The sequence below is a fragment of the Ursus americanus genome, chromosome 16, assembly GCF_024610735.1.
Source record: "Ursus americanus isolate L20-20 chromosome 16, mUrsAme1.1.p, whole genome shotgun sequence".
Taxonomy (NCBI): Eukaryota; Metazoa; Chordata; class Mammalia; order Carnivora; family Ursidae; genus Ursus; species Ursus americanus.
In genome coordinates this window covers 4,719,724-4,862,753 of record NC_142142.1, presented here as the reverse complement: position 1 = coordinate 4,862,753, position 143,030 = coordinate 4,719,724, and the positions used below count along the sequence as shown (strand labels likewise).

Genomic DNA, 143,030 nt, shown 5'->3' with positions numbered 1-143,030 from the left:
CCAGTGATTTTTTCCACCAGAATTAAGGTCTTGAGATTCATAGGAATTGAGTCCATTATTGGAGCTTCCTGCTACTGATTTACTTAAGAAATTCTACTAAATCAACATGATTACTTAACTTCCCACAATTTTTCTGTCCATGTTCTCAGCCCAGGGTCACTGTCTCCCTTTAGGAAAGAAAAGGAGGATGACCTTGTCCCTGATCTGCTTGGTTTTTACACCGTAAATGATGGGATTGAGTGCGGGAGGGATTGCCACATAGAGGTTGGCAAACATGATGTGAAAGGTGAGAGAGATATTGTGGCCGAAGCGATGAGTGAGGACAGAGAACATGGCTGGTGTGTAGAAGATGAGAATGACACTGACATGGGAACCACAGGTGCTGAGGGCTTTCTGTCGGGCATCTCCGGAAGGAAGGTGGAAAACAGCATGAAGGATGAGAGAGTAGGAAATACCAATGAGGATCAGGTCTGAGATAATAGTCATTAAGGGCACAGCAAAACCGTACCAGATGTTGATGGAGATGTCAGCACAGGCGAGCCGGGCAACACCTATATGTTCACAGTATGTGTGCGGGATGATGCGTGTCCTGCAGAAGGGCAAACGTTTCACCAGGAAAACAATAGGCAGAATGACACTAAAGCTCCGACCAACAATGCCCACCATGATCTTGACAATTGTCCTAGGTGTCAAAACGCTTGTGTATCTCAGAGGAGAACAAATGGCCATGTAACGATCAAATGCCATGCCCAACAAAATGGCTGAGTCCAGAAAAAAGCTGAAGTGAAGAAAGAACAACTGGGTAAGGCAGCCAGGAAAAGTGATTTTCTGAGCTTTCAACCAGAATATGCCAAGTGTTTTGGGCACACACGTGGTACATAATATGAGGTCTGCAGAGGCCAACATGAAGAGAAAGAAGAACATGGGTTCATGGAGACTGTGGTCCATAGTGATGAGGTAAAGAAGGATCCCATTACCTGCAAGGGCCACCAGGTAGATAGTGAAGAAAGGAATCCCAATCCAGATGTGGAACTGCTCCAGCCCTGGGATTCCCACCAACATGAAGGAGCCTGGATTGACACTTGTCGAATTCAATGTGGCCATCATGGTAATTGTAATTCCTTGAGGACAAAATGCAGTATTTTATTTCTGGAACTGGCTGGCCATGAATTCCCTTTAAGTCTTTTCCAGAACTAAGATCCCTTTGTTCCCATAGCACAACAAACACTAGGGCAAACACAACCTACCTTTTGTCGCAATTTCTACAGCACATAGCAAAGGCTGCCAAGAGATATCAATTAAACCAATAATTCCCTATCTATAGACATTACCATAACAGTGTTTTTGCTAATACTGAGACCACGTCTTACCAGATCCATGACCTGGGATCATTGCTGGGCGTGTGTTGTCAACTAAAGTTCCAAGATTATCTTGCCCTCACCAAGTAATTCAGTCTAAGATTTCTCAAAGATATAAGTATTGAATATCCTACCTGGCACGAGTCTCAGTAATATCTTCACTGAGGTCTCCATTCAAAGAAATAACAGGGACCGGGTGTGAATTAGCAAATCTGCATTCTTCATGGCCAATGCTTCATTAGGACTCTGATGAGCCATCTACTACTTCCTATTCACTCCACTTCCTTAATATCTGGAAGAAAATCTCCATCTAAATATTCTTCTGTCAACTAATCAACAATTCTCCAAAACTCATTATTTCTTCCACCTGCCAATTTCCTGACCAGCTACCTCGCTTTGCCATCACATCACTCTCCTACCACTGGAGCATGGTGATCTGAGGGTTGACTGAGGCTCCTCCTCCTTCAGTCCCTGTATCTCATCTGCCAGCTCTCCTGATCCTCTTTGAAATCCTTGCCTGATCTGCTTACTCCACTCTTCCACTTCCTCACCTACTCAAGCCACTAATCACTAATTGGAGCCATACAATAAGAATCCCAGTTCTTTCAATATCGTAGGAGTCTTTTTCTTTATCTCATGCTGCCAGATTGTTCTCTTAAAAATATAAAATTACGAAGACATTCACAACCTTGTTTAAAAGCTTGTCATTGCTCCCATTACACCTACAGAATATATTTTATGTCCTGCTTGGCAGTCAGTAGTTTCCTTATAATTTTATTTCTACCTATGTGAAGAATGTCTCACATTCTTGCCTACAAGGCGTCCATAAATTTCTCCCTCATTTCTACATCCCATTGCTTGGATTGCTGCCTTTTCCATCAGTGTAATCTTAGTCTTCTCTCAAAGTGTGTAAATTCTATTCATTGCTCCTGATCCTTACCAACACTGATGTCTCCAGAACACCTTTTCCAGTAACCCTGAACCAGGCAGTCCATTCCCTGCTTATAAAATCACAGCTCTTAATCAGATGACTGTATCGAATTTTACATTATTTTCCTGCTAATTCTGGATTCTCTTTTCTAGATATGTGAGCATCCTCTGTTAGTGATTGGGAACTCCTCTTGAGGACAAATTTTCTGTCCTCATGCATTTCTTCCAGAGTAAAAGAAGGCAAGATTTCACATAGAATAACCATTCATACAGTCTCAGGAGTAAAATTGATATTTCAAGCTGTCATTCTTTACTTGTTTTTTCATTGTGTCCTGTTTGGGCCAGAATATATTGAATATATATCTTGAATACACACACACACACACACACACACACACACACACACACACACACACACACACTTCCTTGGCTTATTGTCTCATCTTCCATCTTCAAAGAAAATTAAAGTGGATTGAGTCTTTCTCAAGTCTCCTTTTTCTAACCTCTATAGTCATATATCTCTGACTCTGAACTTTCCTATCTCCCTCTTCTACTTTTAAAGACCACTGCAATTATATCGGAATCACCCATGTAACCCAATATAATATTTAAAGTCAAGTGATTAGCAGCCATAAATATCTTTTGACATATAAATAACTCATGCACAGGTTCCAGGGATTACAATATGCATGTCTTTGGCGGGTCATTCATTATTCTAGCTACCCTAATCTTTCCCTTGATCTTTCCCAGGATCTTCCCCAGTCTGCTCCCCAAGACTCCTACCACCATTACCACACTCAGATTATACTCACAGGCACCTTATTCTGATGTAGGAAACCAATAAAGAACTTGAAGAGGATAGTTCCAAGATAAGAACAGAAACATACAGGAGGTAACACAACACAGTTAGGGAGGACATATAAAGAGAAGGGTACCCAGACCAGAGGTGAGACATGGGAATAAAGAAATTTAATTCCAGCCAGGAAAGACTGACACACCTGGACAGCATAACCTTTTATTTCTCATTGTTTTTCTCAGGGGATGAAAAGACTGAAAAGTAAGGGCTCTAAATTCCAGGGGGACACCAGGGACTCCAGTCACCAGTCGATATTATTAGTATTAGTATATAAATGTTTACATTAATGTTTTCCTCGTCTAGAAATGACATCATACACAAACACGGTATGATTCAGGGTTTTGGACAGAAAGGAAGAACCAGGATGTGCTGGAATACTTCAGCCTGTGTAGACTAGTCATTTATAAAGAATTCAAAAAATAATTTTTGAAAGAAAAAACAAATTTAAGTTAGCTAGGCTCCAGGTTCTGACTTTGAAGAATGGTGTGATAATAACCCATTAAACTCTGGATCCCAGATGTTTATGTGAATAATTGGAGAAAGACAATCGATTGATTAGGGATGTGGGTGAGTTCCAGATGATATGGTTGGAGGACAGATATGAGTATCACCTTCTATTTCACCAAATGGGGCTTTCTGGTCTCTACTTGTAACTGCATTGAGGTACTTCTTTGAAGAAACTCTGACTTTTGAGGAAGATGAACTGATCTTTTACATAAACAAGTCCCTTAGGTCATTGCATATTATCAAATGTTACCATACTGCTGGAGATTATCATTAACATCTGGATGCTTATGGCAGAAACCTTCAAGTTATTCTTGAAACCCTTTTTCTCTCACTTCTCTTATTTTCTTTTCATTTCATTGATTCTGTTAATGTATGGCCAAAAACAAAACAAAACAAAACACCCAAAAGCAAAAAACTACCATTGGTTGTAGTGTCTTACAGAGACCTTTCACATTTGAATTGCTTGTCTAACAGTATAACAGATACATAAACAAAGAGAGCGTTGCTTACTACAGAAAGAGCCGAAGATACATTGTAATTTTGTGGTGCTGACGAAGCTTTCCATTTTACTAAATCAGATAAAAGTATCAAGTTCAGAATATCTCAAAGGAAAACAGTCCAGAGTATTAAAGGCTGTGTATGCTGACTAGGTTGGTGTATCAATTGTGGCACCAAAATGGGTAAAATAACCTCCTCCTCCCCTAAAAATATATTCTTTTGACTCTGTTGTGTCCCTGAGTTTTTGCAGAACTTTGAGCAACTTACATGAAATTGACCTTCTTTCCGCTCAACCAGTCGAAGTGGGAATTCCAGAGCAAAGAATCAAATTGAGCACAGGGTGACACCAACCCCATCCATTCCAACAATATAAAAAGCTAAGTTAAACATTTTAAAGTAAAAACACATAGCATACACAAAAACTCCGTTTTAAAAATCAAAGTAAAATAGTAACACTTTGAAACATTTTAAAACTAAACTGTTGCATCCAGGAAGAGCCTAAGGAGACATGACAACTAAATATAATGAGGTTTCCAGGACAGGACTCTGGAACAGAGAAAGTACGTCAGTTGAAACCAGAGAAATCTGTTATGGCTGCTTGTACTAAATTGTCCTGTGTCTCTGACCCAGGATTCCCGTGTCTTCTACCAGCCACCATGAAACTGTGGCAAGACAACTTGTTAGCTTGCAAGTAGAAGAAAATTTCAGACTCCTCACAGTTCTTAACATGGACAATTCGGTACTATAGAATAAATATATCATACTCTGAGTGTAAAACCAGGTAAACAAAATATGCCTAAGAAACAATGACTCACAGAAATAGAAACTGTCTTTACTATCAGCTGTCTTCTTTATTTAGCCATCAAGATTATGATTCTTTGGAACAAATACATTTAATTATAAAATGCTTTGTTGCAAATTGAACAGATATATACCATTCTAGAATGCTGTATCACAATAAGTAGTGTTGAGTTACAGCTCTTTCTAACAAACATGAGTTATTTCCTGAACCTACAAAACATACAGTAAATACTCAAAAGATGTTTAACTATTATTATTAGCTCTTATAGATAATAAAGAATATATATGTATGTATATATCACCTATCATTTTATCATCATCTTTTTTTCTGTACAAATAATCTTAGTTATACACCAGTATTTCTACTGCAAATATACTGTAAACAGAAGTAAATCTTTCTGATATAAATTATATCGGAAATGAACTTTTGTTGATATCACATTACCTTCATTGATAATATTATGTCAATATTGGTATATTGATAATAACAAATGTATCATACTAGCGTAATATATTGGTGATATCTTATTAATTACAGGAAATCTCTGTACAGTGTTTGAAAGTTTTCTGTGCTGGAAACTACTAAGAGTTTATTATAATAATGGGATACAAGATAATGTTTTTAAAAATCATCGGCATTTCTCTTCTCTTACAACAGTTCCTAAGAATATGAAAAAAAAAATGCTCCTTTCATCATAGTTTCCACTGCTCTCCTCCCATTCTCTCATGAACACTCTCCAGTCTCTACCACCCTCTGAAATTGCTCTCTTTTTGGTACCCGGTGACCTCCATAATGCCCAGTCTCATGGGCAATTCTCAGTTTTCAATCTCCTCAACACATCAGCAGAATTTGAAAAGTACGAACGCTTCCACCTTCTTTAATTTTTTTTCTTTTCATATCTCGATTTTTATACTTTCTCCTGCTCCTTCTTCCACTTTGTTGGCTGATCCTTATTTTCTCCATTTTTAGGTCCTCTGTCTTTCCTTTTTCTGAATCTTTTATTATTCCACTACTCTGTCTTCAGCTCTCCTCTCTCTAGTTTTACTCCACAAAATGTGTGTGTGTGTGAGTGTGTGTGTGTGTGTGTGTGTGTGTTTCAAGCACCATTTATTCACTCATGGCTCCTAATTTATGTTTCAGATTCCTAGATTCAACTGCTTTCTCAGCACATCTGCCTAATGCTGCATAGACATTTCAAGCTAAGCATGTCCAAAATCAGACTCTTCCTTCTCCTTAAACCATCTTTATCACTATAAATGGCAGCTCTTTTATTCCATTTGCTGAGACCAATAACCCTGGAATCATTCTTGATTCTTTCTCTTATATCACTCGTGTGATCATCATTAAATCATGTTAGCTCTGCTATCAAAGTGCATTCAAAATTTACTTTCAAAACCTCTAATTCTCTGTCCCTGGTCCATGTGGCCATAATCTCTCATATGGAAAATTGTAATAGCTTCTTACATGGTCTCTCTTCAGTTTACTTACCATAGGAAAGCCAGTAATATTTCTTTATTTTTTAAAGGTTTTATTTATTTATTTGACAGAGATAGAGACAGCCAGCAAGAGAGGGAACACAAGCAGGGGGAGTGGGAGAGGAAGAAGCAGGCTCATAGCAGAGGAGCCTGATGTGGGGCTCGATCCCAGAACGCCAGGATCACACCCTGAGCTGAAGGCAGATGCTTAACTGCTGTGCCACCCAGGTGCCCCAAGTAATATTTCTAAACATGTAAGCCATAACATATAATTTCTCACTTCAAAATCCTTCTGACAACACTATAGAAAATAGTTTGGCAGTTCTTTTCAAAACTAAAAATACACTTACCATATGACCCAGGAATTGCATTTTTGGGCATTTATCCCAGAGAAATAGAGATATTTTCGTGCATGAACTTCTATTTGGATGTTCATAAAGCTTTATTCATAATAGCCCCAACTGAAAACTACACACATGTCCTTCAAAAAGTGAATGGTCAAACAAATGGTAGTGTGTCTCTATCATGGAATACTACCTAGCAATAAACAGAAAATATTTGTTGGCACACACAACAACTTGGAAGAACCACAAAGAAATTATGCAGAGTGAAAAGCCATTCTCAAAAGAATACATACTGCATAATTCCATTTATGAAACACTGGTAAAATAATATAATTATAGAGATGGAGACTAGAATAGTGGTTGTCAAGGGTTAGGAAGAAGGAAGGGATAGTCATGGCTATAAAGGAGCAAAATGAGGGAATCTTGTGGTGCTGTTACATTTGAATATCATGATTTTGCTGGTAGTTTGGCAAGGCTGCACATTTAATAAAATTTAATTTAATAAAATTGCCTACAGCTATACGTACAGACACAAATGAGTGCATGTATAAATGGTGGAATCGGAGTGAGCTCTATGGATTGTACCAATGTCAATTTCTTGGTTTTGATATTGTATGATTGATATTTAAGATGTCAACATTGTAAGAGGCCAGAATAAAGGTGCATGAGATTTCCCAGTACATTTCTTTGTGAACTTCTACGAATTTATTATTATTTCAAAATTTAAAAAGTTTTTAAAGACCTCTTACTATGCTTTTCTAGCTCCATAAGAATAAAATACAAAATTTGTACTTCATGGCTCACTGAAGCCCCTGAAAGATGTGGCCTCTTCCCCACCCAATCACTTACCCCACCAATTTTCCAGTCCTAAGGTATCACTTCCTATTCTTCAGACACACCAGTCAAGCTCAGGTCTCTAGGCTCTTACTCTTAATGGTACCTGTGCTAGGGATAATCTTCAACGGGAACTCTGAATGTGTGCTTCCTTCGTCTTGGTCGAGTATCTGAAATGACATCACTCCTGATTGACCCTATGTCTAATAGAACCTATCTGTGCCCACATCATTCTCGATCCTATTACGTTACTTTATTTTTCCTCATTTCACTTATCACAACTTGTCATATTATGGATTCACTTATTTATTTACTTATTATTATTATGTATCTGCCTCCACTGGAATATAATTTCCATGAGAACAATGACTTTATCTGTTTGGTTATCACCAGTAAGCACTCAATAACAAATATTTTTGAATAAATAGTAAGCGTTTGGATATAGGGGAAAGAGTGTTCTCACACAATGTACATATAAAATCATATGACTATTAGTAGGCACAGAAATTATAGACAGTGATACTAATTTTATGTACACAAAAAAGTATTTGACAGAATTGAAGGAATAATTTCCAAGAATAGAGCAATGACTTTATAATATTTTACTAAGTCAGCTACCCTATGTGGGGTCACAACTTAAAAAACCCCAGAATCAAGAAGCTAATGCTTCTGCCACTAACATGACCACAGGTGATTCTCAGTTCCCAGAAGGCTGCAGAATAAACCTCTATACCCTACAATCTAGGGGTCACAAGTTAGAATCAAGGAGTCACCAATGACACCACCATCGATGGCTATCATATCCACATTCTAGTCATACTGGAAGAGTGCTGCAGATAAAGAAACAAACAGATGAACAAAACCCTTCTCTTTGAATTTTTTTGAAAAAAAAAAGAGGAAGAAGGAAATCATGATCTCTGACTTCTTTCTGTTAAATCTTTAAGAGTCCAAACAATTGAAGAAAGTTAAATTTCATTCAGATGTGTAGATGCAAGTGATTCAGAGAAAAATGTATGCTTTAATTTTCTAAACTTTTCAAAAAAAAGGAATGTTAAATGGAAATTTTAAAAGCCAAATCACAGAATTCACTGCAAATATATTCTCAAGTATATATTATACACACAGGTGTCCTTGTCTTTACTTTGCCTACCTATTTTATGAACCATTTTCTATTGCAACTTTTGTCTTTTTAATCAATTAATTAATTAATTAACTTATAGGACTGCCTCATAGTTATTTTCCTATTATTCAAAAACTGCTTCCAGGCTGATGTTTATCATTTCACCTATTTTATATTTGTGTATACAGACATTTTCTATGTCAATATAATCACAATGGTTAAGCGTTAACTTTATGATTTGTACCTTTTGAGTTCTAATGAGAAGTAAGTTCTCATTCAGTTATACATTTATTTTCCTATACTTTCTTCTATATGTTTTACATATTTTCATAAAATATGAAAGCCCCCCCCCCTTTTAAATAATAAAACAAAAAAACAAGGAACAGGAAAGAAAGAGACAATTGGTTTTTGAAACTGCTTCAAGCCAGCGCAAGAACACTGCTACAAGTATGTTTAAGAATGCTTTTTAGGGGCGCCTGGGTGGCGCAGCGGTTAAGTGCCTTCAGCTCAGGGCGTGATCCCGGCGTTCTGGGATCGAGCCCCACAACGGGCTCCTCCGCTGGGAGCCTGCTTCTTCCTCTCCCACTCCCCCCGCTTGTGTTCCCATTCTCACTGGCTGTCTCTCTCTCTCTGTCGAATAAATAAATAAAATCTTTAAAAAAAAAAAAAAGAATGCTTTAAAAAATTTTTCTGTTGGGAAGTCATTTTATTTTCTATATCTCTATTATAAAATGGGGGGATTCTCCCCCACCATGTCCCAAATGAGGTAAAAGGTATGATGCAAGTTTACTATAGGTTCACTCTTTCTCCCTGGAAGACCTGACTTACACAGCTGATCAGAGCTTGTCCAGTATTAAAAGCTTTCTGAGGGAAGGAGACATTTATTAAAAAGAAAGCTGGCAAGTGTTTTAGTTTTGTGCTTGCCTGAGACAGTGGAAACCACTGTGGTAAACAATAAACTAACCAAAAAACCCTGAAAAGATATCTGTAGAAGCTTTGAAAAAGACTGGCATATCCCTGTGAATCTAGGAGCTCAGAGACATGTGGGGGCTGTTATCATGCTCGGGAAAGACCTGAGAACACCCTAAGTTCTCACCTCTTGATGACCTTCAGGCTGTGCAAAAGCAGGAAATGAAGGCTAAGGTAGGGTCGTGAACTTCATGGCTGAGCAGTGACCACGTGCTCTAAAATGCACACAGAGCCCCCGAGTAAAGACTGGGTGATTTACTGTTCTTGGTATTTATGAAAATCACTGTCTAATCACTAGCCAGCCTCTAGGATAACTGAGTAGAGACTTCAGTGACCACATGAAACAAAGAATATAAACTTTACAGAATTAGTTCAAGAAAGTGATTAAACAAACAGCAACTACAACAATTAGCAACAAGAGTGTACCCTAGGAAAAAGGGAAAATTCAATTTCCAGAGTTACCACAGTTAAAACCACTGCCCAGGTTAAAGAAAAAATTATGAGACATACAAAAACATAAAATATATAGCTCATAGACCAGAGAAAGAATAAATAATAGAAACTGTTCTTGAAAAGCCCAGATGTTTGAATTACTATACAAAGACCTTAAATCTGCATTAAAAAAAAAAAGGTTCAAAGAACTAAAACAAATCATGTCTATAGAATTAGAATTATAAAAAAGAAAAAGAAAACAAATATAAATAATGGAGTTGAAAAGTATAATAACCAGACTGAAAGGGGCTCAAAGGCAGATTTGAACTAGCAGAAGAAAGAATCAGCAAATGAAAAGATAGGTCAATTGAGGTCATCCAGTCTGAGGAACTAAAATTAAAAAAGAATAGTAAAAAATGAACAAAGTCTCAGAGACATGTGAGACACCATCAAATATACCGATGCATGCATAATGGGAGTCCTAGAAAGAAAGGAAAGAGATAACAGTGCAGAAGGAATATTTAAAGAAATAATGGCAAAAAAAAAAAAAAAAACCTTCCTAAATATAACTTTTAAATGAATCTACATATCCAAGAAGCTCAATTATTTTCAGGTAGGACAAACACAAAGAGATCCACAACTAGACACATCATAATGAAATGGTTGAAAGCCAAAGACAGAGTATTGAAAACATCAAGAGAAGTGACTCATTATGTACAAGGAATTGTTAATAGGACTAACAGCTAATAACTCATCAGAAACCCTGGAAGTGGGGGCGCCTGGGTGGCACAGCAGTTAAGCGTCTGCCTTCGGCTCAGGGCGTGATCCTGGCGTTATGGGATCGAGCCCCACATCAGGCTCCTCTGCTAGGAGCCTGCTTCTTCCTCTCCCACTCCCCCTGCTTGTGTTCCCTCTCTCGCTGGCTGTCTCTCTCTCTGTCAAATAAATAAATAAATAATCTAAAAAAAAAAAAAAAGAAACCCTGGAAGTGAGAAGGCAGTGGAATAACATATGACGTGCTGAAAGAAAAAAAAAATCTCAACTAAGAATTCTATATCTGACAAAACTCCTGTTCAGAAATGAAGATGACACTCACCAAACTAGGATAGAAGGAAACTCCCTCAATTCAATAAAGGGCATCTATGTAAAGCTCATAGCTAACGTCATACTTAACAGTGAAAGATGGGATAATTTCTCCTTACGATCAAGGTAAGAACAGGATGTCTGCTCTTGCCACTTTTATTCAACAGTGTACTGGAGGTTCTAGCCAAAGAAATTAGGCAAGAATAAAAACTAAAAGGCATCTAGATTGGAAGAGAATAAGTTAAACTACTTCAATTTAGAGATGACATGATCTTGATATAGAAAATCCTAAGGAATCCACTAAAGATAAAAATAAGAAACTATTAGAACTATAAATGAATTATTCAGCAAGGTTGCAGATCAATACACAATATTTAAGGTCAATATATAAAAATTGCTTATATATCTATTCATTTGTAATGAACAATCTGGTAACAAATTAGTAACATGATTCAATTCGTAAGAACATCGCAAAGAATAAAATACTTAGTAATAAATTTAAGAAGTATAAATAAATGGTATACTCTGAAAATATAAAATATTGTTGAAAAAAATTAAAAGAGATGTGCTGTGCATAATAAACTGGAAAATATCCCATGTTCATGGATTGAAAAACTCAACATTGTGAAGATGATAATACTTCCTAAACCGATCTGCAGATTCAACTCAATCCCTATCAGAATCACAGCCGACTTCTTTGTAGAAATTAACAAACTGATTCTAAAATCCATATGGAGTCACAAGGGTACAGAATACTCAAATCAATTCTAAAAAGTAGAGTAAAATAGGAGAACTCATAATTTCTGATTTTAAAACTTATTAAAAAGCGACAGTAATCAGGAAAGTGTGGTGTTAGTGCAAGAATAGGCTCTTAAATCAATGGAAACTTGTAAAGTTCTTTCATAGTCATTGTCTCATTTGGCACTCACAGTAAAATCATAAACACACGTGTATACACAAATCTGTGCGTACCACATTCATTTCAGTTCCAAGTGCAATTGGACACTCTCTGAAGCCACCCCTAACTTTACCAGCCAGAATTATTCTTCTAGCCTCTGGATTCCCATAACACTTTACACCCACCGTTTTATTTAATTACTGATAGCTGCTCATGGTCCGAGGACATGATTGCCTTACCTATAGACCTGAAATGCTTACCAAAGAAGAGGTCGATCTTGACTTGTTGAATTTTTAAATGAGCAAGACAAGGACAACAGTTCCTATCTATCATTTCCTTCAGGATGACATATGAACGCAATAGATTTTTAGGGGCAATGAAGGGGTGAAGAGAGAGCATTAAGGTAAAAAAGGAGAAGAGGTTTGAAGACAGACACTAGGCCGATGATGAATGAGAGAAGCCCAAGAGGAAAACGCTTTAGGGGAGACAAAAGGATGAGAGGAAGAGAGGAGAGAGAGTGGGATTGAAGGCCTGGAAGAGAACTAGCATTGGGACAGGAGATGCAAAAACAAGTTCAGTGGAAACTCTCAGACTAAGTAAGAGCCTCTGAGTTGGTGCTGACCACCCCTGCACCACACCCCTTGGGCTCTCAGAGTGTCTATCAGTAGATTTCTTTTCTCTGGCTCGATGCCAGACTATCTCCTGTGTGACTTAGATCCTGTGTTGGACAGAAATATATTGGCCCAAATGGCAGGGGAGGGATTTGAAACTAAGGGAGGAAAGGATACACAAAGGGAGGAGAATCCCTATCCCCAAAGGAGAAGAGGAAACAAAGACTGTATAAAGCAAGGACCTAGATTCAATTCTACATATTGAGGAAGGCTGAGCTGTGCATGAAACGTTGAATCGAGAAACTGTGAATCTGAGAAGGTGGCCTCAGGGAGGTAAGTCTGAGCCACATATTTTCAAGATGGAGAGGAGGTTATTAATATGAGGGAATGGATGGGGAATGGGTACAAGATAAGTAGACAGCTCTTAGCAACATTCAAAGAGAGGGGAAGGGTGAAGGGGAAGAGTAGACTAGGTCACCAGAGGGTATTGTGTTCTCCTGCAGAATGACTTGGGAAAGAGCAGTTTGAAGGGTCACTTTTTATAAAGGCCTTTTTTTATACAGGTGAGGATGGGAGATTGATGAGCAGGTGATCCTAGGCTTGTAAGGAGGATGGTAGGATCGTAAATGGCACACAGGCGCTACCCTCTGACATTGAGAAACAGTGGGGAAAATGTTATTCTGCTGCAGTTGGGGGGCCGTTTGTAAAGGATAAAGTTCCTGCATGGAACAGTCAGGTAAAGGACTCAAAAACAGGTGGAAATAGGAATTCACTGGAAAAGAAGGAACACTCTTTCTGGTAATTTTTCCAAAGCAGAGAAAAGCAAGAACTAGAGGGCAAGAGAATTGGGCATAGAAGGAGTCGGAGGCTGAAAACAGGGGCTGCCAGAGAGAAAACTGTTTAACTGACTGAGCTCCAAGTGGAGCTCTTAGGGATACTCCCTGGTTTGGGGGTGCAGCCACATCAAGGGTGCCTGAATTGGAGTGAAAACACGAGTCCCATGGATGAGCAATAGGGAACTGCTATGAACAAAGGCTGCCTTGGAGGTTGTTATGTGGGAGGAGAACGGAACGGAACAGAATGGAAGCCAGAGAAGAAAGTTGACGCAGGAGCCGATGGGACCCAGGAAGGTGGGAGCACCTAGTGAAGGATGCTCATGATGAGTGATGCTGGGGGCAGAACGGTGCAGCAAGCGGCACGGGCTACAGAGTAAAAGAGGGTGTGGGAACCAAGGGGCGGTGATTACAAATCCATGGTTTTTATGGCATGAGTGTGTGCCCATTACAGTGTGAACTTATGTGGCTGTGTGAATGGAGACTTACCTGTTCTCTCATCTTTCTTAACATTCACCACATGTCAACTCCGTCCCAGACACTGGTGAATAAGACAGCTCTGACCCTTATGGAGCTCACAACATGTTGGGGCTGAAAGGATTTCAGTGTGGTAAGTGCTAGAGAGAGCTGGGTACTTGCAGGGGAATTTAGGTGCCTAAAGGGAGCACACAGCTCTACCTTGGGGGATGAGGAAAGTCTTCCTGAATGTGATACATAAACTGGGTAGGTAAAAGTGAGGATGGAGGTAGAAGAAGCAGAATGTATAAAAGACCACAGAGAAAGAACAGGTTCAGAGACCAGCATTTGATCCACTTTTAGCAGAGGAAGCAGGGAACATATCTGTGTGAATCTCTCGGGCAGAGGGAAATTATTATCTGTAATCAAGTAAGTACTGTGCTCAAAACACGATTTAAATATGGAGGCTGGTTTCGAGACTGGAAGGACTGCAGACTAGGTAGGGTGCAGTGTTCAGAGAAGTGGATCTGAAGCCTGGAAAACAATGTAGATGACCAATTCAGATTTGGGAGGCATTAGCACACGCGCATTAAAGGGAAGCCAGGCTGTGGACCAGATAAGCCAGGGTGAGTGGGGCGAGGAGAAACCGCAGACAGCCCAGAGGAAGTACCAACAGTAAACCGTCCTGCTGGGACAGAGTAACCCTTGATGAGGATGGGAAAGCAAGGCCAGGAGACAAGAGAAGAACCAGTGGAGGGTAGAGAAATCAAAACCTAAAGAGGCGTTTATGGAAGGACTGACTTTGAAGGAAAGAAGAAAGAACAGTAAATAGTGGAACAGGTTAGTGGAATAATATATTTTTATGATAGCTGTTGTTATTTTGTTTGTTTTCAAGGTTCTAAAGACTTGAATGTTTATAAATGCAAAAGATCCAAGAAACAAGATCAAAGAAATTAGGAGAAATTGAGGATATATAAGAGAGGAGTAACTGATGGAACAAAGTCCCTGAGGGGGTGGGAAAGAAAGAGGATTCAGAGAATAGATGGGAAATTATTCTTTTAAACATACGTACATACTTACACACATTTACACACACACACACACACACACACACGCAGGGATATGAGTATGTGTACGTTTATCCAGCTGGTTTAAGACGACACACACACAAAAGTAACTATGTGAGGGGCACCTGGGTGGCTCTGTCAGTTAAACGTCTGCCTTTGGCTCAGGTCACGATCCCGGGGTCCTGGAATCGTGCCCCGCATCAGGCTTCCTGTTCAGCAGGGGGTCTGCTTCTCCCTCTCCCTCTGTGCTCTCTCTCTCTCTCAAATAAATAAATAAAATCTTAAAAGAAAAAAAGTAACAATGCGAGGTGATGGATCTCAACTAACTTGATTGTGCAATAATTTCACAACTGTATGCATATCCTAGATCACCACATTATACACCTTAAATATATGCAATTTTTTATTTGCCAGTTGTTAAAAAAATTAAATTAAAAAAAAAACTACAGATTTATTTTGAGAAAATCGGTATCTTCACAATCATCTGCGTCCTCTGATGTGTACGTGGTGTACATCTCCATCTACTTAGGTTCTAAAAAATCTCGGCCATATTTTGTAGTCCTCAGGGTAGAGGCTTTGCGAATTTCAGTTACATTTATTTATAAGTATGTGATTTTTTAACATATACTTTGTATGCTTTTATGTTTATATTATAAGGAAATTTTTAAATTCAATTTTCCGGTTGTTTGCTGCCAGTATAGAAAATTACAATTGATTTATAGTGTCTCTAAATAAATAGGTAAAATAACCTAAAGGAACTTTTTTATGCCTAGGTGAAGTAAAATATATTCCAGGTCTGATAAAGGAATCATTCATTGAAACACGGAAGAAACATTCACATGACTTTCTCTAAGACTGGAGGAAATGAGAGCAGAATGGGTGCAGAGATAAGATAAATTTGTGAGAGCGGAATAATACTATCAGGAGTTGGCTCCTGACAAAATTGAAGTCTGGGTTATACTGGAGGAAAGTTCTGTTAGGGGAAGAGGAATATGGACAGTGATAGAAGTTATATGTTCATTGTGAGGATAAGTGGGTAGGACTGAGGGGTCAAGTGGCCTGATGTAGTAAAGACTATTTGCATGGTCGTCATTTTCTCTACATCCTGACCATGTGAGCTAACACTGGTTAGATTTAGCGGAAGTCTGGGGGTGCCTGGGTGGCTCAGTCGTTAAGCGTCTGCCTTCAGCTCAGGGCGTGATCCCGGGGTCCTGGGATCAAGCCCCGCATCGGGCTCCCTGCCCCGCTGGGAAGCCTGCTTCTTCCTCTCCCACTCCCCCTGCTTGTGTTCCCTCTGTTGCTGGCTGTCTCTCTCTCTGTCAAATAAATAAATAAAATCTTAAAAAAAAAAAAAGAATATTTAGCGGAAGTCTGAGCATTTCCAGGGAGAATGCTGCAGAAACCAATTGAAACTGAGAAGCACTGATTCTGGCAGAAGCGATAGACATCTAGATTACATAGAAAGGAAAAAGCTCTTGTCTCAGTGGCTCACAAACTTTAGCACGCATCACAGTCAGCTGGTAGCCTTGCTGCCTCCTAGCCCCGTTTCTGATTCACTAGGTCTGTGGTACGGTCCAAGAATCTGCAAGTTCCCCGATGATGCTGATGATGCTGGTCTGAGGACCTCAGCTCCTGAAGCATTGTTCCACACCTTCCTTCTTGTTCTTGGTGACAGCACCACACTTCAGAGACAGATGGGTGATGCAAGAGGCACCACACCATTTAATAAGGCTTCCAAAGACAAAATTTAATGTAATAAACCAACAGGACAACAATTATGCTCATTTTAAAGATCAGAAAAAGTTTTAATTAGAAGAGACAGTAAGTTGCCCAAAATCACGCAGTCCAGTTGGCAGAGCAGACGCAGAAGCAGTTGCTCCTTGGCGCGGGACGGTAGCCCTCCTGTGCAGAGCTCATGACAGCGCACATACCTACAGAGATTATAGAGATTGGCTTTGGTGTTCTAGCTATTCCTGTTCTTTCCAGAACCTGTGGCACTGTCCTGGGTCTGGCAATGTTTTCGAGCCCTGTGAAAGTCCTAGAACTATACTGCAAGCCTCCGAATAAGAACACAGACCCTTTCTGTGGGTAGGGTCTGTCGTCGTGCTCTTTGTGCAGAGCCCGTGTGTCATTGTCTAGAGAGAATACGCCTGTGCCGAGCCCATCGTGGTCATAGGACCTGGAAGTGCGTGCAGCCCTTGTAGTTGTTTGCAAGCCTTTATGTGCACTCTGCTGGTGTATATGAAGTCTGAAGCTATGTGTCCACTTTGGCACAGGTGAAGAAAATCACGGCCCTTTCATCTGCCAGCAGCACAGCTGCTATGAACGACTCTGACACACGTGTGGCAGGCTGCTTCCTCGTTGGCATCCCTGGGCTGGAACACCTGCACGTCTGGCTCGCCATCCCCTTCTGCACCACGTATGTAGCCGCCCTGGCAGGCAACGGCGTTTTGATTTGTGTCATCCTCTCCCAGCCAGGCCTGCACGAGCCCATGTATGTATTCCTGTCCATGTTGGCCAGCGCCGATATCTTGCTCTCCACTTCCACGATGCCCAAAGCACTGGCCAACTTCTGGCTAGGTTCTAGCCACATTTCTTTTGATGGCTGCCTCACCCAGATGTTCTTTATCCACTTCCTCTTCGTGGCTGACTCTGCCGTCCTGCTGGCCATGGCCTTTGACCGTTTTGTGGCCATCTGCTCCCCGCTGCGATATGCCACAATCCTCACGAGCACGGTCATTGGGAAGATCGTCGCTGCCACCCTGACCCGCAGCTTCCTCATCATGTTTCCATCCATCTTTCTTCTCAAGCGCCTGCACTACTGCCGGATCAACGTCATTGCACACACTTTTTGTGAGCACATGGGCATTGCCCGTCTGTCCTGTTCTGATATCTCCATCAATGTCTGGTACGGGTTGGCAGCCGCTCTACTCTCCACAGGCCTGGACATCATCCTTATCACTGTTTCCTACACTCACATCCTCCGAGCTGTCTTCCGCCTTCCTTCTCGAAATGCCCGGTCCAAGGCCCTGAGCACGTGTGGCTCCCATGTCTGTGTCATCCTCCTCTTCTACATCCCTGCCCTCTTCTCCGTCTTTGCCTACAGGTTTGGTGGGAGACGCATCCCACGCTGTGTCCATATCCTCCTGGCCAACCTCTATGTGGTCATCCCACCTATGCTGAATCCCATTATTTATGGAGTTAGAACCAAGCAGATTTGGGAAGGGGCTAAACAGATGTTTTCACATCTTGCCCAGGAATCTAAATAAATGTTCTCGACTTGACCTCAGCTTAATCCCTTTCCATATCTATCAGTTGTTCCTGTATTCAGCCTGTCCTCCTCTCTACATCTTCCAGATATCACTGAGCTATTATCATCTATGTCCTGATTTATTTAAGTACACGCTCTACTCAAACCCACCTTTGACTTCTTTTTTAGAAATCTACAGTAATACCCACCCCACTTTCTTCCATCTATTACTCAATACCTTCTGATAACCCACCATCTTAAGAAAAACTGATTAGGGGAAATGTGATAACTTACCTGAATCTACCATCCAAACAAGACTTTTCTCAGCATTCACTTGCATTTTTCTCCTTAGTGTGTGTATAAGAATATGTATTATATATATTCCTATAATATATATAATATATGAAAATATATATCATGTAACATATATACAGTGCTTGGTATATAATAAATGCTTTGCAAATATAGCTTTTTTGTATTGTTGTTTTAAGTATTATTAATTAATAGCTCATCCAACTCAATTAATAGCTCATTACCTATAATTAATAAAAAGTTGTCCCGAGACAAACCATAAGAGACTCTTAATCATAGGAAACAAACTGAGGGTTGCTGGAGTGGGGGTGCTGAGGGCTGGGGTAATTGGGTGATGGGCATCAAGGAGGGCACGTGATGTAATGAGCACTGGGTACTGTATAAGACTGATGAATCACTGAACTCTACCTCTGAAACTAATAATACACGATATGTTAATTAATAGAATTTTTAAAAAAGTAGTCCTGAGACCCGAACAGATTGTGTAATCATACATGAATTTTATTTCTACATAGAGGAATAGGAAAGAGAAAACAAGATTTAAAAAAGAATTAATCTAATATTTATAGTAACTGAATTCAATGAAAAGAAATTTTTAAATATCAAAATTAACCGTATTTAGAAATTGTTGTAGACATTGCTCTAAGTACACCTACTACAAAACATATAGACTCGATTGCTGTTTTGCAGACACGCCAAGTTCATCTCCTCCTCAGGTCCTGGTAACTGTCAATCTGATGCCTGAAACTCCCTCTTCCTATATCTTTACATGACTCACTCCCTCCTTTCATTCAGTTTTCTGTTGATATGTTTCTTCCACAGAGACATCCCTACAATCTTCCAATAATAAATACTTCCCTTTTTTCATGGCAAAACAACCAAAACCAAAGCCAAGTCCCCCCACCCCCAAAATAAAACACCATAAGCAAAATCAAAAGTCAATGTCAAACTGGGAAGAAATATTTTCAAATTATATTACAGATGAATGATTAATTTTTCCTAATATATAAGGAGCTGATAAAATGTAGGAAAAAAAGATTAAGCGTCTAATGAAAAAGGACAAAGTCAGCTGGAATACGCTTAACTACTAATAAGAGAAAATGAAATTAAGACTATACCAAAGTACAATTTCTCTCCTGTCAGATTGGCATAAATTAAAAGGATTAACATGGTGTCGGCAAAGATTTAGGTAAACAAGCTCTTTCATACATGGCTCATGAATATAAAATTTAACAGAATTTTTGTGGAATTTGAAAATATCTTGACAAAATTCTCGTGCATTTATCCTTTGATCCAGCAACCACACAGGAAACTTCCTTTTAGACATAGCTTCACAGGTACAAAACAATATATGCCCAAGTTTAGTATTTATGGCAAAATTTTTATAATACTAACATAGTTGAAAAACTTAAATGGAGTCTGAAACCTGGGCCCCAGTGCTTACGGGAGTGGCACATTTCCCAAGTTCCACAAAGACTTTAAAGCCACACAGACTTGACTTAGAGAAAGTCACCATATTCAGTACACACTAGCCATTTGTCACTAGGCAGTGTATCGAATCTCTTTAAACTTCTTTTCCTTCTCTGTAAAATGTGGTAACACCCACTTCAGAGTTGTTTTGATTATTAAAGAGATTAGCCTGACATAACAAAATAAATGGTGTTTTAATGGACATTTTGTTGCTATCAAATTTGTCAGTATTGGGGCGCCTGGGAACTCAGTCAGTTCAGCGTCCCGCTCTTGATTTTGGCTCAGGTCATGATCTCAGGGTTCTGTGTCAGGCTCCGCGCTCAGCCGGGTTGCTGCTCTAAGACTCCTTCTCCCTCTCCCTCTGCTTGCCCACTGCCCCCATCTCTCTCTCTAAAATAAATAAGTAAATCTTTATTCAAAAAATGTGTCACTATTATACAATAGCTGGACTACACTTCCTTTCAGGTATACTTGTGTGTGCATCGCTGGGAGAACTGTATTTCTGTAGGTTAAATACCTAAAAGTGGAAGAGTCAGATGATAGATTATACATATTTAAAATTTTAATAAATTTTAAGAAGGCTTTTTAAAAAGCCTTATTTACGTATTTTTGTTCATATCAATTATGATTTGAATTAAACAGCCCTAGGGTATCTGTTCCATTTGGCAAATTCTTGATAACTGCTTTAGTAACTTTTGGTAATGTATTCTTTTTTTTTTGGTCCTTCACCCCTCAGTCTGAATAACCTTGAAAAAATTGAGAGCCTTCTAGGCCTTGAAAGAAACAGAATCTCACCAATCTGAATTAAGAAACAGTTGCTAATGAGTAACAAGGAAGGAGATAACCTGTGTCATCATCCTGGACCTTCTAACAGTACCTTGAGCACCAGCTGTGCCCCCAGCATCCAGAGAGGCTGCATCCTCAGAATCTGGGAGAAGTAAGAGTCAGCCAAAGAAAAAGCCAAACCTACACTACTGTCTACCGTGTACTGGATCAGCTTCCAACCTAGAACACCTAGAACATTCTAGCCCTTTCTCCATCTGGCCACCCTGGCTGAAAACCGCAGGACGCTGAAGCTGGGTCCTAGAGAGACACTTCACAAGAATTGTCAGGAAACATTGGCAAAGATTGGGAAACGGGAGAAAAAGATTACTGGTGCTCTTGGAGTGGAATTTTGGGTGTTGTCTAACAGACTCCGGGAATTATCTGGTTTTATAAGGATGCACTACTGTGATTATCTTTGATTGACTGGGGTCTAGGCTATTTTGCAACCCTACAAATTGTAGAAAATGTTAACAAAGCAAATGTTTTCTGTCTGGCATTGCAAATGATTCCTGCTCACGGCAAATGAAAGTAATTTTGTCTGCTGAGAACACAAATTTCTTGCCAACTGCTGGCTCCCTCAGAGTAACCCATAAATAACCTGTTGATAAAACAAGGCAAAGTTTAGTCTTAATACAAGAAGAAAGACAGAGTCTTCAAGGGAGAATGATGAAGTTGAGATATTTACAAACATTTGGAGTTCTGTTCAAGATGGGTCTTGCGATTCAGCGGCTTAATTAAGAATGAGTAAGGATAACAGTTTAAGATTGATGGAAACAGTAAGGTAAGAAGAATTTTGAGGTAAGGAGGCTTGAAAAGTCTTGAGAAATAAACTCTATCTATTGAAGTTGATCACATATGAATGTATTTCTATGTTGAATAATAAACTTACCTGAAATTTTTACCTTCCTGGACGAGAGCCTCCTAAAATAGCAAAACCATGTTGGAATGGTATGTTTTTACTAGTGTAGAGAGTCAGTTATATAGGATGGCGAATGTTTCCATTCTCATTCCTTAAGTCATAGTCTTATTTAAACTGATTTTAATATCTTACTGGTTCCTTCTTTAATTAATGAATTAAATAAATCTTCGACATGTGTTTATCTTATATTTGTATAAATGTTGTGGATTTTATCTCTGTTTTAAATCCTTTAATGAGAAAGGAGATGAGAGACTGGGAGAGCGGGAGGAGAAAAAAAAATGTGGCATGAAAGACTCACATGAATTTAAAGTGAGGGCTGTGTGTGTGTGCATTTCTCCAACCATGGTCAGCTAACTGGATGAGGAAAAAGCAGCAAAGAGCCAAATATAAACAGGGTTGGTATTTTGCTAAGAACCCACAAAGAAGGTGGAGAGTGGCAAAGTCTTTGAATGAACACGTCAAAGAGTGATTATAATAGTGGAATTTAAACTGGGAATATTGGAGAGTAGTGCAGACGTGGAGGGGGTGCTGTGGACAGGGAATAGGTGTCAGGAACCAGTTTCATTATGGTGGGATTAAAGGAAATTATGGTGATGGCGCCTAAAGAGAAAGAGTGAAAGGATTGAAACCGAGGTCATAGAAAGGTTTTGTAATTATTGGTGACAACAGGGTGTGCAGCATGACCATGGGAAGGAGGGACTGAGAAAGGATGAAACACAAGCTTATTTTAGGAAAGGTAGTGAACAGAATGAAGGTCAGTATAAGCAAGGATCCTCTATGAATTGAATTATCAAGAATCACGATAAGAAAGTAATGGAGAGAGAGAGACAGAGACAGAGACAAAGAGCCAGGGGCGAGACCAAGAATGTAAAGATAATATTCCAAGAAGTTCATAATACAGGGAATCTTACTGATAGATGACTGTGAGTCTCGGATTGTCCAGGGGAGGATTTCAAAAGTTTAAGAGGGCTGGAATATGGAATCAAAACTAGGGCTATCCAGGGCCTTAGGGCGATAAGAGTCTGAGCAATGACCTTGAATCATGAGCTTCTTGCATGTGACATAACAGGGATAAAATGCATAGTGACATTGTTCCTAATGGTCTCAAAGCAGTGAGTGGTGGTGAGTATCCGGGGGGAGAGAGGTGCGACCGGTAAGTCCAGGAGAACTCATTGTTGGCTGCTCCAGCCTCTGGAGATGTGGAGGCTGGGGAAGGGCTGGTGTTCTCAGAGGCAGAGGGTCGCTCTCTTGATTCCTGGGGCATCACTTAACATTCCATGCCCCTCTGGACAAGATGGACTTCACCTATTCTGCACAAGGCAGTCAAGTTCTCCCAGGCTCCCTTCTGCCTTTAAATGCACAATGACTCCAGGACCTCTTAGGTGCTTACAAAATATTTGAATCTTAAAAACAATATTCCTCATAATATAGAGGAAGGGTAAGTTGTAAAACAACAATTAATCAATACTTAACTATTAACCATATTGTTATGCTTCAGTTCGACTCTCCTTGTTAATTATTTTGAACACGTGGGATGCGGGCATGTTTTTGTTTCAGATCATGGAGGAAAAATAAACATCCCCGAGGCCAAGACCTCAATATCACTGTCTACTGGCCTCTGGTAATATCCAAGCCCTTTGTATTTGCTGTTCTTCAAGATCCTGTCACAGTTCTTCCTTGCTTGGGGCAGGCATTTCTTCCTCTTTCAATTTCGCCATTGGTGTTGCAGCCTTCCTGACAAAACTACACAGTGAAAATAACTGGACATACTTTGAATACCTCCCTATAGCAGACTTTTGGGCTCCTCCAGTCCCATCCCATTCTTTCCTCTTTTACCCCTCCCCCACCCCCAGAACTTTTCCTTGCTCTCTGTCCCATTCTGCACAGGCAGGTATAGGTGAGTGAAGCCAGGTGCCCTTCACCCTCCCTACTGAGAGTTTCACCTCCCCTACCAGACTTCAGCAGTGGGCTGGTGCTGAGTGGAGAGATGGAGGGGATTTTGCAAGTTTAAAGTGTGACCTGAGCTTGGGGAGTGAGCAAAGAAAAGCTGACCTCGGGCCATGAAGAAGCTGTGTAAAGGCCATTGTCCAGCAGACCCTGACACAGAAAGCTAAATGGAAGAGGAGAGGCGGCGCTGAAGCCCTGAATAAAGGGTTCACGCCACCAGATAAGTGAGATTGAGAGGCCAGCATCCGGCATTTCTTTCTTTTTCTTTTTCTTTTTTTTAAAGATTTTATTTATTTATTTGACAGAGACAGAGACAGCCAGCGAGAGAGGGAACACAAGCAGGGGGAGTGGGAGAGGAAGAAGCAGGCTCATAGCGGAGGAGCCCGATGTGGGGCTCGATGTGGGGCTCGATGTGGGGCTCGATGTGGGGCTCGATGTGGGGCTCGATGTGGGGCTCGATCCCACAACGCCGGGATCACGCCCTGAGCCGAAGGCAGACGCTTAACCGCTGTGCCACCCAGGCGCCCCTGGCATTTCTGTTTCTGCTCCAGGAGATAAGCCCAGTTTCCTTCCTTCCTTCCGTCTTTCCTTCCTCCCTCCCTCTCTCTCTTCCTCCCTTCCTTTCTTCTTTTCTTTCTTTCCATTTAAATAAGAGCTTTATTGAGATGTAATTCACATACCACACAATTCACTTGTTTTGAGTGTATGACTCAGTGTTTATTATGTTCATAAAGCTGTGTAGCTATCACCACCACCAGTTTTAGAGCGTCCCCATTACTCACCTCCCCCAACAAAACCAGTATCCCTTTTTCTTCCATCCCACCTCCCACCCTGAGGCAACCACTAAACTACTTTCTCTTTTTATGGATTTACCAATTCTGGACATTTTACATAAATGAAATCATATAATATGTGATCTTTTTGGACTGGTTTCTACTGTTTTCAGGGTCCATCCATGTCGTTGCATGTACCGGTACTTCATTCCTTCGGACGGCTGAATCATCTGCTGTGGCAGGGACATACCACGTTTGTTTATCCATTTATAAGTTAATGGGTGTTAATGTAAGAACACAGGAATCTGGGAGAATTACTAGTCCTGAGACTCCTATATTCTACACTCCCCACTGACTTCGAGATCTGCCAAGTTCTCTTAATATAGACATCCGTCGATTCCTGCTAATCGTGACTCCTTATTACCCAGATCAGGGACCGTATCTGCTAGCTTCTCAATATCCCGTCTCCTTTGCCCGACGGTTCTCACGAGGGCTCATAGCATACTTCACAAGACAAAGTGATTAACCGTCTCCACCCCGCCGCATCCATATACTCCTTTACTCCCCTCTAGGACACTTTGCACCACCTATGAGAGAAAAGGAAGCGTCCAGAAATCACAGAACACACCCCCTTCGAGAAAGGCTTAATACTGAGGTCGGAAAAGCAGGACCCAGGCTGACTATACTAGAAACCCAACAGGGAACATAAAAGATGCAAAATAAGATCTCTAGGGTTTAGAGCCTCACCATCCTCCCAGGAGCTTAATGCAAAATTAGTCTTAAGTTCTCCTTGTTTCTCCCTCAAATATGCTTCGATCGCACAGCCTGATCTTGCCACCTCAGCGGCTTGCTTTACCAGTTACTTCATATTCTAACTGTTGCCTTCTTCTAGTTTCATCTGGACTGGTTTAATCATCTATTAGTTGGTCCCCTGGTTCAGCTTTGTGTACCTCCTGGCTGCCACCTTCCCCAGACACCCAAAAGATCTACCCAGAATACAAATAGTTACACTTTCCATTGCCTATAGGATAATAAAATCCAACCCCATTGGGGCGCCTGGGTGGCTCAGTCAGGTAAGCGTCTGCCTTCGGCTCAGGTCTTGAACCCAGGGTCCCGGGATCAATCCCCTGCAGCCACCCTCCTGCTCTGCGGGGAGTCTGCCCCTCACTCTGCTTTTTTTCTCTCTCTCAAATAAATAAATAAAGTCTAAAAAAAAAAAAACCCATAAAAGACATTTATTGAATGGAAAGTAAACTAGCAGACACATTACAGGACAACACCTATTAGTACCTGACATGCCAGTTAATTTTGGACAAAGAAATGTAAGTTGAGTTTCTCAGGCTTTCTTCCTAAAGCAGATTTCCATCCTTCACTATCTTTTCTGTGATAAGCTGAATTTCAGGAGTAAAAACTGAATTGTCAAAGGCCTGTGAAGGGTGAGGGTGGGTGGATTGGGCTTGCATGAAGTTGGGGTTCAACACTGAGGGGAAATAAGAGTCCAGGAGATAAGAGAGATCAAGAAAAACTTAAGAGAACGCAAACTGATTGGAAAGATAAAAAGACATTTTAAAAAGAGCAAAGCAGTGTGGCATTTGCCCTGGAATTTTGGAGAAGCTAGTCTCCTGAGAGAAATGCAAGTCTGAAAAGAAATGCAAATTGTATTGAATGGAATCAATTATCCACTATTTGATTTATTCACCCTCACATTGAAAAAAGATTTTGATGAAAAGAGTTTTGAGCTAATTCCTGTGCTAGGTACTGTCTTTCCTTTGTATCTTTCTCAGACCTAGACCTCAGACTTCTTGAAAAAAAATTATTATTGAAGTATAGTTGACATACAATGTCATATTAGTTTGAGATGTCCAACACAGTGATTCGACAATTCGATATACTACTCAGTGCTCACTGCCATAAGATGGTCACCATCTGCCACCATAGAAAGTTATTCCGTATTATTGACTGTATTCCGTATGCTGTACTTTTTCATTCTGTGACATTTATTTTGTAACTTCAAGTAGGTAACTCTTAATCCCCTTTACCTATTTTGCATCCCCCCCAGGCCGTCGTTAAGAGCGGGACTCCCTTGAGCTTTCTCCTTGGCCCTTTGCTCAGTTTCTTCAAGGTGCTTTCCCTGGAAAGATGTTCCTTTGGTTCTCCTTGGACTATCACTTCATATTTCTCTTCTTACTTCCATTCTTCATCTCTTACCTCACCTCTTCATGTCATCATTAAGACGAGAGAGTAAGAAATCTGGACGTACATCTAGAGTTATGTATCCTTGATCCTCCCTATACATTATCACTGATTTGCATGGAGAGAAAACAAATTATTTCACAGATCCATTCTCTTTTATCCTAACTCAAGAGCATCTAGTGAAGCATGCTTTCCTCTGTACTAAAGCAATAGCTAGACATTTACTCTCCCTGGATTGAGGCATTTTGTTACTTGCAGACCTCTGTACCCTGCTCACTGCTGCCAGGTGCTCTCTTCTTCTTCTTTTTTTAGTAAAGATTTTATTTATTTATTTGACAGAGATAGAGACAGCCACAGCCAGCGAGAGAGGGAACACAAGCAGGGGGAGTGGGAGAGGAAGAAGCAGGCTCCTAGTGGAGGAGCCTGATGTGGGGCTCGATCCCACAACGCCGGGATCACGCCCTGAGCCGAAGGCAGACGCCTAACCGCTGTGCCACCCAGGCGCCCCCCAGGTGCTCTCTTCTTATGTGACATTTACATATTCAGAACATGTCACTCCCCAGCTACCCCCTACCATCCCCCCCCACACACACCTGATTAAAACTCTTTAGTGGCTTGCCGGCGATGTTAAGATAATCTAGTGGGGAAAGAATATGGTCCTGGGACAACTGGATATCTACGTGCAAAAGAATAAAATTGGACTTCTATTTCACACCCTAAAAATTAACTCGAAATAGATCATAAACCTAAGTATAAGAGCTAAATCATAAAATTTTTAAAAATATATAGGAGTAAATCTGAGAGTTGGGAAAATTCAAAACTTGTTCTTCTAAAGGATGAGGTCGAGAAAATGAAGAGACGACCTCTAGCATGGGAGAAAATATTTACAAATCATAGAATTCATAAAGGACTTGCTTCTAGAATATATAAAAGAACTCTTACTTAATAATAAAATGACAACCCATTTAAAAAAATGGGCCAAGGAACAGAATAAACATTTCTCCAAAGAAGATATGCAAATAGTAGTAAAGTGTATGAAAAGATGTGTAACACCATTAGTCCTTTGGGAAATGCAAATTAAAATATCAGTGAGATACCACTTCACACTCACTAAGATGACTATGAAAGACATATGATAACAAATATTGGCAGAGATATGGAGACATTAGAACCCTTTACACTGCTGGTGGGAATGTAAAATGGTGCATTCACTTTGGAAAACAATCTGGAAGATTCTCAAGCATAAATACATGATCTGGTAGTTTTATTCTTAGGTATATGCCCAAGGGAGAAAAAAAGCCTAGGTTAAAAAAAAACCAACAACAAAATTAAAAAAACTTGTACAAGAAAATTCATGTCACATTATACATAAAAGCCAAAAAACAGACACAATCCAAAATGTCTAAAACCTGATGAATGGGTAAACAAAATGTGGAAAAATCCTTGTTGCCCAACCTTTCTGCGCTGACTTTTATCTGGACCCCTCCCTCCTTCCTGTAGGCCCTCCTCCCCCAATGCACTTTCCCAGACCAGGTCAGCTTCGTCTCCTCGGTTCCCTTGGGCCAAAAGTTTGCCCTTCCTTTCGTCTCAAGAGTTACTGTGCCCCTGAACCCTTATACTTACAGCTCTGAGGCTTCATAAGCTTTGCATGTATTCACAAGGACCTAAAGACCCGTATACATGATCTCTCATAGGGTACATAGGTCACGTAGGTTAAAACCGCAGATATAATTTTTAAGTTAAATTTTAATGATGTTTTGGGGCGCCTGGGTGGCACAACGGTTAAGCGTCTGCCTTCGGCTCAGGGCGTGATCCCGACGTTCTGGGATCCAGCCCCACATCAGGCTCCTCCGCTATGAGCCTGCTTCTTCCTCTCCCACTCCCCCTGCTTATGTTCCCTCTCTCGCTGGCTGTCTCTATCTCTGTCAAATAAATAAATAAAATCTTAAAAAAAATTTTTTAATGATGTTTTTGCAAAACATACCATTATGATGCGAAGCGGTTATCTTTACCTACTAGTATAAGTTTGGATATTTTTATTCAGACGTTTGAATCAACAGGTGTACTATCAGTGTTCCTCAACACTGACACGAGGTCAGAAAACTCAAGTGAAGAAGATTTGCAAGCGCCGTCTCTGGCGTGCAGGTGCTCTCCAAGGCCCCGAACCTGCCGCGCACAGGTAAGCAGAACAGCGCCCCCGCCGGCAGGTGCGGCCCCGGCGACCACACCCCTGGAGTGCCGGACCGCGCGGCGCCGGACAGGCAGCCCTATCAGCAGCCCTATCTATCAGCAGCCCTCGCCTCCTTCGCCCCGCCTCTGGGCCCGGAGTCTCTCCGCTGGGACGGAGGTGGCCGCAGCCGTGTGTCCTCGGCTCGGATCCAGGCCCCGGAGTCCAGGTTAGTGAGCCACTCCGTTTTCTGGCCAGCCACCGCTGTCCGCTCTGGTACCGGGAGTTCGACCCGCCCTGCAGGCTGGGCTGCGGGTTCGCGGGTGGACAGGAGTGAGGGAGACCTCCGCGGTTTTGAGTTGACTCAACTTTGGCAAGGGAGCTCGGTAGGCCAGGCTACTCCTGGCTCGGGACCCGGGGTGGTCTGTGCAAAGGGTCGTGACGGGGCTGCAGGAGGTAGGGAAAGCAGCCCTGAAAGTTTTGAGTTCGGGAATGCGTGCAAACCGTGGGACCGGCGTGGATTCCGAGGTCAGCATCCCCTCCCCCATCGCTGTCTCTGCCCCCAGGAAGTGACACCGCTTATCCTCCACCCGGGAGGCCCTGACCTCTCCCCGGGGAGCTGGGGGGTGAGGCTTCCGCCCTCGCCCGACCTGCGGGTCTGTTCCAGGGCCGGGCCCTCGAGCCCCCGGTCCTCACAGTCTACTCAAAACTACTGGGGGAGTCTTGACTCCCCGGGGGCTGCTCATTCTGTCGGTAGGCGGGTCACAGGGAGACGTCTGCCCTTCTGTGACAGGCCACTTGCTGTCACTCCTGGCAGAGGTGAGAGGGCAATAAAAGATGCGGTCCCTCCCTTTCCGAGCTCATGATGTTGATCATTTTATTTTCATTTCTTTTTCATCCTCACTGCGAATGAGCTCGGTGACATTAGGGACAACGTTAATTAAGTTAATCAGTCGATGCAGAAATGGGTGGTGATCCTGTGTCCAAATTCTGCCTCTGACACTGATCTCTTTGAGCTTCCGGTTTTTTCTCCCATCTGTAAAATGGGTCGAAGTGATACTTACACCCTAGAGTTTTGGTGAGAATTAAGTGGAGGGAAAGGTTTAAACACACAGGCGACTGCCTGACAAATAGTAAATTAAATCATTACTCTTGACAAAGTCAACGCTGAGCTTTTAAAAAATTGCAGTCAGAACAATTTTTGCAAGATAGAGTGGGGAACAAAATGTTAAAATGCACTACGATGAAGAAGAATATGACTAACATCTAAACAAGTGAAAATAGAACAAGAGTATTAAAAATTTGGAATTACGCGTGGAATATCACAAATGCAGGGAAAAAATAAGAATTTTGTGAACGGTCCATTTAAAAAAAACCTTGGTTAATGGCATTATCTAAAACTCAGGGAGAAGAAAACTTGTGCAGGACAATATTTTAAGAATTTGCAAAGTTATTAAATTATACGTTTCTGAAATGCATGGGATAGAGATTCTTTGGAAGTACATTTAAAAAAGAATTTGAACCTGATTATGTTCCAATTCCAATATTTATCAAGTGCCCCCTGCTAGATAATCCATCCCAGATAATAGGTTAAATAGAATATAACCCGACACAAAGGTAAAAAAATACATCTTATTTTTCCCTAAGCATAAGAAACCAAACTCACTTAATGCAATTTCCACCATTTAGGTTTCTGCTGCATTTTCAGTTGCGCTCCCAGCTGGGTGGCAGCGCTGCCCATCTTACTTCTAACTCATTCTGCGCCCCCGGCCGGGGCTAGCCTGTAGCATTCCCTGCCCAGACACTGACTTTTATTCTGAAGCTATTTTGATACTGAATTGTGAGCTTCCTTTCTATAGAATGCTTCCGATCTATCAGCCTATCCTCTGATTCTTCCGCGGCCCCCCCCCCGCCTCTTTCCAGCTATTTTGCCCCCCAAATGGCATCTGCCAGGGAAGGAAGTGCCTTTACGCAAGACAGGGCTTCTGACCCGTGGATGTGCATAGAGTCAGCTGGAGACCTTTATTGACTTGCAGAAACTGAAGGGGTCAGGGTGAGGCTGAGATTCTGCATAAAGAGCTCCACCGGATGCCAATGCTGATAGCGGACCACCCGACATTCTTTCTCAGGCATCTGCTTCTGATTTAATAGTTCCACCTGGTCCTGAAGTTGGCCTCTTTCATTTGCAGATTCGATCCACAGGGCTTTGGGATCTGAACTCCTCACACAGCCAGGCTGTGGTCTCTCAGTCGGGTCACTGCTCTTGACACAGAACTTCCTGGGAGACTGAATTGACCTGCCTTGTCTCCTCCGGGCTGCGCTCCGCTGCTGCGGGTAGTCAAGGGCCTGCTGGGATCTGGGCAAGGTCTACTCAAACATGCTAACTAATTTCTTCCTTTCTGCAGCCTCAATTTTATACCCTCTGACAAGAGACATTAACTCTTACAGCATCTTTTCTGTTCAAAAATCTTTCACTGTCTTGAATATCTATAGGACTGCATTAGGTGGAAAAGAAATATAGAAATATAATGGGGCCACATACATAATTTTAAATTTCCCGTGGCCTTATTTAATAGAAGAAACAGGTGAAATTGATTTGAATATATTTTATTTAACTCAGTGCATTAATAATATAAAATATTAAGATGTGTAATCAGTATAAAAACTATTAGTGTTATATTTTCGATTATTTTTTCTAACAAAATCTTTGAAATCTGGTGTGTATTTTATACTTAAAACATCTCATTTTTGACCAGCCACATTTCAAGTGTGCAAGTGGCTGCCATATTCGACAGCTCGGTTCTAATTTATGCTTAGACAATCAGAAAGCCAAGCCTTCAACTTTTCTCAATATGTTTCTTCTTTGTTTTTGTCAGCTCTCATGAGTTACAATTTACATCTATTAAATCAATTGTAAGGCATACAATTCAGTGAGTTATGTACACAGTTGTGCAACCGCCAACACAGTCCGTTGTAAAGGGCATTTTCATCGCCCCCAAAAGTTCCTTTGTCCTGTTGCAGTTAATCCCCTTCTCACAGCCCTGGGTTTGGCACTAGTCTATTTCCAGATAGTATAGTTTTATTTTTTCTAGGATTTCATATAAATGGAATCATACAGTAACTTACCTTTGAAATCTAGCTTCTTTCCGTTTGTATCATGCTTTTGAGATTTATCTGGTTGTAAGTATCAGTTCCACTTTATTGTTTGGCAATATGCCATCGTATGGACATACGAAATGTCTTCATGTTCCAGTTAATGGTTTTATGGATTATTTCCAGTTTTTGGCTGTTACTGCATTGCACTGCATCTATAAAGCAGAAATGCCCCATGGCCCCTCCTGTACTTGAAGGTCACGACCGGGACCCCAGGGCTAGTGTGACTTTGGTGAGGCAGTGCATTTGTGAGTTGGCGCTTCCGTAATGTCCCAGACAAGACTCCAGCTAGGTAAGCCGAGCACGTGGCTTACAAGGAAGGTGATTAAATGCAGGAACACACTCACTCACTCTACACTTACGGGAATACATACATAAGAAAAATGTCTTTAAAACATTCTCATTGTGATTTAAGACAATGGTAATATAGTTTCACAACGGAAAACTTCTAATAATGAGAACAAAATAGTGTTTTTCAATGAGGGCATCTATCTGAATTCAGCACAAACAATAAAGTTAGAGTAAGTTCTAGCATCTCTAGTTGTGTAGAGAAGCTTCTAGCTTTCTTAAGTGACCCTTGCCCCGGGCACACGGAAACAACTGGCTCAGGTCAGGCTTTTTCACATTGTCCTTACATGCCATCTCATTAAATCTTGTTACGAATTGAAATAGTGGATTTTTCTCCTAGGTCCGAAAGAAGTAAGAAGAAATGAAAAGGGGTGAGAAAGTGATTCATAAATTCTTACGACAGATATTTATATCGATCTCTCTCTCTACCAGACTTTGGTCTGTCCCCAGTAAAAATATTAAGAGACCCTTTTCCTCCTGGTGGCAGATAAGAGCACTGAAGGATCGGAGAGCAGCGCCAGCATAAATGTAGCCATGACTAGTTTTTATTGAGACTGTTCTGTGCATTGGCTCAGGTAATTATCACAACTGTACTCCTAAGAGAGGAATTGATCTCAGCAATGAGAAACGAAAGATGGAGCCACAGCTCAGATCAGGAATCATTCCAGTGTTCTAAAACTAGATCAGTAAATTCAGGGTTTAGACCTGGGTCTACATTACTCTAGCACCAGTGCCCTCCTTTCTGCCCTAGACTGCCAGGGAGAAGGAAGCAGCCTAGGTCTGTGGGTTGTGCTGCCAGGGATGAAGCAGAGTGGGGCTGGGGAGGGAGCCTACAGATAGCTTAGCAAGAGTGTAGGATGCTTTTTTTTTTTTTTTTAAGATTTTATTTATTCATTCCACAGAAAGAGAGACAGCCAGTGAGAGAGGGAACACAAGCAGGGGAAGTGGGAGAGGAAGAAGCAGGCTCCTAGCAGAAGAGCCTGATGTGGGGCTCGATCCCAGAACACCAGGATCATGCCCCGAGCCAAAGGCAGACGCTTAATGACTGAGCCACCCAGGCGCCCCTTGGATGCTTTTAAGTGTGAAGAACAGGGCTATCCTGAATCAGCGCAATCATGTCATGACCTGAGTGCCCTTGCAGGTGGTACGGGTAGCATGAAGAAAACATTTCCTTTTAAGGACCCGATGGGTCACGGGTTAATAACCTGAGATTTGGAGCTACATAAAACTGGATCATAATCTTTACTTTGGCACTTACTCACTCTGAGACTTTTGGCAGTTAAATACCTTCTTAAGAAATTCACTTTTCACATTCTTAAATAGGTGTTATTAAACTTCCATGATAAAAGTATTGTGGGATTTGCTTATAAAGTGTCCGTAAAGAGTCCTAGCCCATAAGAAGTGATCAGAAAATGGTATGGATGATGATTTTCTGCCTTTCTATTTACTATTCTTGAAACAAATACCTTCATACCTCATTATCTCCCCATACCAGCTACAGAACCATGCTTGACCCTAGGCCTCTCCCAGGACACATCTTATGTGCAAGCTGAGGGCTTGGGAGAGCCCTGGACTGGAGGTCACTGGTAGCCTCCCCCTCTTCTTTTTCCCTTGCATACACTTTGTTTTTTGAGATAGAAATCTCATGCCATAAACTTCACTCTAAGGGTATACAGTATTTTTTTGGTATAATCCCAAATATGTTCAACCAGCACCACTAATTCCAGAATATTTTCACTACCCCAAAAAGAAACCTCAAACCTATGAGCAGTTATTCCCATTCTTTCTCCCACCAGCCCCCAACAATTAATCCATTTTCCATGTCTAAGGTTTGGCTACTCTGGACATTTTATATAAATGGAATTCTGTAATATGTGATCTTTTGTGTCTGGCTTCATTCACTTGGCCTAATGTCAAGGTCCATCCATGCTCTAGCATGAACCAATACTTCATTCCTCCTTCCTCCCGCTTTGACACTTCTATCCCATTCGTGATTCCAAAATACTTCCCTGAAATGCTATAAGACCTCTTTGTGCCAGCCATCCCATGGGCACACATCTTCCTGGGGTCCTACACTAGGATGCATGTGGCCTCCACCACCCCACCTTTCCTCTTTCCCACCAGCACACGGGTCCCCTAAGACTCCTGTCAAAGTTTATGACAGGCCGTGGTGAAATTTCTTCAAATAGGACCTTTCTCATTTCCGCTCCCCTAAAGCACTGGGTCTGTGATCGACTTTTATCACCTTTACAACCAGATGTGTGGAGAAAGTTCTGAGGTTGAGGATGGAGCCTTGAACCAGGACTGGACATGTTAGATTCTGCCAACCCTGTGGCTTACAAGGTGTTTGATTTGATAATGTCACTTAACGTCTCTATTGCTTTGTCAAAGGGCCCAAAGTACTCTTATTTATTCAGAGTTTTCTATGAGGGATGAGGAAAGCAGGGGATTGTGATTTCTAAACCACAGTTAGGTATAAAAAGGTTGTAAAAGAGGTTACAGCCTGTGTTCTCCTTTATGATGTTGAGGGATTCCTGTCTCACTTCGAGTTCTTTCATCCGTTTGGAGTTAATCTTTGTGTATGGTGTGAGAGAGTGGTCAAGTTTCATTCTTTTGCATGTAGCTGTCCAATTTTCCCAGCACCATTTATTGAAGAGACTGTCTTTTTTCCACTGGATGTTTTTTCCTGCTTTGTCAAAGATGAGTTGCCCAAAGAGCTGAGGATCCATTTCTGGGGTCTCTGTTCTGTTCCATTGGTCTATGTGTCTGTTTTTGTGCCACTTTGGAAAACAGTGTGGAGGTCCCTTAAAAAGCTAAAAATAGAGTTACCCTGTGATCCAGCAATTGCACTATTGGGTATTTACCCCAAAGATACAGATGTAGTGAAGAGAAGGGCCATATGCACCCCAATGTTCATAGCAGCTTTGTCCACAATAGCTAAATCGTGGAAGGAGCTGAGATGCCCTTCAACAGATGACTGGATTAAGAAGTTGTGGTCCATATATACAATGGAATATTACTCAGCCATCAGAACGATTACCCAACATTTGCAGCAATATGGATGGGACTGGAGGAGATTACGCTAAGTGAAATAAGTCAAGCACAGAAAGACAATTATCATATGGTTTCACTCATTTATGGAACATAAGAAATAGGAAGATTGGTAGGAGAAGGAAGGGAAGAATGAAGGAGGGGTAAACAGAGGGGGGAATGAACCATGAGAGACTATGGACTCTGAGAAACAAACTGAGGGCTTCAGAGGGGAGAGGGGTGGGTGAATGGGATAGCCTGGTGATGGGTAATAAGGAGGGCACGTGTTGCATGGTGCACTGGGTGTTATACGCAAATAATGAATCATGGAACACTACATCAAAAACTAAGGATGTACTGTATGGTAACTAACATAGCATAATAAAAATTATTATTGTTTAAAAAAGTGTTGTAAAAATATTACCTCAGGGTTATTATGGTCATTGTTTCTTCAGCGTTTCTGGGAAGGTGACCAGGGGGGATGAGAGGGCTCTGTGAGGAACAGAGCTGTTAGAAGGTACAAGTGTCTTCACAATAAAATGATTCTCTTGGGAAAGCTCCTGACAAAGGAGGTTCTGGATTTTCATTCATCAAAAGTTGAGGACCTTACACACTTGAAACTAATATAACACTGTATGTTAACTCTACTGGAATTAAAATTAAAAAAAAATTTGAGAACCTGTGTGTAGACACTATTTCTGAAGATACAGTAATGAACAAAAACAGTCTGATTTCTAGAGCTTATTTCCTAGTGGGAGGATTCAGGCAATAAATATATACATTAGGTGGTGATAAAAAGGAAAATCAAGCAGGTGAGTATATGGAGAGCGATTGTATGGGTGGCCATGCTGTAGTTAGGCTAGACAGAGCCAACTCTTCTGGTAAGGGACCATGTGAAGAGAATGTGGAATGAAGTCACTGAGTCAGGCAGATATTAAGGTGAAGGGTCTTTCTTGAAACAGTCACAGCAAGTGCAAACATCCTGAGGCAGCAGTGTGTTTTGGTGCTTTCAACACTGAGGGTGTGTTCTGGTGGGTGAGAAAAGATCAAACAGACCGTGGCTCACTCAAGGCTACTCCTCTCACAGGCTTCAGTTGGTCCCTCCGTCCAGTAGGAGTGGAGGAAAATCATAATCCTTGTTCTACTGAGGATTGATGTCTAATAAGAGCTGGGGGGGAACAACATGTTTGAAGCTTGAGTAAGAAGCCCCTGTGACCCCAGGTATCTGACCTGTTTGTCCGGGATACTCAGCATCCTTTTATTCACACTCATTTCTTACCTTGACCCCCCCCCCTTTTTTTTTCCCATCTACCCAGGATTCTATAAGCAAGAAGCACCTTAGAAATCCCAGCTGGGCAGGCAGGAGCCAGGAGAGAAGCTACAATGACCTCAGCGGTCCTGGTGGACATACGAGATGAAGTGACCTGCCCCATCTGCCTGGAGCTCCTGACAGAGCCCCTGAGCATAGACTGTGGCCACAGCTTCTGCCAGGCTTGCATCTCCGGGAACAGCGCAGAATCGGTGATGGGCCAAGAAGGGGAAGGCAGCTGTCCTGTGTGCCAGACCAGCTACCAGCCTGGCGACCTGCGGCCGAATCGGCACCTGGCCAACATAGCGGAGAGGCTCAGAGAGGTGGTGCTGGGCCCCGGGTTGCAGCTGAAGGCGATTCTCTGTGCACACCATGGAGAGAAGCTCCAGCTCTTCTGTAAGGAGGACGGGCAGCTCATTTGCTGGCTTTGCGAGCGGTCTCAGGAGCACCGTGGTCACCACACGGTCCTTATGGAGGAGGTTGCCCACGAGTACCAGGTAGGATTCCAGACGGAGGGAAGGCCGGAGACCGTAGCTTTTCTCCATGCTGTAATCTAGTTTCTTTGTAGTTTTCCCATTTACCTGGTGGATGAACCTAGAAAATACCCCCTGCCCAAGAGCTGAGACTTTCTCTTTCTTGCTGCTCGAGACCTGCTCCACATGAGGAGATTGCTGTGGGGTAACTAGCGGCTGGGTGGATCGAGTGTGGGCGGTACAGTGGCAGTGAGAGGAAAGTCCTCCATGGGCAGCTTCTTTGCCCAGGAGGGAAGAGAATCAGCCTGTGCCCGTTGGCTTTTTATGCATACCCCCGGTGCATAAAAGATCCTCAGGCCTTCTCAGTTCTTCAGCCCCTGCAAGACAGGCTTCCGAGGTCAGCATAATCTCTTCCCCATTCACTCCGTTCTGGGCACAGAGACAAGTTCGTGCTTGACCCTGCTTGCCCTGATGTTTCTTTAAGGAGAAGTTCCAAGAGTCTCTGAGGAAGTTGAGGCAAGAGCAGCAGGAAGCTGAGAGACTGACTGCTGTTATCATAGGGAAGAGGACATCCTGGAAGGTAAGAGAGATTCCGGAAGATATCCGGGGACAGGAATCTGGGGCAGGACAGGGGACTCTGGGTCTTATCTCTTCCCTGATTTGGCCGGAAGAGCTTCCCTTTGCCTAATCCTTCCCTGCAGCCCTTCCAAGCAAGGGCGTTGTTCATGGTGTGGGGATAGGGAAAGGGGAGTTAGAGAATGAACGTATCAAAAAGGAATTCAGGTTTTTAAAGATAGTTACAGTAGGAGAGGAACCATGGCCATTGGCAGCCCCCAGTTCCTGATTCCAGACCTTGTTCTACAGTTTCAAGCTCTGAACGCTCCTGGAAAGAGGTCTCACATAGGCCAGTCATTCCCACGTGGGTACTGAATTGGAAGGGGAGGCCAATGCAGAGGCATGGGAGGCCAGGGAGGTGGCCTAGAATCTAGACCTCATCCAGGAGCCACAGTCTGTCTTGGAGGCCTAGATAAGGTAGCCTGGGGCTCATGGTCTGGGAAGAGCTGAAGAGAGAACAGAAGGAAAGAACAACTCCTGCAAGACTTTCTTCCCATCTTTGCTACTCCTTTCCCGTGAGACCTGGCAGTGCTGAGCCTGATTCTCCACGCCCCCACCCAAGAGCGGAGACTCTCAGCTCAGCAGACGAGCAGCCTCTTTCTCTTGCATGTTCCTGAAGAATCAGATGGAACCCGAGAGACACAGGATCCAGACAGAGTTTAATAAGTTGAGAAGGATCCTGGACAAAGAGGAGCAGCGACAATTGAAAAAACTGGAGGAGGAAGAGAGGAAGGGGCTGAGCATTCTCGAAGAGGCTGAGACTGAGCTGGTCCGGCAGAGCCAGTCACTGAGGGAGCTCATCTCAGATCTGGAGCTTCGGTGTCGGGGGTCAGCAATGGAGCTGCTGCAGGTGAGACTCGTGGAGGAAACCCCAGTCTGAGAGTCGAGGCAAAGGGAGACTAACTTGCCTTCCCTTCTTACATGGGACTCATGATCTGGTAGGAGCAAGAAGATTTATTTGGCCCCGTTGTGCCTCTTGCCTATTAAACTATGCGGAGGTCTTGGGTAAAGCATATGATAATTAAAGTACAAATGCTAGGGGACGGTCTCTTTTTTTTTTATTAAATATAAAGGGTAGTCCAGAAGTTTATTGGATACTGTGAAGATCTGTTATATGCCCTTATGTTCGAGAGCAGCATTTCTGAATCTCAGCACTATTGCTATTTTGAGCTGGAAATTCCTTGCCATGAGGGGCTGCCAGGTACCGTGTAGGGTGTTCAGCAGCCTCCCTGGCCTCCACCTGCCGGACAAATGTCAGTATCGTCTCCCCTCAGCTGTGACAACCAAAAATCCTCCAGATATTGCCAGATGTCCCTGGCGGTACATAATCCCCTCTGCCTTGGTTGGGATTCACTGGTCGTTTGGCACCTGTTGTCTCTGAGGCTGTGTTGGGATTTGTTGGGTACTTTTCATTCCAGTTTAGTCACAGGGACACACACACCAAGCTCGAGTACTTGGAGATCCTGTATGTCATCACCATTCCTCCTTTGCTTGCAGTCTCTTCTCTAGGGCAGAATCATTTAACATGCTGTAATCGAAGTTTGAACAGGTCTTTTTAAGGCACAAAGAAGAGTGGGCTGTGGGGTGTGTGTGTCTGCGTGTGCGCTGGAAGGGTCAAGCCGTCAAATCTGGAGAGATTTGATGCAGGAGCTTGAACCGAAGTTGAAATCTGAGCCGGTGTTTTTACATAGAATGAATACTGTGACTGTAGTAGAGATGGGGGGTACGTTGTAACATTCTGGAACCTTCGGGCTGTTCCTCACTTTCTGTTTGCTTTCTTGCTTTCCTCTTGGTCTCCCTTTGTTGGTAGAACAATCACTTCTTTACCTACTCTTGGGCCCTAGTCTTGGGGTCGTGGAGTAACTACCTTCCACCTGTTGGAGCTTTTCTCACGTGCTGCTTCTGATTGCCATCTTTGTTTTATTCTTCTTGCCCTTTTTCTTCAGCTTGGACATTGGGTTACCCTAACGCTTCTCCCTGCGCCCGTTCTAGCCCCTCCACAGATTCTTCACGCTGTAAAAATTGCTCCATAAGTGCAGAGGGATCATCAGTTTATATGGTCGGCTCAGGCCCCTGTCGGGACCCTCACACCTGTTCATTCGTATGACTGCCCAGTGGGTCTTTTAACTTGAGTGCTGTTTCAGTCAGGTTTTCTAGAGCTCGCCCAGCACAAACACCATCTTCCTCCTCTTCGCCGTATCTGTGTGACCTTATCGCAGGTTAAGATTTGATAGCCCGTGCACGTCTGCAGCTTTCAAGTTTCAGTGTGACCCTTGAGAATAAACTAACTCAAGAGAAGGAGCCGAGAAGTGGCACCCGGACTTCGCCTTTTGAGTTCCTCAGTACAGCCGTGCCTAAAGGCTGATGCAGTTCGGGATATCCGGGGTAAATTGACACATCCACCCCCGTCTAGTGCTTTCCGTATTCAAGCCAGTTGGAGCTGCGTTTCTGTCAAATGCCACTGAAAATAGCCCCAACACAGAAAATAGTTACTCCTGTGTTACGTCGATCAAGCCGTTGGCCTTTTCTTCAGTCATTGTGGTGCGTAGAGTAGAAGTTGGGGAGACCAAACGGGAGGCCACGAGGTAGTTCCGCTCCAGGGAGGCCGGCGGTGGCATGACAGTGACGAGCCGGTGGCTAAAAGAAGGGGACTGGCTTGGTCTGAGATGGGACATCAGGGCGGATCTAAGGTAGTTTTTAGGCTCATGCTTTGTTTAAATTCGGTGATGAAATGGGTGCTGACAGCGCTGAAGAAGATGGAAGGTCAGAGACCTCACGGTGGCAGGAAAAGTAAGGGGTTTTGCTTTTGTTTTGCTTTTTTAATGTCTTAAGTCTGGTGCCTGTGGCTCATTTGCTGGCGAAATGAGAGCGATCTGAGCAGAAGCACAGATTCGGGAATCGTGAACGTGTGTGTCGAAATCAAGAAAATGGCTGAAGTCAGCAAGGGTAGCTTGAGGGTGAGAAGAGGTGACGTTTGAGAAATAACCAGTTTTAAGGCTTCTGTATCCTCAGTGCCAGAATGTAGTCACCTCAAGGACAGAAATTATGACTTAATCGTGTGGGATTTTCTAGTGCTAATAAATGATGTACATACACAACATTTTAAACGCAAACACACACACTCTCTCTCTCTCTCTCTCTCTCTCTCTCTCTCTCGTCAAAATAAAGGTACTAATGAATGAGCTGAATCATTTCCCAACATCTCTATGTAAGGTCTCAGGGACAGTCTGCTTTGAGTTCTTATTCTACTTCGTGGCCTCCATTGTGGGTCCATCTTTATTCCCATCATACCATGGGGTGGTGGGGATGGAATAAGGAACATGGATGAGACCTATTACTCCCTGACTTAACCTTTCTCTTTCCTTCCTAGGATGTGAGTGATGTCACGAAAAGGTATGTATAGCAGAGAACACAGGGTGGTTCCCTTGGGTTCACAAAAGATTCCCACACCCATAGAGTTATCTTGTGGTCAGCGGAAAAGGAAAAAAAGAAAAATCACAAGGCAGGGAAATTTTAGGACTGTGATGTCTTGAGTTGCTCATCATGAGAATTTTCGGGTTCCCCCAAACAAATGGGATTACCTAGTTTCTATGGTCAGAGAATTTGGGTGATTTGGGGGGGGGATGGCCACAAATTGGGCATAGTCAGTCCTGTCCTTAAGAATAAAATTTGCAGTATCATTAACTTTCCTAGTATCCCATAATGGGACCCCTTTGCCACAAAACTCTACCTGTTTCCAGCCCTGATTCTAGTAGCTTTTAGTATTTTATCAAGAGGAAAATTCCCGTCTGTCTTTCCCAAGGACCAAGAATGAGCGCCTGAGGCATTTGCCTTCAAGTTCCCTTTCTCTCTTGGCTTTAGAAGAGTCCTGCCTTTCTACCTATTTCTCCTCAGACTTCCATTTTTCTCAATTCCAGTAAAAACATAGACATGAGGTCTTGAGAAGATTGGCTTTGGCCCTGGAACAAAACATGTTCTCTTCTCTATCCCATGCCCTAGAATCTCATCCATCAAGGTGATATCTGAGGTTGCCCACACACCTGGTACCTTTGAGCTCCTCACAGACACACAAGATATAGAGCCTGTTGTCTCTTCTGAAGTGCTCATTCTTGGTTTGGAGTGAACCAAGTGAACCTTTTTCCAACTGGCATGATATTCCCAGAGAGAGTGCCTCCGAAAACACTGTTCTGCAGGGTTTTCTTCCTAGGCCTCTGGTAGATTCTAAGGCCTAAACTCACTCTTCAGAAGGAAGCCCTTTACTCAATACTCTCACAGCCCCAGCGGCAGGTTCCTGGTGTTCTCCCTGTCAACACACTTCTTCAGCCCCTTAGAGTAGACCCTTAAGATGTCACTGACATTTAAGCATTTTATATCATTTTTAGAAGTAGCAAAAGATTTCCCAGGCATTATTTTATTTAATTTTATATAATCTTAGGATGTAGAGCTAGAAGGGGAAATTATTGTATTTTACAAAACCAAAACACACCAAAAGGAGTCTTTGAAGGGTTAGATCTTTATCAAAGTTTGCACAGATGGTGAGAAGCTAGTTTCTAATCCAGGTCTTCTGGTCCCGGCACTAGAGCTCTTTGCAGAATGATGCTAATTTTCTTCAGGAAAGAATGCTGAAGTTCCCCCAGGGGCCTGGCTGACGAGCGGGACAGGTGTTGGAGGAACCCAAGGCCGGCAGTGTAGGAGATTCATAAGGTCTGTTCTCTCTAGAAGTGAGTTCTGGACCCTGAAGAAGCCAGAAGCTCTCCCTACCAAGCTGAAGAGTATGTTTCGAGTTCCAGATTTGAAAAGAATGCTGCGAGTGTTCAGAGGTGAGGAGATTCAGGGGACAGCTCTTGGATGTGGAATTATTGTAGCATTAGCATTAAATAGAATAGAGTATAGAGTTGGTGTTTGGGAATAGTGGTGCAGAGAGAGGTCAGAGAGGCAGGGACATACAGTGCTGAAGAAGATGCAGTTCATATTTAAGGAGGAACAAGATGGCCGCCTTGCCTCCTTATAGAATTCCCTACCTCGCCCCTCAGTCAGTAAGGGAGACACGGCAGACCTGACCTATGTACAACATAATTGACTCTGTTTATCATTACAGAACTGACGGATGTCCAGAGCTACTGGGGTAAGTAGCAGCCATGGCCTCTTTGAGCTGACACGTCATTGTCCTTGCTCACATGCTCCTCCCCAGACATACCCACACACACTCTTAGCTGTGAGTTGTTAATACCATCCCTCCATCCTCATCTGCTGGTGTTGTACCTTTTCCCACAGTGGACGTGACTCTGAATCCACACACGGCTAATTTAAATCTTGTCATGTCTAAAAACCGAAGACAAGTGAGATTTGTGGGTGCCAAGCTGTCTGGGTCTTACCTGGAAGAGCATTATGACTGTGGTATCCTGGGCTCTCAGCACTTCTCCTCCGGAAAACATTACTGGGAGGTGGATGTGGCGAAGAAGACCGACTGGATCCTGGGGGTGTGCAGTAATTCAGTGGAACCTACGTACTGTTTCAACCAGTTTACAAACCATCGAAATGTTTACTCCAGATACCAACCTCAGAGTGGATACTGGGTGATTGGGCTACATCATAAACATGAATATAGAGCCTATGAGGAATCTTCCACTTCCCTGCTCCTCTCCATGATGGTGCCCCCTCGCCGTGTTGGGGTTTTCCTAGACTACGAGGCTGGCACTGTCTCCTTTTATAATGTCACAAACCATGGCTTTCCCATCTACACTTTTTCTAAATATTACTTTCCTACCGCCCTTTCTCCATATTTTAATCCTTGCAATTGTGTAGTCCCGATGACCCTGCGTCGCCCAAGCTCTTGAACATTTTGCTGTCTCCACCCATATCTGAGCAGGACCCTTCACTGTGAGATTCATCTGTACCTCAGTTTCTCCTTTCTGAACTTCCGTTTTCTCATGTTTTCACATCCTTCCTTTCAAACATTTATTCAGTGCCAAAATATACCCAGAGGTGATCGTGAACATCCCTAATTAATTACAGATCTTGGGATGGGCGGGGGGTGGCTTTCAACATGTTACCATTAAGCATGATAATGTAGTTATTTTTGTTGTTGATTCATGGGAGCAAATTTAGGAATTTCTTTTCTGTTAATTTGCTCTAAGTTTTTGTACTGAATGGAAAATTGAATTTCAACAGATACTGTCGGTTATTGAGACAATCCTGTGTCGTTTTTATTCTGTCATTGGAGTACATTGATTTGTTTCCATTTTTAAATGCAATACAAAGTCCTGAAATAAATCAATATTCTTCATAGGCAGTATTGGATTTGTTTTTGCAAATACATTGTTTTGGTTTCATTTCCATCTCTGTTTATGAAAAAAAATTGTCCTGTATTGTAACATTGTTGTCAGGTCTTATAAAATGGAATAAACAAAGAAATTACTGTACTTTTGTGTAAATATATATAGGATTGAGTGCTAAAAACCATTATAATGTTAATTTTGGTGGCTTTGAATTCAAAGAAAGAAATTTTAACTTCAGTTTTCACTACAACCTTCATGGATTTAAAAATTTAAGGGTAGTAATTGAAACTTTAAAACAAATCTCCCAAATTCATTGAAGTAGAAAAAGGGGAGAAGAAAATGATCAATTCACTACAGATTTTTCTCCCAGAATGGGAGGAAAACGTACAAAGAAAATACAAAGCACATTTAGGAAGAGAATGACTTCTTCCAGCTTCACCCCCTTTCTTTGTGCTCAAGCAAGAACAGCTTGTGAATGAGCTGCAATGACTTTGCTAGAGGTGTTATATGCTTTTGAGTCAGCTGCAAAAGAAATCAGAAGGTGGATGTGAGTATGGAAACAAATATCAAGGAGTCGACTAGAGCTGCTTTCCAATATGGTAGCCAAGAGCTACCAGTGGCTGTTGAGTACGTCAGATGTGTCTTGTCTGAGTTGAAGTGTGCTTTATGTGTAAAATGCACACCTGATTCTGAAGACTTAATTTTAAAAAACAATGTAAAATATCTTATAACTTTTCTATTATAGATTGCAATGATAGTATTTTGCAGGATTAAATATATTTGCAGGATTTGCTGGATTAAATATGTATTCACTTCACCAGTGTCACTTTACTTTTTAGATGTAGATACTAGAAAATTTAAAATTACTATGTGGCTTATAATGTCTTTCTATTGGACAGCTCTTTCTGTAATGCAGTTTCCATCCCTACCAGGGCCCTAGTATGGGGCCAATACGTTCATCTCTACACATACCCCCTATCCTTCTGAGGTATTTTTGTAGAAGAAGGTAATGGCAGAGAGAAGAAGATCTCAACATATCTAGAAATCTATGATGTGGAAGATCCTAGAAAGGGATCATGGTCAGAGAAAATGATTCTGCCTAGTCTGGTCCCTGTCTTTAGCCCTCAGTCTGTTGGACACTTGATGTTCCTTCGTAGTTTGAGGAAATATTAACTAGTTCATCCTTAGCGCTCAGCTCTGGTGTCTGTGGGAAGATGAAGTACAGGTTACAGTAAAAGTCCGGTACTGGTTTGCTCTAGGGCAGAATTGTATTTGGGAGATAAAATTTGTGGGAGACCAGAGGCCAGATGGATACTCTTGGTCCTGATTTGCATTTCAGTTAGAAGAAATATAAAAGGAGATAGAGCAGACAAATGGCTCCCCACAGAGCTGGTGGGGTTCAAGGATGAGAGATATTAGAAAAGAATCTGCCTGAGTAATTGCTCCCTTCCACTTATTTTCCATGTAAGAAGTTTCAGGTAAAAGGAGTTAGCCCAGCTGTCCTCTACCAGTGGAGGTGTTCAGTGAATGACCTTAGACAATAAGGAAAGACAAAGCACGTGCTGGGATTCTGCAAATGAGATCTGGGGAAGGTTGTCCAATGAGATTTGGAGGAATGAATTTGCAGCCCTGACTCTCCTGGGGGTCTGGGCAGAGGCCTACTGGCCTTGACATTTTGGGCTTAATGCGGTAGACCTGCTATGAAAAGTAAATGCAAAAACATAATGGATCAGGGGCGCCTGGGTGGCACAGCGGTTAAGCGTCTGCCTTCGGCTCAGGGCGTGATCCTGGCGTTATGGGATCGAGCCCCACATCAGGCTCTTCAGCTATGAGCCTGCTTCTTCCTCTCCCGCTCCCCCTGCTTGTGTTCCCTCTCTCGCTGGCTGTCTCTATCTCTGTCAAATAAATAAATAAAATCTTAAAAAAAAAAAAAACATAATGGATCAAATGCTAAAGAAATTAATTCCTTATAAAAATCAAACATGCTGTGTGGCACTGTTCCATGTGGGATTCATGCACCAAGCTTTCTTCCACCTGAGTCTCTGCCATCCCCAAAGACAGTATTGTCCTAAGCATCAAGCCAGAAGAAGGGTTAAAAAAAAACAACCTTGGGAGTCAATTTCCTTCTTAAATTCCTCACTTTTTTATGGGATTCATAATTTCTGCTCACTTTCTATTGCTGAGAATAGCTATGGGGACACACGTAACTGCAAGGAAAATTGTAAAACTGGCTAGCCATATGTAATTTCGTACAATCAAATGTCAAAGGAAGGAAAATGACAGATTTTTGTGGAGACATAGTAGTCTGTTACATGGGATACAAGGAGTGCCTGGAACCTTAGGCAATTCCTCTTTCTCATTATAGAAGACGCAGGACCTTAGCATTTTTTCTAGAACTATGTATATTCCATCCTGTAGCCTAAAATTGAAAAAGAAAGGGGAAGAGATGAGATGTTTTGCTGTCATACACATAGGCATGGGCTAAGTAACAACCATCTTTTTAAATTACAGGCCAAGCTAAGATCAAATGGTAAATAAGTTAAAGGAGACAGAACAAGAGGAATGGAACTGGTGGAGAGCGTATCAGGATTTTCAGGAGGTTGGGAGACAACCAAATCTGGAATATATGCTCTGATCTGATTGGAGGGACTCCTGAACAGATTGCAAATGGGTTCTGTCTCTTGTCACTTCCAGGAAAGACCTCTGCAGAGATTGAAGTACTAATGAGAGCTGAACCCAGGGGGTTGGGCCTATGGACATATATAAAGACATGAAATATTCAAAAGGAACTAGAGGAACAAACATGGATGGACAGAGTAATTTACTTAAGAAATAGATGCTCATTTAGTTAATAATGAAGTTAAAGGGGAGAAAACTACATGTTAAATAATTACAAGGAGTTGAATATCAATAAACTATTGAAATGTTTACTGAAAGAAAATAAGAGGTCAAACGTCCTCTGCCTTCCCTTAAGTTATTGATGTGATAATTCCGTATCATAAGAAGTAGAATTTCTATTCATCAATAACAGTAAAATGGTTGATAGGAGGACAAACTTGCAACATCAGTAAAACTTATAGACGATAATACCAAGAGGTGTTCTTGAGATGAAAATGTAATGGCCTGAAGGTCTCAGGGGCAGCTATCACCCCAGGAAGCTCAGAAGTAGAGCCACCTTTTTAATATCTCTCCCTCTGACCCACATACACAGGCCACATATTTATGGCTTTTCAAACCCTCACATCCCTTCCTCCACAATACCATCCCTAAATTAGGTTTGCACATGTGTTATTTCCAATAAATGAATTGTTAGCATTAGTGTGCCAAATAGTCTTGTTTCCACTTGAATGGGAATTAATAAATATTAATACCATTTTAAATAAGGACAAATAATTTGAACATCCATATATTTTTATAAAGGCCATATATGAAAGACCCACAGATAATATCATCCTCGGTGGGGAAAAACACCTTTTCCTCTAAGGTCAGGAACACAACAGGCACATCCACTCTCACCACTGTTATTCAAAATAGTACTGGAAATCCTAGCCTCAGCAATCACACAACAAAAGGAAATAAGAGGCATCCAAATGGGCAAAGAAGAAGTCAAACTTTTACTCTTTGCAGATGACATGAGGATCTATGTGGAAAACCTGAAAAACTCCACCAAAAAATTGCTAGAATTGATATAGGAATTTAGCACAGTGGCAGGATATAAAATCAGTGCTCAGAAGTCTGTTGCATCTGTATACATCAATAACGAAGCAGCAGAAAGAGAAATCAAGGAATCCATCCCATTTATAATTGCACAAAAACCGTAAGATACCTAGGAATAAACCTAACCAAAGACGTAAAAGATCTGTACTCTGAAAACTATGGAACACTTATGAAAGAAATTGAGGAATACACAAAGAAATGGAAAAACACTCCATGCTCATGGATTGGAAAAAAAAAAATATTGTTAAAATGTCTATACTACCCAAAACAATATACACATTCAATGCAATCCCCATCAAAGTAGCACCAGCATTCTTCATAGAGCTAGAACAAACAATTCTAAAATTTGTATGGAACCAGAAAGCCAAGGTAATATTGAAATAGAAAACCAAAGCTGGAGGCATCCCAATTCCAGACTTCAAGCTGTTATTACAAATCTGTAATTATCAAGACAGCATGGTACTGGCACAAAAACAGACACATAGATCAATAGAACAGAATAGGGAATCCAGAAACAAGACCCTCAACTCTGTGGGCAACTAATCTTCAACAAAGCAGGAAAGAATATCCGATGGAAAAAAGACAATCTCTTCCACAAATGGTGTTGGGGAAATTGGACCACCACATGCAGAAGAATGAAACTGGACCACTTTCTTATAGCATACAAAAAATAAATTCGAAATGGATGAAAGACTTAAATATAGGCAGGAATCCATCAAAATCCTAGAGGAGAACACAACCTCTTCAATCTCGGCTGCAGCAACTTCTTGCTAGACATATCTCCAGGGGCAAGAGAAACAAAAGCAAAAATCAACTATTGGGATTTCATTAGGATAAAAACTTTTGCACAGCAAAGGAAACAGTCAACTCCACTGGAAATTGTAAGTGTTGGAGGAAGTGTAGCCCCTGGGCCCTGCTGGTGGGAATGTAAAATGGTGCGGGTGTTATGAAAAACAGTATGGTGGTTCTTTAAAAAATTAATAACAGATTTACCATATGATTCAGCAAATCCACTCTGGGTAAAGAATTTAAAGCAGGGTCTCAAAGAGCTATTTGTATATCTGTGTTCACAGCAACATTATTAGTAATAGGCAAAAGGTGGAAGCAATCTAAGTGGTAATCGATGGACGAATGGATAGACCTTATGTGGTTGCAATATTGTAATTTATAGAAATATATATATATTTGATCACCCAGAGGCCCAAAACATACTCCTCATTATGTATTTGGTCTTCATTTGAGGTTCCTGGTTCATGGCTCTTTCTAAAACCCTTGGAATTTCCTGTGATAAAGGCAATAAAGGTGTCTTTTGTTTTGTTAATAAAGGTGACATTAGGACACCTCCCAGGAGCAGCGGCTGGTTGCCAGGAGGACCAGTTTGTGATTGAAAGGTTGGAACTTTTAGTTTAGGAGGGGAGAAGGGCTGCAGGTTGAATCAGCCAGTAGCCATGACTTAGTCAATCCTGACTATGAATGAAGCCTCCATAAAAACCCAAAAAGACTGGGTCCTTCGAGCTTTCCGGCTGGTGAACGTGTGGAGACTCGGGCAGAGTCGGGGCACTCCGAGAGCGTGGATGCTCCTCGCCCTTTCTCCATACCGCACTCTCTGCATCTTTTCCATCTGGCTGTTGTTTTGATCCTGAAGCTGTTTCCCTGAGTTTTATGGGCCACCCTAGCGAATTAAAAGAACCTAAGGAGGAGGCTGTGCAAGTCAGAAGCCCAGGAAACAGCCTGGGGCTTGCACGTGGCATCTGAAATGGGGGCGGAGCAGTCTTCTAGGACCGAACCCTTCCTCTGCGGAATCTGATGCTGTCTGGGAAGGCAGTGTCAGACTTGACTTGAATTCTTGGACACCCTGGCGGTTGCCTAGAATTGCTTGATGTTGTGTGGACGACCTTCCGCATTAGAATTGGGTCTGGGAATGCTTAAATGAGTGGTATATACATATAATAGATTATTCAGCCTTCAAAAGGAAGGAAATTGTGACACAAGCTACCACATGGATGAATCTTGAGGACATTATGATAAGTGAAATAAGTCACAAGACAAAGCGTGTATGATTCCACTTACATGAGACTTTCAGAGTAGTCACACTGATAGAGACAGAGAGTAGAATGTTTGCCAGTGGCTGGAGGCAGGGGGGAAATTTGTAGTTGTTTTATGAGTATAGAGTTTTGGTTTTGCAAGATGAAAAGTTCTGGAAATTAGTTGCACAACAATGTGAACATGGTTAACACTACTGAACAATACACCTAAAAATGATCAAAATGTTAATTTTTATGGTTATATATGTGTATATACGTATATACACACACATATATATATATTTCTTTTTTTTTTTTTAAGACAGGAGAGAGAGCAGGGGGTGCAGGGTGAGGGTCAGAGGGAGAAAGAGAGAGAATCCCAAGCGAGCTCCATGCCCAGTGCAGAGCCCGATGCGGGATGTTATATATATTTGCCACAATTAAAAATTATTAAAAATGTAAAAATAATTATGAAATGGGTAGGTAAAATAGGATTTTATCATAAATCAAAATATTTTGCATCCAGAAAATATGTTTGAAATATAATAACTATTACAAATCTCTGTAAAAGATATAGTTTGGTTATGAATGTAAAAAAATATATAAAAGAGCAAAGAAAAAATAGATTAAACCACACTAACAACAGCTGTCCTTTTCATGCATTTCATTATTTCTTATTATTTTAAAGTGACAATTTCATGATTTTATATGATTTAAAAAGGAAAATATTATGAGCATCCTAATGTAATAGCTACTGTTTCAGACTATCTAATAGACTCTAGTAGAGCCATATATATGGAATTCTAAACCTACTGTTGATTGGACAAGTTGGGGAGGAAGAACTTCCTCTAGCAGGACTAAGAGTGAAATTGACATGAGACAGATTAACAGGACAAAATCAAACTTAATAGCAATAGCATAGATACAGGGAATCCTCACAGACATGGAAATTCCAGACAGTGAGGCAACATGAAGGTTTTTGAACAAGGGAGAGGGGTAAGGGTCTGAGGATACGAAGGAGAGAAAGACCATTAGCAAGATGAAAGGGGAAGTTTGGGAAACGGAGTTTGCCCTTTATGCAGATAAGGTTCTTAGGTCAAGAGGAATCTCTGTTAATAGCTCTCCTAGTACAAGCCGGCAGTTGAAGAGGAAGCGAAAAGCTTTTCCTGAATCTGCTGGGTTTGGGTTGCTTTTGATTCAAAATAATGTTCATGCAAAGTGGCCCATCTTGGGGCACACTGCCTTTGTTCCCTACAGACACAACAGTAAATAACTAATGACAATGACGTGTGAGAAATGTTTTTTTAAAAGAGTGTACTTGGCTAACGTATATATGGGTAAATTATTAATGTCTGCAGAAGTCCGTATGTTTGTCATGGGACTATGTCCCATGATTGTTACGTGAGGAAAATGTGTTTCAGAACAGTGAACAGTATACAGTACATTTTTAAGACAAATATGTATTTGGGTAGAAAACATATAGCATAGAAAATATTTAGCAATATTTTCTGAAATGATAGTAGTGTATATCCCTACTTTGAAAAAATAGTGATTTTTATAAACACTTTGTTTTGATTGTATTGTCAAATTTTTCTACATTTACCTGCTTTACTAAAAAATATACTTTTTAAAAAGAGGAATGTGAACATGTTTTCTCATCAGGACAGTATGATTTTAGGGGCGCCTGGGGGGCACAGTCGTTAAGCGTCTGCCTTCAGCCCAGGTCGTGATCCCAGAGTCCTGGGATTGAGTCCCACATGGGGCTCCTCATTCAGCTGGGAGTCTGCCTCTCCCTCAGCCCGCTGCTCCTTCTTGTGCTCTCTCTCTCTCTGACAAATAAATAAAATCTTAAAAACAAAACAAAACAAAAACAAACCCATCATTATTCATGATTCTAAAATCTGCAACTTATTAAAATCCAGGAGATGAATATAACTTCAACCTAAGTCTTTTTATGAGGAACAAAACTTTACAAATAGAAATCGTTGGTACATATTATTTATATTTATATTACCTTTGAAAATGAGTTAACGTTCATTAAGTAGGCCTCTAGCAAGGCTAGATTAGGTGGAAAAGGCTTTCCTATCAGAGAAAGAAGCAAAAGAGAAGATGATCAGGAGAAGGGAGGGAGACGGGAAATGGTTTTAGAGACCCAGCCCATTTGGGAAGAGGGCGAGGCTGGTGGAGACTGGCTCTGTCCCTGGAGCCCTTGTGTAAGTGCTCCCTCCAGGGTTCCACAAAAAAGGATAAACAGCCCAACTCCTGACCCACAGGCTGAATTTTATTATGGATCTCACCTCATCTGCTCCTGGAGACTCAGCCAAAGGCTGGTGAGTGAATTAGACATCTGGAGGTGGGGAGGTTTCAAGATCAAGGTAAGGACTGGGCTGGTGTTCTCTCCCCAAGACCAGAGGTGACAGGACTATTGGAGGCTATTGATACATGTGGACAAAGTGGTAAAGACCAGGGGCGCAAATCTGATTGGTTCTAGCAGATATGGAAGGTGAGGTCTGGGAGGGGAGCTGAGGATATATGGGCTGGATGGAAGTTTCTGAAGTGTGGCGAATCAGGAGAAGCAATCCTATCAGTGGCAGATGTCCTAATAATTATAGACTAGAGACGAGAAAAAGAAAATGCATTGACTTAGACTACAGACCCCTCCTGGAAAACCATGAAAGGAGCCCTGAGAATGGCAGCGAACTGGTCACTTGTCCCAAGCCAGATGTTGGAGGGGATTTGGGGGAAGGAGCCAGGGCATCTCAGCAGGTGTGAGAACTAGGAGCCTATTTTCCTTCCCCAAAAGAAAAATCAAGGCTCCAAGAGAAGGAGCTGGAGTGGAAGCATAAGATTTATCTTAGCCCCTGAGTTAAATATTTTAAGATACCCCTTCATCTAGTATCATCAGAAACCCGTGAAGAAGGTATTTTATTATTGCCTCCATTTCTTCTTCTTCCTGGTGAAAACAGGATTAGATATGGCTGTCTTCTCAGGAGGTGCCCTCTGAGCTACACCTGGAACATTTTACTAACCCCATCTATTTGCATACCCACCCCTCTCTCAATCCACAATCCCAGTTAGGACGGATGCCTGCAAAATAGCCCATGCTCCAAATAAGCTTGCTGAATGGTTAAACTAATGAATGAAGGAAAGTCTGCTAGGAAGCAAATGGTAAAATTACATGTTAGTTTCTATCAGAAAAATCTTCCAAGTATCAAGGACTGCACACACTTGCCCAGAAATAATTCCTTTTTTTCCTCCAACTTTCAGTCATTTCTTTTTATTTTTAAATTCTTTTTAAATTTGTAATCTCTACACCCAACATGGGGCTCAAACCTACAACCTCAATATCAAAAGTCGAATGATCCACCAACTGAGCCAGGCTGGCACCCCAATTTCAGTCATGTCTAAGGTTAGCTCCCCAAGGTGTAAACACAAGACACACAAGCCCGACTGTTACCTCCTAAAGTTCTCTTGATTATCTTCACAGATGAGAAAAGTGTATGTTGTGAAGTCAGAGAGATTGCAAACTCATTCCATCAATTATTGTGAAATTTGGCAAGTGATTCATATTCTTTGAGTCTCTCTTTAGGCGTGAAATGGAGACAATGAAAATATCCACTTACTAGAGTGGGGGTCTGCCCTCTACGTGGAGAATATACAAAATGCCACATGCAATGTGGATACTACAATCCCTGGCATAAAAGAGTGATTGGTTTTAGTGTAATTCCTCTGTGACTGTATTACATTCAGATCCATTCTATTCCTAGAACACAACTTACCTTTCAGCATCTACTTTCTCAGTCAATTACTATCCTAATAAATCTTCAAGACAGGTGATGGCTGCCCCCCTGTGTAAAGGGTGAGGTCTAAGTATGAAGTTGTGATCATGGCTCTTCACTGCCTGTGCACCCCTCCCTGCTTCTCAAGCACTCCCTATGCACCTGTCACCCTATGTTTGTTTCACCCTAGAAATGTTTCATGAACATACTGTGCATTGATCACTATATTCACCTTTTCTTATGCTGTCTCCCTTCTGATGAATTAGTCAATTTCAAGTATCTTTTACACCCTTCCTATTCATGCATAATGAGTTTCTCTGTTTATGTATAATCCTCTGTTTGAAAGTGAAATACATACAATAATGTTTCTGACTTTGATGATGAGTATAATTGGCTGTCACTCATTGAGGCCCAGACCATACCCTTCATCTTTTCATATTTTCTATTTGCATGTTCTGTGAAAATGAAAAGAGTAGATATGCCAAAGCTCTAATATTCACAAAGAATTTTAGAATAATTTCTCTTAAGAATATATTAAAAAGAATATGTATTTTCTGGGCACCTGAGTGGCTCAGTTGGTTAAGCATCTGCCTTTGGCTCAGGTCATGATCTCAGGGTCCTGGGATTGAGCCCAGGCTCCCTGCTTGTGGGGAGTCTGCTTTTCCCTCTCCCTTTGCCCCTCCCCCTGCTCATGCTTACTCACTGTCTCTCTCTCAAATAAATAAATACAATCTTTTTTTTTTTTTTGAAGAATGTGTATTTTCATCTCTTTGTCAACAGAAAGTAAGATCCCAGGTCATCTGCTCCAGGCATGACTACATTAAACCACACAGCTGTCAGCCACACGGTCTTCCGCTTACTGGGCATCCCCGGGCTAGAAGACCAGCACGTGTGGATTTCCATCCCCTTCTGCATTTCCTATGTCATCGCCCTGCTTGGGAACAGCCTGCTCGTCTGCATTATCCTCACCAAACGCAGCCTCCGTGAACCCATGTACCTCTTCCTCTGCATGCTGGCCGCGGCAGACGTTGTCCTCTCCACCTGCACAGTACCTCAGGCCTTGGCCATCTTCTGGTTCCGTGCTGGGGAGATCTCCCTGGATCGCTGCATCACTCAGCTCTTCTTTATTCATACCACCTTCATCTCTGAGTCAGGGGTCTTGCTGGTGATGGCGTTTGACCGCTTCATTGCCATATGCTACCCACTGAGATACACCACTATTCTTACACGTGCTCTGATAGGGAAAATCGGTGTGACCGTCTTCCTGAGAAGTTATGGTACAATTTTCCCCATAATATTTCTTTTGAAAAGATTGACTTTCTGCCACAATAATGTCGTTCCACACACCTTTTGTGAACACATTGGCTTGGCCAAATATGCTTGTAATGACATTCGAGTGAACATCTGGTATGGATTTTCCATCCTAATGTTAACGGTGGTTTTAGATGTTATGTTAATTTTTATTTCCTATGTGCTGATTCTCTGTGCTGTCTTCCACATGCCTTCTCGAGATGCTCGCCACAAAGCTCTCAACACGTGCGGCTCCCACATCTGTGTCATTGTCCTCTTTTATGGGCCTGGAATCTTCACAATCCTTACTCAGCGGTTTGGACGCCACATTCCTCCTCATACCCACATCTTGTTGGCTAACGTTTGCATTCTTGCCCCACCTGTGCTCAATCCTGTCATTTATGGGATCCAGACCAAGCAAATCCGGGAGCAGGCGGTTCACGTGTTGTTTACAAAGCAGAAATCACTTTGCTTTAAGAACTAAGTTTTCAGAATCCCTAGCCATCTGTGAGGTGGTCTCTGGAAGTGGTGGGTGGGAGGGATCCCCTGAAACACTCAGAAATGGCTCAGTGAGTTCTGTCTCTGGGGCAAGTTCACCAGGGAGGTTACAGGACTTACTCCCCTGTCGTCAAAACAACCTGACACAGCGCCCCGTTGGACTGAGCAAGGCTGCTCCCACAAAGACCTTGGGACAGGATGCACTGATTTTCAGAAGTCATATATCCTTAACGACTCTAGCATGATCTTTAGAAATAGATGAAGTGAGAGCAGTGCTCTGGCCTGGGATTTTGTTCGGCTATTCCTCAGTGAGTTTCTCAAGCTCTAAGACATCTTGTGATGTCTCTAAACAATCATATACTCCTTAATGGCCTCATTCTTGCTAATGACATTCTTAGAACCAGTGATTCCTAAGTTTGGTAGTTATTCCTATTACATTATAATTTATACCCTGTCAACATGCATGTCTGTAATAAGAGAATGTAAATGAATCATGTGTTTTGTGTTTGGCAGGACAACCCCTGAGGAGACTGAGGGAATGGAGACTGGTCCCTCCTGTGGTTTCTGGGGGTTGATGTGTGCTGGGGGTGCTGAGGAAGGGAGTCCTCCAATCTCAATGTGAGGCCAAGTTCTTCAGTGATCCCCTCCTCAGCAGGGCATTCAAGGCCTTGAACGACGTGACTCCTGCCCTCCTTTACTGCGACGCTGCCCGTATCACCTCTGAGAGACCTGAGCATTGGACTCACCAGGCCATTAACGCCTCGCCTTTCCAAGACCATGCCACGCTTTCCATGTCCCTGCTCTGCCTTGGGATAACCTCCATCAGCTCGTGGAAAACTCCTATTCCTCCTTCCACACCCACTTCCTCTTGTCTCCTCCGTGACTCTCTCCAACCACAGCTCCTCCCAGTGTGCTCCTTAGTTGTTACTTCCTCTCGGAGGAAGATAGTGTGTTGTCCATGGTTCTTTTTTAAATATGTATTTAATTAAAAATTGATGTCCCTTGTATAAAATATTAGAAATTATGAAAACAAACAAACATGAAATGGAACTCATAATCCCATAAGCGTACAGCCCCCAAGCAATTTTATTGTTAAAATTTTGTCCCCTGTGGTTATGTATCTATATCTATCTACTTACATATCTACATCTGTATCTGTATCTATGTCTGTGTCTGTATTTTTTCCTCCATCTGTATCTATAGCTTGATCTACTCTTTTATCTGCCTGAAAAATACTTATATAATACAGATATAAAATATTGATTGTACTATGTACATGGTCTGTAACTACTTTTCTTTTCTGGCAGTACCTGTAGACATTGTTTCTAATACATATGCATTTATATAACCAATTACTGTGTCTACATAGAATTTTACTGCACGGTTTTACTATATTTTATTTAACAAAACATTATTTTTTAGGCCCTTTTTGCAAAGCATTATGACTATATATTTACAAATTTAAGGCTCAATTCTATTTGCTGTTTAAGTACACAGTCCAGATATGTTTAGATAAATTACTTGTGGGTATTATCTTTCAATATAAAATGCAAATACTCAATGTAAGACAACTGGAAAACAACAGAAGAAAATCCCCAGTCAGGAGAAAACCACTGGTAACATTTTGGTAGGTTGCCTTACATTCGTTGTTTTTTGCATGTATTTTTCCGACGTTTTAAATATTATTGGACATTTGGAGTTTTCTGTTTTTAACTATATAAACAAGACTTCTCTGAACATAAATCCTGTGTTTCAATTTTTATTTTCAGGATGGAGTCCTAGAAATGCTATTGCAGATTTTAATAGATTTTTTTCGGTGAATCCTATAAAAATGTACTCAGAAGGGATGTATAATATATCTCTCTGCGCTAAAAATGGCGTTAAATATTTTTCTTCAAATTTTTTTTTGCCATTCAAAAGGACAAAAATATTATACTGCAATTTTTACTTGTATTTTTAACTGTTTTGAGGTTAAATATATACTAGATAGCCGTATCTCATCTTACAAAGTAGTAATAGCTACCATTTGTTAGTACTTATGCTCCAGCTCCCAGGCTAAACATTTTATGTACATTACCTCACATCACTTTCACTCGCATTTCGTAAAATAGGTCTTACAGATGAGGAAACGGAAACCCTACAAGGAAAATGTCAGAGTCAGAAACAAATCTGTTTCTTTTTTATTTGTCAAGTTTGTGCTCTTAACTACTAAATCACCTGGATGATTTTAGCCGTCTTTGCTTTTGCCCATTCAACTCTTAAAAACTCTGTTGTACTTATCGCTTTTCATGATTTTTAAAAAGTATCATAATAATATATGTAAAAATTCTCAATACTTAAATTAATATTAAATTAATTAAATTAAATTAAATACTTAAAGTAATACTAAAATTCTCATATTTAAGTATTTATCCAGTATGTTTGCCTTTTATTTTTAACATCTTTATAAACTGATTTAAGTATTTAACGTATTTAAGTATATTAATAACTATGTGTATGTAGCTTCTGTCTTTTCCCATTGCTTCATCATAGAAAATTCACTGTAAGCTAGGATTTGAGTACTTTTCACATACATTTCTCTGTTTTCACTTTCTCATGTCTAAATTAGGATTATTTTATAAACATTACAGAGTTCTTGCAAGGATTAAATGATATACTATATGTAATGTGTTTAGAATGGCATCAAGCCTGTAGTGTTATATATATTTCCTATTGTAATTATTACTTTTTTTTTCATTTGTCTTCAGATATCTTTTTTCACATTTAACACAGGCAAAACATCTTTTGATTTTGAAATAATTTATAATACATATATTATAGGAAGGTGCAAAATAGCTGTGTACTGGAAGGTTATGCTTATCTTTCCGCCAGTTTTCCCCTATGGTAACATCCTGTGTAACTATAATACAATGATCAAAACTGTAAGGTTGACATTGGTACAAAACCATAGAACTCACTAGGTTTCATCAGTTTTTACATGCACTACTTGCGTGTGTGTGCTTGTGTCTCTGTGTGTAAAGTTCTTTGTGTGTGCGAGTGTGTATAGTTCTAAACAATTATATGACATAGATTCACACAACCTCCACTGCAAAAAGAAGCAGAATTGTTCAATCACTGTCTATAATATCCTTTTCACTCACACCCTTCTCCGTCCATACCTAGCCCCTGGCAACCGTTGATTTGTCCTCCATCTCTACAATTTTGTTATTTCATGAATGTTATGTAAATGGAATCCCACAACACATAACCTTTAAGAGACTGGGTTTATTTTATTCACCAAGTGCCGTGGTGCTGGCTCTGCCCGCTGCGATCCCTCACGCACCTTGCCAAGTGTTGAGTCTCTGAATTGACCCCCAGTCTAAGCTTCCAGTCGTTCCTGGCTGTGCACTTTGTGTGAGGGGTAATTGTCATATGGATGTGAAAAAAGGCATGTGTCAGCGTGAAACAGCTCATTCCTGGTGACTTATTTATCTAAATCTGTAACTAGCCATTGATTGATTTTATCCTGGCTTCTGTTCTCTATGATTTGAAAGAATCATTTTTAGAATGCAGGTTAGTGTACTTTAAACATGGTTACCTTAGTTTTATTTAAAGACATAGAGAAAGTTGATTTAAAAATCACAGATAATTCTAAAATTTCATCTGATTGTAAAGAATTCATCACTGTAAAAAAAAAAAAACCCAAAAAACCTTTATTCTAAAACCACAACTTTATTCTCATCTTATTCCTCGCTGCCTTTTTAAGCAAATCAGTTTGCTTAAAAATAGTTCAATATTATTAATAGTTAAGTAGTAGTTAAAAATTGATTTGATATTCTTTTTCTAGGTGTAGAATTAAAACAAATAAACAAACAAAAAAAAAAACATTGTCCTGTTTGGTGTTCTCTGAGTTTCTTAGATCTTGAATTTGGTGTTTGTTGTTATTTTTTGGAAAATTCTTGGCCATTTTTCCTTCAAATATTTCTTGTGGTCCTGCTTCATTCTCTCTTTTCTCCTTCTAGTATTCCAATTATACATATATTCTGTATTAAGAAATTGCCCCACAATTCTTGGGTATTTTCTCTTTTTTCCCCCTTATCATTCCTTTTTCTCTTGCATTTCATTTTGTTATGGGGAACTCTTTGGGCATATTTCATAATGGTTCTTTTACCTCCCTTCTGCCAGAGAAAAGAGGAATTTTTTTCCCCCTTGGCTCTTTACTAGAAGAGCTGACTTGGGTTTCTTGGAAATAAATTCCAGGACTGTGAGGTGGTCCTCAAAGGCGGTTTCTTTCAGGAATTTCTCACTCTCCAGCAATCCCTAGCCGGCCTCCGGCAATTCCTTAGAATTACCATTTTTAATGCACCTGTTAGTTTATGCTTTCATGCAACTTCTCTAGGTAAGCAGATGGAGGCTGTTATTCTCCGTGCTAACCTATCATCTCTCTCTAGTTTCCAGGGTGGTGGCTTATCTCGTGGCCTCAAGTCTCTGTTGCAACCAAAAAAGTCATGGCTGTTCAGTTTGTTCAGCTTTCCTTTCTTTACATTTTTCTTTTTAATTGGAGTGTAGTTGACACACGATGTTACATTAGTTTCAGGTGTACAACACAGTGATTGCACAAGTCTATACGTTATGCTGCGTTCCCAAGTGCTGCAATAAACATAAGGGCGCATATATCTTTCTGACAGTATTTTCATTTTCTTTGGGTAAATACCCAGTAGTGGAATTGTGGGATCATAGGGTAGTTCTATTTTCCACTTTTTGAGGAACCTCCGTACTGTTTTCCAGAGCGGCTGTACCAGTTTGCATTCCCACCAACAGTGCAGCAGGGTTCCTTTTTCTTCCCATCCTCACCAACGCATTTTTTTTTTTTTTTGTCTTCTTGATTTTAGTCATTCTGTTCAGCGTTTTTCCTACTGTGAAGTTAGAAGTAATGGCTTTCATGTTCTTTACGTGTTGGAACTAAAACTTCAAGTCTCTGATATTCTTTTCTAATTCGCAGTAATTCTCTTTCACTAGAAACTCTTACCCTCTTTGCCCAGCTCAGTGTGCATTTTCCAGTTTGCTTGTTCACATTATGACTGACGGTAACAGAGGCAGGCTCCGGAGCGCTGCTGGGACACCCTCAGCAGTGGGGTAGGTGGGTCAGTGTTGCTTTCCTCCCGGCGAGTCTCACCCTCCAGGTCAGGAATGAGGTAAGGCCTGTTCTGTGCCTCCAGCGAGAGAGGTCAAATGGTGTCTCCATACTTGGTAATATCCCCAGGTCTTCTGGCATTTTCACTGCTGATTATCCCTTACCAACTTCTGCCCTGAAACAAATACAAGTAACGAGCCGCTTGACCAAGTCGTTTTTGCTCTGGGCCCTGTCTTGTCAGGAATTTTTCAGTCCCCCAGCTCCTGGTGACCTTTGGTGAGGGAGGGGGATATCAAATCAGACACATCCAATCTCTCTGTGTGTAGACACAACCCTTATCTCCAGCACTCGTCCATGGAGACGGACAGACGGACAGAAATCAGCTTGGATCTATTTTCCTTTAGACCCCTGCATACCAGTCAGTTTATTACTACAATGCGGCTCTGGCTCTTGGATTATTGACAGATAACTCTCCAGGGATATTCAGGTCTTTCATTCTCTGAAGCTCCCAATCCCCCAGTTCAAGATGAGAAAGTGGTTACAGAGGAAAAAAAAAAAAAAAAAAAGACTTGAAATAGCAAACGCGAACAAAAAGATCTGCAAGCTAAGGGTCATGATCTTTTGCACAGAACCCTCTGGCCCTGGAAATGGCGCCCTCTGCTGACAAGACCGTGAAGCCTGTGAGCTGCTTCTAATTTTTCCGTTTTCAGAGAAAGACCAGAGAAAGGCTCTGAATTCAAAGTAAAAAAAAATCCTGTGGGTGCCAAGTGTGGATTCTCACCACCCAGGAATTAGTTCTAGAACTTTCTCCTTCCCATCAACTCTGAAAGTGGATGTGGCGGTAATGCCATCTGGTATTTCTGGGGCCTTAGGACGACGCTGGGCCATAATTAGAGATGACGTGTCCACCATGAAAGTTTGGGGGGCTCAGGAGAATCTCAGGGCATAAGGAGCCTTCAGTCTGCAGGACTGTCCGTGGACAGCGAGCAAGCAGCAGTAACTAGAGCCATCACCAGAGGGCGATCAGAAGTTTCTCAACCCTGGGAACCTGAGATACTTCCTGGAATAGACCAGGATTTGTGCTCATTTGTGTGAAATTCTAACGCTCTTCCCTTTAGTCTGAGGACGATGCTGAGTGATCTTTTGATCCTGCCTCCACCCCAGATCTGTTTTGTTTTTGTTAATCTCAGGACCTTCAACCTTTCCCCCCTGCAGGGCTTCTCCCAGGCTGTGCCCCTACCCAGAGTGGGTGGCTCATCTTGTCTCCCCGGGGTGGGAGGAGAATAATTGCTTTTCTCCTAAGGGTTGTTTTGCCACTGAGACCCTACAGGCAAAGTACTATTTCCTAAGTGCTCTAAGTTATTCTTGAGAATACTGGAGACTTAAGAACAAAGGTCCTAATTGTCTTCAAGGTGTTTGGTGCTTGGGGGGCACCTCATGGTCCATAAGTAAGTGTTAATTACCTTTCTCCCAGAAATGCAGTTATGCCAAGTGGTCATCTTTAACACACTCTAAAGACTTTAGAATATTTATATTTAATGTGGGGTAATTGTTATTGCGCTGTAGGAAAGCAAAGAGATCATGCCTTGCAGGGGGCATCTGTGGCCCCTCACAGGTTCTCAGAGGCCTCAGATTTTCCTCTTCATTCAGTGACCATGCCACTTGGCACTGATGAGTACAAAAGGTTTGACGTGTCTCTTCCACGGACTGACGGGCTGGAGCTGCCTCCACAGCGCTTGGGGTCTGAGAGTCTGTGAGTCTGCACTGGGCTGTGCTCGTCTGCCCGAAAGCACTGTCCTTCCTCCTGCTCCAGCCCTTCTGAGTCATTCACTCCTTTGGCCGGTGTCACAAGTGGAGGCAGCCACTGCAGCACCCAGTCTTCTGCAGAGCTGGGCCAAGGATTTCAGTTTTGGAAAGCCACCCCAGCCTCCTCCTGTCCCCAAACTGCCATCTTCCCTCATACAGGGAAATTTGCTTGTGGAAGGAATATACTAGCATATAAAATACATGACACTAAATTTCAGGAGAAAGAATTCGGTGATCCTTTTACACAAACAAACAAGGCAAGAAGGTAGCACAAACTAACAAAATTGTGAATGGAAGTAGTTCATTACGGATAATTAAGAATAGTCAAAAGAATTACACGGTTCTCTGCTCATAAGCTTTAGAATTCTGCGAAAAATACAAAAAGTCCAATATTCAAAAAACAACCAGAAAAGCTTCATAATGAAATAAAAACTAAAAGATGTACACAATTATCTTCCATGTGCTGGGTATTATACACAACTAATGAATCATCGAGCCTTACATTGGAAACCGGGGATGTACTGTATGGTGACTAACATAATATAATAAAAAATCATTAAAAAAAATTATCTTCCATGTGCAGAGGGCCTTATGCATACTGATGCATTTGCAGAGACCCGGGGTTCGGAGTTACTTCTGCAAATGGAGGCTCCCAGAGCAGAGAGCCCTGCTGGGCCCTGCATGCGAGAGTGTGGGTACCATGGGGATGATGGGAGTTAAGTCAGGAATCTAGGAAAGCTGACACTTGACTCCTGCACGGGGACGTATGTAGTTGTTGTCATCCTCCTCCAGACAACTCCCTAGCTCTCTCCTGGCCTGTGTAAATGAGTCTTAATGATGTGACGCTTGTCCACCTCTTGTGGCCTCTCTTCTGTTTATCCAGAGCTCCAAGTACAGTCCCATGGAACTATTTGCAGATTCTTGAATACACCAGACTTGCTTATCCTTCCTTCCAGGCCACTCCTGTCTCCTGGAAGCATAGCTTAGCTGACAGTGACATGCCAGAGAAACTCCTGATCCCCTAAGAGGAGTTTCCAAAAAATGCCATTTTTTCCTATTTTTAATATATTACATGTTGATAGATGGTTGTTAAGGAAATAATAAAAAAAGGCAAAGTTATAGCATGGTTGCAAGCCCATTGAATTCATAGAGAAATCAGGTATAAGGAAAATAGAGGGGAAAAAAACCCCAAGTGAATAACATTAGTGATGAAAATTGGGTGTTACTCACACAGAAGTTATGGACAGTGCTGAGGTAATTTACACACCCAAACTAATGATTTACACACCTAAACTAACAAATCTGTCTAGTGATTTGTTATCTGAATGATGTAAATTATCAATATTGACTTAAGGATAACCAAGCTTCAATGGGTACTTATTGACTCCTTAAAAGTGGTCAGAGCAGATATCTAAATGTAATAGATACAGATATTTTAGTGAGAAAGTTGTTAAAACTTCAAAGAATTTTTTAATTGTCTTTCTGCTTGGGGCTTGTCCTTGGGCCCCAAGCATGAGTCAGATGATGAGGGAGGACAGAAAGAACGGTACCTTGGAAGGCAATTCCAGAGGTGGAACTTTTTAGGTCACGTGCTCTCCAGGAGCTTAGGAGACTAGGACTTCCTTGATGAATACACACAGAAAGTTAATCCATCCATGTATTCTCCTCATGGGCTCTTCATGGAGGCACAATGTGCTGGGGTCAGCCTGACCATCCCGTGACCAGAAAGGGCGGTGACTCCTGATAGGGACACCCCTGTTCAAGACGACTTCCTATCAGGTGTGGTGTCAAGGTTAGCTCAATTTCAAAGCAGTCCTTCCTGTCCAAGGCCCCCAAAGGCCCAACTCACCATTTGAGGCCAGTGGTTCTCAACCTCAGACTCCCGTAAGAATCACCTGGAGAGACTACATCAAAATAAAAACTTCTGCACAGTGAAGGAAACGAACAACAAAACTAAAAGGCCACCTAGGGTGGGAGAAGATATTTGCAAATGACATATCTGATAAAGGGTTACTATCCGAAACCTGTAAAGAACTTATACATAAGAACTAGGAAGACCGGTAGGAGAAGAAAGGGATAAAGAAAGGGGGGGTAATCGGAAGGGGGAATGAAGCATGAGAGACTATGGACTCTGAGAAACAAACTGAGGGCTTCAGAGGGGAGGGGGGTAGGGGATGGGATAGACTGGTGATGGGTAGTAAGGAGGGCATGTATTGCATGGTGCACTGGGTGTTATACGCAACTACTGAATCATGGAACTTCACATCAAAAACCAGGGAGGTACTGTATGGTGACTAACATAATATAATAAAAAATATTATTATATAAAAAAAGAACTTATACAACTCAACATCCGAAAAACAGATAATCCAACTAAAAAATGGACAGAGACATGAACGGACATTTCTCCAAAGAAGACCTACAGATGACCAAAAGACACATGAAAACATGTTCATCAATTTACTGTCGGGGAAATGCAAATCACAGCTACAATGAGATATCACCTCACCCCTGTGAGACTGGCTAAAATCAACAAGAAACAATAGGTGTTGGTGAGGATGAGGGAAAAAAGGAACACTCGTGCACTGTTGGTGGGAGTGCAAACTGGTGCAGTCTCTGTAGAAAACAGTACGGAGCTTCCTCAGAAAGTTTAAAATAAAACTACCCTATGATGGAGGAATCGCAGTATTGGATATTTGCCCAAAGAATACAAAAATGCGAATTCAAAGGGATACATGCCCTTCTATGTTTGCAGTGACATTATTTACAATAGCCAAATTATGGAAGCAGGCCAAGGGTCCATGACATCAGCTGACGAATGCATGAAGAAGAGGTGGCATATATCTGCAATGGGATATCATTCAGCCATAAAAATAATAAAATCTTGCCATTTGCAATGATGCGGATGGAGCTGGAGAGTATTATGCTAAGCAAAATAAGTCAGGGAAAGACAAATACTTTGATTTTGCTCATATGCGGAATTTGAGAAGCAAAGCAAAGGAGCTTACTGTATGTTAACTAACTGAATTCAAATAAAAACTTAAAAAGCTGAAGTTTTACATCTGTGTGACTACTGCACAAATCGGATTTAGAAAATGATAGTTCAAAAAATTCTCCTGATCCTTTGCAGCCAACTCTTCCAGAACCCTCCATCCCTTGTCTGCCCAACTCCTGGCTATTTCCTAGGAGGTGATGGTGTGCTCTTTGGGGGCAAATTTGGAAGGTGGGACCTGAGGGGATAATTTAAAATTGGTAGGCTGAACTGATGGCCTGTGCACAACCATAAAATGGTAGGAGACGCTGGGTGCCTAGTTGGCCCAGGAAGCGGAGAGGGTTAAATCAGCCTCTCTCCACCTCAGCGCTCTGGACATTTTGGGCTGGATCATTCTTTGCTGTGGGAGCTGTCCTGTGCGCCGCAGAGCGGTTCCCACTAGATGGCAGTGGCATCCCCCAGGTAGGACAACCAAATGTGTCCTCAAACTTCGCCCAAAGTCCCTTGGGGCAAGCCCCCCCTCCCTCGCTTCGAACCTCTGAGTTGCAGCATTTCTGTTCCAGTGGCCCCATGGGACCGCGGCCCATTGGGCCCCGAAGCTCCTTCCCCTTTCATCTTCCTGCCAGCCCCGAGATTTTCACTTTCGCTTCCCTGCCGGCTGGCTGCTCGGGAGGAGTGGCTTCAGGCAGGCCCAGCCCTGTGTGGTGAGGAAATGCTGACCACGCCAGCCCTGGCTTTTCTTCACCACCTCAGTCAGGAGCCAAGACTTCTCTGCTGGGGCTTCAAGGTGCGTGGGGAAGTTAGTGGGGGACAGAGGGTGGGGGACACCAGGAGGAAGGTCCCACGGGAAGGTAGGTGAGGTTAGCGTGTGGCCCAGACTTGCTCTGAAGGGAAGAAAAGCCAGTTTGCAGACTTCCTGCTCTGAGTGCTGACAGAAGGCAGAGACAGCCTTGATTCTGGGCACGGATGGCCTGCAGAGAAAGGAGAGCCCAAGAGATGGGGCCATTGTTCTTCTCTGGAGGGGCCCTTCTTTCTCCAGGCTGCGTCCATCCTCATCCGCTTCCTGTTCTGTAGTTTGAATTGTCTGCCTCGTTGAGGAGAACTGGAGTCCTTTCCGTCTCTCACTCTCTGTCTCTCTTTCTCAAAGATGAACAGAAAGTATTTTCTCTTCTGCCGACCTCTGCCCGCTTGAAGGAAAGCTGGCAGAAGAGGTCCCTGTGTCCCCGATGTTTGAAAGCCCAGGCTCCTGGGGTGGAGCACCAGACCAAATGGAGTTTGGGGGGCATAGCCGGCTCGTGCTGAGGCTGATTCTCTCATTCCTCCCCCCCGGGGAACCAACAAGGGGCTGTCTGTGGCCTTCCTGACGTCTCCCCAGCGGCTGGCCTGCGGGGTGATGTGCCTGCCACCTGCCTCCGTGGCTCCCTTGCACCCTGGGTCCTTCTGAGTGCCGGTCTCAGGGGTCTCCCTGCACTGCCCTGCATAGGCCCCTGTCCTCTTGCTTCCGGGAGCCCACTGACACCTGCATCCTCACCTGCCCTAGGGCTCTTTCTCCATCATTCCTCCTCTGTAGACACACCGTTGCATGGTTACAATTCCTTATTATCTTTGGAGCCAGTTAACAGGAGCTGATAATTGCTCAGAAGGAGATCCAGGGGTCTTGCTAAGACATTTGCTCTATGACCGACAGTGATGATGTTCTATCTTAAGCTCATTTGTGAGCAATTTTCACATTGATGGGTTTGTTACATACCTTCTGACACACATACATCCTGTATGCCTACTTTTCAGAAGCCCTGCTCCTGTCTTCCTGGGGGTCTAGGCTTTACTCCTGGATGGGGTCCATTTCTGCCCAGATACTGATTGTCCCCCAGGGTCCAAAACAAGCCCAAAATGAAGGATGAAATAGGTTTGTTTATTTATTTATTTATTTATTTATTTATTTATTTATTTATTTATTTAAACAATTGATTCATAGGAACTAAAGCTGCTGGTGTAGAAAAAAGGTGCAACGAATATGCATCAACATGGAGTAAATGTTAAATACACGGAAGAGCTTGCAGTTGAGATGGGGAGAGATTGTAAACAAACGAATAATTGACATGTATACAGGAAGGTGACTAATATCCCGGGGTTGCAATTTTTAAGCGTCAAACGTAGTGACCGGGGAAAGGCCTTGCAACTGTAAGTAGTTTTCCTGAAGGCCTCCGTGTGAGGAGATATTTGAGTAGAATCTGAAGAATGTGAGGGATTTAAAGGCTGAGCATGGGTTTCCTCCGGAGATGGAAAGGAGGCCAGTGTGGGCTGGGGTGGAGTAGGCTGGGAGGAGGAGGAGGAGGGCTCAGGGGTTAGAGGCAGGAGGAGGAGGGGTGTCATGTGGCCCTGACTAATGGTGATGAAGACTGGCTCCCCCTGGACAGCGTGTATTTGGACACAAGGGTGACAGGACTCGTGTCTGCTCTGAGGAGTACTCTAGTCCGCGATGTGGGAACAGCGATGGCCACACACTGAGGAAGGGCAATGATAGTTTTAGGGAGAACCATTTCCCAGAACCCACGCAGGAAACGACAGTGGAAATGGTTGGAACTAATTCGAAGAAAACACTCTCAGTGTCTTCTGATGACTAATGATACCAGGAGCAATTTAAGAAAAGTGATCCTATGTTACAAAATAACCTTTTTTTATTTAAAATGACTTTTTAAAAATACTACTTTCTAAAAACGTATTTACCAGAGAGCTAGAGCTCTAGGAGAGAGAGAGAGGGTCACGAATGGGGGATCGTGGGGGCGGGGGGCACAGATTTAGTCCTGGATTCTAAAGAGTTGCGGAAGCTGGAACTCTATTCAATATAGAGTTATGGGGAGGCGGAATTGCCGTCTTCCTGAGGTCCCCACATGTCTTCCATGTCAAAAACAGGTCCGACTTCCCCCATGGGCAGTTCCTGGCCCAGGAAACCTGATCATTGCTGGCTCTCAGGTCACTCTTGGGCACGGGTGGGGTCACTGCCCGTGTGTGGGGCTGTGGCTCCTTCGTGCCTTCCTCTTTCTGTGGCCAGTGTGGTGGCAGCAGCTTTAACAGCAACTTCTTGTAGCCCCACTGTGAACGTGAGGTTTATAACCCACAGTAGAATGCATGCCCCACTCCCCTGTAGACTTCAGATGTTTCTCAGCATTGGTTGGATACTGAAGAGAATGAAAGAAAACAGAGAACCCCACGCCTATGGTTGGCTCATAGCTTCAGTTGTAAGCAGGGGTGGATATTACCATGTTGTGTAAACCCCTGGTCTTGCCAGTCCTTAAAGCCTGATCCGACCATAGTCACTGCAGGCAGGAGCTAACAGCATATGGCCTTTGGACAATTTTCAATATCTGTACCATTGGCTAGGTCACATCGACCAGCCCACATTCAGCTTTATTTTTCACCAGGTTCATTTCATGGGTGATTGGAGAACTGAACGTATTTCTAGACCTAAATTTATCTCTGTACAGCTTTCATCGTGCCCCTATTTTCTGTTTGTAGAGCAAAGGGAAGATTATAGTTTGTTACAAACCTCAGTTCTTTCTTTCGTTATAAGACCTTTTCGGCTGTGTTACTTTCCTAAGGTTTTAGAATAAATTATGGCTTAAAACCACAGGAATTTATTCTCCCATAGTTCAGGAGGCCAGAAGTCCAAACTCAAGGTGTTGGCAGAATCGGTTTCTTCTGTAGGTATTGGGGGGGAATCTGTTCCATGGTTCTCTCCTGGCTTCTGGGTATTCCTGGCATTGCTGCTGCACTGCTCTAGTCCCTGCCACCATTGCCACGTGGCCTTCTTCCCTGTATGCGGCGTGCCCTCTCTTCTTAGAAGGTCATTGGATTTAGAGACCACCTATTGCAGTATTACCTCATCTTAACTTGATTACATCTGCAAAGACCTTATTTCCAAACAAGGTCACATTCACACAGGTGATGTCGATGTAGGGATAGAGTTCAATCATTTAAAACAAATATCATGATGAATATCTACTGAGATCTTCCTTTCTTTTTGCTTTGCAGTTCCTTGTCTGTAACGAGTCCAGGTTCTGAGAATCAGCAGCGTCCCCATGCCACCACTCTGCGATAGGCCTTCTGACTGACCACCAGCAGTGGTTTTAGGTTTGGTTTGCCGTTCCCACTCATGTGACTTAGCAGGACAGAAACCAGTCACGTTCACATAGCTTAGCTGGGGCATACAGGACAGGAGACACAGCATAGCAGCGTGGCTGCGTCACGTGAGCTCTCGGCGAGGGTCCATACAGTGGTATAGGAGATACTTTATCCCCTTCATGAGATCACTTGTGAGAGAACAAGACCACATGGTATGTATGAAACTAACATAGCTTAGGGTAGTCTTGGGTCGATAGACTGATGACCTTGTAAGAGCCGTGAGCATAGCTTCCAGGACCCTGACGGCGAGTATTTCATTACACCAGTCACAACCCACTTGTGGAAGTGGTCTGTGCTTACCGAAAATAATACAAATAAAACGAAGTGCTAGGAGAAGGTAATGTCAGTGTCCTTTTTATGGGAAGAAAGGACTTAAGCCTGATGATGACACTTAGTTCCCATACATCCAACCAAACTCCCAATCCTGTCGCTTTTTTTTTTTTTCTTAAAGATTTTATTTATTTATTTGACAGAGAGACAGACAGGGACAGAGGGAACACAAGCAGGGGGAGTGGGAGAGGAAGAAGCAGGCTCCCGGCGGAGGAGCCTGATGCGGGGCCGATCCCAGAACGCCGGGATCACACGCCCTGAGCCAAAGGCAGAGGCTCAACGACTGAGCCACCAGGCGCCCCAATCCTGTCCCTTTTGTCTTACTGTTTCTCTCAGCCTCGTCTGCTTCTCTCCATTCCCTCTAGCAGCCTGTCTTACAGACTCCCATCACTGATCCCTGCTGTTTGGAGAGAGACTGTCTCTTTCACATCATTTAGGAAGTGTCACATTTTTGGTCCTTGCTGGCACATTAATGCCAAAAGCCTAGCAGTTCTCTGCGCACCAGCCATATGGGCATTTTAAAACGTGTAGAAGATGCTGTCTCTTCCATCAACAGGGTATTCAGATCTGTGACGACTTCTCTCTAAAATATATTTTTCTTCTTTCTCATTCCATATCCCTTCTCACAACTTTTAGTTCAATCCTTATGTATTCAAGGGGGATATCGTTGATATTCTCCTATTCAGCAAATTATTAGTTCCCCCAAAACAGGGACCTCTATTTGGTAGTGTTTATCACACCTACGAGACCCTGAAAAAGGATTCTGAGGACACTGTATTCACGCTGACAACTTACTGAATGAAATCATCTTTGTAAGCCACTTCATTCAAATTTACACATTTCAATAAAGTACTCTGTGTCTCAAGGACTTTTGTATTAAGAATAAATAGGTCAAAGTGATTTACAAATTGTAACTGGTTCCACAGTTCTTAGTGGTAAAATTCCTTCCCTGTTGTGGCCCTTGCTGTTTCTGTGAGTGTCTCCGGGAGTGAATATGAGGGAATGGAAGGGTTCTGTGTAGGACAGGTATTTGTGCAGGTAAGCATTTCTTATGCCGAAACTATATCTGTGGTCCCAACGTTTGCTTATTGGAGAACAGATAATTAATGGAACAAAAAGATGAAATGCTGATTGAAAAAAAAGAGGTCTAATCACCTATGGAGAAATGAGGAGTTTCTTTATATATTCATCAAAGGTCATGTTCCTGTGCATTCTAGCACTAGGGATATAGAGTGAATAAAAACAAAGTGCCTGATCTATGTGTGGGAGTATGGTACTTAAGGAAAGTATATTGTATATTACGTAGTGATAATAAGAAAAGGATGGCAATGTATAGTGAATGATGTATTGGTAATTGTGCTGTCGACAAAGTATCACTAGGTCCTTCTGATGAAATGATATTTAAGGAGAGAGTTGGATGACATGTAAGAGGAAGTCATGCAAATGTCAAAGGTTGGATCATTCCAGGCTTAGAAAAGAGCAAATGCGGAAGCCCGAGGCATTCGCAGTTTACCCAGGCTACTGAATTTCATTTCTGCTCCCCCGCCCTTTTTTTGTCCTTCAACATTTCAGTTTTGGCCAATCCTTAATATCTGCCCAATTAGAATCCTTTTTATTCCTGCCATTCTGACCTCTTCCCCTCCCAATCTGCCCAGCCATCCAGCAACCTTTAAGCAAGAAGAGCTCCAGGAGTAAGGACAGGAAGAAGCTCGGGGAGACGTACTATGGCTTTAAAAATCCTGAACATACAAGACGAGGTTTCCTGTCCCATCTGCCTGGAGCTTTTGACAGAATCCCTGACTCTAGACTGTGGTCACAGCTTCTGTCAAGCTTGCATCACTATGAACACCAAGGAGGTAGAGATCAGCCCAGGAGAGGAAAGCAGCTGTCCTGTGTGCGGCGTCAGATTCTCACTTGGAAACCTATGGCCTAATCAGCATCTGGTCAACATAATGGAGAGAATCAGAGAATTCAAGTTGAATGCAGAGGAAGAGCTGAAGAGAGACCTCTGTGTGCGCCATGAAGAGAAACTCCGGCTCTTCTGTAAGGAGGATAGGAAGGTCATTTGTTGGCTTTGTGAGCGGTCTCAGGAGCACCGTGGTCACCACACATTCCTTGTGGAGGAAGTAGTCAAGGAATGTCAGGTAGGGACCAGGATGGAGGGAGAGAGGGAGGAAGATGGTACTTGGTGGGAAATCTCAACTTTCCATCCTTCTGTACACACCTTGACACCATGGTCCTGAGCCCCGTAATCACTCTCCTTCCATGTATGTCTCTTAAACTATGTTCATCTTCCAATGTCTGAAGGACATTTCTGTGTATTCCTCCCACTAACATAAAGGATGAGCCTTGGGGTGCTTGTATGGCTCAGTCAGTTCAGCCTCCGACTCTTGGTTTCAGCTTGGCTTGTGATCTCAGGGTCATGAGATCCAGCCCCACATGGGGCTCTGTGCTTAGTGGGGAGTCTGCTTCCCTTTTTCTCTTCCTCTGCCCCCTCTCCCCCACTCACCCTCTCTCTAAAATAAATAAATCAATCTTATTCTCCTTTGCTTTTCTCCTGTATCATAGATTCTAATCACAATTTCTGTAAACTGGTCTCTTCAGGGACCAGCCTGATTTCTTCCCTATTTGTTCTTCGCTGAGAAAGCTCATAGGTTGATGACGATTTTCTGATATGAGTGATCTGATGTGACTGCTTTTTCACAGGAGAAGCTTCACGCAGCTCTGGAGAGGCTGAGGAAGGAGCAGCAGGAAGCTGAGAAGTTGGAAGCTGCCATCAGAGAAGAGAGGACTTCCTGGAAGGTAGGAAGAGACTCTTTCTAAGAGGTTTTTGACACAGGAATCTTGGCAGGACTTTTCAGTCCAAATCATAAGGAAGCCCATTCCTCTTTGTTCCCTGACACAGAATGCATTAGAAGCCATTTGATTAGTTCTCCTCTTTGTCCTGTCTCTGTTACGTTGAGGGCTGGAGAGTGGACATGTTACAGGTACACACAGGTATTTGGGATGGAGAATGTCTTCCATTCCTCTTTTCCAATGAGGCTCTGACACCTCAAGTGAAAGACACTGGGCAAAGGACCAAGATTTTGCCCACGGTTCAAACTTGGAAGTGTGGTAATGCAGGGAGGCAGGGGTGTCTGGTACAGGCTTCTACAACCTAAACCTCACTTAGATTTTACATTTCATTCCAGAGTTGGCCCATTTAAGACAGTCCAAGGCCTGTTTTGGTGGGTACTGAAGGGAAAATAGGAAAAATACCCAGCTTTCCCAAAAATTACCCCATGCCTCCATTTCCCTCTTGATTACAACTCAGTGAAAAAATATTTCTTTTTCTGGCTCCTAATCCCTTCTACAGTAGGTTTTCAGGCAGATAGACTCTTTACCTCTTTTGTTTGCCCAACCTTGAAGTACCAGGTACAGACTGAGAGACAAAGGATATGGACAGAATTCAGTCAGCTTAGAAGCGTCCTGGACAGTGAAGAGCAGAGAGAACTGCAAAAATTGGAAGAAGAGGAGAAGAGGATACTGGATAGCTTGGCTGAGGCTGAGACTGAGCTGGCTCAGCAGAACCAGCTGGTGAAAGAGCTCATCTCAGATCTGGAACATCGCCGGAAATGGCCAACAGTGGACCTGCTGCAGGTAAGAGGAATGCCCCAATTTGGAATTCTTGAAACACAATCTAAGCTACCTTCTTTTCTGTGTCCTTGGACTCTAATCTTGGTGTTGACACTAAGAGGTTCCTTTGGCTTTGTGGAGCCCTTCTTTGCCATCCATTCAAGATATTATGGACCATTGAATATAAGCATTCCAGGGAAGTGTCCTACTTTATTATTTTATGAAGTCAGGGAATACATTTGACCTGGAGAGAAGATCCATGGAATCCAGTGGTATTCTCTAGACCCCTATTTTCTGTAATCCAGTGTGGACAATTCTCAAGTTCTTTTCATTCATCTTAGCCACAGGCAAATACATGCAGTTTCAGGTGTAAGAAATGTATCCCCCCTTTTTTTAAATTAAAAAAAAAAATCTGTATTTATGATTGCAAACTTCTCTTGTTAGCTTTTTTTTAGAAAAAAAAACATGAAGAGATGGAACATTGAGCCTTTTCATAGGAGGATGGGCAAATATATGGATAGGAGATATTATACTTGAGTAGTGAGAATCTGTGTGCAAGTGTGTATGTGAGTATGTGTGTGCCAGAAATGTTGCTGGTGTCAGGAAAGCATGCTGGTGCAAATCTGTAGACACTTGAGGGAACAATTTGAACTAATGTTAAAATTTAAAGTTTTTTTTTTCTTTAAGCATTAATAGTGTGAATATGATCCTGAGCCATGATGTATGATGGTCATTCAGGGAATTCCAGACTTTTCATATTTTTTGCTTGATTTCCTGTCTATCTTCTTCCCTCTCTTTTCTGGATTTCCAAACACTTTTTTTTTTTTTAATTCTTGATATCAAGCAGAAGGATAATTGATTTTCACATGTTGGCTTTGTCTTTGTGTCTCATGCTTGTATCTTAGTTTTTTCCTTTTTCCTTTTTTTTTTTTCAGTCCCCTTGATGCTTTTCTTCTCTTTTGATTTCAGATTATCCTGGGATAGAGGTCACAAAATCTTTTTTTTTTTTTTTTTTTTGTATCGGAATCACCTGGAGTGCTATAAAAACCTTAGGTCCTCAGACTCATTGTAGTAACATAACTTTTGCATTTTTTTAAAACCAGGATCTCTAAGTGATTATAACACTGAACAAATTTTAATAAAAACTACAATAGGTCTTTTCAACAAATTGGGCTGGAAAAACAGAATATCCACATGCCAAAAAATGAAGGTAGACTCCTACTTCACACCATATGCAAAAATTAACTCAAAGTACATAAAAAATCTAAATGTAAGTTAAAGGACAAAAATTACAAGACTCTTAGGAGAAACCATAGGTATAAATCTTTTTGACTTGGCATTAGGCAATAGCTTCACAGATACGGCACCAAAAACAGAAGCAACCAAAAATAAAACAAATTGGAGCTCATCAAAATTAAAAACTGTTGTGCTTCAAAGAACACCATATAATAAGTGAAAAAACATCTCACAGAATGGGAGAAAATATTTTCAAATCATACATCTGATAAGGTTTAGTATTCATGATATATAGAAAAACTCTCACGACTCAACAATAAAAAGACAACCTGGGACACCTGGTGGCTCAGTCAGTTAAGCATCTGACTCTTGATTTTGGCTCAGGTCATGATCTCAGTGTCCTGGGATCCAGCCCCTCATCTGGCTCTGTGCTCAGCACAGAGTTGGCTTGTCCCTCTCCCTCTGATCCTCCCCCTACCCCTCCTTCTGGCTTGTGTGTGCACACGCTCTCTCAAAAAAATAAATAAATCTTTTAAAAAAAACAATAAAAAGACAACCTAATTTAAAAATGGATAAAGGACCTGAGGGGTGCCTGGGTGACTCAGTTGGTTAAGCATCCATTTATGATTTGGGCTCAGATCATGGTCTCATAAGTCAAAGGATTAAGCCCTGAGTCAGGCTTCACACTCAGCATGGATTCTGCTTGGGATTCTCTCCCTGTGCCCATGTCCCCACTCACCTGCTCTCTCTGTCTCAAATAAATAAATCGATCTTTTTTTTTTAAAAAAGGACTTGAATAGATATGTCTCCAGAGAAGATATATAAATAGTAAATAAGCACATGAAAAGATGACTGATACCATTAACTGTCAGGGAAATGTAAAATCAAAACCACAATGATAATATCACCGAAAAAATGGACAATACCAAGAGTTGACAAAGATATGCAGAAATTAGAACTTTCATATATTGCTAGCGAAGTTGTAAAATGCTGAAGCTATTTTGGAAAACTGCTTGGCAGTTCCTCAAAAAGTTGAAGATAGAGTTACCATATGGCCCAGCAATTCCATTCCTGGAAATGAAAACATGTCTACAAGTAAACTTGTTCACAAAAGTTCATGGCAGCATTGTCCCTAGTAGCTCAAAAGTGGAAACAACCCAATTGTCCATCAAGTGAAGAATGAATAAACAAAACATGTTATACCCAAACAATGTAATATTATTTGGCTCTAAAAAGAAATTAGCACTAATAGATGCTACCGCATGGATGAATCTTGAAAATACAAGTGATGGAAGGCAGACACAAAAGGCCCTTATTGTAGGATTCCATTTATATGAAGTCTGTAATTGATACATCCATAGACACAGACATTAGATTAGTAGTTGCCAGGGACTGGAGAGGAGGCAACAGGAAATGACTGCTACTGAGAGTAAGGTTTCTTTTTGCAATAATGAAAATGTTCTGGAATTAAATAGTGGTGATGGTAAATATAAATTGTAAATACACCAAAACCTACTAAATTGTGCACTTTATAGTGATAGGTGATTTTTTTTTTTTAGTATTATATATCTGAGTAAAAACAAACACTTTGCAGGGTTCTTCCTTTCCTTTGTCTATAGTTCATCCACAATCTCTTCACAACTCTTTCAATCGCCAGCTTCATGAAGACTTGTGTTTATGCGACTTTTCCACGCATCTGTTCCACTTAAGCCAGCTTAAGTTGGTAACTGGCCATTTGTAATAAAAACAGTGCTCGGTAGATAAATGTTATACATTTTCTGGGATTAGCTTCCCACATTTAGATAACAGCTTCAAAGAACGACACATGGGCTAACCAAGGGATCTACTCTTCTGCTACATTAGGGAGTTTGGGTGTTCCTTTCCACATATTAAGATGTATGCTATCGATTGTGGTGCTGTCCCTTCATAACCCTGTGTCCTGAAAGTCTTGTAACAGCTTTCCTTTTATCTGGATCTTCATTGTAGTGATTGGGATGGGTCATTTGATTGTATGCCTATTGTTTGCTAGAGGGGCTGTTGTTTGCATGAGGGCTATACTCAACAGCGGGAAGAATGAGCTAGTAGAGAAATGCCAAACTTGAAAATGGATGAAAACTTAGATGAGATTTTAAGTTATTTACCTTAGGCAGGAGGCACTTCTGTTCTTCATGCTTTTGTAATAGTATTATTACATTGGGCCATTTTTGTTTTTCAAATTTTGTAGCATGACCTATGAGTGAATGACAACAGGCAGTTAAATGATGGAGTGAAGATGGTACCTATTGCTTTTATCTGTAGAATATCCATTCCCCCTTTTCCTGGTAACAACACCTGGGATTTCTTTCTGATGAAACACAGCATGTCTATTTTTATCCATGTTCTTGTTTGGGGCTGAGATAATCAGCATCATGGAGGATGGATAGGTTAATCTTATATAAATTAGGTTATCTAATTCCTGTATTCCCACAAAATACACCGTTGGGCATTACAAGTTGGGCATATGACCCAGTTTTCGTCAGTGGCTTGAGGCCTCAGAATTTTATTGTTACTACACTGAAGAAAATTGTCCCTTTGCATGTGAATTATGTCAGTGAAAATAATTTAAACCAGGAGATTTTCAGGTTGCTGTCAATTAAGTCTGAGAATAAAGTTGACAGGGAAGGAAAGAGAATTATCAGACACAGAAAAGCCAGATATATGATGGCATTTGAGCTTCCAGATACATCTGTGATGAAATAGTATTTCTCTGGCCACGTGGTATTTTTGGGGGGTGGGTAGCTTAAGGCAATGTTAGTTGGTTTCTTTGTCATACACAACCAAACTATACTAATACAGAGATAGTAATACAGAGAAGCAAAATCATTCCTTTGTTTTGGTTGTAAACCCAGCTGGTGGCATTTAAGACTAAGGCCAAATATATTGGTATATATTGTTGAAAACAAATAAATCCACACGTGGTGATGATGTGGAAATGCAGATTAGCCAAAAGAAGTTAAGGATATTGAGTGGACTGGCTTGGCAGGGTGTTTTAGTGTTTGGAACGGGGACTAAGTGAATATTGGTACCATATTTGACAGGTGGGCATAAGAGAGGACACAATATAGTTGGTGAATAGTAGGTTTTATATTCAATATTCTGAGCTTTTGGAACCTTCACTGTGTATTGTACTAGCCTGTATACACGATTAGAGACAATAGACCATGATTAGATTATATGAAGTTTGGGATCCATAGCACCTGCATGTGAGCTGAAAAGTAAGGAGTGGAGGAGGTTACCTAAAGGCAGTGTATGGAGTAGAGCTTTGCTATATATAAACTATGTATTCTGCAAATAGAGATAGTTTTACTTCTTTCCAGTATAAATGCTTTTTATTTCTTTTTCTTGCCTAATTGCCTTGATTAGAACCTCTAGTACCACTTTAAATAGAAGTAGGAAGAGTAGACATTCTTGTCTTTTACCTAATCTCAGGGAAAAATCATTCAGTTTTTCATCATAAGGATGATATTAGCTATGAGTTTTTCATAGATGCCCTTTATCAGGCTGACGAAGTTCCCCTCTGTTCCTAGTGGGCTGTTGTTATTCCTTTTTTGTTTTTGTTTCTGTTTGATCATGAAGGGATGTTGAATTTTGTCAGTTTCCCCCCCTGTGTCTATTAAAATCATCATGTGGTTTTTATCTTTATTCTATTAATACAATGAATTACATTAATTGCTTTTCTTATGTTAAACCAACCTACATTTCTGAGATAAGTCCCACTTGACCATGGTGTATGTATACTCTTTCATATTTTGCTGGATTTAGTTTTTTAGTATTTTATTGAAGAAATTTGCATCTACATTCATAAGAAATGCTGACCTGTAGTTGACTTATTTTGTGATACCTTTGTCTCGTTTTCGCATCAGAGTAGTACTGGCCTTATAGAATGAGTTGGGTACTACAACCTCCTTTTCTATTTTTTGGAAGAATTTGTAAAGTATTTCTCTTTTTTCCTCTCTAAAATTTTAGCAGAATTCACCAGTGAAGCCATCTGGGCCTGACTTCTTTGCAGGAAGTTCTTGATTTCCAATCTAATCACTACATGTTTTAGGACTATTCAGATTTTCTATTACTTCTTGAGTTAGTACTGGTAGTTTCTGTGTTTCTAGGAATTTGTCTGTTTCGTGTGGATTATCTTATTTGTTGGCATACAATTGTTCATAGTCTTTATATTCCTATTAATTTTTGTAAAAGTCAGCAGTAGTGTCTTCCCCTTCATTCCTGATTTTAAGATTTTTGAAAATTTATTTTTGAGAGGGAAAAAGAAAGAGAGAGCATGCAAACGAGAGAGCACAAGCAGTGGGAGGGACAGGATAGAAGCAGACTCCCTATTGAGCAAGGAGCGTGAAGCGGGACTCCATCCCAGGACCCTGGGATCATGACCTGAGCCAAAGGCAGGTGCTTAACCAACTGAGACACACAGGTGCCCTCATTCCTAATTTTAATAATTTGTCTTCTGTTTTTTCATGGTATGTCTGCATAAAAACTTGCCAATTTTGTTGATATTTTCAAATAGTTCACTTTTGATTTCTCTGATTTTCTCTAGGGTCTTTCTGTTCTTTCTTTCATTAATCCTGCTCTAATCTTTATATACTCCTTGACTCGTGTTTTCTCTCTTCTTCCTAGGACATGAGTGGAATCATGAAATGGTACGTATGGGTGACCAGGAGTGGTGCTTCTGTGTTACGAAGAAAGGTTTGTAACCATTAGAGTGTTCTGATGGTCAATTAGAATGAAATATTCCAAATCAGGGAAATTTGAATGTAGTATTATTTTAAATTGCTGGTCATTGACAAGGATTTAAGTGTTCCCTATCTATGGAGAATAGACCAGATTCTATGGTAGTGAATTCAGTGGTCAGAGTTCACAGAATTGGGGACAGTAAGGGTAATAAGGATCAGGGATTTCACTATCAGAGTCTTGTGACTTCACTTTGTCCTTGCTTTCATTCCTGTATTCCATAGGTGCTTATCCTATCACATGGAGGGCTTCATCAAGCCCTAAAATAGGTTATGGGGCAGCTCCTTTGTATTTACTTTGATTACCTGGAAATATAAAAGACCAGGTCATTCTACAAGGCTCTCTTTAGATTTTCAAAAACAAACCTGAGCCTCAGGGTTAGTGACATTGACCTTGGTGCCATAACTAATCTCTTCCTAGTCACACGTGTTAGAAATTTACATAGGAAAGTGTAGTTCTTGTGGCTTAAGTTGCCAACCTACGTGACAGGATTAAATTCCTTACAAATACATGAAAGTCTAACCATGTGTAGTTTGGTGGTCATAACTTCTCTTTTGCCAAATGTTTGTAACTTTTACAGAGCACCCGAAATCTCAAATGTTACTTGTGGTTCACATCACTGGGGTTCTGGCTTTGGACTAGGGCACAAGCTCATAGGCTTTCAAAAAGAGACTTACGGATCTCACATTATAGCTAGGATCTGCAGCCTCACTACTGATCTATCTGCCAGGAAAGACACATCTATGGCCTCCATGAAAGATCCACTGTGATGACTTTCCCACATACTGCACACCTTTTTTTGGAGGTAACAAGGCTTTTTCTACATGTTATTTCATCGAATTTTTCTATTATGTCCATGAGGTATCAAGAAAAAGGTTAATTATTTCATTTTTCAAAGAAGAAACTGTTGCTTTGAGGTGAAGACCTTCCCAAGTTACACAGATAGTAAATGAGAAGGCAGACATGAGCACATTTTTTTCTGGCTCCAGCATCAAGACTCTCCCTTCTCCCCGACTCAGGCTTCTCAGGGAGGAGGGTTCAAGTGCATCAGTGGCATGGAAGGAGAGAGAAAGGCAGTCGTATTGGAAGGACACAAGGTAAGACATGTAGGGTCAATGTTTTTGTCATGCCTAGGAGTGAGATCTGGACCCTGAAGAAGCCAAAACCTGTTTCCAAGAGACTGAAGAGTATATTCCATGCTCCAGATCTGAGCACAGTGCTGCGCATGTGTAGAGGTGAGGAGAGCCAGGACAGGAGGGCGGATGTGGGACTCCTGTGGTGTCAGTGGCTAAATTGGGGAGCTGGTACAGTTTCAAAGAGAGGATAGAAAGGAGGAGGGTCTTCAGAGAAGGAGGGATATTGCTGAGAGAGATGTGGTTATATCTAAGGGGGGATGGAGAGGTGCCTAGTTCATCATCTCATTCACTAGTTCATAGGCTCACAGGGCTCCCCTCTGCTGGCTCTACTCCAGAGGAGAGATAGGTATTGGTGCTTAATCGTTTGCTTCCAATCAACATCATTGAATCTCTTATCATTTCAGAGCTAACACATGTCCAGTGCTACTGGGGTAAGAAGAGATTACTGGTTCTTCAAATCCCTGTGTTCTAATCCCCTTTCAGAAACTTGTGATTTCAGTGTGATCTCATGATCTTAGCTCCATGTGTTTATATATATATATAATCTTACATATTTCTATATATATTTTAGTATGTGTATATGAAATACATTTCTCCAGTGTTTTACCCCCTCCCCAATCCATCAATATAAGCTCTACCTAGTCATTTCCCGCGTTCCATCTTCACAATGTCACCAGATAAACCTACCCCATATTTGTCACTTATCTTACAATTTTTTTTTTTCTGCAGTGGACATCACACTGAATCCAATCAACTTAAATTTAAACCTTGTCCTCTCGGAAGATCAGAGACAAGTGATGTCTGTGCCAATTTGGCCTGTTAAGTATACTAATTATGGTATCTTGGGCTCCCAGTATTTCTCCTCAGGGAAACACTACTGGGAAATAGATGTGTCCAAGAAGACTGCCTGGATTCTGGGGGTATACTGTAGAACACGTTTCCGTAATATAAAGTTTGGTGTTAGACAAGGCACAAATCATCAAAATGTTTACTCCAGATACAGACCTCAATGTGGCTACTGGGTTATTGGGTTACAGAATAAATTTGAGTATAAGGCCTTTGAGGAGTCGTCTACATCTCATCCCATGGTCTTAACTATTTCCATGGCTGTTCCTCCCCATCGTATTGGGGTTTTCCTAGACTATGAGGCAGGCATCGTCTCATTTTTCAATGTCACAAACCATGGGTCACTCATCTACAAATTTTCTAAATGTTGCTTTTCTCAGACTGTTTATCCATACTTCAATCCTTGGAACTGTCCAGGCCCCATCATCCTGTGCCCACCACACTCCTGAACCTTCTTGGCCACTTACCCACTTCTGTGCAGAGCCTCTTGTCCTGGGGCTCATCTATACCTGAGCTTCCCTGCACCCTTCTGAACACCTCTTCCTTTTTTTCTCCTTCTTTTATTATAGAATGTCTTTGTACAATGCTTTTCTGCCTGTATTGAAAAGAACATGCAACTTTTACCTTTTTTTCTCATTTAATTCAACTACCTTTGTAGTTTTGTTATTATTGTATTTTAGTAATTATTCTGTGGTTTAAGCCTTTGTTGTGAGTACCTTGATTTCCCCCCCACAGATTATTGAGGTTCTGTTCACTATTTTCATATTGAATAATTTGCAATAATCTACTTTTAAGTTCACTTAACCTTTCTTTTGTGATCCTGAATTTCTCTTAAGCCAGTCTTAGATTATTTTTTTGAGTGATGCAGCTTTCTATTTTTATTTGTTTTTTGACATTTCCTATTTTCTCATTATTATAAGCATATTTTCTTTCATAGCCTTTACCCTAGATCCGATAGCTGCTGTGAAGTCCTTGTACTTCTTGTTGTAAGTCCTTGTTGTAAATACGATATCTGCATTATCTTGGAGTGCTCTCCATTGATTGCCTTAGTTCTTGAGTATGGACCATGTTAGTTTCTTTGTATGTTAAACAATTTTAACATATATCTAAAATTCCCCCGGGGGAATTGTGAATGAGATGTAAAGAGTCTGGGTTCTGTTTATTTTTCTGAAGAATATATTTTTTCAGGCAGTTAATTTGGTGGAACTCAAATTCGAAATTCTCCCCTGCATTTTGCAGAAGCTGAAATCTCTGGTCAGTTCCTTTAGCTCTATTTGGGCTGCTTGGTATCTGCTTCAAACATGTGTATGTACAATTTGAGATTTCCTCCTCTGGATCTCTCTTTTACAGATACTCTGCTACCATTTTCCAGCTGTTGTGACAGCCCCAAATCATTCTTCTTGCTCTTCAAGCTAGTAAGTCTGTATGCTGCTGAGTTTTAACTGTCCCACTCACTTCCAGTTCAGTTTTGCTTTCAAATAAAAAGCCACGAAACCAGAAAACTCCTCCAATAGTATTCCCTTCTTCCAATTGTTTATTACAGTCTAGATTCTAAGTGTTTCGTGAGTCTCTAGTGCCTTCATGTTTTTGTTTGTTTTGCTTCATTTTTACAATTGTTCAAGGTTTATAGTGTTGATCCATAGGCTATGGGTTCTGTTTTGTTAGAATAAATACCTCCATTTATGGAAACAGAACCTCGGTTTTGCTTGCTCTGTATATTCTAAGTTTAAACGCTGAATTTTAGTGTTTTTTTTCCCCTTTCTTGTAACACAAACTGCCAGATTTTATTCAAAGTGATTATGCCATTTTGCATTCCCACAAATTCAGAAAGGGAACAATGATGGTATAGAGTTGGGCGGTCAGTGCAGAGATATTAAGAATAGATGAAACTGGAGGGGATTGGGGAGCTCGGAGTGAGGCTGTGGGATGAGTCCAGCACAGTGGTATTGATTGCAGTGTTCAGAAGGAAAGAGATTCCTTAGCCAAAGACCTCTTCTCTGGTACTTCTTCCTTTTCCATTCGTTCTGCAGATCTAATATCCATTGTTTTACTCTTCTTCCTCTGAATCGCTTAACTGACCCATGGTTAACATCCATGGTTAATATCCTGGCAATCTCTTTTGAAGAATTAGATTTGCAGCTGAGAGAAATCAGTGGTGGAAATCAGGTCTTGTCAAGATACCTGAAAACTTGAGCAAGCAGAATACTTGCATTTACACTTCTCTCACCGTGCACACACACACACACACACACACACACACACACACACACACACACAGTGGAAAACTACTCAGACATAAAAAGAGTGAAATCTTGCCCTTCAATGACACAGATGGACCTTGAGGATATTATGCTAAGTGAAAAAAGTCAGAGAGAGACAAATACCATATGATTTCACTCATATGTATAATCTAAAAAACAAAAGAAGCAAATGATACAGAACTCATTGATACAGAGATCAGATTGGTGGTTGTTAGAGGCCAGGGTTTGGGGTTGGGCAAAATGGGCGAAGAGGATCAAGAAGTAAAGCCTTCCAGTTATAAAATAATTCATGGGGATAAAATGTATAGCATGGTGACTATAGTAAATAGTATTGTGTTGCAGATTTGAAATTTGCTGCAAAAGTAAATCTTGAATGTTCTCATCACAGGAAAAAAAATTTTTTTCATGACTTCCTGTGGTGATAGATAGTAACTTGACTTGAACATTTCACAATGTATACAGATGTTGAATCATGTTGTACACCTAAACTAATATAATGTATGCTAATTATATTTCAATAAAAAATTATCAAAGGGGAATCACATATATGTTATTGATACCAGAAGAATAACTGAATTTTTTTTAAAGATTTTATTTATTTATTTGACAGAGATAGCACAGGCAGGGGGAGTGGGAGAGGGAGAAGCAGACTCCCTGCAGAGCAGGGAGCCCAATGCGGGACTCAATCTCAGGACCCTGGGATCATGACCTGAGCCGAAGGCAGATGCTTAACCGACTGAGCCATCCAGGTGTCCCAACAGTAACTGAATTATATGATGTGACAGCAACTGTGTTCATAGCAAGAATGGTAGACTAGAAGTATGATTTATCATTAAGATGTTCCATTCAATTAAAAATATTTTTATAGTTATATATCTGTATATCTATCAGTCCTTATATGAAATAACTTCTAATAGATTTGAGGCAGTAAGCAACAGAATAGAGACAGTCCCTCCCTGACTTCATGAAACCTACAGTTGGGGGTGCAGTGTGAGATGGGGGTGGTTACCACTGATAAGATCAGTAACAACACTACGTTTCCTGCTGCACTCCTCTCTCTGGCCTTCCACTCATGTATTTTCATTTTCCAATTCAAGGGATAGTGACTGAGTCCTCACCTCTAGGAGTAACCCTAGTTTTAGCAATGACTTCCAGAAAAATTCTAGCAAAGGAAGCCCTAAACAAAGAGCCTGTGGAGTCTCCATGGGCTATAGCCCAGGCTTCTCGACCAGTTCTGCACTGAGAGCAGCAGAGAAGAGAACTAGGCTTGGCTTTGCTCAGGGATGAAAAAGATACTTTGAGGAACACAATAAGGGAAAGTCAGCAAGTTCTTTGAAGCTTAACAATTTAATGCCTCAGTATAATAATGTAGGATTTCTGCATGACTCTCCATAGAATTTCCTAGCACCCTGTCCTCTCTGGGTTTGGGAGCCTTAATGGGATGATAGTTGCTCTGCTCTGCAGTTTATTGGTGTTTTCTAGTCACAGGATTTCCAGGTTCAATCTTGGGGATCTACAGCAGTTTACACACACACACACACACACACACACACACACACACACACACACACACTCACTGACCTTGCTCATCCTTCTCCTTGGGCCATTCCTGCCACCCAGAAATGGAGCTCACCTGGGAGATCAGCCAGAAGAGCATGTAGGAAGAATTTCCAGACGGAGCATCTTGAAAACTTTTAATAAAACAAAACGAGGGGCACCTGGGTGGCTCAGCAGGTTGAGCACCCTACTCTTGATTTCAGCTCAGGTCTCGATCTCAGGATTCAAGCAACAACAACAACAAAATGAGATGCTTGCTTGTTGTTAATATGAAGAGACATCAGAAGAAGTGGCATGATAACAAGATCCTAAGACCCATGAGAAAAGGGACTTAAAGTAGGGGAACTTCTTTATTTAACTGCTTCTCTTCCTGTGAAAGCCACACCCCAGACTGACTCACTCAGATGGCAGACCCCACTCAAAGCTCTTTTTTTTTTTTTAAAACCATGACTCCCTCTTATCTGACTAGATCTTAATGAGATTATAGTTGACTTTTTAAACACTATCCCCTCTACAACCTCCTTGTGTCCTAACCTCTCCTGTGTCACTGTTTGGCATGCGTCCTTTGGAAGTGCACAGTTCACCTGTCTTGTCATCATTGTCATTATCACAGTTCACCTGTGCCACTGGACACACAGCTTTAGAATTGTTAGGGTTCTCCAGAGAAACAGAACCTACAAGAGGGGGATTTATATTGGCTCACATGAATATGGGGGCTGACAAGTTCCAAGAGCTGGTGTCTGTAAAGTGGAGACTCAGGAAAGCTGGTGGTGTCATTCAGTCCAAGGACAAAGGCTCGAGAACCAGCGTGGGTGATGGTGTAAATTCCAGTCCAAGGACAGGAGAGGACGTACATCCCAGCTCAAGCAGGCAGGCAGGAAACAAAAGGGATGAGTTCCTCTTTCCTCCCAGGCCCTCAACAAATCAGATGATGCCTGACAGCACTGGGGAAGACAATCTTCTGAGTCCACAGACTCAAATGCTAGTCTCACCTAGAAACAACCACCTCACAGATCCAGGAGAGTTTAATGTGGGCACCTCGTGGCCAGTCAAGCTGACACAAAATTAATCTTGACAGTGATTCTCCTGCTTCATTTTTATTATGCTAAGATTATAGAGATTTTATGTTGAATAATATTAGATGGCATGGCCCAACAAATGACACTGACCACGGGTTCATCTTCCCAGCGTCTTTAGCAGAGTGTCATTTTGGCCGTACTGAATCCAAATTCTGAAGGTCAGCCTCACTGTGCTGCCCTCAGTGATAGCCACTGACAGTCCCACTGCAGGAATTTACGATTTGCATAGCCCTTCCCTCTCACACACCTAATAGGACACACCCTGGCCAGATTCACTTACCTTAGCAGGTGGATACACAACAGTAGTGAGCATGTCCCTAGGCCTGTCTCAGCGCAGTCTTCAGGGTGGGTCCCTTCTTACCGTAAAGGAGCAATTTTATTCCCTACACATGACAGCTCATTTGTAGGGAAAAAAGGCAAGGCACATTTGTGTGAAATTACATTGCTCAGGTAAGCCTAGTGCTCCAAAGGACTGATTACCTTGAAAAGACATGAGAGCAGTGTTTTGGAGTGAACAGACAAGAATGAGTGCAACCACTGGCTCATCTGGCCCCAGGCACAAAGCCTTGTCACGTCCTAGGGACCCCACGCACAGGCCTCCCATTGGTCTGCAGCCCTCTCCTTTCCTGCCCATACCGGAGAATTTAACTTTCATTTTCACTTAGCACCTCCGGAGCTTGGTGGAGATCGGCCCCTGGTTTGCTGACAGAATCCTGGCCACATTCCCCTGGTTTGCTGACAGAATCCTGACCACATTTCCCTGTGGCCTGCCTCTGCTCTTCTCCAAGGAGGCATGACTCCTCACTTGGTGTCTGAAGGTGTGCGGAGTGGTTTGCAGAGGGCAGAAGTGGGGAGAAGAACTGAATGTTAGAGTGAGTTTAATGTGTGTTCAGGCAGCTGCCGTGAACGGTGGAGGGAGGACAATGCCCAGCTTGCAAGCTTCCTGCTGAGAGTGCGGGGTGGGGGATGGGGATGGGGGTGGGCCTGGGAGGTTGGGGGGGGCAGTCCTCAAAGAAGGGAGGTTTAAAGGCTTGAAAGGCTTTGTTCTTTCATGGAGGGACCATTATTTATACAGGCTGAATCTACCCTGGAGATTCTCCTTCCCATTCTATAAAATTGCACCCTGCTAAGGACAAGCCAGAATCCTCTATTTTTCGGAGGTAGAAAGGTCCTTCTCTCCACAGCAAAAGCAAAGGCAGAGGGATCTTTGAATCCTAACATTTTAATGCCCACCCTGTAACAATGTAGCATTTCTGCATGACTCTAGGTGAATTCTCATCACCTTGGTCTGTCTGTGCCTAGAAGCTTGATAGGGTGATAGCTGGCAAGCCCAAATCACTAACCTTACTCATCCCTCTCCCAGGGCCATATCTGCCACCCAGAAACAGAGGCCACCTGAGAGATCAGGAGCAAGGGGAACACTTTCCAAATGTGGTATCTTTTCTAACTTTTATTTTATTTTATTTTATTTTTTATTATGTTCATTTAGCCACTTTATAGCACATCATTAGTTTTTGATGTAGTGTTCAATGATTCATTAGTTGCGTATAATACCCAGTGCTCATCACCACATGTGCCGTCCTTAATTGCCATCACCCGGCTACTCCATCTCCTCCACCCCCTTCCCTTCTGAAACCCTCAGATTGTTTCCCAGAGTCCATAGTCTCTCATGGTTCATCGTCCTCTCTGATTTCTCCCTGAAAGGTTTTCCCTTCCTTCCCCTGTAGTCCTCTGTGCTATTCCTTATGCTCCACATATGCATGAAACCATATGATAATTATCTTTCTCTGCTTGACTTATTTCACTTAGGAAATTCCCTCCAGTTCCATCCATGTCGAAGCAAATGGTGGATATTCATCCTTTCTGATGGTTGAGTAATATTCCATTGTATATATGGACCACATCTTTATCCATTCATCTGTTGAAGGGCATCTCAGCCCATTCCACAGTTTGGCTGTTGTGGACAATGCTGCTATGAACATTGGGGTGCATGTGCTCCTTCTTTTCACTACATCTGTATCTTTGGGGTAAATACCTAGTAGTACAATCACTGGGTCATAGGGTAGCTCTATTTTTCATGTCTTGAGGAACCTCCAGACTGTTTTCCAAAGTGCCTGTATCAGCTTGCATTCCCACCAACAGTATAAGAGGGTTTCCCTTTCTCCATATGCTCGCCAACATTTGTTGTTTCCTGCCTTGTTAATTTTTGCAATTCTAACTCATGTCAGGTGGTATCTCAATGTGGTTTTGATTTGAATTTCCCTGATGGCTAATGATGTTGAACATTTTTCATGTGTCTGTTAGCCATTTGTATGTCTTCTTTGGAGAATTGTCTGTTCATGTCTTCTGCCCATTTTTTTTTACTAATTATTCATTTTTTTTGGGTGTTGAGTTTGAGAAATTCTTTATAGAGCTTGGATATTAGCCCTTTATCTGATATGTATTTGCAAATGTCTTCTCCCATTCTGTGGGTTGCTTCTTAGTTTTCTTGACTGTTTCCTTTGCTGTGCAGAAGCTTTTTATCTTGATGAAGTCCTAATAGTTCATTTTTGCTTTTGTGTCCCTTGCCTTTGGAGACATGTCTTGAAATAAATTGCTGTGGCCAATGTCAAAGAGGTTACTGCCTATGTTATCCTCTACGATTTTGATGGATTCCTGTCTCACATTGAGGTCTTTCACCCATTTTGAGTTTATCTTTGTGTATGGTGTAAGAGAATGTTCCAGTTTCATTCTTCTGTATGTAGCTATCTAATTTTCCCAGCACCACTTATTGAAGAGACTGTCTTTTCTCATTGGATAATTTTTTCTGATTTTTCAAAGATTAGTTGACCTTAGAATTGAGGGTCCATTTCTGGGTTCTCTGTTCTATTCCATTGGTCTATGTATCTGCTTTTGTGCCAATACCATGCTGTCTTGGTGATCATAGCATTGTAATATAGCTTGAAATCAGGCAATGTGATGCCCTAGCTTTGTTTTTCTTTTTCAACATTCCCTTGGTGATTCGGGTCTTTTCTGGTTCCATACAAATTTTAGGATTATTTGTTCCAGCTCTTTGAAAAATGCCAATGGTATTTTAATAGGGATGGCATTGAAGTGTAGATTGCTCTGGGCAGGATAGACATTTTAATAGTGTTTATTCTTCCAATCCATGGGCATGGAATGTTTTTCCATCTTTTTGTGTCTTCCTCAATTTCTTTCATAAGTGTTCTGTAGTTTCTAGAGTATAGATCCTTTACCTCTTTGGTTAGGTTTATTCCTAGGAATCTTATGGTTTTTGGTGCTATTGTAAATGGAATCGATTCCTTAATTTCTCTTTCTACAGTTGCATTGTTAGTGTGTAGAAAAGCAACTGTGCTCTGTGCATTGATTTTGTATCCTGCCACATTGCTGAATTGCTGTATGAGTTCTAGTAATTTGGGGGTATAGTCTTTTCGGTTTACCACATAAAGTATTATGTCATCTGCAAAGAGAGAGTTTGACTTCTTTGCCAATTTGAATGGGTTTTATTTCTTTTTGTTGTCTGATTGCTGAGGCTAGAACTTCTAGTACTATGTTGAACAATAGTGGTGAGAGCGGGCATCCCTGTCTTGTTCCTGACTTTAAGAGTAAAGCTCTAAGCTTTTCCCCATTGATAATGATATTTGCTGTGGGCTTTTCATAGATGATTTTTGTGATCCTGAGGTATGTTCCCTCTGTCCATACACTTTGAAGAGTTTTAATCAGGAAAGAATGCTGTATGTTTTCAAATGCTTTTTCTGCATCAACTGAGAGAATCATATTGTTCTTTTCTTTTATTAATGTGCTCTATCATGTTAATTGATTTGCAAATGTTGAACCAAACTTGCATCCCAGGAATAAATCCTACCTGGTCTTGGTGAGTAATCCTTTTAATGTACTGTTAGATCCTATTGGCTAAAATCTTGTTGAATATTTTGGCATCCATGTTCATCAGGGGTATTGGTCTGTAATTCTCTGTTATGATGGGTCTTTGCCTGGTTTGGGGATCAGGGTAATGGTGGCCTCATAGAATGAGTTTGGAAGTTTTCCTTTTGTTTCTATTTTTTGAAACAGCTTCGGTAGAAAAGGTATTATTTCTTCTTTAAATGCTTGGTAGAATTCTCCTGGGAAGCCATCTGGCCCTGGACTTTTGTTTTTTGGGGAGGTTTTTGATTACTGCTTCAATTTCATTACTGGTTACTGGTCTATTCAGATTGTCTATTTCTTCCAGTTTCAGTCTTGGTAGTTTATAAGTTTCCAGGAAGGCATCCATTTCATCCACGTTGCTTAATTTGTTGGCCTATAGTTGCTGGTAATAATTTCTAATAATTGTTTCTATTTCTTTGGTGTTAGTTGTGATCTCTCCCTTTTCATTCATGATTTTATTAATTTGGGTCCTTTCTTTTTTCTTTTGGAGAAGTTTGGCCAGTGGTTTATCGATTTTATCAATTCTTTCAAAGAACAAGCTTCTAGTTTTGTTGATCTATTCTACTGTTTTTCTGGTTTCTATTTCATTGATCTCTGCTCTAATCTTTATTATTTCTCTTCTCCTGCTTGGTTTAGGCTTTATTTGCTGTTCTTTCTTCAGCTTCTTTAGGTGTAAGGTTAGCTTGTGCATTTGGGATTTCTCTAATTTTTTGAGAGAGGCTTGGATGGCTATGTATTTCACCCTTAGGACTGCCTTTGCAGTATCCCATAAGTTTTGGACTGATCTGTTTTCATTCTCATTAGTTTCTATGAATTGTTCAAATTCTTCTTTAATTTCCTGGTTGACCAAATCATTCTTTAGCAGGTTGCTCTTTGGCTTCCAAGTGTTTGAATTCCTTCCAAATTTTTTATTGTGATCAAGTTCCAGTTTCAAAGCACTGTAATCTGATAACATGCAGGGCATAATCTCAATCTTTTGGTATCAGTTTGAGACCTGATGTGTGACCCAGTAAGTGTACTATTCTGGAGAAACTTCCGTGTGCACTCGAGAAGAATGAGTATTCTGTTGTTTTGGGTGGAATGTTCTGTAAATATCTACAAAGTCTATCTGGTCCAATGTGTCATTCAAAGCTCGTTTCTTAGTTGATCTGCTTAGATGATCTGTCGATTGCTGAGAATGGAGTGTTGAGGTCTCCTACTATTAAAGTATTATTATCAATATGATTCTTTACTAATAGTTGGTTTATGTAGTTGGCTGCTCCCATGTTGGGGGCATAGATATTTACAATTGTTATATTTTCTTGTTGGATAAACCCTTTAAGTATGATTGATAGTGTCCCTCTACATCTCTTACTACAGCCTTTGGTTTAAAATCTAATTTGTCTGACATGAGAATTGCTACTGCTGCTTTCTTTTGAGGTCCATTGGCATGATAAATTGTTCTCCATCCCCTCACTTTCAATCTGGAGATGTCTTTAGGTTCAAAATGAATCTCTTGTAGACCACATATGGATGGGTCCTGTCTTTTTATCCAGTCTGAAACCCTGTGCCATTTCATGGGAGCATTTATGCTGTTCACATTGAGAGTGATTATTGAAAGATATGAGTTCAGTGCCATCATGTTGCCTGTGAAGTCCTTGTTTCTATAGATTGTCTCTGTAAATTTCTGGCCTATATTACTCTTGGAGTCTTTCTTCTTTTATAGAACCCCCCTTAATATTTCTTGTAAGGTTGGCTTGGTGGTCACATATTCTTTTATTTTCTGCTGGTCCTGGAAGATCTTTGTCTCTCTGTCCATTCTGAATGACGGCCTTCCTGGATAATGTATTCTTGGCTGCATATTCTTCTCATTTAGTACCCTGAATATGTCTTGCTAGCCCTTTCTGGCTTGCCAGGTCTCTGTGGACAGGTATGACATTATTCTGACATTCCTCCTTTCACACGTACGAAATTTCTTCCCCCAGCTGCTCTCAGGATATCTTCCTTGGCTCTAATATTTGCAAGTTTCACTATCATATTGCTACCCTGAAGTCTATGTCTGACATCTTGCTTGTATCCATATCCATTAGTTGTGTGGCAGAGGACATTGTCTCTGTTTCTTTCTTTGTTGGGATTTCCTCCTCCTAGTCATTCTGTTGAGGGATGGTTGACAGAATGTACAGAGTCCAAAATATCAACCATGACCCAAGCAAGATGCGCCCTAGGAAAATCAAGAGCATGTGGAAGCCACCACCAAAAAAACAAAGCCAAAATGAAACACAAGAATAAAATTGATAAAATTAAAAAATTAAAAAAATTAAAAATTAAAAAGAAAAGTGGGGTGTGGACAAAGTAGTGTGTTTCAGTTGTTCCTGGATGTATTTTGGTATGTTTGTTAGAGGACTCTACTTCCCAAAATTATGGGGAAAGCAAAACTTGTATATATAAAAAAAGTAATATTGAATAGGGAAAAAAGGACTACAATGAAGCATATATATATAAAAAATATAGGTGTGAAACAGTACAAGTTAAAAAGCTACTATGAAATGTAAGTTGGTATATTAAACATCTAGTTGAAATGAGAAAAAGGTAAAAGGAAAAAACAGAGAAGAAGCATAACAAAAAGAATAACAAGAAAAAGAGAGTTGTGTCTGAGAAATAAACAAGCTGTGAGGCAATGCCTGGGACTCAACGGACTATTTCCCCTGGTTTTGGGATTTTACAGTCTTTTTTTTTTTTTTTTTTAAAGATTTTATTTATTTATTTGACAGAGAGCGAGAGGCAGCGAGAGAGGGAACACAAGCAGGGGGAGTGGGAGAGGAAGAAGCAGGCTTCCCAGCAGAGGAGCCTGATGTGGGGCTCGATCCCAGAACGCCGGGATCACGCCCTGAGCCAAAGGCAGACGCTTAACGACTGAGCCACCCAGGCGCCCCTGGGATTTTACAGTCTTATGGGGACCATAGGGTTGTCCTCCTCTTGTTCTTCCAACCTGTCTTCTGGGGGAGGGGCCTGCAGTGCTGTTTCTCAGGTGACCGTGCTTGGGTGGAGTTGCCCTGCCTCCTGTTGGGGGGGGTGGCGAATGGGCTCATTGGAAACCAGTTTTTTGAGCCTTTGTTCTCTGCCAGCTTTCTGCACCTCTTCAGAGGGTCAGAGCAAAAATGGCTGCACCCAGACCTCTGGCTGAAAGCAGAGAAATGGCCGTCTGCTCTCTTCACTAACCCTGCCAGGACACACAGTCTCATTTTTGTATGCAATCTCCCAGGGTGTGCACCCACAGTGACTCTCTCAGAGGTCATCCCAGGGGCCCGGGTGTGTCCTTACCCTTTGTGCTTCTAAAACCTTTCTTACCTTTCCAACTCTGCCCCGTTTTAACCTTCCCAATCATGCAGGGATCTGTGAGCAAGAGGAGCCACTGAGATAAGGACAGACAGGAGCAAGGGAGCAGCTGCTATGGCTTCTAAACTCCTGACAAACATAGAGGAGGAGGTGACCTGCCCCATCTGCCTGGACCTCCTGAAGGAACCACTGAGCCTGGACTGTGGCCACAGCTTCTGCAAAGCCTGCATCGCTGCAGAGAACAAGGAGTACATGACAAGCCAAGGAGGGAAGAAGAGCAGTTGCCCTGTGTGCCAAATCGCTTACTGCTCTGGGGAACTGCGGCCTAACCGGCATGTGGCCAACATAGTGGAGAGGTTCCGAGAGGTCAAGGTGACCTCTGAGGCGGGGCAGAAGAGAAATCTCTGTGAGCGCCATGAAGAGAAGCTCTTGCTCTTCTGTAAGAAGGATGGGAAGGTCATTTGCTGGGTTTGTGAGCGGTCTCAGGAGCATCGTGGTCATGAAACGGTCCCCATGGAGGAGGCTGTCCAGGAGTACCAGGCGAGAGACCAGGATGGAGGGAATACAGGGCAGAAAATAGAACTTAATGAGAAATCTTCGCTTTGCATTCAACTTTAGTTACCTTGTGATTGTAGACCTGAGGCCCGTGATGTCTTTTCTTCCTATTCTCACCTTCCAAGGCCTGAAGAATTAAAAAAAAAAAAATTGCCTGAGGGAAATTTTGTGCATTCCATTAAATTACAAAAAGATAAACCTACAGTACAGATTTAGTCACAAGTGGATACTTTTGTACCTTGTGCTAGACGGGTGGAGATTTAGTGCCCAAGAGAGGCCGTCATCACCCCACTGAACAGGAGGATAGATGGAGATGTAAGTTCTTTTCTTGCTGCAGAGTTTGGTTTGTTCTAATATTACAAAGAGAATCAGTCCTCTTTTTGATGAAGGGATGGTGGCATCTATCACCTGGGTCTTCTTTTTCTTTTTAATTTTTGGTTTATTTTTTAAAACGCAAGTATAGTTAAATACTGGGCAATCTCTTAATAGAATTTTCTGAATAGAATGCAATTTTGTTAATATAATTGATATATTTATATATAAAAAAGTGATTATTTCTGTAGATGCTGAAAAGATATTATTTTATTAATACTTTTAGTTAGCCAACATACAGTACATCATTAGTGTTGGTGTAGTGTTCAATGATTCATTAGTTGCATATAACACCCAGTGCTCATCACCTGGGTCTTAAAGAACATGTCCACCATGTCAAGTTTCAAGTCATAGATTCTAATTGCTGTTCTCCCCAATTCTGTAAACTCTAGTCTCTTTGGAGATTGCCCTGATATTTTCTCCATTTATCCTCTATGCCAATGCTGAGAAATCTGACAGCTTGACTCTGTTGTGACTCCTCTCTCATAGGAGAAGCTCCAGACAGCTCTGCAGAAGCTGAGGGAGGAGCAGCAGGAAGTGGAGATGTTGGAAGCTACCCTCAGAGAGGAGAGAACTTCCTGGAAGGTAGGAGGAGATACTTCCAAAAGGAGTTAGAAAAAAATACCGACAGGACCTTGAGTGTTAGTCACAAGGAGCTCTCCTCCTTTTTGTTCCCTGATAGTTGATATGTCCAAAAGTCATTTAGTTAGTCCTCTTCTTTATCCTTTCCCTGATAAAGGTGGAGGCTGAAAAGTGGACATGTTATAAATGAACACAGATGCTTAGAGGGAGGTATTCACATCGAGGATGGTTAGTGAATTCTGGGTTACATTCCTCTTGTGATCGTGCATCTTTGACCCTCCTGGGGGAAGACAGCAATGACTCATGGTTCTGTCTGCATTGTTCAACTTTCAGCCACGGGTGCGGGGAAGGGGGTCAGGAGTAAAGCAAGGTTGTCCTGGACAGCTGTGTGAAAGCAGAGCCACACCCAAGGATCCTATTTGGGCTCAGGGTTGGCCTCAATAATGCAAACTTGAGGCCATTATTTTGGAATGTGATGAAGAAAAAATAATAGGAAAAATCATCTTCCCCAAGAATGGCTCCTTTGCTTCTCTCTCATTTCCCAGTGAGAACTTTCCAAAAACAATAGTTCTCTTTCTGGCTCCCAGTCTTTGCCTGATAGACAGAGTACCTCTCTCTCTTTCTCATTCCTGAAGGATCAAATGCAAAATGAGAAAAGGCATGTCCAGGCACAGTTTAAAAGACTGAAGACTATCCTGGAGTGTGAGGAGCTGAGGATGGTGCAAAAGGTGGAGAGTGAGGAGAAAGCTGTTCTCAACACCCTGGCTGTGACAGAGGATGAACTTGTCCAGCAAAGCCAGCTGGTGAGAGACCTGGTCTCAGAACTGGAGCATCGGCTGCAGGGGTCGGCAATAGACATGCTGCAGGTAAGACTCAGGAAGAAGCCCCAGCATCTGAGATTTGAGAAAAATTAAGACAGAGTTTCCTTCTGTCCCATGTTGCTTTGCTCTTTCTGGTGGTGACACGAAGATTCCTTTGGCCTTGCAATATCCCCTTTCCTGTATCTGTGTCAGAGGTTATAGGAATAAGTAACAAGGGACAATCTCATATTTATTTATCAAGCACAGTGCAGAAATCTGAAGTAGCAGGATTTGCAGTGTACCCAGGGATAGTCTAGAGCCTCTGTGATCAGCGATCCCGTGCTAAGGACTTCTTGGGTACCTCTTCATGATTCAGCCTGGTCACATTCTAAGACTTCTTTTCCCTCATAGAATAAAGATTTTTCTCCCTCTTTTTCTGTTTCCTGAAAAACAAATAAACAAAAAACAAATTGTGAAGGACTAGTATTATTTATTCTTTAAATATTCAATAGAATTCACCAGTGAAGCCATCCCATTCTGGGCTTTTCTTTTTCAAATGGCTAAAAATAATATTTAAAAATATGTATTAGGTTTACTTACCATTCTTAAGTCAGATTTTGATGATAAATGTCTTTGTAGGGATTTGTCCACTCTAAAGTTGCCTGATTTGTAGATATAAAGGTAGTCATAATAATCCCTTATAATCTCTCTGGTTTCCGCAGCACACACAGTAATGTCCCCTTTTTTATTTCTGATTTTGGTGGTGTGTTTTTTCTCTTTTTTTCTTGGACAGTTTAGTTGTCTTTGGTCAATTTTATTGATTTTCTTCAAGAACAAACTTCATTATTTCATTGACTTTTTTAACCTTTCTTTTTTTTATTTCCTTAAAGATTTTATTTATTTGAGAGGGAGAGAGAGCATGAGTGGGGGTGAGGGGCAGAGGGAGAGGGAGAAACAGACGCCCCACTGAGCAGGGAGACCAACAGGGACTTGATCCCAGAACCCTGAGATCACCACCTGAGCTGAAGGCTGCCGCTTAACCAACTAAGCCACCCAGACAGCCTGCCTGTTTTAACATTTCTATGTCATTTGTGTCTGGTCTCGTCTTTATTGTTTCCTTTGTGTGTGTATGTGTATATGCATGCACGAACACGAGTGTGTGTGTGTACACACATGAACACACGTATGTATGCACACGTGAACATGAGTGTGTACACACATGAACACGAGTGTGTGTGTATATACATGCATGAACATGAGTGTGTGTGTGTATTGGGTTTAGTTTGCCATTCCTTTTCTAGTGTCTTAAAGTGAAAATTTTGATTACTTATTTGAGACCATCATTTCTGGTATAGAATTTAATGATATAAATGCAATGATTTAGGTATATTCCATATATTATTTATTTATTTATTTATTTATTTATTTATTTATTTATTTATTTATTTATGTTCCAGTAGCCAACATACCATTCCATATATTTTGATTGTTTAGTTGTTATTTTCATTCAGTTCTACTTATTTTCTAATTTCCTTTGTGAATTTTTTTGTTAACCCTTGGGATATTTGAAAGTGTGCTATCTATCTATCTATCTATCTATCTATCTATCTATCTATCATCTATCTATCTATCTATCATCTATCTATCATCTATCAACATCTATCTGTTTATTGTATTAACATACACTGTAATATCGGTGTCAGGTGTACAATATGGTGATTCAACACTTCCATACAACACCCTGTGCTCATCACAGCAAGTACGCTCCTTAATCTCCATCATCTATTTAACCCATTCCCCCACCCACCTCCCCTTGGTAACCATCAGTTTGTTCTCTATAGTTAAGTGTCTGTTTCTTGGTTTGTCTCTCTCTCTCTCTCTCTCTCTCTCTTTTCCCTTTGCTCATTTGTTGTGTTTCTTAAATTTTCTACATATGAGTGAAATCCTATGGTATTTGTCTTTCTCTGACTGACTTATCTCACTTAGCATAATAGTCTCTACCTCTATCCATGTTGTTGCAAATGTCAAGATTTCATTCTTTTTTATGGCTGAGTAATAGTCCATGGTGTATAGATCCCTATCTATCTATCTATCTATACCTCACACACATATATATGCCACATCTTTATATATATAAAGACATACATAATTTATTATATATTATAATAGATACACATGTGTGTGTGTGTGTGTGTGTGTGTATATATATATAATATCAGTCATCAGTTAATGGACACTTGTGCCGTTTCCATAATTTGCCCATTATAGATAATGCTGCTGGAAATATTGGGGTGCATGTATCCCTTTGAATTGTATCTTTGTATTCTTTGGGTAAATACCTAGAAAGTGTGCAGTTTAATTCAACAATACTTGATTTCTTACTTTTTCTTCTGGTGTGGATTTCAAATATAATTTCTTTGTAATCAGAAAACACATATTTTATTATTTCACTATTGAATTGTATTGATACTTGTTTTATGGACTAAAATATTGTATGTCCAGAAAATTTTTCTATGTGAATTTGAGAAGAATGTGTATTCTGCATTTATTAGATAAAATAATCTATAGATGTCTGTTAGGTCAAGTTGGTTAATAGTATCATCTATGTCTTCTGTATCTTTGATGGTTTCCATACAGGCTATTCTATCAATTATTTAGGGTGAGCTATCAAAATCTACAACTACTGAATTGTCTATTTTTCTTTTTAATCCTTTCAATCTTTCTTTGTGTATTTTGAAGCTCTGCTGTTGGGTACATTTACATTTGTAATTGTTATAGCCCTTCTTGATGTACTGAACCTTTTATCATTCTGAAATTTCCCTCTCATTATCTCATAATATTTATTGTCTTAAAGTCTATTTTGTGTAACATTAATATAGACATGAGCTATTTTATGATTGTTGCTTGGATGGTATATATTTTTCTATCTTTTTACTTTTGCCATATTTGTGTCTTTGGATCCAAAATATGTCTCTTGTATATAACAATAGTTGAATCTTGCTTTTTATCCAGTCCAACAATTATAACCTTTTAATGGGGGTGTTAAGACAGCAACATTTAGTGCTACTGTTGATATAGCTGTATTTACATTTATCATATTGCTGTTTTTTTCCCCATATGTTGCTTGTAGTTTTCATTGTCCTTTCTCCTTAACTAGCTTTGTTTGAGTTAAACAAATATTTCTAGTATAAAATATGAAGTTTTACTACTTCTGTGGGGTTTTTTGTTGTTTTTTGTTTTTTAGTTTGCTTTCCCCCAGTGGTTGTTCTAGTGATTACAGTATGCATCTTACCCTATCATGGTTTACTTCAGATTAATATTAAGTTAATTCCAGTAAGATATAGAAACTTGCCTCCAACATTGCTTCATTTCCTTCCAGCTCCAAAACAGGGATGCTTTAATATGGGCACCTGATGCAATGCAGAGCAAGGACATGCAGGCATAAGAGTTTCTTGGTTTTTGCTTTCTGGTTGTTTGTTGTTGTTGTTGTTGTTGTTGTTGTTGTTGTTATTGTTTTTTTAACTGGGAAGAGAAGTTTTCTTTTCTTCTGGGGTTTATATCAGGAGATTCATGTTTCTTTCATGAACTGAGAGTAAAGTCAATATAGAGGGAATAAACAGAATTTGGAGGACACAGACCAGATCCTGATAATAGGGTTTGAACTTCAAAATTCAGCTTTGATTAAAGTTATAACTGCCCCCCACATCCTTTCCTCTACCTAATCTCATTTTGTTTTTTGTCATATACAACATGAAAGCCCTAATACAGAGAGCAAAGCCTTTTTTTCCCCCTGCCCTTATTGATCCACCTGTTGGCTTAGTTTTCGGTGACATCAAAGAAGTTAGGCTGAGGTAAAGGAAACCAAATATATTGGTAGATATTTGTTCAAACAACCAAAACAATACCTAAGATGATAGAGAAAATCAGATGACTAAACACTGTTAAGAATGTGGCCTAAACTGAGCTAATATTACTCTGTATGTTAACTAACCAGAATTTTAAATAAAAACTTAAAAAAATAAAAACAAAAACAAGAATGTAGATTAAATTGCTCAGTAGAGCCTGAAGTGCAGGTAAAAATTGTGGTTTTAGGACCGTGACTGAGTGGATATTCATAACATTGTGAACAGTGGAGCATAAGAGAGGAGACGGTTTGGTTCATGAATGGTAAGTTACATATTAGACGTCCTAACCTACTAGTTCCTGTGGCTTCTTTACTACTGAATATGTTAATGTGCATCTAAGAGACAAAGCTGAGTAAAAAAAAAGAGTTGGAAGTCAGGTTCACATATGTGTGTGTTGAATTTAAGAGAGTGTGCGAGATCAACTGTAGATAGCGTGTAAAACGAGGAGAACACCTATCTTAATATATTTGCTTGACTCCTCTGCAAAGCCATGTAAACTTTTTGAGAGATATTATGATTATTTACTCATCTTTGATTCTCCAGAACCTGTCCTGCTGTTTGACAAATAATAGTGTATCCCTTTATGTTTCTATTTAATAATTGAAAGAATCATTGCCTTATTCAAACCATCTCATGCGTTTAGGAAAAAATTATGGAACTTTTGTTTTCCTCGTAAGTATGTCTCATTTCCAGAACTAGAAACTTCATGCTATAATGCTACAAGGCTCAAAGCTGTTTCTACCTTTTAGGACATCTGACAACCTCACATGAGTCTTCTGGAATGATTACCCTGGGTCTTATTTTTACTTATTTGCTCTCACATTGGGACCATCTTTACTCCTACTACGGGGTTGGTGGGGATGTGATGGAGCTTTGTTAAGTAGGGAGGTTCTATTCCTCTTGACTCATGTCTTCCCTTTTCTCCCTAGGATGTGAATCACATCATGGAAAGGTATGTGTGGGGGACCAGAGATGGTCCTTCTGTGCAATGAAAAGAGGTTTAAAGTCATTAGAGTTCTGTGGTGATCAATTAGAATAAAACATCTCTCAGGGCAGGAAAATTTGGGTGTAGTTAGATGCTAAATTTCTGTTCACAAATCGTGGTTTGGGTGTTCTGTAACTATTGAGAATGGACCAGGTTCTATGGGAGGGAATGTGGGTGGTGGGAAGTCACACAGTTTGGGTTAGTAGCAGTACTGGGTATAAGGGGGGCAGACCCCTGTGACTTCATAAATTCTATTCACCTTGCATGCCTGTATCTAACCCAGGTACTTATATTTCATAGGTGCCTGGCTTATCATGGGAAGTTCGTGTCTTCTTTACCTGCCAAGCACCTGGAATTGGAGACAGTTCCCTTATATTTAAACTTCTGCCCTGGGAATAGAAGAGACCTTCTATATGGCTCTGTATAGATTTCAAAAACAAATCTTGAATCTCGTGGAGTATTTTGGCCCTAGTACACACTAGTGATCCATCTCGGTCACATATTTTAGAAGCCAGAACGGAAAGGTAGCATTCTTGTGTCTAAATTTGCACACCTACGTGACAGCATCAAGCTTTTTCCTAACACATGAAATTAAGGCTATCATTAGTTTGGTGTTCGTGTCTTCTATTCTGAGTGTTTGCAAATTTTCCTAGAGAACCTGAAAGCTCAGATGTTATTCTGAGGGCTTCCCTACTGGGGAGCGGAGTTTAAAGATCTTGGTCCTCCCCAGACAGTATTCCCACACCCGATATGTTCCAAACATCCGGGAGCCAGGTTCAGCAGCCTCACTTTCTGATCATCTGCCCTGGGAACCCACATCCATGCAGTGACTTTTCCACACATTAAGTTTTTTTTAAGATACCGAAGTTTTGTTTTGTTATACCCATTATTTCATATAATTTCTAGGAGATAGAAAGGGAGAGGTTCATGGTTTACTTTTGGAAGGAAGAAACTGCCTCTGAGAGGTCAAGACTTTCCCAAGGTCACACAGAGGGTAACTGGGAAGGTGGACATGAACACATTTCTTCCGGTTCCAAGGTCAAGAGTCTGCTCTCCTCTTTCTCAGGGTCTCTGGGGAGGAGGGTTCAAGCTCTTCAATGGGGTGAATAGGAAGTCAGTCATTTTGGAAGGACAAAAATTCAGAAGTGTGGGGTTTAATTTTTGTCATCCTTAGGAGTAAGAACTTGAATCTGAAGAAACCAAAAACTTTTCTCAAGGAACAAAAGAGAGTGTCCCGAATTCCTGATCTGAAAGTGATAACACAAACTTTTAGAGGTGAGGAGTACGAGAGCAAGTGGGTGGCTGTGGGAGTCTTGTAATGGCAGGGGCACTTGTAATGGGGAAAAGGGCACAATTTCTAGGTATGGAGAGAGAAGACAAAGGACATCACATGCTGATGATATGGTCATATTTAGTGGGGAATGGCCAGGTGCCTGGAGCACACTCTCCTTCACCAGTTCACTACCTTGCCATAGTCCCCAATCCTTCCCCTAATCTTCAGGGGAAAGAGATTTCAGGGTTGCCTCCTTCGCTTGTGTTGATTATAATTTTTTATTATTTGAGAGTTGACGCATATAGTGCTCCTGAGGTGAAGAGAAATCAGTATTATCAAGCCACCTGTTCTCATCACCTTTCATTTTTTCGTTCCTGGTATGTCTTATGTTCCAACACCCATCTTTCCCTTCCAACACATACATACATACTCTGCTTCTGCAGTGTTCTGCATCTCCCCAAGAACAGAACAGAATTTTTCCCAGTTCCCATTTATTCCTAAGATCCCTCTCACAGTGTCATAAATAAAGCCATGTCATATCTCTCACCCAGCCCCAATTTTTCTGCAGCTCAGATGACTCCAAAACATCTCCAAAATACAGCCTATGCTGCCTATTTCTACAGATCGAAGACAAATGAGATGTGTGTGCTGTTGGACACCAAATAATACATATGATAGCAATTACGGTGTCCTGGGCTCCCTGGTTATTGGACTGGAGAAAAATTACTGGGAGGTAGATCCTGGAGGTATATGATGGAAAATGCCCAGAACCCAATATGAAATTTCATGTTATACATGATTGAAATCAACATGTTTACCTAGGTTTCAACCAAATATGACTACTGCATTAAAAGGTGCCACATCAAGTTGAATATAATGTTTTTAAGGAGTCGTCCTTCTCCGACCCCTTCATATTAATCTTGGCCCTACCTGTCCCTCCGCACTGTGTTGGAGTTTTCCTAGACCATGAGGCTGGCCCTGTTTCATTTTTCCATGTCACAAACCATGGGTTTCTCATCTATAAATTCTCTTCATGTTCCTTTTCTCAGGCAGTTTTTCCATATTTCAACCCTATGAAATGTAATGATCCCATACTCTGTGCTCACCACGTTCTTGAACCTTCTTACAAGCCTACTCATTTCTTTGTAGTGCCTCTTGCTTTGGGTGCAGCTGATGCACCCCCCGAGCTTATCTGCACCATTCTCACCATCTTTTTTTTGCTGTCTTCCTTCTCTCCATTTGCACACCCTTCATTCAGGAGAAAATATAATAATTAAGAGTGATAGTTTTGTGTCCAGAGTGTCTGGGTTCTTGTCCTGTCTCTCCACACAATGCAGTGTAACCTTGAATAATGTATTTAAATGCTGTGTTTATTTTCTTCAAATCATCTTGGTGTAAAAACTGCACTGTACTTAGGATCACTGTGATAAAATAAATGTCATTAAGTATAAACATTAAGTGCTTTGATTTATTTTTTATTTTTTTTTAAAGATTTATTTCTTTGAGCGAGAGCATGTGCGAGAAAGAGCAGGAGGATGGGCGAGGGAGAGAGAGAACCAGACTCCCCACTGAGCAGGGAGCCCGACATGGGGCTCGATCCCAGGACCCTGAGATCATGACCTGAGCTGAAGGCAGATGCTTAACCAACTGAGCCACTCATGCGCCCCTGAGTGTCTTAATTGTGAATAAATACTTGCTCCTAAAAAATGTAAGCTGTCTCAGTGTCTCATGAAATTCTATGGGATTCAGTTTTCTTATTTGTAAAATAAATAAATAAATAAATAAATAAATAAATAAATAAATAAATAATAAATAGAAAAAAGAAACAACAAAAAGAAATGTACCTGATGTAGAATTGTGAAAATTAACCAACAGGATGTTTTCTAGCAGGTAAGAAGGGATCTAATAGGTGTCTATTTGTTTTTGGCTGCCTCTCATTCTGACTAAAATAAATGATTTTAAGACTACATATTAGCTTACTTTCAACATTAGTACCCTTGTTTTGTGTTAAGAAATAAAATAACTTGATTAAAGAATTATGATTTTCTTTTAATTTTAGCTAATAAATGTTTTTGTATAGCTGCCTAGTCTTTTTGTAATTTCATTTTTCTGCAGTTATTCTATTTCATTGATATTGAATTTCGGTTTGGGCTATTTTCCCAACTTTAAAAAGTTATTATTCACAGTGATACAGTAAGAGAGGTACAATCATGGGATTTCTTAACAATGGTGAAGGTACGTGTTTTGCTTGCCTGATCAACTTTCCTTTTGCAGTGACTTGAAAGATCTCAGGAAGGAAGAAGAAAATCCTGCTCTCCTCCTTCAGTGAGATTGGAGGGGAGTTATCTCTGCAATGGATGTTCATTTGGGGCTTGGTGGGATCCCGGTGTCTTTTAGCATTATTATTCCCAACTCTTCTTTAGCTGTGTTGAGCTAGGAGGAAAAAAGTGGGCTGTCAGATTAAACAGTATCTGCTCTCATGCCTGTTTGTCCCCAGAACCCCATCTGCCTCATCTTTGGATGACCTCTGATGACACAAAGGATTCCAAGGTGAATATTTCTAGAATCTGTGTGTGTGTGCATGCATGTGTGCACATGTGTCTGTGCGCACACGTACGCACACGCACACACACACACACACCTATATCTCAGCATTCATCCAGGGAAACTGGAGGAAATTGATCTTCTAAATTTTCCTTTTGACCTCTGCCTTCCTGTTACCCCGTTGCTACAGTGAATAATTTGAGGAATATAAAAATGTCTTCTAGAAGTAGCAAAAAACGTGATAGGATCATAATAATGGAAGTGTGCAAAATCATGAAATTATAGGTGTCCAAAGTATATGAGGCACGCTCCTTTTGATAACCCAGCATCTGGGTCACTTCCATAGTCAGGGACAGCAGATAACAGCTCTGTCTGCCCTGCTTCAGGAGGGAAAGGGAAATGAGGAGACTTCATGATCTTAAAGCCAGAGGCATCTAGGAAAGCTGATCCATTTGGTTCTTGTACTTGTAAACATACAGTGTCTGGGACCCTATGGAGAAATTCCCAGTGCTCCCTTTACCCGCGTAAAGGAGGCTTGATGACGGGGCCCCTGCCCAGTTCTGCAATCTCTCCTCTCTTCACTCGTCTCTCTTGAGCCCCGTGCCCAGTCCTCTGGAAAAACCAACAGGTTTCTGAATACTCATGCTTCTGCCTGGGCCCTGTCTGCCACCTGGAAGCAAAGCCCAGCCAAGGATGCAAAACCAAAGGAAAACTTTTACCCTAGAGAAGAATTTCCAAAATTGTCAACATATTTAAAACATAAAGATAACTGTAACTTCACATACATTTGTAAGAAATAATACAGAGACACACGTTATACGCTTTCCTCAATTTCCCCCGTTTTTCAGATCCTTGCCACCACTGTCAAGGCAATTCCAGTTTTGTTTTTGACACACACACACACACACACACCTCAGGCAGACTGGTTTTCAGTTTTTATTTTTGGATTTATTTTTATTTTTAAAATTTTGTTGTGTTAGTCACCATACAGTACATCATTAGTTTTTGATGTTATATGCAATGAATCATGTTTTCAGGTTTTTAACTGAAATATCATTTGATATATCATTGACATATAAAAGGTGTAAATATTAAAGGTGTACAACTTGATGGTTGAATGCTGTATATGTTGTGGAATGATCACCACAATCAGGCTAATAACATATGCATCACGTCTACATGGTTACCATTGTGTGGTGAGTATGTGTGTGTGGCTCTCCCCATTTCCTCCTCCCCCAGCCCCTGACAACCACCATCCTAATTTCTACTTCCTGGTTCTACTTCTTGATGGTTGAATGCTGTATATGTTGTGAAATGATCACCACAATCAGGCTAATAACATATGCATCACGTCTACATGGTTACCATTGTGTGGTGAGTATGTGTGTGTGGCTCTCCCCATTTCCTCCTCCCCCCAGCCCTGACAACCACCATCCTAATTTCTACTTCCTGGTGTAACTGTTGCAGACCCTGCATAGAAGAGATCACGTGGTATTTCACTTCCTGTATTACAGATGGACTTTTACTATAATTCTGGTGTTGCCACATACTGGCCCCTATCAAAACTAAATTTTATGAGATATGCTTTCTCATTTATAAAAAAAAATGTATGAAAATTACTTGATGAGTTATGGTGAAAATTAAATAACAGAATATTTTAAATAATTGCTACTATTTCCTAACACATGAGCAGTGATTTAGAATGATGTCTGTTATTTTTCTGGTTCCCTTTACCTGAGAGTTTGAAATAAATTATTTAAAAAACGGGTTATTATTTTACTTTCAAAATTATTGCCTTTGCTTTGTTTTAACTAATAGAATAGCTTGCTTAAATAATTGCAGATTTTTTAAAGAATTTTATCTGATTGTAAAATATTTTAGCATTGTAAGAGTTTTTTCTTATCACCTTCATAGCTGCCCGGTCTTATTTTATAATTATAATAGCCTCTTTAACTGAATAAACTAATGAAAAGTTAGTATCTTCCCCTGTTTCTGCAGTAATTCTATTTCATTGGAAATCTCCCTCTGTTTGCCTGGCTTTGCTCAATTATGCTCCATGGCAATATGGAAAGAGTCCAGAGTACTTTGTGTGATTTCTCAACAATGTCCTAGGCCAAACTTTGGTTTCTTCTGGTTTGCCTCATTCTTCCCAGTGAGCTGATGACTCTGGCAGTCCTCAGGAATGAAGAAAAGCCGGTTCTCCCCTCCTTTCTCCCAGAATTGTTTCTGCCGTGGTTGCTCATGCAGGCCTTGGTGAGATCTCCCTGTCCACTTCTCTCAAGATCCAAACTCATCATCCCTTTTGAGTGAATACTGTCAATTGACTCACTGGGTTTTAGAATTAATGCATATTTTATGTCATAATAAACCGCCAGATGTTTTTTCAAGGCGGTTGTCCCATTTTTCATTGTCACAGGTCAGAAAGGAGGAGAGGGGTGATGTGGTGTGCGGTGCTGGAGGCAGAGATATATAGTAGATGTGACTTTGGGAGAGTCTATTTTTGTTCTGTAAATCTTGCTGACAATTGGAGGGGAGTGCAGGGCTCCAGGTGTGTGTGTATTTATGGGGTGTGAACAGGGCAGGGCCGGTGAGTTGATTGTGAGAACAAAAGGAGATGAATTCCTAATACTTCCTCCTTTCTCGTGCCTCCTACAAATCCCATAGCCATCCTTTTACGTCTTTTGAATCTCTGATTTGACCTCACATCCTGGGCCCCAGACACCTAAAGTTTCCCTCCAGACTTCATGTGAGAAGTTTGTATGAGGGCAAGAGCTTCTGGAATGTGAAGAAAGACACGTTTAGCAGTATGGGGTGTAGAAGCTGACTTTTAAATCAGGTTCCCTTCTCTTTAGCCCCCAAGAACTCCCTTCCTTCCCAAACTCAAACCCCAGTACCCCATATGCATTTCTAAGTAGGCTGAGATAAGGCAGCTTTGGGCTGTAAAACCTTGGATCAATCTATAATTTGAAAATTACACTTACATAGAGGACAGGTCCTTTATGTTTCTGAGCTTGGCCGAGAAGAGATAACAAAAAATTCATCCGGAAAAGGTGGGAGGGAATCAGAGACCCAAGAGAGGGTGAGAGGGTGGGAGGGAGGGAGGGTAGGAGGGGAGCAGGATGGCGCTGGCTGATGTCCCAGGAACCACCTCTGAGACATCAGATTTAAGGTGGGAGAAATCAGTGAAGAAATCAGAGCTTGTCAGTACAAGGAAACATGGGCTTTTGGTTGGAAACCTGAATGAAGCTTGCTCCTTCTCCTACCACCCAAAGTCTGTCTCTGGAGCTCACCACATTGCTGTGACCCAGATTCCAGCTTACTGTGCTTCGGCCCATCGGCGAATAAAAAAGTCCTCCTTAGGGCTTTGTGTCCCCCTCCATTTCCTATATCTCCTGCTGCGGAGGAATCTAAATGAAAGATCTCCCACTTTGGGCCCATGAATTTTAACTGTTTTCAGTCTGAAAAAAACAAACCACAGGCCACAGGAAGTTAATGTGGTTCGATAGCGCTGATACAGAATGATTCAACGACAGGCATTGAGATGAGTAGCTGAGTAAACCTTAGGAACAAAACAGAGAAGACACGAAGAATTGTTGGTTAACACTCTTCAGAGGAGCTGATAGCAAAGTTCATACCAGAATTCACATGCACCACAGAAAGTATGCTGACTGCAAGAGCAACCAGGGACAGAACCATGATTACCATTAGCATGTTCAGTGCAACTAAAACGATATTAGAGCTGTATAACTGTCTTTCTATTCAAATATCATTCCCTACGGGCAACACCTTGTAATAGATCTGAGACATGAAGGAACAACATAGAAAAGTTCCCTTCCCTTTATGAAAAGTTCATCAAACTTACCGTTGTTTGGTGCAAAGCTGCATGAGGACGGATACTCAATGACAGTATTATATGATAACGAAGGTGATAAAAAATGCCAGCTCTCAGAATGTAACTTGTACAAAATTTAGATGATTATGATTATGCGCTTGAAAAGCATCACGAGTTTTTTCGTTGTTAGGAAAAACTTACTTCAGCACGGCTCAGTGATTATGCAAGCATGTTGTTCAATTCCTGCCTCGTAGATATGATTCAAAAGGAGTTTCAAGGCCATGATTACCTTACATTTCTGTGGGTTACAAACAATACCAAAACATCTCTGCTTTAATTCACCAAACATCGGGCTCTCAGTCGCCCCGCAGGGTCTCACATTGGTTCATGTGTGAAGTTTGCCATGCTCTGCAATTCTGCCAGTCAGGGATCCACCATCATTCAGTTGCCCCATCTAGAACATGTCATCAGAACAAGAACAAGATAGATACATGGCACAAAAGTGTATGTAGGAAATACAAGATGTTTCAGTCCTGCCTTTGATTGAGATTAAAAAGGACAAATTTTTCCCCAAGGAAATGGGGAAAGGTAGAAAAATTATGGAGGTGTGTTACTCAGTAAAAGATTATGCTTGAATACTCCTATGTATTAATCTCCGTGTTCTCACCTGCGTCCTAGTTGTTGGGTAACAAGGCACTGATTTGGTTCTACTCTGGTTAATTTCTGCAAGCCTTCCTTTTCTGAGCTGCCTGCATAAGAAATGGAAACTGGTAATTAGCTGGTATACTCCTAAGATTCAGTGACATTTTGGAAACATTTTCTCCATAGGCTCACACTGAAGAAACTTTTATTTTTTTAATTTTAATTTTATTATTTTATTTTTATTTTATTTTTTTAAAGATTTTATTTATCTGACAGAGAGAGAGACAGCCAGCGAGAGAGGGAACACAAGCAGGGGGAGTGGGAGAAGAAGAAGCAGGCTCCTGGTGGAGAAGCCTGATGTGGGGCTCGATCTCAGAATGCCGGGATCACGCCCTGAGCCGAAGGCAGACGCTTAACGACTGAGCCACCCAGGCGCCCCTGAAGAAACTTTTAAATTTTAATTTTACTATACACAGTGATGCCTGCTGATAGTCACTACGTCTGCTCATTTTTACAGACCTTTATAACTGACTATCTTTCCTATCACAGTCTGCATTGCAAGAGTTCAGGTGCCAAGCCTTTCTAGATCATTATTTTATCCTTTGTGGCTTGCCTGGGGCTTGAATATAGCATAAACTCAACAAATAATTATGGGATTGAATTGAAATGCTGAGTATTCAGGCTGTATCATTGTACTCCACATTTTTTCTTACTCAAATAGTCCTGCGGGAGTAAGTCGAGGTAGGAATAAGAATGCAGTGATTGGGTGCCCAGCTGGTGCAGGTCCCAGAACATACCCTTCCCTGGCACTCCTATGTGGTGCCCTCCCACTGTTACTGTTTTGTAAGTTTCCATTCTGCTTCCTTTCTTTCGTTTCCTCTTCTCAGATTTTAGGTTTCATTTCTACCCAGTTCCTGTATGAAACCTCCCTTGTGAAGTCCAGTTTTCTGGCTTGGTGAGTTAATCTTGTCCATACCTGCATCTGATCTCCACTGAGTCAAGACTTCTCCACTTCAGTCTAAAGGTTTGTGGGGTAGTTGTGAAGGCAAAGGGCAGGAAGTTTGGGAGGAACAGATTGAATGTGCTTGGATGAGTTTAATTTGTGGTTCTGAAGCTGTTCTGATTTCATCAAGGAGCCAGCTTGTATGTTTTCTGCCGGACGGAGGTAGGTGCATTTAGTCTGGGGGTGGCATGACCACTGAAAACGGGAGACTAAGAACACCGAGAGCCTTGTGTTTCTTGGAGGGATCATTATTTCTCCAGGCTGAATTACTCTCATCTTCTTTCTGTTCTGTAGTTTTGATTTTTCTACCTTGCCAAGGTGAGCCAGAACAACTTTTTTTTTTCCCCCAGAAACAGAAAATCTCTTCCTCTTTTCCTCCAGTGAAGCCTGTGAGATGGAGCTCTGTTTTCCCTCTTCATAAAAGCCCAAGCTCCTGGAGAGAGCCAGTAGAGACAAGAGTCTTTATCTGGACTTGTGGGAGGGAAAGAGATCTTAGGGGCTATGCCAGGGAGAAGACACTCTTGAAACTCATCCTTAACTCTTCTTGTCCTGATAACTTCTGGGAAGCTGCCAGAACCTTCCTGATAAATCATTAGACTTTTGGCCAGCCTGATGAGAGAGGCTAGATGATCAGACTGCTGTCCATCTCTGCAGCTCCCCCATGGCCACTTGTTTCTCTGGAGCGCTAGCCATGGGGAATTTGTTCTCTCCAGAGTGTGCATGGCTTACTCTCACCTCAACAGCACCCCACGACACTCTGGTGTCCACTCCTGATTCAGAACTTGTCTTCCATCATCGTAGACACACCTTTGCATTGCTTTTTAGCTCAACTCCCTACTCCATTTTCCCTGCATAGAGCTAAGGAAAGGAGTTGGTAATTTCTCAGAAAAAACTCCACCTTAATCTCACCCCTGAATACCTTGTACCTGATCTCTATGTTACATCGTATTTTGATGTGTACTTTCCTTTCCTCTTACTTTTCAGAAGTCACTGGTCTGTGTCTTATACCTAGACAAAGTTCATATCTGGTGTATATTGTTTACTCAGGGGGCTAGTACAGGGTCCAATAGATGGGAGAAAGTGGGTTTTAAAATTTTTTAAATATTTTTGATTAAATTCAAGATGTGCTTTCGACATTAAGAAACTGGAGAGAAAGGCAGGATAGAAGAAGCTCAGTAGCAGTATCCTAAGTGAAAGAACTCAGCCTCCAAGGATCATATGTTATAATCCACCTTTATAAATTGACCAGAAAAGGCCAGTCTATAAAAACATAAGATTAATGGTTGCCTGAGGCTCAGGTTCAGAATGGGCGTGACTGCTAATAGCAGTCAGTTTGCTTTCAAGTGATGGAAATGTTCTAAATTGGACTGTGTGGATAGTTACATAGTTCCCTAAGTTTACTAGAATCATTGTATGGTACTCTTAACATGAATGCATTTGATATAGACATGACTTGATAAAATTGTTTTTAAAAAGTGAGTCATGCAAAAATCAGGGGTAGGATCACTCCACACAGGAAGAGAGGAGTGCAAAAGCCCAAGAACCACAGTGGGTTTAGTGTATCTAACATGGAGAATGTGTTTGCGGTGGGGAATAAAGACAGGAAAAATTAATGGGTTGCACAAAGTTCTTGGTAGGAAGGCCTTCAATTTGTCCTACCAGTAGAAGGAGAGAAACTAGCAAGCTTGCCTAATGGGGTGAAATTTGTCATGCAACATAAACTGAGAGTAAAGTGTTTGCAATTATTGCAAAGAGCCCTTTTCATTTTGCTACTGACTTACTCCTCTGTAGGGTTTCTTTTCTGTATTGTATATTAATGTTTTCCCTGTTCTAAATCTCTACATAATCAGTATTTTTTCTATTTCTGCCTTTCTTGTCATGGTCCCTTCAACATTCCCGGCCCTGCAGGAGGCTGTGAGCAAGAACAGCCTCAGTTGTCAGGACAGGAAGAAGCCAGGGGAGCTCTGCAATGGATTTTCCAGCACAGGTGAACATACAGAAGGATGTGACCTGCCCCATCTGCCTGGAGCTTCTGACGATGCCCCTGAGCCTGGACTGCGGCCACAGCTTCTGCCAAGCTTGCATCACTGCAAAGAGCAAGGAGTCAGGGACCCACAAAGGAGGGGAAAGCAATTGCCCAGTGTGCCAGTGCAAATACCAGTTTTGGAATCTCCGACCTAATCAGCCTCTGGCCAACATAGTGAAGAAAGTCAGGGAGAACATGAGCCCACAGCAGAAAAAGCTCTGTCAGCCCCATGGAGAAAAACTCGTGATCTTCTGTAAGGAAGATGGGAAGGCCATTTGCCAGCGCTGTGCCCAGTCTGTGGAGCACCACGGTCATCAACTATTCTTCATGGAGAAGGTGATCAAGGATTGTCAGGTAGGCCCAAGGGTGAAGGTAGAGGGGCAGAATGGTACCTCCAGTGATCCTTCACTTTTTTAAACTACTTTCTTCCCTTTGTCATCATAGAACTGAACTCTGCGATCTCTTTCCATACCCTTTGCTCAGTTTCTGAGATTAAAAGGATATTTCTGTGCATTCTTTCATTTGATCAGAAATAATCTGGGCTACAAAGAGAAGTTGGATGAGTGGAGAAATGTTTCCCAAGACAAATTCTGGTTGTCCCTTTGACCAGAAGGGTTTATGGGGAACATGGTTGGTTGGATGTGGGGAGCGTGTCAATGAGACGAAAGGAACTTCCTTGCTGCAGGATCAATTCTTCCTCTAGGAAAAGAGATAATCAGGTTACTCTTGATAAGAGATGGTAGCTTGCATCACCCAGGGATACAGAGTACCGTAACCTCTTCAGATTTTTGCCTACATCCTAGATTCTAATCACCAGTTTCATTTCTGTAACGTAGTCTCGTCTCAGATGAGTCTGATGTCTTCCCTCTGTCCAGGTGCTAAGAAAGCTCATAGCTTGACTCTAATGATTCTTTCTCACAGGAAAAGCTCCAGGCAGCTCTGAAGAAGCTGAGGAAGGAGGAGCCAAAAATGGAGGAGTGGGAAGCTGACATCAGAGAGGAGAAAGCTTCCTGGAAGGCAGGAAGAGATATTTCCTGAGGGAATTCTGAGACAGAAAACTGGGCAGCACCTCAGTCCAGTCACAAGGAGGCCCCTTCCTCTTTGTTACCTCAGAATTAATGAGTTCAGGGGCTTCTCAATTAGTCCTCATTTCATTCCTTCCCTGTTGGGGTGGGTGCCAGAGAGTAAACATATCACAAGTGAAATCAAATATTTGGAAGTGAAAACATAGAGGAAAGCAATGTAAAAATGACTCAAGAATCCCATGTCCCATATCCGTCATCAAGTTTGAGGCACTAATACTTCCAGAAAACACATTGAGAAAAGCCCAGTGTTCCCTATTTAGGAGGTGTGGGTGGAAGGGCTTCCTCTGCAGTGTGGCATGATTATCCGGAACAGGTGGCTGTAATCCAAGCCTCATCCAGGTGTCACTTTGTGTTTCAGGGTGGGCCTTGTTAACGTAGACATTCATTCCTTTGGGAAAAACTCAAGAGAAAATAGTGGGGAAATGGCTTTCTCAGTCATTGCTCACTGCCTGTTCCCTGCTCTCTCTTTGAGAAATCCCTAAGAAAGATAGTTCTTGTCTTGGCTCCCAGGCCCAGACAATGTAGGCCCTTGGACAGACAGACTGACTACCTCTTTCTCTTCTCATTCCCAAAGAATCATATGCAGACTGAGAGACAAAGGATTCTGAAAGGGTTTAATGAAATGAAAGCCATCCTGGACAGCGAGGAGAAGAGGGTGCTGCAAAAGCTGGAGGAGGATGAAGTGAATGTGTTGGATAACTTGGTAGTGGCCAGAGACCAGCTGGCCCGGCAGAAGCAGTGCTTGAGAGAGCTCATCTCAGCTGTCGAGCATCAGATATGGGGGTCGTCAGTAGACACGGCGCAGGTAAGCCTTGGGTTGGGGCTCCTACATGATGAGATTCAGGGGAAGCACAGAGACAAAATTTCCTTCTCTGCTGAGTCCCCGAACTTTCTTCCTCATGGTGATATTCAAGCCTCGGGCCCCTCAGTACGCTTTCGCTGTCATTTCAAGGGTCATAGGGATAGTTCAAAGTAGGAACTGCAAAGGAAATCGCCATTGTTAGTAATTTATAAAAGGCAGTGCAAAAAATTTGGAGAGATATTCTTCATAAATTCCCAGGATGTGTCATCTTGCATTTGCAAGGCATCTTTTCACTAAGTTTAGTCAAATAACACAGATCTCTGTTTACATTTGATTTTCTTGTTATTGTTGAGTCCAGACTGTGCAATACCTGTGGTTTTGATTTCCATTTCCTGAGTGTAGGCCAATAATGTTGAGCATCTTTTCATGTGCTTTACTGGACATTTGTATGTCTTCTTTGGAGAAATATCTATTCAAATTCTTTTCCTGGTTTTCCAACTGGGTTGTTTGCTTTTTGCTGTTGAGTTGTAGGAGTTTGGCGTATATTCTCTATAGTAATACCTTATCAGATATATGATTTGCAAATATCTTATCTCTTTTTGTGCATTGTCTCTTCGCTCTCTTCCTGGTGTCCTTTGAGGCACAGAAATTTTTAACTTTGGTGTGGTCCTACTTAGTTATTTTTCTTGTGTTCCCTGTGCTTTTTTTTGTCATACCCAAGAAATTATTACCAAATCCAATATTGTGAAAATCGTTCTCTTTGTTTTCTTTTAATAGTGTTATACTTTCAGATCTTAAATTTAGATCTTTAGTTGATCTTAAATTATAATTTATATGTGATATAAGTCATCCATGTTTAATATTATTGTAACCATTGTATTATACTGAGGCTTTTTGGGGGGAAATAATTTGGTAAAAAGGGTGGGGAGCTGGCAGTCAGTGAAGGGATGGGCTGTATGAGAGACTTGTATGTCCAACCTCAATTGAATTACTTTTTTTTTTTTTTGTGGTAACTACCTCTTGAATTACCCATTAAGGAACCATCCTTACCCTCAGTCCATGGCATTGGTTAGAGTTGATAAAGTCAGTAGCATCAGGGATGTGTATGTCTCTCAAGTCTAGGTAAATCAGAATATCAGATTCCTCTATGTTTACCAATGATGCAGTAATCATTTTAAGATATATACCTGACCCAATTAAGGTCAATGATTTTTACGCCCTAGAATTTTACTATCATGACTAGAAAGAAGTTCTCTTTTTCACCAGATAACATATCAGGGACCACCATTTAAACCTGGAGATTCAAGCTGATGCCGTACAGAGTCTAAAAATAAACCCAGTATTGCTGGTGGAAAATAGAATTTTGAGAAGCACAGATTCTGATGACAAGATTTTCATTTGGAAACCTAGCTATGACACCTGCTCCTGAATTTATTCTTCTGTCTTTTATATTTAAACCAGTTTTAGTCATATGCAATAACAACAAAAAAGCCTAATAGAGAAAATAAAACTTGATCTGAGGATGTAAAGCCAACTGGAGGGCAAGTCTTTGTTGGTATAAAAGGGGTTAGGCTGGAGAGAGGGAAACCAAATATGTTAGTACATTTCTGTTAAAAAAATAAGGCAAATAATGGCTATGCTGGGGAAAAAAAAGATGGCTCAAAGATTTTGAGGATATAGATTGGACTGGTTTAATACAATATTGGAATTCAGAGTAAGATATTATAGTTTCTAAAAGAGCGACTGAGTAGATATTGGTATCATTTTGGACAATGGAATGTAAATAGTTGGGAAATAATTACATTTTCGACTTCCCCATGTTCTGGTTCTTGTGGCTTATTTCATGCTTAAAAATTGGGGAGCTTACCTATAGGCAGTGTACAGGAGGAATGTAGAAGGAATAGAGGGAAGCCAGAGAAATATTTGTTTGAAGTTCTTGTTTACTTGTACCTGCAGCAAAAGAAAGTACACTTTTTGAGAATGATTATTATTGATTACTTGTATTTGACTCTCCAGAGCCTGGAATGACGTCTGGCACATATGGGTTTCACCTTTATCTGTCTCTGGAATAAATAAAAGCATAATGAATGAAAGAGGTCTCCTCATAAATTCATTTTTTTCAAATGTCAAATCTTTTATCTTCTTTTTAAATATATCCCATCTCCAAGTACTGGGAATCATCCTTCTAACACCCTCACATGAGTCCTTGGGATGGTCCATCTCAGTCTTCCTCTACATTTTGTCCTTCGTACTCTGATTATCTGTACATTCACATCATACCAAGGGGCTTTAGGGGGTCTAAGGTGGATAAAACTTTTTAAGGTAGGAGGGCTTATAACTCCTTGGAGGGTTGCCAGGCAAAATACAGGATGCATAATTAAATTCTAATTTCAGATAAATGATTTTTTGTTTAGTAGAGGGTATCCTAAATATTGCAAGAGGCATGCTTAAACTAAGGCATATTTGTTATTTATATAAAGTTAAATTTTAACCAGTCACTTTTATTTTCTAAATATGGCAATCTTATACTTGACTCATGTTTTCTCTCTTCTCCCCAGGATATGATTAATGTCATGAAAAGGTATGTATGGAGACCAGGTATGGTCCTTTTTTATGTGAAGACAGAATTATAGCCACGAGAGTTATCTTGGGATCAACCAGAATTAAAAAAAAAAAAATCACAGAGCTGGGGAATTTGGGAATTACATCATTTCAAATTTTTGATCACAGGTGAAGGTTTTCAATGGAATTTGGGTGGCGGGAGGTCACAGAGCTAGGACCAATAAGAGCATGATTTTGGGCATTTTAGTCAAACCTCAGTCTCTACCTCAGTTCATTTCTATATTTCTTAGGTGTCTATCTAATTTCAGAGAAGATTCTATCTTCCATTCGCCAGGCCCCCAAATCTTCCACAAGGACAGCTTCTTTGCATTTATTTTTCTTCCTGATGTTAGAAGAAACAAGGCCTTTCTAGTGGTTTTATTTGGACTTCCAAAAAAAAAAAAAAAAGCTCCAGTCTTGGGGAATAGTGGCTTTCTTCCTGGTGCCAATAATTAATCTCTTCTTGCTTACACACTTTAGCATCTTGTAGAAAATATAGTCTTCTTGTGCCTAAAGGTGCCTACCCACGTGGCAGCATCAAGGTCTTCCTAAACACATGAAATTCAGACCAGTATTAATTTGGTTGTCATAAATTCTCCTTTTCCAGACATTTGTAATGTAATGTTTCCCCAGAGAACATAACCTTAAATATTATTATTTGGACATCTGTACTGGGATAACAGGCTTTGGACCCTCTAGACTTTTAATACAGGACCTCCATACTTGACCACCTATCCTTCAATATCCAGGCTCTGGAGCTTCTTTACTGATCACCTGCTTGGGAACTCACATCTCTGGCCTGTCCCTGGTGGAACCACTAAGATGGCTGTGACTTCTTCATATATAAAATACTTTTTTTTTTTAGACAGATCAAATACCTTTTAAAGGCACCATTATTTCATCTAGTTTTATTATTTTTAAGAGGTAGAGTATAGAAAGAGGAACATGAGCTTCTTTGAGATGAAGACCTTCTGAAGATCACGCAGAAGGTAAATGGAAGGGTAGACATGAACATGTTTCTTCTGGTTGCAGCATCAGGGTTCCCCCCCCACCCAGGATCTTCAGTGGAGATGGAGAGAATTCAAGTGCATCAGAGGAGTGAAAATAAGGGAAACAGTGGTCTCACAGAGACACAATGTCAGATGTGGGGGTGATCAATTTTGTCTTCTCTAGGAGTGAGAGCTGGACCTTGAAGAAGCCAAACATTGTTTCCAAGAAACTGAAGAGTACATTCCGAATTCCAGATCTGAGTGGGATGCTGCAAGTGTTTAAAGGTAAGGAGAATCAGGGGAAGGTTGTGGGTGTGGAATTCTTATCGTATCAGGGCAAAATGGTGGAGAGGATGTTGTTTCTAGACAAGAGAAGATGTAGGCCTGACAAGGAGAGAGAGATCTCTTATGCTGAAGGTGTGATCAGACCTAAGGGGGAATGCTCAAGGTAGACACAGTCAAGGTTCATCATCTCATTCACCAGTTCATAGCCTCACAGGGCTCCCCTCCGTGCCCCCCATTCTAGTGAGAAGATACGTATCAGCATTTACTCCTCTGCTTCTAACAACATCATCGAAACTTTTTTCGTTTCAGAGCTGACGGAGGTCCAACGCTACTGGGGTAAGAAGGAATTACAGGTTCTTCAAATCACCATATTCTGATCCCTTTTTTGGTGTTGTGGTTACTATCAGGTCCCATGACCTTAGCTTCATGTGTTCTTCCCCAAGCACGCATGCATACAACAGTTCTTAAAGTGTTCTACTCATCTCTGACACATCAACATAAGTTCCTCCCAGTCAATTCCTGATAGTCCACCTCACAATGGCATAAGACACACCTACTCTGTATTCATCACCTGACTCTGTCATTTTTCCTACAGTGGACGTGATGCTGAAGCCAGTCAATGCTATTTCGAGTGTTGCCATTTCTGCTGACAAAAGACAAGTGACAGCTGTGCACAACCTCTCACTTAAAAATACATTTCTGTGTGATTTCTCTGCTTTTGATATCTTGGGCTGCCAACATTTCTCCTCAGGGAAGTATTACTGGGAAGTCGATGTGTCTGAGAAGACTGCCTGGATCCTCGGGGTGTACAGTAAAGCAAGAAACCTCAAGAGAAAAGGGGGCTCTGGGTTTGTTTTTGATCCAAATGTAAATCACCCAAATGTTTACTCCAGATACAAACCTCAGTATGGCTACTGGGTTATTGGGTTACAGAATGAATCGGAGTATAAGGTCTTTGAGGAGTCTTCCATCTCTGATTCCAAGGTCTTGACTCTTTTCATGCCTGTTCCTCCCTGTCGTGTTGGGATTTTCCTAGACTGTGAGGCACGTATGGTCTCATTTTTCAATGTCACAAACCATGGGTCACTCATCTACAAGTTTTCTAATTGTCAGTTTTCTCAGACTACTTACCCGTATTTCAATCTTTGGAACTGTCAGCGCCCCATCACCCTGTGCCCACCGAGCTCCTGAACCTTCTTAGTCCCTAACCCACTTCTGTGTCGGGCCCCTTGCCCTGGGGCTCATCTACACTTGAGCTTATCTGCACTGTTCTGAACACGCCTTCCATCTGTTCTCTTTCATTTTAGAATGTTTTTGGAATACTCTGCTAGGACTGCTGTAAAAAAGCAGCACAGAATGCGTGACTCAAACAACAGAAATTTCTTGTCTCACAGCTCTGTAGGCTGGAAGTCTAAGACCAAGGTGTCAGCAGAGTTGTTTTTTGGTTGTTTTGTGGGTTTTTTTGTTTGTTTGTTTTTTCCTGAGGGCTGTGAGGGAAGGGTCTATTCCATGCCTTGTAGATGGCTGTCTTCTCTCTGTGTCTATTCATATCATCTTCCCACTGTGCATTTCTCTGTGTCTAAATCTCCCTTTTTCTGAGGACACCGGTCAGATTGGAGCAGGGTGCACCCTAGTTACATCATTTTAACTTAATCACCCCGTAAAGACCCTATCTCCAAAAGGTCACATTCGGAAGTATTGGGGGTTAGGACTGTAACATATGAATTTGGGGGAAACACAAGTCAACTCAACAGTCTTTTACACAACCCTACCATGCAGTGAAAGCTTGAGAGTTTTCTTCCTAATATTTTGTTTTCATTAGGGGAGAATGCTTTTTTTTTTCGTTTTAGTTTTTGCTTAGTATTAGGAGAGAATGCTTATTTGCAAAGAGAGCACATCTAATCCCTTCTGTAGAACGAGCAGCAGTGCTGTACCTCTTCTGACATCTCTTGTCCTCATTCCCTCTGCTGTTTAATGGAACCAACCAAGGAAAAGTTAGCGATTCTATCCAAGTGCAGAGGACATAGAACAGGGCATAGGAATCTGTCACTAGGTAGTGAATCCTTCCGAGTGCTTTGCTTTGTCAATGGCACTCCTTTATGTATGACAGAGTTAAAGCAGAAGTGCATAAGTAAAATATTTACAAAGGGTAGATTTTTGGTGCTCCGAGTTTCTGAGGTCAAGTCTTGTCTCTTTACTTACGAGCTGTGGAAACTTGAACAAGTTACTTAGCACCTCTTGGTCTCATTTTCCTAAAAAAAAAATTGATGTTTAACATTGTGCCTATTTCCTAGGGTCACACTGAGAAGCCAAATTTTATTAGATGTGAAGCACTTACCTAAGCGTCTTCTATGTAAGAATAAATATTTGTTATTGCTGAAAAAATCTAGGCTGTATCGATGACAATTTTTTTTGTTTTGTTTGGTTTGGTTTTGCTTTAATAAAATAATAATTGACTCCATGGAAGTCTCATTTTTCAGATCCCCAAATCCCACTGCAGACACTGTGAGGTTTCATGATGTGTCCTGTTGAGATGGTCAGGTCTACGCTTGGCTGTGCGTACGAGAGACAGCCTTCTGGTGCTTGGTCCTTTTCCTTACGGTGGAACACCTGAGTACGTCACTGCATTTACCACCTTCTGCACTTTTCTCCCCCTTCTTCTCCTTCTTCTCTCCTATCCTTCTCCCTCTTTTCCTTCTCCCTCGTTTCCCTCTTCTCCTTCTTCCCCTTCTCTATTTCTCCTCCCCCTCCTCCCATCTTTCTCCATCTCCTCCTTCTCCTCCTTCTTCTTTTTCTTTAAAGAATATGAAATGAAGGCTAGAACTACCTAGGATAGTGAAGACACAGATTGTTCTTTGAGAGGCATGCACTATAAATTAGGGCAGGCTATGCCACTATGCAAAATTTGAATCAAGATTTGCAGGACATTAGAGAAAGATGAGTATCTTGGCCACATTGGGTGAAAATGAAAATGTCTGATGTGGGATCAGTGTATATATCTTTACACGTCTATCTATATGCACAGACACATATATGTACACATATGGGTACATATGGGTATATATATATAATCATTTGTATAAATACATGTACATATATTAACATTATTCTGGTTAGTCTTCACAAATATCCTAAGAGGGAGAAATTTATAACTGGAGATTACAAAATTTATAAACTGAAAAAAAAAGAGGAGTTTATAAACCGTTAGAATTTTCTAGTAATCCATCTAGGCTAAATGAGATGGAAGTAGGTCATGACCATACGCAGTACTACGCCGAACTTCCTTGTGGCCAGGGTGCTATTGTAGATGACAGGAAGAAAATATCCCCGCCCTTTAGTGTAGACGATGAACTCTGGCATTGGAGGTTATAAGACTGGCCTCTGAAAACAGATCAAATTTTGTATAATGATGATATAGCTCCTCTGTGGCCCTCATCAAATTAACTTAGTTCTATGGGATTCAATTTCTCATGTACAAATAAATAAAAATAATAAAACTTACCTGATGGGGATGTTGTGGGAATTAAATACTAGGATATTTGCGATAACCTCCTATTTTCTAGCACATAAGCACTGCCCCAGAGTCGTGCCAATTCGTGTTTTTTTATTGATTTCTTTTCTGAATTGAAATAAATGATTTTCAGAAAGCACATTCATTCATTCTAAAATAATTGACTTTGCGTCAAGCAGAGAAAGACAACTATCATATGATTTCTCTCATCTATGGAACATAAGAACTAGGAAGATCGGTAGGGGAAGAAAGGGATAAAGAAAGGGGGGGTAATCAGAAGGGGGAATGAAGCATGAGAGACTATAGACTATGAGAAACAAACTGAGGGCCTCAGAGGGGAGGGGGTGGGGGAATGGGATAGACCGGTGATGGGTAGTAAGGAGGGCACATATTGCATGGTGCACTGGGTGTTATACACAACTAATGAATCATCGAGCCTTACATCGAAAACCGGGAATGTACTGTATGGTGACTAACATAATATAATAAAAAATCATTATTAAAATAAAATAAAATAAAATAAAATAAAATAATTGACTTTGCTTTATTTCAAGAAATAGAATAATTTGAGTGAAGAATCACAGTCTTTAAAATTTCTTTCTATCCAATTCTAAAGTAAATATTCGATTCTTGTAACGATAACTTCATTCTCATCATCTCCTATAATCATAATAGCCTCTTCAACTTAACATACTAGATAAAATTGTATTCATGTTCTCCTGCTGTGCAACAAACTGCCACAAATTTAGTGGGAGGCTTAAATTTTAGGCTTAAAAGAAGGTACAATTATGCCGCAGTTTCTGTGGGTCGGGGGTCTGGGCACAGTGTTGCTGGGTTCTCTCCTTTAGCATCTCGCTGGGACACACATACCGTGTTGCCTGAGATACAGGTGAGAGCAGGGAAGGGTCTGTATCTAAACTAACTTAGGTTTTTGGAGACTTCGGTTCCTTGCACTTGCAGGACTGCGACCCTCAGATTCTAGAGTGTCCAAAGTTCTTCGTTCTGTGGGCCCATCCATAGGAAGCTCAGAATGTGGCTCTTACTTCTTCCAGGCCGGCAGGAGAAAGACAGCACTTCTAGGGAGACAGCCTTGGATAATGTCACCTACCCACCGCAGTGACAGCCCATCACCTTTGCCACATTCCATTGGCCACAAGGAATTCACAAATTCTGTGCTCTCTCTAAGGGGAGGGATTGCACAAAGGCACGAACGCCAGGATGTGGGGCTCACCGTGGGGTCTCTTTACCCAGCCGGCTTTGAAGAAAGCTAGGGAAGCCGTTCCCCAGCCACTGCCCGGGGCCCTCTGCCAGGTGGGAACAGCCAGTGGGCTTCTGGGAGCTGAGTGACTCTACACAGGCCTCTGGTCCCAACAGACACTCTGCAGTGCAGGCAGACGTTGACACTTCAAGAAAAAAAAAAAAAAAGAGCATGGAGGCCTTTGGGATCCATTCGCCCAGCAGCCCTAGAGATGTTAGAGCCTTAATTAGATCCTCTTTGGAGGTAGATGATGTTGCCCCGGTTAGGAAGCAAGAACGACACAGTGTGGCCGTCTGAGTGCAAGCCCCCTCCGTGAGAGGGCATTGGAGAACCTGACAGTAGCTGCTGCCCCACAGAACACCAGCAGCAGCCAAGTGCCTCCGGGCTCGGCCAGGAAAGCCTGGGGCAAGCTTGGGCTCAGCTCAAACCAGTCTGCCTGTGCCACCTGCTCTGCAGTCCCTCCCTGTGTCCCAAACCTGAGGGCCACCCCTGTGACTCATCCAGGCACCACGCCTTCCTTTGGGCCCCGGGGGTGGTGGGAGGGCCCTGCCACTTTTGCCCGGATGTTTCTGCTTTCAGATATAAACAAGACTAGAAGTTAAGTGGTTGCCCTTCTGTCTCTAGTAAGGACCAGATGCTCTTTGCCAAGGTTAGAGTTCAATAGGAAGATTCAAGAGAATTGCACTTTTTTAGGTATTTTATACATCCACGCACTGGTTACTGTGACCCCTTAATCCCTGACACCAAAATGAAGGAAAAACAGATAATACTCTCTGATTTGGGGTCTGACGCCACCACCATTTAAGAAAATAAACTATTCAGGACCCTTGTTAAAGATGTAAGGAAAAGGAGGACTTTATTCCAGGGGGGCTACTACAATGGGGCTTTGTAGTGGGAAAGAGACATTGGCTCAACTCTGAATACAATAGGAGAAACTGGGGTTCTATAGCCAAGGAGCAGGGTCAGACATTAGTAGATGGAAAATGACTAACATTACTAAGAAAATCACCAAAAGGGTAAATATTGCTAAAAAGACCAACAGAATTTTTGCTGAAGGCAGGCCAGGGTGATAAGATGCTGAAGGTGTTCAGACCAGGGCTGGAAATTTCCAGAAAACTCAGCAGGATCCTGGACATCGCAGAGAAGGATACCAGAAGCCTGAAAGTCAGGGCCCAGATGGGGGAGCCTGACTGAGTTCTGTCAAGGAGAGAATCACCACCACCCAGGCCTTTGCCCAAGCCTGACAACGGGCAGGTGTCTCTGGGCCACTGCAGCCTACTATTGTGATGACCCCAGTGCTCAATGTATGACTGGGATTGATGAGTCATCTGAACACACCTTTACTAGTTTCTGCACCCAAGCCATGATAGGGACGTTTTTGTGGGGCATGTGGAGGACTGTAAACCTCCCTGAGTTTTGGGCTATAGCAAAGGGCCTGGCTGTTTGATTGGGCCTCTAGAGAACCTCAGGCTGGCATATAAAACAAACCTCCCCATGGAGATGGGGCATTTGGAGAAAAATCCCTTCTGCTCCTACTAAAATTTTGTGATCCATGTGGATGCTCAGCAGGGAGGACCCCGTGCTTGGCCAGGGGGACAATCAATGAGCAGACCCTGATTGTCCACTAAACATGGAGACTAAAGTGCCCTCTACCCCAGAGCAAACAGGTGTGTGACCAATCCCCTCCTGAATTCAGGTGAGGATGGCCTGTGAAAATCTAGACACCGTCTTACGTCAGGCCCACACGCAGGCTGCCCTGTGAGAAGAAGATGCTGAAAGAGTATACGAAGCCCGTCCCATCCCACCTCTCGGACGCTACATCACTGCCCAGGGACAGACTACCCCGGCCAAGGGGCAGAGTGTATTGTTGGCAGGCGAACACCCTGCCTCACACCAAACCTCTTGTCATGCACGTGTCCTGGCCATCCCAAGCATTCCACTGACTCAAGCCCCACTATCCAGACCCTGCGATGTCACATTTGTATTCTGTTCGGGTTACCCGAGCACTTGGCCTCTGATAACGACCCTGGGTTTGCAGCCCAAGCTACAAATCAGTGGACCTAATCATGGGACGTATAGTGGACTCTTCGTGCTTCATGCCACACTCAAGCCACAGGGGAAACTGCACATTTTGATGGACAGTTAGTGGGTGGAATTTTGCAGCTGATGGTAAGAAATAAGACAACCCCAGCCTAGACTACACATCTCAGATGAACAATCTGGGTTCTCAAAGCAGCAATTCCCGAAAAGGACACTTCTCACTTACACCTCAGGTTTGGTCGGGCTTTCTGCTCCCTTCCTTCAATTGTGTATCCTTCTTTTACAGTTTCATCATCTCAGCATTTGTGGAGGACCCTACACGGGCCATTGAATCCTTTTAATCCCTTTCTAAAGATTCAAACCGATAAAAGATTAACATGACATGAAGCGATGAGAGATTAAGACTTTTGTGCTAACCAATCCTTCAACATGATGTGTCTTGCTGATTAAGTTGGACAAAAATGTTTTCCTGTATAAATGCTTTTGTCCCTCTTGCATACAATTCTTCTGGACTAAAAGGTTTGGATGAAAACAAGGAATTTAAAAAAATGTAAAGTTCCTTTTTTTTTTTTGTCTTTTTTTTTTATTATCTTTTTTTTTTTTAATGATTTTTTATTATATTATGTTAGTCACCATACAGTACATCCCCGGTGTAAAGTTCCTTTTTAAAAGGGACGCGTTGATAGCAACGACACAGGAAAATGAATAACGAAAAACAACAAAAAGAATCCTAACACTGGTACCTAGGAAGGCATGGTGGAGGGGGAAAGACATCAGTGGTCTTTCCGATCTTTCAAAACTGGGCCTGAAAGCTTTGCCCTGTTCCTGAATTGAAACCTCGGGGTCCTGTCTTTCAGAGCTGCTGTGAGGACTTGTGGATTCAGACTGACTGCCACACAGATGTCGTCACACCACGAGGCTGATAAGCTGGTATCACACACAAACCAGACTGAAACTGTCTGTGGTTGTTCTGAAACCATTCAGTTCTCAACGGAATTATTCGGTCTGGACTGGGAACCCCAGGGCAGGAGCTCTCTCACCCTGCTGCCGGATGAGTAGATGTCCTGCTTGGGGTGCCCTCACACTGTAAACCCTGTTTCTGGGGTAACCACACATGCCTCCTGGGATTATTCTTCTTGTATGTGAACGCTGACTATCCTGACATCCCCTCAGCCCCCCTTCAGCTGTGCCGTGCCAAAGCCTCGCTGTGCTTGACTTGATGCCTTGGACCAGATGAGAAGGGATTCCTACAGAAACAGGGAGAAAGCTTCCTGGCTCTGTAAAGTAAACCCTACTGGCTATGGGGCATCTTTTTCTGGCTTGGTAACTGCGGAGACTCATGGCTGCATTCAGTTCTTCAGACAGGTCTCCTCCTACTCAGCGATCTTAATCATTATTGGGTGCACTGATGCCTCAGACTAATTACTCAGGTCCTGACAGAACCGCTCAAAGTCTCACCCCTTAGGGTTCATGATGGGGTAATCTGTTTCTAGGTTGGGTCCTGAAAATTTCAAGAGTGAAATGAAGGATTTTAGCTCAGGCTGAAATCCTATGTGTAATTTCTCAGTTCCCTCCATTGGCAATGGAAGAAGCTTTACTTCGCAGGGCAGGCCTCACAGGGCAAAAACCCCCTGCACACCAGACTTGGTGCAGCCACGTATGGCCATCTCAGAAGGAAGCTGTGGTCAAGGACCCGGGCCCCCCGGCACGCCACGCTCCTGTGCACGTCTGCACTGTTGGCCCAGAAGCCTTCACTTGGCTGTCTCCTTATTGGGAAACTGGGAGGACACTTTACTCTGGCTCAATACTCAGTACTTTTCCTCTCCTAGCCAGTCCCTCTTCGAGGTCCCTCAGGCACCGGCTTCATCAAGTGGCAGGAGCCTTTCATTCAGGGTTCCCTTGGCAGTGTGCTCTGATGGCTCTGACCCTCGGCTTGTGCTCTTTTCCAGAGGGGGAGATGGAACGAGGAAGTTGGCACTGTTAAAGTCAATAACAGACTCAGCCTTTGTCAAGCAGACCAAACCAGTTTAGTCATGAAAAGTTGAGTTTAGCTTATTTGGTAAGGCCACCTTGATCTGGGTCATTTCTTGCTCATGCTTTTGGAAATCACGAGCAAAACTTGAACCGTTTCCCAAGGTTGGTATCAGGGAAACACTGACCAATTCCCTATAATTTATAAGGAAATTCTAAAATTATAACTAATCGTTGTGAAGAATAAACAGTCAAAGCTTTCCCCCTGTACGAGCTGCTGTATACATTCCCACGCCTCCTTCCATGTTCTGGTTTGAGCGCTCCTGGTTTACCAAGTGTCTTTCCGATGTGTGCACGGTGAACTTCTCCTGATAACTGCTTCAGTGATTCACTGGTTTTACTTCTGTTATTTATGAACGTCAACAGCTCTTTCTCCTGTTCTAGCCTCTTCCTGATGCTATTCTAGTAAATGTTTAAAGTCTTCACCATTACTTTCACTTTGGCTTATTGTTTCAGCTCCTCTCACGCTTGATTGCCTAGCCCTTTCCAGGTCATCTGAGCTCCAGACACTCTCAGCGTCCAGGTGTCTGATCTAGGGCTTTGCCCTTCTCACCACCTCTGAATTTTGAGTGGCAATTACACCATTTGTATTTCTGGGGCCTTAGGAATTTAAAAAAATTTTTTTTATTATGTTATGTTAGTCACCATACAGTATATCCTTAGTTTTTGATGTAATGTTCCATGATTCATTGTTTGCCTATAACACCCAGTGCTCCATGCAATACGTGCCCTCCTTAATACCCATCACTGGCTTATCCCAGTCCCCCACCCCTCTCCCCTCTGAAGCCCTCAGTTTGTTTCCCAGAGTCCAGAGTCTCTCGTGGTTCATTCCCCCTTCTGTTTACCCCCCTTCATTCTTCCCTTCCTTCTCCTACCAATCTTCCTATTTCTTATGTTCCATGAATGAGTGAAACCATATGATAATTGTCTTTCTCTGCTTGACTTATTTCACTTAGCATAATCTCCTCCAGTCCCATCCATGTTGCTGCAAATGTTGGGTAATCGTTCTTTCTGTTGGCTGAGTAATATTCCATTGTATATATGGACCACATTGGAAAAGTGTCTGTTCATATTTTCTGCCTATTTTTTTATTTGATTATTTGTTTCTTGGGTATTGAGCACTAGAAACATATTTACCCTTGTGTTCCTGACTATAGTTAAAGTAGCTGCTTTAAAATCTGTCCACTGGGGCGCTTGGGTGGCTTATTCAGTTAAGTATCTGCCTTTGGCTCAGGGTCCTGTGATGGAGCCGCACTTCTGACTCCCTGCTCAGCAGGGAGCCTACTTCTCCCTCTGCCCCCCTCTGCACTCATGCTCATTCTCTCTCTCTCTCCAATAAATAAGTAAAATTTAAAAAAAAAAATCTCTGTCCACTAATTTAAACATCTGGCTCATCTCAGCGTTACCCTCCATTGATTGTCTTTTTTTTTTTTTTTTTGAGCATGGGTCATGGTTTTTCTATTTGTCTTTTACGTCTGATAATTTTAGATTGCGTACTGTATTCCAGAAATTGTGAATGGTATGTTGCAAAAAAAAAAAAATCTGGATTCCTTTATAGTTTTCTGGATTAAATTTATTTTTTTCAGGCAGTTTACTAGGCTGATCTCAAATTCCGTCTTCCTTCCTGTGTAGGTAGCACCTAAAATACCTCTTCAGGTCCTGTAGTTATTTAGACTGTATGGAGTCGTCCTCAAACATGTGCTTTAGACATGTGGGAGGCATTTACACATAGAATTTTCAAACTCTTTCTTTTGTGGCTATTTCTCTCCACTTTTCAGCATATGTGGTACACTTGCATTTTCTTTTTAAAATTACTTTTCTGGTCAACAAATTGAGCTTTTCTACAAATTTGAATTGTGTTACCTTGTATCTCTCAGTTGAAAAGACACAAAAACAGGAAACTCACCCAACGTTATTTCCTTTTTACTAAAAGCATACTCCCTTTTGATTTCTGACTGTTTTTGATTATCTTACAGTGCCTTCAGATTCCTTTCCTTTTCCCTCTCCCTCCCCTCTCCCCCACGTGATTGTAAGTTATCTATGGGATGGTTATTTTGATAGAACCGATTCCTCAGCTACTTGACGTTGAATCTCAATGTCGTCAGTTTGAATCTTCCTACGAATGGAATCCTACAGTATAAACTTCATTGTAAAGCCTTTCTTTCACCTAACTTAACACTTGTGATCTGTATTCATAGTGTTTTATGTATCAGTGGTTTGTTCTCTTCTGCTGATTAACATTCGTAAGATGGTATGAATATATACAATCTACTTATCCATTCTCCTGTTGAGACATATTTGAAGTGTCTTCAATTTTTGGATATTATGAATCAAGGTATTATGAGCATTTTTATGCAAGTCTTCTTGTGGTGGACTTGGGCTTAATTCTTCTTGAGAATATAACTAAAAGTTGAATTTCTTTGTTACAGTGTAGATACATATTTCACTTTAAGACAAGTGCTAGATTTTCTTACAAGATTGTCATACCATCTTACACACCCAACAACAACATCTCCTTGCCAATGTATGAATCTGTAAGTCATTGTAATTTTAAGCACTTTAGTGATTTTTAGTGCTATTTCATTATGATTTTAATGTGCATATTCCTGAACTCATAAGGCAAACATTTTTTTCAAGTGCAAATTGGCTATTCATAACTTTACTTCATATCTGTTCAATTCTACCTCAATTTTTAAAAAAGATTTTATTTATTTATTTGACAGAGAGAGACAGTCAGTGAGAGAGGGAACACAAGCAGGGGGAGTGGGAGAGGAAGAAGCAAGCTCCCAGTGGAGGAGCCTGATGTGGGGCTCGATCCCATAACGCCGGGATCACGCCCTGAGCCGAAGGCAGACGCTTAACGACTGCGCCACCCAGGCACCCCAAATCTTCCTCAATTTTAAAATTACAATGACATGTCTGTTCACATCATTTGTCCATTTTAAAATTAAATTTTTTTAAATTATTATTGGTTTGTGGAGTTCTATGTAGATTCTGGATACAAGTCCTTTGTCAAATATATGTTTGGTGAATATTGGACTATTTTCTCTCTGGTTGAGAAGAACTTTAAATTTTTTGAAGTTTAATTTAGCATTTAAAAAATTCGAATTGGAGTATTAAAAAATTTGAATCAGAGTACAGTTGCTCTGTAATATTATATTAGTTTCAGGTGTATAACACTGTGATTCAACAAGTACGTACGTTACAAAATGCTCACCGTAAGTGTAGCTACCCTTTGTCATCATACAAAGTTATTATAATATTATTAACTATATTCCTTATGCAATTTATCATTTTCTAAAAGTTTATTATTTCTGGTTACCTTTCAGAACATCTTTGTTGAAAAAAAATGATTGAAGAAGACAATTTAGTGGGACACCTGGGTGGCTCAGTCAGTTGAGTCTGCCTTCGGCTCAGGTCACGATTTCAGGGTTCTGGGATGGAACCCTGCATGGACTCCCTGCTCAGCAGGGAGTCTGCTTCTCCCTTTGCCCCTCCCCTTGCTCATGCTAGCAGGAACGCATGTGCGTGCATGTCTCCTCTCTCTCTCTCTCTCTCTCTCTCACTCTCTTTCAAATAAATAAGAAAAATCTTTAAAAATGTTAAAAGAAAGAAGACAATTTAGTGATCATGTGTGATACACACAAGTTGTTTTAGATACTTCGTGAAGTGGGTAGTCTCCTTTCAGACAACCACAAAATGGGGCTGAAGGCAAAAAGCTTTTGTGGGATAAAGAATAAACAACAAGAAAGAGGCAAATAAAAAAAAAAAATCTGACTGGCCAGGGGCCACATAGTCCACCTTCCGTGGGGAGAGAAGGCCCAGAGTTGGCTTGGTGTTTCGGGCTTGTCTGACTGGATATACTGTGTTTATGGTCAAGGACAGCATTTACAAGGACACGAAAGTTGTCTAAATTTTGGTTTGCTAATGTGGCACTATGGGCAGGAGTGGCTCCATCTTGAGCCTAAAAGTTTTTTTCAACATCTTTAATTACTCGGTTTTAAACATGATCTCCTATGCTTTCTTCTAAAAACTTTATACTTTTTTTTGATCATAAGACTCCTTTTTTTAAAAAATTTTTTTATTATGTTGATTGTCACCACACAGTACATCCTTAGTTTTTGATGTAATGTTCCATGATTCATTGTGTGTAACACCCAGTGCACCATGCAATACGTGCCCTCCTTACTACCCATCACCAGCCTATCCCATTCCCTCACCCCCCTCCCCTCTGAAGCCCTCAGTTTGTTTCCCAGAGGCCATAGTCTCTCATGGTTCATTCCCCCTTCTGTTTACCCCCCCCCCCGGCTTTATACTTGGTTTTTGTTGTTGTTATTGTTGTTGTTGTTTTTACATTTACTATCTGGCTTACTGACTTTCCTTATAGAGTATTGACTTTTATTTTGGCATGCAGGCACATTGCTTGTGGATCTGTCAGTCACATTCCATTCATAGGAAATATAATGTCTGCCTCCTATTCATCCCACATTCTGACACTAGGACACCTTGACCTTCTGTATTGAGTTGATGTAGTTCTCAAGGAAATTGTAAGCAGCTCCAAAGCGGCTGAGGAAATAGCAGTAGGAAGCTGAGCATTTGGCAGATGAGATCAGAGATATGATGTCCTGGAAGGCAGGGGAAGACTTTTCTGAACACTTTAACTATTCCTCCACTGCATTCTCTGCACCTAAAGGCATCACCCTTGTGGAGAAGGACCGCTGAGAGGTTTGATAGTGGTCATTTTAGAAATGAACACAAGGGGGCGCCTGGGTGGCTCAGTCGTTAAGCGTCTGCCTTCAGCTCAAGGCCTGATCCCCGCACTGTGGAATCGAGCCCCACATCAGGCTCCTCGCTATGAGTCTGCTTCTTCCTCTCCCACTCCCCCTGCTTGTGTTTCCTCTCTTGCTGGCTGTCTCTCTCTCTGTCAAATACATAAAATAAAATCTTAAAAAAAAATAGAAATGAACACAGGTACTTTGTCTTTAGTCTATGGTACAAATGAAACTTTCTTACTTTAAACTAATAGAAAAATGGGGAAAAATAGATTACACATTTGTTTTTAGGCTCTGGGAAAATAAATATTGTGGAATTGTGATCTCTACATACTAATGGCATCTTTGTGGATCAAGGAAAAAATAAAACAAGGAGTTTGGGTCACAAATCCATAAATATTCTGAGTTCCAGATCTAGAAAAAGGTAGTAGCCTAGAAAGAAATTTAGCTCCTGCAAGATTTTGACAAGTTCTTTCATGTAGCAGACCAAAACTGAGGGCACTACTTGAGGCTAAGAATGAGGGATAGGGTTCCTGCCCCAAAACGTAAATTAAGCACACACACACACACACACACACACCAAAAACTGGTATCAAACCGCTTTCTAGAATTACATTATAGAAGATGGTTTACTTAGAGATGTGAGAGGATAGAGGCACATTCTGCCCCAAGGAACTGAACCCACCTTCCCTCTGTCCCAGTAACTAGATCTGCGATGTCCATGAGATGATTGCTGGATCAGGACCAGAAGCCACCACACTACGCTTTGGCTTGGGACAGAGTGCTTAGGAGAACAGAATGAGGTACCCGGAAGAAGGAGCACACGAAGGAAGTAAAAAAGAAAGAGAAAAGTCAGAGGGAATCTTCCACTCAGAGCCATGCGGCAAACCACCAGGATATGTGAAACCAGACATTATATACGTATATTACAATATAGCCTCAATATGTAATATATTCACTAAAAAGCAAGGAGAAAGGAACAAAACAAAATGAGATGTTTAAATGCATCTATTATGTCAGTATATCTAGAGATTAAGTTAATCAAGACTGTGAGTTCGACAAATATAATTTCCAAACTCTGAAGCTTCGTGTAGTAGGCAGAATAATGGCGGCTCCGGTGGTGTCCCCATCTTAAACCTCTGTGATTCTGTTAGGTTGCAAGGCCATAAGGGATTAAGATGACTATCCGATGAAACTCATCAGTAGACCTTAAAATAAGGAGATTATTCCAGAATATGTAGCTGGCTCAAATGTAATCACAGAGATCCTTAAAAGTAGAAGAGGGAGGCCCAAGGGGAGAATCAGAGGGAAATTAAGTACAGAAGAAGGGTAGAAATAATATCGTTTTCCTTGAAGATGGTAGAAGGGCATCTAGAGGCTAGAAAAAGCAAGGAAAGAGTTTCTCTTCTAGAGCCTCTAAAAAGAGAAGCAGCCTTCTCAACACCTTGATTTTAGCTTGGTGAGACCTAGGCTAAATTTATGGGCTACAAAACTGTAAGATAATTACTGTGATTTGTGGCACTTTAAGCCATGGAATCTGTGGGGTTTTTTTTTTTTTTGTGTGTGTGGTAATTTTTAAAAATAATTATAAAAAAATATTCTGCATCCCACAAAAAAAGAGTATACTTTTTTTAAAAGATTTTATTTATTTATTTGACAGAGAGAGACAGCCAGTGAGAGAGGGATCACAAGCAGGGGGAGTGGGAGAGGAAGAAGCAGGCTCATAGCGGAGGAGCCCGATGTGGGGCTTGATCCCAGAACGCCGGGATCACGGCCTGAGCAGAAGGCAGACGCCCAATGGCAGCGCTACCCAGGTGCCCCTCAAGTTAGTTTTTTAACCCATTATTAGGGAAATTTAAAGAAGACTACATCAATAATAGAATATATCATATTTATAATATAAAGATACAGTATTATAAACATATCAGGTATTTCTGTATTGATATACAGATTCAGTGCAAGCAAAACTAAGTGTGTGTGTGTGTGTTTATAAAATGAGAAACTGCTTATAGACTTTTTGACAATGCAAAGTGCAAAGAATGGCTAAGATTTTTTTTTTTTTTTTTTAAGCAATGGGGAGAGGGGCAGAGAGAGTGGGAGAGAGAGAAGCCGAATCCCACATGGGGCTCAGTCTCAGGACCCTGAGTTTATGACCTGGGCCAAAAAACAGAGTTGGATGCTTAACCAACTGAGCCACCCAGGTGCCCCTGGCTAAGAAATTTTTTGAAGAAAAAGTTGAAGATCTTACATTCCAATATCAAGAGTAGAAAACTTTAATTGTATTCATACAATATTGGTGCAAGATTATACAAATAGACTAATTAAAGAACACCAGATGTACAGGAACATTCTTAACCTCTGAGAATTCTGTCTCAACTGACTGTGTCCAGATTGTCTAGACTGAATCTCCTAGGGTTCCAATATCCCCAGCGTCCTGAAACACCAAGCTACATCCCATCTCAAGGGAAAAGAGTTAATACGGTTGACCTCATCCCTTGTGTGGGAATGGAAAAAAATGGTGGTACCCACATAACATGAGTTCTATCTCCTGGGAATATAAGGTAATGCATACAAACCTTCATATCACCTCTCCTGGAACAACCCCCACCCTAAAATTTTACTTGCTTCCTTCTAAACAGATATTTTCCACTACTCCTGTAAAGCAAGAGATAGAAGACAATTTGGTGAGCTGAAAACCACAGCCAATTGGGGAAGAGAAAAATGTTACATTGGCTCTTTGTTTTTTATCAAACAATGTAGCCTTGTGTTTACTCAGTGTCCAAGTAGGGTCTGTGTCCTAAAGGACATGATCCTGGAAGGAAGGAGTCCTGCTGACACTGATGATTCCATAAGGAGACAGCTCCTGGCAGAAAACGACTGATTTCACATGCAGACCAACTAATGTGACCAGGAATACAGCGAGGAATCTGGAAGGAAAGAGAGCTTTTGGGTAAAAGAAGTGAAGTCAGAATCAATTTGGACTGAAGCAGCAAACCTTGGTTTGTATGTTTTCTGTTGACCTCCTTTGTAGTTTTAATGATTAGTGGCTTATTTTTTTCCCCTTTGAATGTATTCCCTGGGACCCTGAGGAAATGTGCTTCTTGTCAGGAGGCAGGAGTCTGTGCTTAAGAGACTTGAGTTGCAATCTAGCCTAAATTTTGACATTTTGGGGCTTTCTCAGTCTATCTACTTTTTATACCACAGGAGATGAGGTGGCCATCCTTTTAGGGACAATTTCACAAAGACTCGGTCGTTACCATCATTCTAATAAGGTCAGTGCGCACAGTTGTTAGCCTGCATCAGACCTGCGGACAGAACTCGGAGCACACATTCTTGCCAGGGTGGAGGATGAGTTGTGGTTGGGGCAGGGGTGGGGGGCTGCTTTTGGGACACTGGGAACTAGTTACATTCCTGCCTTGTTCAGTTTGACTGCTTAAGGACTCTGGCAATGACAGAATCGTCCCCTACATGACAGAACCTCACTATATAAAGCTTTGACTGGGATTCTGGCAGAGAGGTGACAAAATCCCACACGTCTCAACCCGTTCCTCCCTCCTTGTCACACAACTACAGATTCCTGCCAAACACACGAATCTAGAACTGTTGTGACCTGTCCTCAAAATCCACTTCCTTTCCTTCGATAAACTAGATCACACAACAGAGTTAAAACTGAAATGCCAGAGGCACTCCAACGGCAGGCTCTATTTAGTGCAAAGACGGGGTCCAAGCACTGGCAGCCCAGAAATGAAAACATTCGCGCAGCACTATTTTATTATTTTTAATTTTATGTCCAGGAGGTGAGAATCTGCTTTGCTTGACTTGGCCCAGGCCAGTCACCCCAGCTGGTATCTGTTATGGAGGCATTGTCACACTCACCGGTGGGTGGGGCTCTCTCCCTGGCTAAGTTAGGGAACAGAGATCCTCCAAGGTTTAGGGGATCATCCCTGAGACCATAAATCATCCTGTGAGCTCACTGCCCTTTGCCTGAGTCGGGGGGATGCTTACCTGTCCCTGTGCACTTGCTGGTCCATGCATTCTCTCATTTTCCCATCCCGGGAAGCATCCCTCCTAGTCCGAACCATGTTTCAATCCCTGTGCAACAAATCTATATCCCCCTCAGCTCTGGAATCTGTTCTTTCTTTTTCTCCCCTTTTCGTTACCTTTTCTACTGCTCTATTGGAATTCTTCAGTTTATTATCGAAACTGTTGTTGGAGACATAGTATTTGCTGTGTAGAGAGGTCCACTACTTGCAGCTCACCCCGTTTAATAGTTGTAATATTTCCTGCTTGGGTCTCTCCACTGCCCTCCCTCTCCTGACATACACAAACCTTCTTCTCCTTATATATGACATGTTTTCTTTTTTCCATTTGAGCCTGGGCCTATCCAAATAATCTACATGGAGAAAGGGACACAGTTATTTAGGTTTAATCATACGAAATTGCTAACGTACAAAAATAACCCTTCTGTAAGGTGTGTTAATAAATGTATAAAGGAAATGAAGTGGGGCCACTGGCAAAGGAAAGGGGCAATAACAAGTCAATTCTATAGGTGCCAGCATCCAGGGGACAGAGGAAACCCGAATGTGACAGCTGCAGTCCCCCACCACGGTCAGCCCCAGCCCATTCTGACAGCTGATTTGACCTCAGGGCTCCAAAGCCAGTGGGTCTCAGACTGAAGAGACCATGTATAATCTGAGCTGCTACAATCCCAGTTCCTTTATCCTTGTGGGGATACCTGGCCTGGAGAAGTTCCACAGCTGGATCGGGATTCCCTTTTGTGTCATCTATGTTCTGGCTGTTGTGGGCAACTGCACCCTCCTCTACCTCATCGCCGTTGAGCACAGCCTCCATGAGCCCATGTTCTTCTTCCTAGCGATGCTGGCTACCACGGACCTCGTCCTGTCCACTGCCACCGTGCCCAAACTGCTCAGTAACCTCTGGCTGGGCTCCCAGGAAATAACCTTCTCTGGCTGTCTCACCCAGATGTTCTTCCTCCACTTCAGCTTTGTAGTGGACTCGGCTATCCTGTTGGCCATGGCATTCGATCGCTACGCGGCCATCTGCTTCCCCCTGCGGTACACCACCATCCTGACCCCGCGGGTGCTCATCAAGCTCGTGGTGAGCATCGTTGGGAGAAGCTTCTCTGTCATCTTGCCAGATGTTTTTCTGCTGAAACGGTTACCCTTCTGTGGGACACGCATCATCCCGCACACATACTGCGAGCACATAGGTGTTGCTCGGCTTTCCTCCGCTGACATTTCTGTCAACATCTGGTACGGATTTTCTGTGCCTCTCATGACTGTCATGTCGGATGTGATCTTAATTGCTGTTTCCTACACCATCATCCTCCGCGCTGTCTTTCAGCTCTCATCTCAGGGTGCCCGCCAAAAGGCGCTCAGCACCTGTGGTTCCCATGTCTGTGTCATCCTCATGTTTTACACACCTGCCTTCTTCTCCATCATTGCCCATCGCTTTGGGCACAGCGTCCCTCGAAATGTGCTCATCCTGTTTGCCAACCTCTACGTGGCCATCCCCCCTGCTCTAAATCCTGTGGTCTACGGAGTGAAGACCAAGCAGATCCAGGACAAATTTATTCTCCTCTTCTCTTTGAAGAAGACACAATGAGTGGGGAGGGCCACTGAAGGAGAAGTTCAGGTAAAAATCGATTAGGTGAAATTTTATATAACACAGGAAGACATAATAAAGCTATAACTGTTATTAATTTGAAATTTTAGCATTCTAGCCATGTGCAAAGTATGGGAAGGGAAGAAAAGAGAGAAAGAAAATCTTCTGGACTTTCAGAAAATCAGGGGTGTTCTTAGTTCAGTTTTCTCACCACTTGTATGAAGAGGGTAATGATGGGTACACAAGAGCACTAATACGCAGGTTTACGTTTTTCCTGTTGCTAATTTTGAGATGTTTGAAGGCTAGATATTTCCTAACAGACAACTCACCCCTGTATTTCTCAGTTCCTAAGTTAAAGACAAAGGCTCCTGTGTTCCCTCTTTCAGTAGCTATCAGTGATCTCAACTATAACTACCAAACTTACTGCTTTGCGTTTCAGTCCTGTATCTGTATTATTAATCCCTCCTCCTGTATCCTGTACTTGCTTTACTTTTTTTCCTTACCCATCTCAAATTACATAGAGCTGACTGTCTTTTGTATCTGTTTCCTTCAATTGCATGCTCCAAGAAAATTTTCACTACCCTTGGTCCATATTTTACAAAGTATTAATCAATTGAATTAAAAATAATTATAACAGGGTAATATCAGTTAATTCATTTCACAGATGAGGACATGGAGACTTACAAAGATTACAGAAAGACAATTAGTAGATTTAGGATCCAAACCCAGGTCTGTCTGATCCAGGATTCTTTATCCAATTGCTTCCTGGATATCTACTCCCTTGAATGGCTTACGAACACCTCCAACTTAATTTCTCCAAAACTGACCTGGAAACTCACTAACTTCCTCCATAAAAAGTGCCCTTCCTTTTCAGTCTTCTTTTACAGTGAATGAATGGCACTACCAGCAACAGGAATTCCCAAGCCAGGAACCTGTGGCTTGTCCTTGCTTTATCCTATGTCATGCTCCAACAAAATTTAATCAATATTTGGGTTAAATATTTGATTTCAAGGTGCTTATAAGTCATACCATTGAATATATACGTGACATTCTCACTTTTATCATGACCATTGAGCTTGCCTGGACCCTTTTCTATTTTCTCTCCCTCTGAGAATATTTCAGAGTCGTCTTTTTAAAGGAGTTCCAACCCTGCTCCATTCAATCCACTCTCTCTATAAAAGCTAAAACGATCATTTTAGAATTCATAGGATTGTGTCACTTTGCACCTTGCATTTCTTCAATAATTCCATTGTCCTTGGGACCAATGCAAGGAATGGAAGAATTTAATGAAAAAGTCAGAACCTTACATTTAATTTACATTTATTTACACTTCATTTATGTTTCTTTCACTTAATTTGCACATCCCTGTCTCTTTGAGCAAGTAATTCCAGAAGTGATGTTCTTTTGTGTGCGTCATACTCAATGTCTGGTTATTTAAAACAACATCAACAACAAGAAGTTGGTGTGAGTAGAGTGTGCATTAAGTTGAGTTGGGTAGGAGCCATCTATGTCCCTCTTAAGAAACTATCCCAGGATAAAAATGCCCATTGCCTACAATCTCCACTGAAAAAGAAGCCATAGATTTAATCAAGATGAACATATTAAATTACTTGGAAGTAAGAAACAAAGAGTAAAATTGGTATATTGAGATAAGATCCTCTGTGCGTGTGCGGGTCTGTGTGTGTGTGTGCTGATATTTTCTTTGCTGTCTATAATGCCCTTAGGCAGTTCAGAAGATACACAGGTAGGGCTGCTTTATCCTTGCCACAATTACAAACCATCAGCCTTATTCGCTTGTTTATTTATCTATCCACACCTACATTATGAGCTCCTTGAAGGCAGAAACTTAGTCCTAGGTGTCGTCTTCTTATGCTTTTTTATATGAAAATATCTGACCCACCATGTGTTCTCAATAAAGGTTTCATACATATTCAAACTTTGTCAGAAACTCCTTCTTGATGCCATTATCACTAACTTTTCTTTTCTTCCTTTTGTAACCAGTTTAGATTCCATAGTATATTATCGCCGTCATTGTCTTGTTTATCCTAAACTCAACTTGTTCTAAACTCAGCTGTCTCTCTTACATACTCAGTTGAAAAAAAGGAATCTTGATGAATCTTAACGAAGTTAGTCCTGTATTTTGGAGAAGTTGGAGAAAATGACGGCACAAGATAGACTGATACTACTGTTAATGAAGTAAGACAGTACACCACCATACTTGCCTAGTTTCAGCTTCTCAAATGCATCACATGTCTCCTTTTCTCTTCTACTTGTGCTTTCTCTTTATTCTTTGCTTGGCAATTCCTGCTTAGGCTTCAACTAAAAATGCCCTCAGATATTCCTTTTTTAGTCCTGTTTATTAGACTAGTATCTCTCATATGCATTCTCATTGCACAAGGTACCTTCCATTTTAAGACTTACCACAACTTTAATATGATGATTGCTTGTATACTCAGTTGTTTAATGTCTGTTCCTCCATTATGTATCATCAAAGACCAGGTTCATGTCTGCCTTCTTTATCACTGCATTCCTATCATTCACAAGCTCCTAGTTCGTAATAGGAATGCAATAAATGTTTGCTGAATAGAAGAGTTGAAATGAATGAGTTTTAATGAATGAATGAAATCCCTTTCATTTGGTAAGATTCTACCTTTGTAATTCTAAATAATCAGAGAGAAAATTATGGAGAGTCATGGAAAAGACTTATTTTTTCCACAGTAAGGTGATAGTTGTTTCCCCACTTATTCTTCAGAGCCCTTCTTTAAATTAAGCATTTCTAAGTTATTATTCCCTTTTTGTAGATGCCAAAACTGATTTCCAAAAGAGTTAAAGTATTTTGTTAGAGCACAAAGGGAGGGATGAGTAGAACAGCGATAAATTCCAGATGGTTAGTCACTGGGCATTGAAAGTAGGCTTCCTTGTTGTTCGTTGGAAGGTAGATGTAGGGTTCTGTTGGAAGGATGAGACTTACCCTGGCTGGCTGGCTATGCTTTTCAATTTTGTGTGTGCTTTGTGTTAGACATTTGCACTAAACAAACGGATTACTAGCGTGTAGTCTAAAAAATTGACTGAACACAGAGTTAGTGATGATTCTCCACTGCGGGAAGATGGATAGAACTACCAAGCAAGACTGAACATGAAGTAAGTATCTAAGAGGAGAGGCCTCTTCACACCTGGAGAGATGCAGCCCCACTGAGAATTATCTCCAGGGTTTTGTTAAGGCTAGAAGCAGATGCATTTCAGTCCAATAGAAATGTATTGATTTTCCACTGTGAAGTACTCTCAGCTAGGGATTCAGAGGAAAATGAAATAGTCTCTGCACAAGAACTTTGAGGAGCTCTATAACGAGGCTGACATGTAGGAGAATGACTCTGGCCAGACTTTATCAAATTACTGATCAAACTAGATCAAGACCCCGCTGAGGCTCAGGTATGCTATAATTGTGGATTCTTCCAAAGTTTCCAAGCCACCACTAATAGGAACTGATGTGTAACTTTCTAAGCCAGGGAAGTGTTAATTTGGTTGAATCCTTGTTCATGTCCCAGACCGACTTGGAGCCTTGGGACCTGAGGCCTATGGGTCCCCTGGGTTCAAGGCCCTCTGTTCTAACCTGTCTCTAATTCCCAGAGATGACAAGAGAGTACATTTGCATTCCACACTTCCAAGCTCTGTGTTAGTTCTTCCCTACTGTGAACATGATCTTATGTCTGTCCCTTATGTCCCCGTGCCTGCCCTTACTAATCCTGGAAGTGCTTCTTTTGTTCTTTGGTCTGTTTTTCACCTGCTGTGTTTCTGCACTCTCTGATCATCACCTTGCCTTTGCAAAGCAGTTCTGGGACCAGGATCTGCAAGGTATAAGCCCATGGTGAGCAGTGCAGAACTCTCAGGGAGTAATGGAGTAGAGCCGATGAGAAAAGGAGCTGGTGAAGAGGAAAGAGGCAGGTGAGGAAAGAGGGGGCTCCAGGAGAGAGGAAAGGACAAGATTAGAATTCTACATGTAGATTATAGAGCTGACACTCATGCTAAGAGAACGGTGTGAAAGAGGGGTGTCTATTAGGAGCTTAATTCTAAGCCCGTGCCACTTACTTCCCTAAAATGTTTCTAGGCATTTCTAAAGATCAGAATTATAATGCTATGGATGTAAAAATAAACAAGCAAGCAAACAAACAAACAAATAAATAAAAAGCAAGCATGAGTGGTCATGATAGATTTAGAACTGACCGTTTCAAACTGGGGCCAGACACCTGGAGATTGAAATTTTATATACCATCTCAGAGATCTTTAGGTTATCTTATATGTGTAAGCAGTGGTTTGTATTCGTGAATGCATTTATGAATGAGTGTCCTGTTGTTCTTTTGGGGTGATAGGGGCAAACACTGAGATAGCCACCCACCCTACACACCATAGAGAGACACAAGTGCAAAACGCAGTTGAACAGTTGTTTTCTGGAATGGGTCTTAAAATAGTCCTTCTGTGACCTACGGACCAACCATGGATATTCCTTTCCCTAAAATGGGACTGAAGAAAGATATTTGCATAGACACACTTAGCATAAAAAAGAGAAATAAAGTCAAAGTATGAATTATAATACTTTGTGATCAAGTTATTACTGAGGGACCTGTCCTATGTTTAGTGCTGGAGGAGATAGGGCATGTAGAGATACAGATGTGTCATTTCAATGTCCCCAGCCTTAGGAGGGAGGGCAAAAATGCTCAACAATCTGTCAAAGACCAGTAAATAAGGTGGGAGTAGAATGTTTGCTAAATGCAAAATCCTATTTGGGAGTCTGTAGTCAAAGGGACTAATCGAAGAGTACTAATACTGGTAGATTAAAGAGAATGTATAGTTCGTGATACCTGACAAGTTTCAAGAAAGGAAATGTGAAGCCACAGGCCATTTTTGTATATAGGACTTTGAAGTTAGGTGAGGAAAGTGCTACTAATTTCCCACATTAGCCGCGTCCTTCCTTCCAGACCATCTTGTGGCGTGGAGTGTGCAGTGTTTGGGGATTCCTTAGGTTTGTTTGGTGGGAGCCTTCATCCAGTTTGGAAGTATTTAACAATGGGAAGCAAGTTTTCATGCTTTTCCAGATCTTTAATTGTCTAGTGTTTAGGTGGCCAATTTACCTGTGGTTTTATGGTAGGCTGCGAGGCTATAAGATTGAGGCTGTGTGGGTGAATGACAGCGTAGTCACAACACTATTTGGATGATCAAGTTCATTGTGAAGTCCACTGGACCCTCTGCCACTCGACAAGAACTTATTTTACTCAACAAGAACTTATTGAACCCTCTGTGGCAGCTGGTGTCCTAGGGATAGAATAGTGAAATAAGCAGACACAATATCTATTCTCTTAAAGTTTACCATTTATTAAGTGAGAAAGCCAAGTAAAATAAAATGAGAATAGTTTGGTAAGTGCTCTGATTGGATAATGTGGAGTGCCAGGAGTGTGCCTGGGAACATTACCTAATTTGGATATTGTTCAGGAAAGCGTGCTCTGTACTGTAGATGAAAGAAAGTTAGCTAGAGATAGTCAGAAAATGGACCAAGCTGAAGAAACTTCTAAGACCAATGCAGGAGAAAAGGAAATCAGGCAAGAGTATTCCCAGAAGCTTAAATTGGTGGAGACACATTCAGTGGACTAAAGTTATCTCACTTTTGACATGGGAGAAGGCTGTAAGGCCGCTTCCACTTTGATATTCTTATCTGGGGTCTGGGGTTAGTTAATATAACACTTGTTTATGATTGGACAAGGCAAACTATTCAAAGTCTTTAAAGTGACATTGAGGGACTATGTGGGTGTCAGTTAGGCCATGGTGTTAAGTAGAAAACCATGAGTTCTTTGCAAATTCTTGTTATGAGAATAAGCAGCAAGAGATCTACAGACGTGGATAGGACCCACA

At 41.5% G+C, this 143,030-nt stretch overlaps 8 protein-coding genes across 18 annotated transcripts; 7 read left to right on the top strand and 1 right to left on the bottom strand.

Annotated features, from left to right (window-relative positions):
• Nucleotides 1-156: 156 nt before the first annotated feature.
• On the bottom strand, nt 157-1,107 carry LOC123782685 (olfactory receptor 52H1-like). Its single transcript, XM_045782957.1, has one exon. The coding sequence runs from the start codon at nt 1,105-1,107 to the stop codon at nt 157-159; it is 951 nt and encodes a 316-aa protein (XP_045638913.1).
• Nucleotides 1,108-17,379: 16,272 nt separating this feature from the next.
• LOC123782705 (olfactory receptor 52B6) lies at nt 17,380-18,342 on the top strand. The gene has a single exon (XM_045782978.2). The coding sequence runs from the start codon at nt 17,395-17,397 to the stop codon at nt 18,340-18,342; it is 948 nt and encodes a 315-aa protein (XP_045638934.2). The 5' UTR covers nt 17,380-17,394.
• A 10,751-nt stretch (nt 18,343-29,093) lies between these two features.
• On the top strand, nt 29,094-44,924 carry TRIM6 (tripartite motif containing 6). 2 transcript variants are annotated; one of them, XM_087868091.1, is made up of 8 exons: nt 29,094-29,158; nt 36,777-37,266; nt 37,727-37,822; nt 38,477-38,707; nt 41,228-41,250; nt 42,580-42,677; nt 42,956-42,982; nt 43,132-44,924. In XM_087868091.1, exons 2-8 carry the CDS (start codon nt 36,844-36,846, stop codon nt 43,692-43,694), a joined length of 1,461 nt encoding a protein of 486 aa, XP_087724217.1. In that variant the 5' UTR covers nt 29,094-29,158; nt 36,777-36,843; the 3' UTR covers nt 43,695-44,924. The 2 variants fall into 2 exon arrangements, with proteins under 2 accessions (XP_087724217.1, XP_045638887.2); XM_045782931.2 differs by having other exon boundaries at nt 42,577-42,677.
• Nucleotides 44,925-54,433: 9,509 nt separating this feature from the next.
• Nucleotides 54,434-55,429, top strand: LOC123782706 (olfactory receptor 52B4-like). Its single transcript, XM_045782979.2, has one exon. The coding sequence runs from the start codon at nt 54,467-54,469 to the stop codon at nt 55,427-55,429; it is 963 nt and encodes a 320-aa protein (XP_045638935.2). The 5' UTR covers nt 54,434-54,466.
• A 10,429-nt stretch (nt 55,430-65,858) lies between these two features.
• On the top strand, nt 65,859-81,924 carry TRIM34 (tripartite motif containing 34). Of its 3 annotated transcripts, XM_045782920.2 has the most exons (9): nt 65,861-66,141; nt 69,387-69,688; nt 71,522-72,010; nt 72,573-72,668; nt 73,275-73,505; nt 79,380-79,402; nt 80,628-80,728; nt 81,034-81,060; nt 81,359-81,924. In XM_045782920.2, exons 3-9 carry the CDS (start codon nt 71,591-71,593, stop codon nt 81,922-81,924), a joined length of 1,464 nt encoding a protein of 487 aa, XP_045638876.2. In that variant the 5' UTR covers nt 65,861-66,141; nt 69,387-69,688; nt 71,522-71,590. The 3 variants fall into 3 exon arrangements, with proteins under 3 accessions (XP_045638880.2, XP_045638876.2, XP_045638877.2); XM_045782924.2 differs by lacking the exon at nt 81,034-81,060 and having other exon boundaries at nt 65,859-66,141; XM_045782921.2 differs by lacking the exon at nt 69,387-69,688.
• An 11,782-nt stretch (nt 81,925-93,706) lies between these two features.
• Nucleotides 93,707-104,141, top strand: LOC123782667 (tripartite motif-containing protein 5-like). 5 transcript variants are annotated; one of them, XR_006777019.2, is made up of 7 exons: nt 93,711-94,151; nt 95,028-95,123; nt 95,756-95,986; nt 100,755-100,777; nt 101,111-101,334; nt 101,985-102,085; nt 103,575-104,140. XR_006777019.2 is itself a non-coding variant. In XM_045782932.2 (6 exons), the coding sequence occupies exons 1-6, from the start codon at nt 93,726-93,728 to the stop codon at nt 102,747-102,749; spliced, it is 975 nt and encodes a 324-aa protein (XP_045638888.2). In that variant the 5' UTR covers nt 93,707-93,725; the 3' UTR covers nt 102,750-102,850. The 5 variants fall into 5 exon arrangements, 2 of the variants coding, with proteins under 2 accessions (XP_045638888.2, XP_045638891.2); XM_045782932.2 differs by lacking the exons at nt 101,111-101,334; nt 103,575-104,140 and adding an exon at nt 102,652-102,850 and having other exon boundaries at nt 93,707-94,151; XR_006777018.2 differs by having other exon boundaries at nt 101,111-102,085; nt 103,575-104,141.
• A 5,818-nt stretch (nt 104,142-109,959) lies between these two features.
• TRIM22 (tripartite motif containing 22) lies at nt 109,960-120,353 on the top strand. 4 transcript variants are annotated; one of them, XM_045782917.2, is made up of 8 exons: nt 109,960-110,056; nt 112,013-112,484; nt 113,052-113,147; nt 113,790-114,020; nt 116,576-116,598; nt 117,792-117,892; nt 118,202-118,228; nt 118,488-120,353. In XM_045782917.2, exons 2-8 carry the CDS (start codon nt 112,074-112,076, stop codon nt 119,081-119,083), a joined length of 1,485 nt encoding a protein of 494 aa, XP_045638873.1. In that variant the 5' UTR covers nt 109,960-110,056; nt 112,013-112,073; the 3' UTR covers nt 119,084-120,353. The 4 variants fall into 4 exon arrangements, with proteins under 4 accessions (XP_045638873.1, XP_045638875.1, XP_045638872.1 ...); XM_045782916.2 differs by having other exon boundaries at nt 109,987-110,125; XM_045782918.2 differs by lacking the exon at nt 109,960-110,056 and adding an exon at nt 110,137-110,266.
• Nucleotides 120,354-136,187: 15,834 nt separating this feature from the next.
• On the top strand, nt 136,188-137,129 carry LOC123782695 (olfactory receptor 52H1-like). The gene has a single exon (XM_045782967.2). It carries the CDS (start codon nt 136,188-136,190, stop codon nt 137,127-137,129), a length of 942 nt encoding a protein of 313 aa, XP_045638923.1.
• The last annotated feature ends 5,901 nt before the right edge of the window (nt 137,130-143,030 follow it).

Coding starts and splice junctions, on each gene's coding strand:
- TRIM22 (XM_045782917.2), top strand. CDS start 112,074: ATGGATTTTCCAGCACAGGTGAACATACAGAAGGATGTGACCTGCCCC. Junction 113,148..113,789: donor AGGAGAAAGCTTCCTGGAAG/GCAGGAAGAGAT, acceptor TCATTCCCAAAG/AATCATATGCAGACTGAGAG. Junction 117,893..118,201: donor GATGCTGCAAGTGTTTAAAG/GTAAGGAGAATC, acceptor TTTTCGTTTCAG/AGCTGACGGAGGTCCAACGC.
- LOC123782706 (XM_045782979.2), top strand. CDS start 54,467: ATGACTACATTAAACCACACAGCTGTCAGCCACACGGTCTTCCGCTTA.
- LOC123782685 (XM_045782957.1), bottom strand. CDS start 1,107: ATGATGGCCACATTGAATTCGACAAGTGTCAATCCAGGCTCCTTCATG.
- LOC123782705 (XM_045782978.2), top strand. CDS start 17,395: ATGAACGACTCTGACACACGTGTGGCAGGCTGCTTCCTCGTTGGCATC.
- LOC123782695 (XM_045782967.2), top strand. CDS start 136,188: ATGTATAATCTGAGCTGCTACAATCCCAGTTCCTTTATCCTTGTGGGG.
- LOC123782667 (XM_045782932.2), top strand. CDS start 93,726: ATGGCTTCTAAACTCCTGACAAACATAGAGGAGGAGGTGACCTGCCCC. Junction 94,152..95,027: donor AGGCTGTCCAGGAGTACCAG/GCGAGAGACCAG, acceptor CCTCTCTCATAG/GAGAAGCTCCAGACAGCTCT. Junction 95,124..95,755: donor AGGAGAGAACTTCCTGGAAG/GTAGGAGGAGAT, acceptor TCATTCCTGAAG/GATCAAATGCAAAATGAGAA.
- TRIM34 (XM_045782921.2), top strand. CDS start 71,591: ATGGCTTTAAAAATCCTGAACATACAAGACGAGGTTTCCTGTCCCATC. Junction 79,403..80,627: donor ATGAGTGGAATCATGAAATG/GTACGTATGGGT, acceptor TGTCATGCCTAG/GAGTGAGATCTGGACCCTGA. Junction 80,729..81,033: donor AGTGCTGCGCATGTGTAGAG/GTGAGGAGAGCC, acceptor TTATCATTTCAG/AGCTAACACATGTCCAGTGC.
- TRIM6 (XM_045782931.2), top strand. CDS start 36,844: ATGACCTCAGCGGTCCTGGTGGACATACGAGATGAAGTGACCTGCCCC. Junction 38,708..41,227: donor CAGCAATGGAGCTGCTGCAG/GTGAGACTCGTG, acceptor TTTCCTTCCTAG/GATGTGAGTGATGTCACGAA. Junction 41,251..42,576: donor GTGAGTGATGTCACGAAAAG/GTATGTATAGCA, acceptor TGTTCTCTCTAG/AAGTGAGTTCTGGACCCTGA.